General features: G+C 48.7%; 1 long non-coding RNA gene across 1 annotated transcript; it reads right to left on the reverse strand.

Annotated features, from left to right (window-relative positions):
• Positions 1-19,549: 19,549 nt before the first annotated feature.
• Positions 19,550-105,456, reverse strand: LOC106732468 (uncharacterized). Its single transcript, XR_003090631.2, has 4 exons — positions 105,084-105,456; positions 104,136-104,469; positions 31,843-31,942; positions 19,550-20,763 (listed from the first exon to the last, which is right to left on the reverse strand). It is a non-coding gene; the product is annotated as an uncharacterized LOC106732468 (long non-coding RNA).
• Between the last annotated feature and the right edge of the window lie 38,723 nt (positions 105,457-144,179).

Consider the following 144,179-nt stretch of genomic DNA (forward strand, 5'->3'; position numbering starts at 1 on the left):
CACCCCCACTCCGCTCCTGCACCCCAACTCCTGTCCAGTCCTCCTACCCCCACTCCGCTCCTGCACCCCAACTCCCATCCAGACTCCGCACCCCCACTCCGCTCCTGCACCCCAACTCCTGTCCAGTCCTCCTACCCCCACTGCATTCCAACTCCCATCCCGACCCCGCACCCCCACTCCACTCCTGCACCCCACCTCCCATCCAGTCCTTCTACCCCCACTCCACTCCTGAACCTTTCCTCCTACCCAGACACCACACCCCACTCTGCTCCCGCACCCCACCTCCCATCCAGTCCTCCTACCCCCACTCCGCTCCTGCACCCCAACTCCCATCCAGACTCCGCACCCCCACTCCGCTCCTGCACCCCAACTCCTGTCCAGTCCTCCTATCCCCACTCCACTCCTGCACCTTTCCTCCTACCCAGACACCACACCCCACTCTGCTCCTGCACCCCACCTCCCATCCAGTCCTCCTACCCACACTCCACTCCTGTACCTTTCCTCCTACCCAGACACCACACCCCACTCCGCTCCTGCACCCCACCTCCCATCCAGTCCTCCTACCCCCACTCCACTCCTGTACCTTTCCTCCTACCCAGACACCACACCCCACTCTGCTCCCGCACCCCACCTCCCATCCAGTCCTCCTACCCCCACTCCACTCCTGAACCTTTCCTCCTACCCAGACACCACACCCCACTCTGCTCCCGCACCCCACCTCCCATCCAGTCCTCCTACCCCCACTCCACTCCTGTACCTTTCCTCCTACCCAGACACCACACCCCACTCTGCTCCTGCACCCCACCTCCCATCCAGTCCTCCTACCCCCACTCCACTCCTGTACCTTTCCTCCTACCCAGACACCACACCCCACTCTGCTCCCGCACCCCACCTCCCATCCAGTCCTCCTACCCCCACTCCGCTCCTGCACCCCAACTCCCATCCAGACTCCGCACCCCCACTCCGCTCCTGCACCCCAACTCCTGTCCAGTCCTCCTATCCCCACTCCACTCCTGCACCTTTCCTCCTACCCAGACACCACACCCCTACTCTGCTCCTGCACCCCAATTCCCATCCAGTCCTCCTACCCCCACTGCATTCCAACTCCCATCCCGACCCCGCACCCCCACTCCACTCCTGCACCCCACCTCCCATCCAGTCCTTCTACCCCCACTCCGCTCCTGCACCTTTCCTCCTACCCAGACACCACACCCCTACTCCGCTCCTGCACCCCAATTTCCATCCAGTCCTCCTCATAGACTCATAGACTCATAGACTTTAAGGTCAGAAGGGACCATTATGATCATCTAGTCTGACCCCCTGCACCGTGCAGGCCACAGAATCTCGCCCACCCCTCTTAGAATAATCCTCTCACCTATGTCTCAGATATTGAAGCCTTCCAATACTTTGAAGGCCCCAACATGCAGAGAGTCCTTCAGCTGTGATCTGTGCCCAATGCTACAGAGGAAGGCGAAAAACCTCCAGGGCCTCTGCCAATCTACCCTGGAGGAAAATTCCTTCCTGACCCCAAATATGGCGATCAGCTAAACCCTGAGCATGTGGGCAAGACTCACCAGCCAGACACCCAGAAAGTTCCCTATAGCAACTCCTATCATCCCTCCATTGACCTATTTCCAACTGGAAATGAATGGTCAATTAGTTACCAAGATCATGTTATTTCATCCAACCATCCCCTTATCATAGAATCAGTACTGGAAGAGACCTCAGAAGGTCGTCAAGTCCAGCCCTCCGCTCTAGGCAGGACCAATCCCATCTAAATCAACCCGGCCAGGGCTTTGTCAAGCCGAGACTTAAACACCTCTAGGGATGGAGACTCCACTACTTCCCTAGGTAACCCATTCCAATGCTTCACTACCCTCCTAGTAAAATAGTTTTTCCTAATATCCAATCTGGACCTCTCCCACCACAACTTGAGACCATTGCTCCTTGTTCTGCCATCTGTCACTACTGAGAACAGCCTCTCTCCATCCTCTTTGGAACCTCCCTTCAGGAAGTTGAAGGCTGCTATCAAGTCCCCCCTCACTCTTCGCTTCTGCAGACTAAACAGACCCAAGTCCCTCAGCCTCTCCTCGTAGGTCATATGCTCCAGACCCCTAATCATTTTGGTTGCCCTCCGCTGGACCCTCTCCAATGCGTCCGCATCCTTTTTGTAGTGGGGGGCCCAGAACTGGACACAGTACTCCAGATGTGGCCTCACCAAAGCCGAATAAAGGGGAATAATGACATCTCTGGATCTGCTGGCAATGCTCCTCTTAATGCATCCTAATATGCCATTAGCCTTCTTGGCTACAAGGGCACACTGTTGACTCATATCCAGCTTCTCATCCACTGTAACCCCCAGGTCCTTTTCTGCAGAACTACTACTTAACTGGTTGGTCCCCAGCCTGTAACTATGCTTGGGATTCTTCCGTCCCAAGTGCAGGACTCTGTACTTGTCTTTGTTGAATCTCATGAGATTTCTAGTGGCCCAATCTTCCAATTTGTCCAAGTCACTCTGGACCCTATCTCTGCCCTTAAGCGTATCTACCTCTCCCCCTAGCTTAGTGTCATCTGCAAACTTGCTGAGGGTGCAATCTATCCCCTCATCCAGGTCATTAATAAAGATATTGAACAAAACCGGTCCTAGAACCGAACCTTGGGGCACTCCACTAGAAACCGACCTCCATCCTGACATCGAACCGTTGATCACTACCCGCTGGGCCCGGCCTTCTAGCCATCTTTCTATCCATCTTACCGTCCATTTATCCAATCCGCATTCCCTTAACTTGCTGGCAAGAATATTGTGGGAGACCGTATCAAAAGCCTTGCTAAAGTCAAGGTATATAACATCCACTGACTTTCCCATGTCCACTGAGCCAGTTACCTCATCATAGAAGCTAATCAGATTGGTCAAGCACGACTTGCCCTTTGTGAATCCATGCTGACTATTCCTGATCACTTTCCTCTCATTCAAGTGTCTCAAAATGGACTCCTTTATGATCCCTTCCATGATTTTTCCAGGAACCGAGGTAAGACTGACCGGCCTATAGTTCCCTGGATCGTCCTTCTTCCCTTTTTTGAAGATGGGCACTACATTTGCCTTTTTCCAATCCTCCTACCCAGACACCACACCCCTACTCTGCTCCTGCACCCCAATTCCCATCCAGTCCTCCTACCCAGACGCCAAACCCCTACTCTGCTCCTGCACCCCAATTCCCATCCAGACCCCGCACCCCCACTCCTCTCCTGCACCCCACCTCCCATCCAGTCCTCCTACCCCCACTCCGCTCCTGCACCCCAACTCCTGTCCAGTCCTCCTACCCCCACTCCGCTCCTGCACCCCACCTCCCATCCAGCCTCCCACCCTCACCCCACTCTGGTAACTTTCCTCCTGCCCAGAACCCGGACTCCAAACTCATTTCCCAGCAACTCCCTTCCACACACTGAACTCCTCAGTTTTGGACCCATTTGAGAGTATAGGGTGGCCCACCCACAAAATCCACTAGCCTGGGCCCCCCACGGATCTCGCATACGAGGGGAATGTGGGCAGTGTCTTTCTGCATGTCGGTTGGGGTTTTTTTCTTTTTGCTTCTCACTTTGGTGCGGCCCCCATTTTTTCTGTGGGTCAGCAGCCCCCGACCTAAAAAAAGTCCCCACCCCTGCAGTGTAAGAATTGATGTCGGTTTAAACTAGGTTAGGAACCCCCCCACACATATAACATGTTAACAATGGAACCAGTAGCACCAGCCTGAGTGTGATGTGACCCATAGGTTGGACCAGGAAAGATTATGTGAAAAATCAGGGTTTTCTGCACCCCTGGCAATTAAATCACCATCCGCCCTGTGAGGACCCGGAGAATTTAACCCAGTACGTTTAGCACAGGCCGACAGCACTTGCGCTAACTGCGTGAGCAAGTAGTACACAGTGACGCTGTCGTGTGTCAGCCATGGGAGGGAAACACCCCGCACATCACCCCGCACCCATTATCACCCAGGGCTATTTTTCTTTCCAGTGTGGACCACCTGAGATGCTCAGCGTGTGGTCCCTTCTCTGCTTCTCTTTTAGGGGCTGGTTCCTGCTTCTAATTTCGAGCTTATTTGTTTAGCTCAAGTGGGAGCGATTCTTGTTTTCCTCACTGACGGAACTGGGCACAAATCTTGCTAGGCTTTGTTTGTCAGAGGCTGGGGATGGGAGACAGGACAGCGATCATGGGATGCCTCCCTGTTGTGTTCACTCCCTCTGGGCACCTGGCATTGGCCACTGTTGGCAGACAGGATATTGAGCTAGCTGGACCTTTGCTCTGACCCAGTCTGGCTGTTCTTAGAGGCTACGTATAGATTGGCATGATTTTCCGGAAATGTTTTTAACGGAAAATTTTTCCGTTAAAAGCATTTTCGGAACAGAGCATCTAGATTGGCAGGATGCTTTTCCGCAAAAGCACATTTTGCGGAGAAGCGTCCGTGCCAATCTAGACCCACTTTTCCGCAAAAAAGCCCCGATCGCCATTTTCGCGACTGGGGCTTTTTTGCAGAAAACAAATCTGAGCTGTCTACACTGGCCCTTTTGCGCAAAAGTTTTTCGCAAAAGGACTTTTGCCTGAACGGGAGCAGCATAGTATTTCTGCAAAAAGCCCTGATTTCTTACAGTAGGAAGTCAGTGCTTTTGTGGAAATTCAAGCGGCCAGTGTAGACAGCTGGCAAGTTTTTCTGGAAAAGCGGCTGATTTTCCAGAAAAACTGGCCAGTCTAGACACAGCCATGTGCTGTTTATTACTCCTGCTGCAAGGGAAGTGTGAAAAGTCAGCAGGTGACCATGAAAGCTGAACTAAAGTTGCATTCCCCCACCTGCATCCCCGTCCTTTTAAAAAAAATCATCACATTCAAAATGCTCAAGTGAACAGGTGTGTGGGTTACATTCACAGGTCAGGGTAAAGACACAGATCCATTCCTTTGCAGCTATTCTCTCTGCTGGCCTCTATGTACGTGTCTGGCAGCGGTCCTGGAATAATTTCTACAGTGGGTGTATGTAGGATTGCCAGATACTTTCACAAAAAAATACCGATCATGGCGGAGGAAAAATTGGTTGAGAAAAACAAACAAACCGGGGACCAAAGTTCTTGAGAAAAAAAAAAGCTGCACAAAAAAAGAGCCACGGCCCTTTTATAGCCCATGCTCCACCCGCCCCCACCAGACGCAGCAGAGGAAGAATGTCGCAAGCAGCCTTCCGTCCATGAAAAACTGACAACAACAGACATTTTATATGTCCAGTATTTTCTAGGTTTTTTTACCAGACAGAAGCCACAAATAACAGACTATTTGGGCCAATTCTGGACACCTGGAAACCCTAGGGCTACGTCTAGACTGGCATGATTTTCCGGAAATGCTTTTAACGGAAACGTTTTCCGTTAAAAGCATTTTCGGAACAGAGCGTCTAGATTGGCACGGATGCTTTTCTGCAAAAGCACTTTTTGTGGAAAAGCGTCCGTGGCCAATCTAGACGTGCTTTTCCGCAAAAAAGTCCGGATCGCCATTTTTGCAATCCGGGCTTTTTTGCGGAAAACAAATCTGAGCTGTCTACACTGGTCCTTTTGCGCAAAAGAACAGCATAGTATTTCCGCAAGAACACTGACAATCTTACATGAGATCGTCAGTGCTTTTGCAGAAATTCAAGCGGTCAGTGTAGACAGCTGGCAAGTTTTTCCAGAAAAGTGGCTGATTTTCCAGAAAAACTGGCCAGTCTAGACACAGCCTAGGTGTATGGGGATGGGGGGGGGGGGATGCTTAGAGCCATGTAGCCGAACTGTAAACCCTGGACGTCAGGGATTCCCCAAGATTTTTTCATTTCATGGACCACCTGAAAAATTGCTGCAGGCCTCAATTGACCCCTGACCGGTCTCTTGAAATGGCGTGCCGTTAGCAAAGCACACTGGAGAAGAGCCCGGTGTGGAACCCCCTTGATCATAACACTTTGGGGTTCTGCAATAAGAAGCCCCCAACTCATATTTTCATAGTGGAGGGGTCTCTCTCCCACCACACAGCTACCAAGCTGGGGCGGGGAAGGAGGCTGTCTCTGTCCGTCAGCTGCAGCCCGAAAGCTGGGGAAAGTCGAGTCTCTCTGGCCACCCCAGTCCTGCCCTTTCTAAATTCCCCTCACCCCCTCTTCTCACCCCATTGCCCCGCCACCTGCCTCCTGTTCCCAAGCCCGAGTGCCCCAAGGCCTGGCTATTCAAAGGGGCTCTCCTGCAGCAGCATTGGCATCCGGAGCCCTGTGACCTTTAAATCAACCTCCTGACACCACAGACTGTGCTGCGCCCCAGAAGCACCCGGCAGCAGGCCCGGCTCCTAGGTGTGTTGGAGGGGAGAGTGCACAGGGCACTAGCTCTGCCCTCCCATTGGTTGGGACCCTGCTGCCGGCTGCTTTTGGGCGCGTCCTGGTCTGTGGGGCCAGGAGAGGCAGGAAGCTGCCTTAGCCCCCCTGCTGCACCGCTGACAGGGAGCCTCTCAAGGGAAGCCCCTCCTGCCCCAGTCCTGACCCCCCCACAAGCTGGAACCCCCTCCCACACCCCAAAGCTCCCCTCCTCCGCCCCACCCCAGAGCCCCCACTCCAGTCAAATGACGCTGCATTGCGGCACCAACAGTTTTCTTCAACGGGGTGATGAGGAAAAAAGTTTGACAGGCGCAGGCATTCAGCAAGCTCCCGTGGCCAGCCTGAAAGGAGCTTGCAGGCCCTTGGTGGCCCAGGGACCACAGTTTGAGAACCGCGGCTGTAGAGAATGGAAAGCACGTTTCTCCCTTGCGCCCCTAGTTCCAACACCTATGTTGTTTGAAGCACCAGGGCTTACGGCTTCGGAGTGACTGCCCCATGACACCGAGTTCGGAGACGTGTCTGCTCAGGGTATAACAGCAGGTCCAACGGAGCCCCCTTGGCGTGTCTTCTGCGATCGCCAGTGGACCTCATCCTCCGAGCACAGGAGCATGTTATAGCCCCCTCAGGGAAGCCCGGCCTGTAACAGCCACGGCTTTTCGCCCCCGAGGTCCCCGGTGCTCCCCGGGAGCCAGCCCAGGAACAGCGTCAGCAAGGGAAGAGGTTTCCCCCGACTGTTGGGGTGGCAGCAGTACGAGGAGAGGGAGAGAAGAGAGACACCATGCCAGGGGATGCTTGGGAGGAGGTGATGGGATGGGGCTCGAAGCGGGCGCTGGGGCACACGGCCCTTCGGTGTGACTGGGGACCGGCGACAGGCGATTACTGACTGACGACTTTCACCACCACTTCGGAGGCTGGCTTGAGGGAGGTTATTCACCCCAGCATCTCTGAACAGCCCAGCTCAGCGATGGCGGCAGAATGGGGGGGCAGGGGGTGATCCTGGGGCTGCCAGGAAGTAGCCAGGGCCTTGAGGTAACTAGGAAGTATTGGGCGGGGGGGGGGGGGCAGACTTGCTAGGCCTGTGGGGAGAAGGGGGGGGACTCTGCACTCACAAAAGGGGTGGGGCCTCAAAAAGAAGGGGCGGGGCTGGGGCAGCCAGCCCTCAGCACCACCCAGAGCATGCCACAGCAGCAATTTCAAGGGCTCCTGCCGATGCCACTCCTGTGGTAGGGACGGCAGCCGGGAACCCCAGACCCTTTTGAGCCACTGCACCCCAGGGCAAGTGCCCTCTTTGCCCCCGCATCCTGGCAGGCCTGGGGGAATAGAGGAGGTGCACGACCACCCTGGCCTGCCCAAGAATTGGGCCCAGTGATCCAGGTGTCAGGGCAGGATGACGGACAGGATCCTGAGCACCTAATGGACAGGGTCCTGAGCCGACCCTCGCTGGGACGCCCCTGGCATGTGAGGTGAGATGGTAGGAGACCATAAGCAGGAGCCAGAGCCATGCAAGGACTCAGGGCACTTCCTCAGTGGAACGGCTCAAGCCCGCTCAGCGACCTTCGCCTCCGGCCCGATCCTAACGGGAGCCAAACCTGAGCAAACAGCTCCCGTTCCAGTTCTGTGGGCCTGGTGTGGGTCACTGTCCCGCACACTGGCATCTAGACCACCACAAGCTCCCTCTACAACATGGGCTGGGAGCCAGCTGGTTTTTAGCTCGGAGGGTAGCGGCTCCTACACTGAGGTCCCAGGTTCAAATCCACCTAGTAGCAGTTACACAAGCACCCTTAGTCCTCCTCATGTCCACGGCATCTGAGCCCTGCTAGACACCACCCTGAGTGCAGGGAGAGGGTGGCATCAGCAGTAAAAGCCGGGGTTAAAGTTACCAGGGCCTGTATCACAGTAGCCCTTTGAGACCTTGTTGCACGTGAGCAACTACACCCACTTCTATGTCCCCTCTCCCAGCACCCCTTTAAGAACCGGGTCCATTTCCAGCCACCTTCTCAGCCCAGAAGCCTTTCATTCGCCCTTCGCCAGCTGCGCTTGTCACAAACAGAGCTCAAAAGTCACAAAATTCCCCCCTTTCATCAATTCTCGCTCCACCCAGTCTCCTGGCATTCCAGAGCTCCCTGCTTGGCTTCCTGGCTTTGATAGCCCCAGCGCCTCCTCCTAGCCATCCCGTCTCCCTTCCACTTCCCGCTGCCTTTCTGTCTGGAGTGCCTGGTTCCTCTCAGGTAGGGCTCCTCTTGTAATTAGAGCTGGCTTTGCCCCAGGCTCTCCTGCCCAATTCCTGGCCCCTACACAGACAGGAGCCCGGGTGTGTTAGGTGCCAGACAGACACAGCTAGTCCCTGCCCTGAAGAATTCACAGCCTAGAGAGCCAAGGCAGACACAGGGCGTATTGGCATCTCCATTTCATAGCTGGGCACTGGATGTACAGGGAGGTTAAGTGATTTGCCCATGGGCACACAGGGAGCTCTGTGGCACAGCCACCACATTTAGATAAATAGAACGAGAAGCATCTTTTGTGGAGGGAAGGCAGTCTGCTGCATTTATTGTGAATGCAGAATTCATTTATTGTCCTTGGCTACTAAAATTATCCTCCATCCATACACATATTCAAACACACAGCCACAGTGGCTAATGCTAGTCCTCTGGTCAGGTGTTCCAGACATGAGGGGGGGGAGTCAGGTCGTGCCAATGGGGGTTCAGTTGCAATATGGAGTCCCTTTAGTAGTTTTAAATGAGTGGTTAGCTGCAATACATAGAAAAATGTTACAACAACCGATTCTTCAAAGGCAATTCATAAGGGGTGACTAACAAAAATTCATCCCAAAGTGGTTCACACGGTTTCATTGATAAAACGCCATTAATAAAAAAAAATGGGTCCACAATGCATGAGGTTATATTACGTTATATTGGTTGTGTGGCAGGTCTGGGCTAAGCCCAAGGGTCCCACACTTCCTGGCGGAGCTTTTTGTGTGCCTCAGAGGCTCGCGGTGTCCCTACCACTGCAGACAAGGCAAGGGTACCCCGCTCCAAGAGCCCTTCTCATCATCAGCCAGTCGGGTTCAGAGGTCAGTCCAAGAGTCCCTCTTTCCTTTCTGGCAGCTCACCAGCCAGGAGAAGGGTTGGGGGGAACTCAGTCCCACCCACGTGCTCTGGGTTCCAGCCCAGGGCCCTATGCGGTAGCCCTGAGTGAGGCTGTGGGACCTGGCCCTTGCCCCATTAGCCACCACTCCTTGGTTACCACCTCCCTGACATCTTGGAACAGGTTCCTTTAGCAAGCTGCTTGCAGGGCTGGCTTCTGTTCCGTTCCCTCCTGTCCCATCTCACCTCGGGTCCGTCCCTTTTCTCCGACCCCCTGCCTTGCCCGAGGGAAGGTTTTTATTGTGTGCCCATGGGCCTTAACTGGCGGCAGGTGTTCTAATTAGGCTTCACTCCAGGTTGATTCCAGATGGGCTTTGTGACAGCGTGTCGGGGAGCCCCCGCACCCCCCTCCACAGCCAGATGTGACTCGCAGCCGGCAGGGAGAACAGGAGGTTTATTGATTCACAGAGACGCAGCGTAGCTTAGGGTCAATGTTAGCACAGGAGCCAGGGTAGGCAGCATTATCCCTCTCGGTGGGAAAGGGCCTTCACCCCCTTCCTTGGTCTAAAACATCCACCCTCATCCAGGGCCGCATTATGACTTTCGTGGGCCCCAGGCACTTTTGCCTTCGTGGGTCTCTCCCTCCATAATAATATCAATCTTAAAAAATATTTAATATTATATATATATATATATATATATATATATATATATTAGCTTCTCTTTAAACTCTGTTATAGTCCTAGCCTTCACAGCCTCCTGTGGCAAGGAGTTCCACAGGTTGACTAAAACTTGGAGTGGGTCATTGGGAATCACACAGAACACAATACAGACAGGCATTATATATATATTTGTATATATATGTATATATAATATATAATACATTATATTATTTCATTATGTAATATTTAAATATAATATAATATTTAATTACATAATATATATATAATTTAATAGATTTTCATGGGCCCTAAAAGTTTCATTTTTTTCTGATGTGAGAAAAAAACTAAAACATTTTCTTCAACCCTAAAAGTTCATTTTTTGTCTTCTGATTTTAAAAGAAATTAAAACATTTTTGTGGGGCCCTAAAAGTAGCGTGGGCCCTAGGCACGGTGCCTATTGTGCCTAATGGACAAGTCAGCCCTGCCCTCATCCGAGCCCAGCCAAGACTAACCCACACTCCCAGCAACTGGTCACTGGGCCCCAGACAGCCCCGCCTATATCTCAATGGCTACGTCTACACTGGCCCCTTTTCCGGAAGGGGCATGTAAATTTCATGAGTCGTAGTAGGGAAATGCGCGGGGGATTTAAATATCCCCCGCGGCATTTAAATAAAAATGTCCGCCACTTTTTTCCGGCTTTTAAAAAAGCCGGAAAAGAGCGTCTACACTGGCCCCGATCCTCCGGAAAAAGTGCCCTTTTCCGGAGGATCTTATTCCTACTTCAAAGTAGGAATAAGATCCTCTGGAAAAGGGCACTTTTTCCGGAGGATCGGGGCCAGTGTAGACGCTCTTTTCCGGCTTTTTTAAAAGCCGGAAAAAAGCGGCGGACATTTTTATTTAAATGCCGCGGGGGATATTTAAATCCCCCGCGCATTTCCCTACTACGACTCATGAAATTTACATGCCCCTTCCGGAAAAGGGGCCAGTGTAGACGTAGCCTTTGGGTATGTCTACACTACCAACCTAGTTCGAACTAGGGTGGTAGTGTAGACATACCCTTTGTCTCTTTCTCTGGGAACAGAGCTGTTATCTTCTCAGGCTGGCCCTTAGGTATCTACAGCCAATACACATAAGAACATAAGAATGGCCGTACTGGGTCAGACCAAAGGTCCATCTAGCCCAGTAGCCTGTCTGCCGACAGTGGCCAGCACCAGGTGCCCCAGAGAGGGTGGACCGAAGACAATGATCAAGCAATTTGTCTCCTGCCATCCCTCTCCAGCCTCTGACAAACAGAGGCCAAGGACACCATTTTACCCCCTGGCTAATAGCCTTTTATGGGCCTAACCTCCATGAAATTATCTAGCTTCTCTTTAAACTCTGTTATAGTCCTAGCCTTCACAGCCTCCTCTGGCAAGGAGTTCCACAGGTTGACTAAAACTTGGAGTGGGTCATTGGGAATCACAAAGAACACAGCAGAGACAGGCAGAAACACAGGATTACAAAGTAGACAGCACCCCCACTACGCCACAGACTTCAGGTGCCTTTCTGACCAAATGGCTGAGCCACAGTCGCTGGCAGACTATTCAGAGCACATAAACCCACACACCCAACTCCCTGTGTACCTGCCCTTCACCCGGCTTCTGCAGCCCCCTGCTTTCAGGCTGCCACCGTAGATATAATCCATCGATTTCATTTTTCCGCCCTACCCAGCTAGGAATTAAACCCAATTCCCTGAAGTCGCAGCCTCGTGCCTGAACCCACACGTGCACACACACCCCAGAGGCTGGCTACACTTCCTCTCTGAGGCACCAGGCAGGAGCAATTCCTCCAAGAGGGGTAATATTCACGGCGATTGATTTCTTTGGTGCAACGAGGGTTCTGATGGGATTTCCGCTGGGGGCGGGGGCCTGGCACGCAGCCCTGGAATCCTTTGCCGTGCCGTCACGCGTGTACAGTACCGCTGCCTCCCAAAATACACGCCTTCCTTTTTCATGCTGTGGAATTTCTGGCCCGAAAGTGAAACCCAGCACCACTTGGGAGAGGTGTAACCCAATCAGCAGCTGCAGCACTGGAACAATACATGCCCGGGCTGACTGCAGAGGGAATGAAAGTCTGGCATGGTGATGGGGGTGGGGGGGGATTTCTGGGCTGCCTGTCTCCTCTCTGTGCTCTTGAAATGTCAGACACTCTATGACAGGTCCCCTGGGTGGAGCCAGGCATATTGGAGGGAACTATCAGCATGGAGAAAAGATGGCCCCATGCATCCAAATTACAATCTAGACCAAACTACTCCAAAGCCTATGGGGTATTCATAGAATCATAGAATACTAGGACTGGAAGGGACCTCGAGAGGTCACCGAGTCCAGTCCCCTGCCCTCATGGCAGGACCAAATACTGTCTAGACCATCCCTGATAGACATTTATCTACCCTACTCTTAACTATCTCCAGAGATGGAGATTCCACAACCTCCTTGGCCAATTTATTCCAGTGTCTGACCACCCTGACAGTTAGGAACTTTTTCCTAATTTCCAACCTAAACCTCCCTTGCTGCAGTTTAAGCCCATTGCTTCTTGTCCTCTCCTCAGAGGCCAAGATGAAAAAGTTTCCTCCCTCCTCCTTAGGACACCCTTTTAGATACCTGAAAACTGCTTTATTGATTCTTTATAAACTCCAGCCATGTGCCCACAGTTCATGGGCATCTACGGTGTCCCTCTAAGTCTTGGCTTTGAGCCCATTTCTATTTAGAAACCAGGCTGTAGTACATTCCTCTCATTCTTCTTCGGCAGGGGCATCTATCGGGAGCAGAGAAACCCATTCCCCTTTAGCATGCACACAAGCAAGCCCTTTCCCCCGCCCCTAATGAAATTTTTCTTGAACTGTGAAAACTTTGGCTAACTTTTCTTGCCTGTTGCGGGTTCCACCAGCACTTGCGGAGTCCAGCTGTGAAGGATCAAGCGGGATTTCCAGTCTCACTGTGCAGATTCCAGAAAGCTGGACAAAACTCAGATCTCCAGCTGAAGACTTCAGCTTCCCAATTGTTGTCTATTGCTAAAATTTGAAGGGAACTTTTTCAGGGTTCCCTTTAAGATTTTCCATCTGCGAGTGGAGTGAGTTTTGTCTTGTGCACCAATATTGAGGTGATGTGCACTTGTTTGGACGGGTGCCACTATTGCGCACACCAGTCACTAACAAATAAAACACACAAACACACACACGACAAAAAATAATAGCCCTGATTTCCCGTATCTTGTTCTACCCACTAAACCGTTCTCTCTCCATCTCTTCTTGAAACAATGTCCCTTAAGGAATGCACTTTTGAATGGTACAACGAAAGGCTATTCTTTCAATATGCTTTAAAGATTGCTTTCAGCTATCTTGAGTAATCAACAGGCTTGATATGCCTCTGATTTTAAAACTTTGCTGTTTGTTTTTAAGGAGATGTCGCGAGAATCACAGGTCCAATGATGCATACCCAAGGGGGGAAGGACAGAACCAGGTGGACAGTTTTAGCAAATAAAGGATATTTATTTAAGACAGTGATGAATTTATAGTATTTATTCTAAGATTTTTAATAGACCATGTTAATAATGAATTTACAGTATTTATTATATTTATTCTATGATTTCTAGTTAAACGTGTCAGAGATATAAGGATGGGAACGGCAAGGGGATTAGTCTCTAGTCTAAAAATATCCAGCTACACTAATTAAATAACAGTGCTAACTACAAACTCTATGTACTACCCAAAACAACTACAACACTAAGCTTATACAACAAGAAAAAAATCAAATCATACATACCAACTTACACAGCACACGGAACATTTCACAGATATCGGTTCGGTTGCGAAGGCCTTGGTTACGCCCGAGAGTCGGGGGAGGTAGCTGGTCGGTTGATCAGGCCGGCAGCGCTTTGAAGTATACGAGAAGGCACATGCACGGTGGTACGTGTGTAGCGAAGACCTCCAAGAACGAACTGTGCGATGGGTATTTATCCCCAAATTTGCACATCGCTTTCCCGCGCTTGCATATGACCATATATGGCCCAATGGTCACCAAGTGGGGGGGGTCTGTGTCCCAGGGGTTGGGCTGAAACTGTGCGACCAGGTAAGCCCCACAGTTCTCACGCCAAGGTGACGGGTGGGAGAGTCTGAGGCTATTTTCCCCTTTTCACACCTTTCCTTTTTCTAAAGGAAATGGTATGCAGGAAGGGTGCGGCCGGTTTCTCCCAATGAGTACTGCAGCCCACTATAGCAAGAGCGGCCTGGGCAAACTTTTTTACTGGGGGGGGCAGTTTCTTTTCTCTAACAGGAGACTGACAATTTTTGCAATCACCGGCAAAGCGGGTCTAAATCCGAACGAGGGATTTCTTTCATTTAACATCAGTAATAGTCGTGAAGGGAAGATCCCTGCCAGCGCCTGGCACAGCAGATCAGTGCCTGCCTCTCCCAGCCCACGGGCTGCCCCACAACCTGCCCTGCCCCTGAAGCTGGTGCCTTCCCAGCCCCAGCAGTGCAGCCTGCTCCCGCTACAGCTGGCAGAGCGCCTTCCCCGGATGTGGAGCTGGCCGGGGCCGCCGCCACGCGACGTGCTGCTCGCCCCAGCAGCCCAGGCCTGGAACAGCCACGTGGCTAGCCCCCCAAGCAGTCTGGCCCCCCAATCAGCCCCGCCCCACCATGCAGCCCAGCTGACCAGGCCACGGGGCTGCCACGGAGCAGGAACTGGGACTGTGGTGAGGCTGCCCCAGCAGAGAAAGCCTCCATGGCCTGGCTCCAGCTACGGCACCTGTGGCAGCCGGGCTGCCGAGCCGAAACCCGCCACTCACCTCCCCGTGGATCTGCAAAGGAAGTGGGGCGGGCCCAGAATGTTTTCTGCGTGGCCGCGCAGGGAACCGTGACTTTGATAATCCTCTCGTCTGACCTGCATAACTCCGGCCAGAGAACTTCATTTACGTCCACTGGAGACCGGACAAGTCTCCACGACAACATTAAGCCAACCGACGTTGTGTTGATGTACAGCCGCAAGTGACAAAGATGGCATGGGTATTATTTTACCTAACGGTACTCAACAACAGATGTATGGTTTCTTTGTAGGTGTTTCTGTAACTTTTGGGTTTGTTTGTTTTTTACGGATAGGGTTATTAACCCTAAGCGGACCCCTTTCACCTCGGGGAGAGGTGGTCCAAATTTGTCTGGTCTCTACCCTTTGACCTGTCCAATTTGGGTGACCTTTCCAGGAACTGTAGCTCCCTCTGGCATAGCTCTCCAGGTCATCGAAACACACAAGGAAAACACAAATGAGGAAGACCTCGGACAACGTGGAGAAGATCTACTGAGATTGAAGGACAATTGGGGTACTCCTGGAGTCAGCTAGAAGTTTTGTCTCAAGACAGAGTGAAGTGGAGGAGACTTGTAGATGAGCTGTGCCCCACTTGGAATATAAGGGTTTAGTTGTGGCACTCAAAAACACAACAATGAGGAACTTCAAGTTGAAGCATGAAGGGGCATGCGAACGTTTCTCACATCTGGCGACCACACTGAACATAAGAACATAAGAACATAAGAACGGCCGTACTGGGTCAGACCAAAGGTCCATCTAGCCCAGTATCCTGTCTACCGACGGTGGCCAGCACCAGGTACCCCAGAGAGGGTGGACCGAAGACAATGATCAAGCAATTTGTCTCCTGCCATCTCTCTCCAGCCTCTGACAAACAGAGGCCAAGGACACCATTTTATCCCCTGGCTAATAGCCTTTTATGGACCTAACCTCCATGAATTTATCCAGCTTCTCTTTAAACTCTATTATAGTCCTAGCCTTCACAGCCTCCTCTGGCAAGGAGTTCCACAGGTTGACTACACGCTGTGTGAAGAAGAACTTTCTTTTATTAGTTTTAAACCTGCTACCCATTAATTTCATTTGGTGTCCTCTAGTTCTTATATGATGGGAACTAATAAATAACTTTTCTTTATCAGCCCTCTCCACACCACTCATGATTTTATAGACCTCTATCATATCCCCTCTCAGTCTCCTCTTTTCTAAACTTTTCTTCACTGCCCTGCAAATATCTCTTCCCACTATCAGGTGGCCCTATAAATAAGAAGCGGGAAGCATTCTCTCATCTATATGTTTTGTTAGTCTATAAAGTGCTACAAGATGGTTTGTTGTTTTTTCAGTAAGCCAATTAGTATGTCTTAGCCAGAGGTCGAACAAGAAACAGGGCTGCATGCATTTGTTGGCTCTTGACATTTTACAGTGTTTTGTTTATCAGTACAATTCGATCTTCAGTTCACTTATTTTTTGAAAAAAAAAACCCTACTTTGTTTTGTGTTAATTGGAGGCATTAACTGTGATGACCTGTCAGAGCTGGGGGGTAACTTTACACTTATCAGACTGGTCATATTTCAGTTTGTTATTTATTTGCCTTCATTGTGTAGCACAATCACCCTGATACCTTTTACCAGCACAGAATTTGGGTCAGGATTTGTTTCATGGTTCCTGCTGAGCAGGAAGTCTGGTAAAACTCGAACACACGCCCTTTAAGCGGCACTCCAGAAACAGGGTCTCCACCTAGGCAGAATGGAAACCACTAATTCTGTCAGGCTAGGTCTACACAGAAGCATTATTTTGGAATAACGGACACAGTCCGTGTCTACACAGCAGGCAGTTATTTCGAAATAATGTCGAAATACTGTCAAGCTGGAGGACGTCTCACTCCAATTCCCGTAACCCTCATTGTACAAGGAGTAAGGGAAATCGGAGGAAGAGGGCTCTATCTCGGACTTTCTGCTGTGTAGACAGTGCCAAAAGCCAAAATAAGCTATTTAAACAAAAGCTACGCAAGTGACGTAGCTCCAGTTGCGTAGCGTATATCGGCTTTAGCTCTGCTGTGTAGACATGTCCTCATTCTACTACAGAGCCACCACATGTGAACCCCCAGCAGGGCGTGAACCCCTGCAGTAAAAGCATGAAGCATCTTTCTTGGAATTAAGTGTAATCCCCTTTTTCATAAGAACATAAGAACGGCCATACTGGGTCAGACCAAAGGTCCATCCAGCCCAGTAGCCTGTCTGCCCACAGTGGCTAATGCCAGGTGTCCCAGAGGGAGTGAATTCAACAGGTAACGATAAAGCGATCTCTCTCCTGCCATCCACCTCCATCCTCAGACAAACAGAGGCTCGGTACACCATTCCTTACCCATACTGGTTACTAGCCATTGATGGACTTAACCTCCATGAATTTATCTAGTTCTCTTTTAAACCCTGTTATAGTCCTAACCTTCCCAACCTCCTCAGGCAAGGAGTTCCACAGATTGACTATGCGCTGTGTGAAGAAGAACTTCCTTTTATTTGTTTTAAACCTGCTGCCCATTAGTTTCATTTGGTGGCCCCTAGTTCTTATATTATGGGAACAAGTAAATAACTTTTCCTTATTCACTTTCTCCACACCGCTCATGATTTTATAGACCTCTCTCATATCCCCCCTCAGTCTCCTCTTTTCCAAGCTGAAAAGTCCCAGTCTCTTTAATCTCTCCTCCTATGGGACCCGTTCCAACCCCCTAATCATTTTAGTTGCCCTTCTCTGAACTTTTTCTAATGCCAGTGTATCTTTCCTCCCTGGGTTACTCGGGAGCAGGTCACACTCGCAGGTGTGCCTGGGCGCCTGATGTTTTAACATAAAAGGAGATCCTGAGTACCCCAGTGGTGATGTGGTTTAGTTGGGGTTTTCCCATCCACCCCCTTGCTGCAGTCCCGTTCTCCTAAAAAATATACAATGGTAGTACCTCCAGCCGGCTGGCCCTGTACACACTTCGGGTATGGCTACCCTTTGGCGAAGGATTAATGCCCACAAAACAGATATCAGACAAGATCACAAAGAAAAAACAGTTTCTTTCCATTTCAACCAGAAAGGACACTCTCTCGATGACTTAACCACCTGCATTCTGCTACAAAGACCTTTTACATCTGCACTTGAAAGGGAATCCTCTGAACTGTCATTCATGTTAAAATTCGACACTCTCCGAGAAGGAATGAACAAACACTCTAACTATCTTACCCATTACCAAGATAGCTTCCCCAATTATCACCTCTAATACCATTAGCTCGCAGACATCTAACTCTCCCCACCTCTAATATAATTAATTCACAGACACTTAACTTCCTTCCTTCCCCCCCCCTGCATTCCCCTCCTGTTCTGAAATGTGATTTGTCCTTTTCATATGTGTTCATTTTTTTAAATTGTATACTTTGGTATATATGGTTGTGACTATTTTCTTCTACTACTTGATCTGAGGAAGTGGGTCTGGCCCACGAAAGCTCATCATCTAATAAACCATCTTGTTAGTCTTTAAAGTGCTACATAGTCCTGTATTTTCCCTCAAAATTGAACTGAATTGAACTCAACATGGAAGCTGAACATTGTGGGTACATCTAAACTATATCCCTTTTTCAATAAAGGGATGTACATTAGATGTATCAAAATTGTAAATGAAGCTGGGATTGGACTTTACCGTGCTTCATTTACATAATGGCGACCGTGGCTTTTTTTTCTAAAAGCCGCTTTAAAAAAAAAAAAACGCAGTCAAGACGGGGATCTCTCGACAGAAATGCCCCATTCCGGAAGATCCTGTAACCCTCAAAAAACGATCTTTCAAAAAATAAGGGTTATAGGATCTTTCGAAATGGAGCATTTCGGGGAAAAAACGCGGCCGCTATTATGTAAATGAAGCACGGGAAATTCAAATCCTGGCTTCATTTCCAATTTTGATACATCTAATTTACATCCCTTTATCGAAAAAGGGATGTAGTTTAGATGTACCCTGTCAGTAGCTCAATCATATTACTCCCTAGTGGCTGTCCTTTATGAAAAGATAACAGGCTACTATTGCTAGCCATAAGAGCAGTACATCCTATAAATCACAGAGGTCTACACTGGAACTTTCCTCCAGATACACCAGCTTTGAAAACTATTTTAAAAAATAGGAAAAAAGAAAGGAAGACGAAGGGGAAAATCAAGTATGAGTGAGACAATTTGCCTGGTGGGTTTTCTGAGTTGTTAAGAATTTGTAATTTGCTCTGGCTGTGTTGCTTTAAATGACATGTGTAATGAGAACAGCCACACGTAGACTAGAAATCACACATCTTGTCACTCTAGCTCCCAGCTGGGTTGTCAAGAAGGAAAGGCTTGCATGTGAACTGCTGGCAAAGCAACTGTTCTCATTCTCTCATAAAAAGCAGACGCTGCTTCAATTTGTCAGGCACCCTGTTAGCTGGGAAACTCACAATTTCCCCAAACATCAGATAACTTTGCTGTGACAAGTAAAGCTCAAAGTCTGTGGTGATAATGGACAGAGAGAGAAGTGGTCAAAAACTTTGGCAGGCAAAGAAGTTTATTTTTCAAAAATGAAAAAAGTTCAGGAAAACCTGACCCTCTTCTAGAAACTTTCCTCTTTTCAAAACAGTTTTCATGCAAATATGTATCCACTGGTATGAATATAAAGTGAATAAGGAAAAGTTATTGACTTATTCCCACAATATAAGAACTAGAGGGCACCAAATGAAATTAATAGGCAGCAGATTTAAAACAAACAAAAGGAAGTTTTTCTTCACTCAGCACACAGTCAACCTGTGGAACTCCTTGCCAGAGGATGTGGTGAAGACTAGGACTTTAGCAGAGTTCAAAAAAGAGCTAGATAGATTCATGGAGGTTAGGTCCATCAATGGCTATTAGCCAGGATGGGTTGGAATGGTGTCCCTAGCCTCTGTTTCTCTGGAGGTGGGTGACAGGGGAGGGATCACGTGAGGATTACCTGTTGTGTTCCCTCCCTCTGGGGCACCTGGCATTGGCCACTGTTGGCAGAAAGGACACTGAGCTAGATGGACCTTTGTCTGACCCCCTCATTAACCCAAAGTGAAAAATTGCAAACAAGATTTGACAGCAATTAGAGAAAACATTGATTTAAAAATCACCAAAAGAAAGGAGCCAGTCCAGTTGAAACCCTGTGAAGTGTGAACAACTTTGACCATGTTGGCAACGTTTTAATTTCCCCCATTTTTCAACCCGTTTGCACAGATGGCAGGCCAGTCAATAAACTCGTGTTCACTAAGAACTGGAGAAGAACTACATCTGTTTTAACCCAGACCGGGAAGCAGAATGGGACAGGTAATCATGTTACGGTTGCAAATCGAAACCACAGCATGCCTCAGAGATACTACATTCCATTCCCCATCTCAAGGCCCCGTGCGACAGCCTTCCTTCCATTTAGGGGCAATTTAATTATGCTTCGCCATTGCATTTCATCTGAAACGCTCTCGCATTAGAAGATAGCAATCAGAACTTGTCCGTCTTTGCTCTTCTGAAACTCTTTTCAGTCACATCAATTTAAAAAAAAAAAACCCCTCCAAAACCAAATGTCTCTAAATATAGCTGACGCCAGCTGGGTTTAATTGAAATAGTATAACCTCAGGCCGGCCAAAAGCAATCTACGCACAGTCCTTTTTGCATTATATGATGATCATGCTACAGCTTTGGCTTTTTGTTGGTTTTTGTTCCTCCATTTCCCTCGGTGAAATCATGCCTCGATGTAACACGATGACAATGCATTCCAGGCATATCTGTTAACCAGAAGCCAGTGAAGTTGATTGGTGCCATATGATATCTGAAATGAGAACATAACGTTGGACTGTGCCATGGAATCAAGTAACCAAGGTGATCTCACGGCAAGAATCCTGTGTTGAGATAAAAGCAGGTGTTAGTGGAACCCACGTAACTGCTGGCTGTGTCTAGACTGGCAAGTTTTTCCGCAAAAGCAAATGCTTTTGCGGAAAAACTTGCCAGCTGTCTATACTGTCCACTTGAATTTCCTCAAGAACACTGACGATCTCGTGTAAGAAATCAGTGCTTCTTGTGGAAATACTATGCTGCTCCCATTTGGGCAAAAGTCCTTTTGCACAAAAGCTTTTGCACAAAAGGGCCAGTGTAGACAGCTCAGATTTGTTTTGCGCAAAAAAGCCCCAATCGTGAAAATGGCGATCGGGGCTTTTTTGCGCAAAAGCACGTCTAGATTGGCACGGATGCTTTTCTGCAAAAAGTGCTTTTGCGGAAAAGCGTCCGTGCCAATCTAGACGCTCTTTTCCGCAAATGCTTTTAACGGAAATTTTTCCGTTAAAAGCATTTCCGGAAAATCATGCCAGTCTAGACGTAGCCGCTGTGTGGGGCACACTGTGCCATGGAGTGGCAATGAAATCACTTTGGCTGTGTCTACACCGGCATGAATTTCCGGAACTGCTTAAAACGGAATACTATTCCGTTTTCAGTTTTTCCGGAAAAGGAGCGTCTACATTGGCAGGCTGCTTTTCTGGAAAATTCCTTTTTCTGGAAAAGCGCCTGTGGCCAATGTAGATGCGCTTTTCCGGAAAAGAGCCCCGATCGCCATTTTCACAATCGGGGCTTTTTTCCGGAAAAGACTACTGGGCTGTCTACACTGGCCCTTTTCCGGAACAGTGTTCCAGAATAAGGACTTATGCCCGAGCGGGAGTAGAATAGTTTTTCCGGAATAGCGGCTGATTTTGTACAGTAGAGCATCGTTGCTTTTCCGGAAATTCAAGGGCCAGTGTAGACAGCTCACAGCTTATTCCGGAAAAGCGGCTGATTTTCCGGAATAAGTGGCGCAGTGTAGACACAGCCTTAGAGAGCAGGAGAGAGGGAGAGGGAGAGAGAATGAGTTTGCTCTACAGGCTTAGCTGGGAGCCAGCTACCTTCATAGCTTGTGTAATAGAGGCTCGTGGCCTGAATTCCAGAGATGCTAGGTTCAGTTCTATGCATTGATGTTCTATTAGCTGGTTGATGCTGTTGCAAAAAAATCCCAACATGGATCTGGGTTGCATTAACAGCAGTGTGGTGAGCAAGACATGAGAATGTATTCTTCTGCTCTACTCTGTGCTGATTAGGCCTCAGCTGGAGTATTCTTTCCAGTCCTGGGTGCCACATTTCAAGAAACATGTTGGAGAAGGTCCAGAGAAGAGCAACAAAAATCTTGACTGATCTAGATAACATGAGCTGAGGGAAGACTGAAAGAATTGGGCTTGTTGAGTTTGGAAAAGAGAAGACTGAGAGGGGACATGAGAGTGGTTTTCAGGTATCAAAAAGAGAGTTACAAGGAGGGGGAAATATTGTTCTTTTTGACCTCCGATGATAGGAGAAGAAGCCATCGAGTTAAATTGCAGCAAGGAAGGTTTAGGTTGGATATTAGGAAAAACTTCCTAACTGTCAGGATGATTAAACACTAGAATAAATTGCCTAGGGAGGTTGTGGAATCTCCATCTCTGGAGATTTTTAAGGACAGGTTGGATAGACATCTGTCAGGGATCGCGTAGACAGTGCTTGGTCCTGTCACAAGGGCAGGGGACTGGAGTTGATGACCTCTCGTGGTCCCTTCCAGTACTAGTATGCTATGATTCTATGATTCAATGAAAAAAATACACAAATTTCCCTTCCATTTTCTGACCAACTCTTTGTCATTGCATTGAGCAATGAGGTGAGTTTTGGATGGATTGTGCTTGGATCTTAGGTCAGGTAGGGGGCACTAGACCCGGGGCCTGCGGAAAGCCCTCTGTGATCATGTCAGAACTCAACTCAACCCAACTTCCTGTTGCTGTTTACCCTTCCTGATGCATTGAACATGTGCACTCTGTTGACATGTTAGGCCTCAGTTGGAATATTGTGTCCAGTTCTGGGCACCGCATTTCAAGAAAGATGTGAAGAAATTGGAGAGGGTCCTGAGAAGAGCAACAAGAATGATGAAAGGTCTAGAGAACATGAGCTATGAGGGAAGGCTGAAAGAATTGGGTTTGTTTAGTTTAGAAAAGAGAAGATTGAGGGGGGACATGATAGCCGTTTTCCGGTATCTAAAAGGGTGTCATAAGGTGGAGGGAGAAAACTTGTTCATCTTGGCCTCTGAGGATAGAACTAGAAGCAATGGGCTTAAACTGCAGCAAGGGAGGTTTAGGTTGGACATTAGGAAAAAGTTCCTAACTGTCAGGGTGGTCAAACACTGGAATAAATTGCCCAGGGAGGTTGTGGAATCTCCATCTCTAGAGATATTTAAGAGTATGTTAGATAAATGTCTATCAGGGTTGGTCTAGACAGTATTTGGTTCTGCCATGGGAGCAGGGGACTGGACTCGATGACCTCTCGAGGTCCCTTCCAGTCCTAGTGTTCTATGATTCTATGACAGATTTCCGAGAAGTAGGTTCCGGATCCAGCTTTTGGTGTCAAGATACTACGACTGGGAGTATCTCTGGGGGCAAGGGCACATCTAGGAAGGAAGCGTGGCAGAGATGAGATTCTTCCCGGGGGCTGTAGCTCAATAAAGATGCATCTACACGGCACCATTATTTCGAGCTAACAACGCGAATGTCTACGCAGCCATTCCGTTATTGCGAAATAATTTCAAAATAATGGACGGCTTATTCCAAAATCTGTAAAGCTCATTTTACCAGGAATAACACCTCTTCCAAAAGAGCTATTTCAAAATAAGGCATGTGTTGACGCTCCACTGCTTCTGTTTCGAAATACTCCCTCCCCTGGGCCATTCTAAATTATTCCTCCCCAGTGCCTCCTGGGACTCTAAATCGAGATAGCATGTCTATATTAGTGAACCTGACCTCGGACTCATTTTGAAGCTTCCCTGCAGTGTAGACATGCTATTTTGAAATAAGCTATTTCGGAATCACTATTCTGGAATAGCTTATTCCGAAATAAGCGTGCAGTGTGGACGTACCCTGAAAGAGCTGGCAGCAGTATGTGAAATATCCTCTTTGCAGTTAAGGGATGGAGTGGCCCATTCATGAGAGGGTCCAAGGAAGCAGTGAGGAAAGATGGACCCTTCTATGCTCTGAATTTCAATGGACCTGTTGGGGGATATTGGGCCGGCCTCTTCCTCACTCTGTGTCTCAGTTTTACCAGCTGTCCAATGGAGCTGAAGATGCTGACTCACCTTTGTAAAGCACTGTGCAGTCTGTAAAGACAGCCAGGGTGGGAGTGTGATCGCAAGGGCTGTGTCTAGACTGGCCAGTTTTTCCGGAAAATCAGCTGCTTTTCCGGAAAAACTTGCCAGCTGTCTACACTGGCCGCTTGAATTTTTGCAAAAGCACTGACTTCCTACTGTAAGAAATCAGTGCTTCTTGCGGAAATACTATGCTGCTCAGATTCGGGCAAATTCCCTTTTGCGCAAAGCTTTTGCGCAAAAGGGCCAGTGTAGACAGCTGAAATTTGTTTTCCACAAAAAAGCCCCAATCGCGAAAATGGCGATCGGGGCTTTTTTGCGGAAAAGCGCATCTAGATTGGCACGGACGCTTTTCTGCAAAAAGTGCTTTTGCGGAAAAGTGTCCGTGCCAATCTAGACGCTCTGTTCCGAAAATGCTTTTAACGGAAAACTTTTCCATTAAAAGCATTTGCGGAAAATCATGCCAGTCTAGACGTAGCCAAGGTGTAATATTTCTAAGGCCCTGGCTTGTTGTGGAAGGGCTCCTGTGACCGGTGCAAGCTGCAAAGCAGATCCCAAGGAGCACAGCAGGCAGCCACAGAGGTGAGGAGAGAACTATTCAGGACAGGAGTATGCGTAGTCACAGCCAGGAACTGTGCAGCTGGGAACATATTCCTCTTTGTCCTTCGGCTCTGAGTGGTACATGAAAACTAGCCCTTTGGTTTCAGCTAATAACAACGTTCACTGATTAAGGGTTAACTGATGAAGGCGATGAAGGGTTAACTGAAGCTGGAGAGCTCAGTTAAGGCACCTGGGGAGTGGGCCAGGCCCAACTCATGATGGAGCCCAGCTGGGGGAGTAGCTGCGTGGGCAACATAAAGGGAGAAACCTGATAGAGAAGGGGGTAGGAGGGATAGAGTAGGCTGGGGAGCTGATTTTCATAGAATCATAGAATCATAGGACTGGAAGGGACCTCGAGAGGTCATCGAGTCCAGCCCCCCGCCCTCAAGGCAGGACCAAGCTCCGTCTACACCATCCCTGACAGATGTCTATCTAACCTGTTCTTAAATATCTCCAGAGAGGGAGATTCCACCACCTCCCTTGGCAATTTATTCCAATATTTCACCACCCTGACAGTTAGGAATTTTTTCCTAATGTCCAATCTAAACCTCCCCTGCTGCACTTTAAGCCCATTACTCCTTGTCCTGTCCTCAGAAACCAAGAGGAACACATTTTCTCCTTCCTCCTTGTGACACCCTTTTAGATATTTGAAAACCGCTATCATGTCCCCCCTTAATCTTCTTTTTTCCAAACTAAACAAGCCCAGTTCATGAAGCCTGGCTTCATAGGTCATGTTCTCTAAACCTTTAATCATTCTTGTTGCTCTTCTCTGTATCCTTTCCAATTTCTCCACATCTTTCTTGAAATGTGGCGCCCAGAACTGGACACAGTGCTCCAGCTGAGGCCTAACTAGTGCAGAGTAGAGCGGCAGAATGACTTCACGAGTTTTGCTTACAACACACCTGTTGATACAACCTAGAATCATATTTGCTTTTTTTGCAGCAGTGTCACACTGTTGACTCATATTCAACTTGTGGTCCACTATGACCCCTAGATCCCTTTCCGCCATGCTCCTTCCTAGACAGTCGCTTCCCATCTTGTATGTATGGAGCACTTTGCATTTCTCTTTATTAAACTTCATCCTGTTTACCTCTGAGCATTTCTCTAACTTGCTAAGGTCATTCTGAATTATGTCCCAATCCTCCAAAGAAGTTGCAACCCCACCCAGTTTGGCATCATCTGCAAACTTAATAAGCGTACTCTCTATCCCAATATCTACATCATTGATGAAGATATTGAACAGTACGGGTCCCAAAACAGACCCTTGAGGAACTCCACTTGTTATCCCTTTCCAGCAGGATTTAGCACCGTTAACAACAACTCTCTGACTAACAGTTATCCAGCCAATTATGCACCCACCTTATCGTGGCCCTATCTAAAGTTGCAGTGGGGGAGGTCTAGGTGGAATATTAGGAAAAACTATTTCCCTAGGAGGGTGGGGAAGCAGTGGGATGGGTTCCCTAGGGAGGGGGTGGAATCTCCATTCCTAGAGGTGTGAAGTCCCGGCTTGACAAAGCCCTGACTTGGATGATTGAGTTGGGATTGGTCCTGCTTTGAGCAGGGGGTTGGACTCGATGACTCCTGAGGTCTCTTCCAGCCCAATGATTCTATGTTTCCTTACAGAGCAGGAGGGGCAGTACATGGTGTGCCAATGAAATATCAGAAGAGGAAATAAAGCAAGGTGGAGGTGAAGATGATGTGTTAACCGCTAATAGCAAGTTCTCAATGGCTTAAGGGAAGGTTGCTGCCAGATCGAGTAACTTCAGGGTATCAGATGATCTGGACTAAGTCCAATATTCCAATGCCTCGAAGATGCTACAGATGCCAAAAAAGTGGATCACGTAGCAAATAATTGCAAAGGCAAAACACAGTGCAGAAACATGGGGCTGGCCATTCGTATGAAATCTGCGAGGAAGGGGCAGAGGAAAAGCCCTGGAAAACGCAGCTCAGCATATGAAAGATGAACGGAGGAAAAGCAAGTTGCTGAAATGTAAAAGGCAATAGAGGTAGAGGTTGCTCAGAGAGATCTGAAGGGGAATAAAAGTGGAAGGGTGGTAATGGAAAAAAGACAATCTGATATAGGGAAAGGGACGAGCCAGCAGCAAATCAATAGGGAGGGAGTCACAAGTGACAGCAGGATGAAAGGTGGTTGACATAGAAACAAAGGGATGGATTGTGTTTATGATCGATACAATAAGTGGTATGTCTCAAACTGGAAAGAAAACAGAGAAAACGAGAATTGTAATTAACGCTGCTGGAAAGCACTTACAGGCCAGCAATTTATCAGTGGGATGACTTTCCACTTTCCTAAGTGAAGGAAATATTGACATTTTTAAAAATGGGGTGAAAACACCTGGGCAGGAACGAAAGAAAAAATACAAGTTGCATGAAAAAGCCAGATGTAGCGTGCATATAAGCAGGGGCAGATGACCATTTTGCGGGGCCCAGGGCAGCATAATTTCGTGGGGCCCCCCTTTGCCATGGCGCATGCATGGGGCTTCTTGAAGCGCGGGGCCCGGGGCGGCCGCCCCGCTCGCCCTGCCCTAAATCCACCCCTGCACATAAGCCACTTGGCCAATAAAAATAAAATCCCAAGTTATGGCACAGAGACACGATAAAGAGCTTCAGGGGGTAGCCGAGTTAGGCTATGTCTAGACTGCAGGCTTTTTTCATAAGAAGCTTTTCAGGAAGAGATCTTCCGGAAAAACTTCTTCCGAAAGAAAGCGTCCACACTACAAGGCTACGTCTACATTGGCCCCTTTTCCGGAAGGGGCATGTTAATTTCACGAGTTGTAATAGGGAAATCCGCGGGGGATTTAAATATCCCCCGCGGCATTTAAATAAAAATGTCCGCCGCTTTTTTCCGGCTTTTAGAAAAGCCGGAAAAGAGCGTCTACACTGGCCCCGATCCTCCGGAAAAAGCGCCCTTTTCCGGAGGATCTTATTCCTACTTTGAAGGGCGCTTTTTCCGGAGGATCGGGGCCAGTGTAGACGCTCTTTTCTGGCTTTTCTAAAAGCCGGAAAAAAGCGGCGGACATTTTTATTTAAATGCCGCGGGGGATATTTAAATCCCCCGCGGATTTCCCTATTACGACTCGTGAAATTAACATGCCCCTTCCGGAAAAGGGGCCAATGTAGACATAGCCCAAAAGTGCATCGGAAAAAAGTGATCTGCTTTTTTGAAAGATAGCATCCACACTGAATGGATGTTCTCTTGCATATAAGCTGTGATTACTATGGACGGAGTGGCCACCGGGGCACCTGTGCTTTTTCCTCTTTCCTCTTCTTGTGAAAGAACTCCCTCCTCCCCATCCACACGTGCCTTTTTCTGAAAGAGCTCTTTCGGAAATAGGATTCTTTCTCGTAGAATGAGGATTACCAGTGTTGGAAAAAACCCTCTGTTCTTTCAATTTTCTTTCGGAAGAATGCGATGGCAGGGTGGACATAATTGACGTTTTTTCGGAACAACGGCAACATGCTGTGGAGGGCTGTTTGCACGCATGTATAAAGGTAAAGCAGAACTCACATGAATGTGCATTATGGTCTAACACGGTGTAGCGGGGTGGTCCAGGCATAAAAAGGGTTAAAACAGCTCTGGGAGAGGGGCCAATCATGAGCAACCCTGCAGCAGCCAATCAGAGCCAAGGAGGGCTGTATAAAGGAGATGGCTGGCCCAGCTAAGCTCATTCCCTCTCCAGCCCTGAAGGGAAAGGGATCTAGCTGCCTACTCAGCACAAATAGTGGAAGAAAATAGTCACAACCATATATACCAAAGGATACAATTTAAAAAAATGAACACATATGAAAAGGACAAATAACATGAAACCTCTGAACTGTCATTCATGTTAAAATTTGACACTCTCCGGGAAGGAATGAACAAATACTCAAACTATCTTACCCATTACCAAGATAGCTTCCCCAATTATCACCTCTAATACCATTAGCTCACAGACATCCCACTCTCCCCACCTCTAACATCATCAATTCACAGACACTTACCTTCCTTCCTTCCCCCCCCCCCCCCCCCCGCATCCCCGTCCTGTTCTGTAATGTGATTTGTCCTTTTCATATGTGTTCATTTTTTTAAATTGTTTCCTTTGGTATATATGGTTGTGACTATTTCCTTCCACTATTTGATCTGAGGAAGTGGGTCTGGCCCACGAAAGCTCATCACCTAATAAACCATCTTGTTAGTCTTTAAAGTGCTACATTGTCCTGCATTTTGCTTCAGCTACCCCAGACTAACACGGCTACATTTCTATCACTACTCAGCACAGACAGAGCAATGCTGAGGAAAGGCAGCGTGAGGTAGGGGAGCTCCAGGCTGAGGCCCAGTGACTGGGGCCTGAGGGGTACTAGGGCTGCAGGGAGGCAGCCAGCAGGTCCACACCTTGCCTGTGAGGAGTGGCCATGTCAGACAGCAGTTTGCCCCTGAGGTTAGGGGCTAGGTGAAAACTGGCAGTGGGTCATTGAGGCAAGGTGGGTAGGGGAGGCTGGGGGTTCCCTGACAGGGAGGACCCCAGAGTGTGGGGGTAACCAGAGGGAAGGGCATTGGGTCTGGAAGAGATGCAGGTTCTAACGCCAGGTGACGGCGCCATTAGCAGAAAACAGGGAACAGCAGGCATGACACCAGCCAGAAGGGGGTGCTCCGGCCCTGAGCGCTGCTAATTTCCAGCGTGACCAGCCGTGGCAATGAGTCGTGTCCTGTTACCCACGGAGACAGCGCTGCATCTTCCTCAAGCGAATCCGCCACTTACTGGCGCAGCATCTTCCTCAAGCGACTCTGCCAGTATCCCAGGGCCGTGATCTCATCGCAGGTGGATTATAGGGGACACTTCTTGAAGGGCTGTTGCCGCTCTATCTGTGGCCTGGCCTCTCGTGTCAGTCCCTGTGTTTCGTACGCCACGTTTCAATGCATGAATGGCCAGCGTGCGGATTTACCCTTCTCTGGGCGTCAGGGTTGCACGCTCAGGGCCGGCCTACAACATTTTGGCACCTGAGGCGGGGAGCTCAAATGACGCCCCCGTACCCCCTCCCTTGGGCCAAAACTTTGAAAGGTCTCAATTCTGCCTTCTTCCTGTTCTCCTCCTCTCATGGGACTGCTCTGCTACCTACCTCAATAAAGGAGAATTAACAGCAGCAGACACGATTTTCTACACTCTGGGTCCTACTGGCACCCCCCCCCCTCCCCCCCCACACACACACACAGAGTCTGGCACCTGAGGCAGCCGCTTCAATTCGCCTCATGGTAAGGCCAGCCCTGTGCTCACTGCCCCGGGGGAGGAAAAGACTCAACCACGGTTTGGTCCTGAGCTTCCCCCTTGTTCTGAGGAGAATGAAGAATAACTCCTCCACCTTCCTACCAGCTCAGCTGTGTTGCCCAATTGGGCCAGAGAGAAGACTTTGCTCACTACCAGCCCTGGCCCACCCAAATATATGTGGAAGGGGAACGAGCATTCCCAACAAAGGCTGCTCCTCTTCCCTTTGCTGACCCAGGATGGGGGTAGCCCAGGCTTGCTTCCCTGCAATCGCCTTGCCTTCATTTATTTCCCTGCGTGGGTACATAGGACAAGCTGCGTTCTTGTCCTACAGAACCTGTCCTTCTGGACAGCACCATGACCCAGGCCAATAACACTGTAGTTCTTAGTGTTCAATATTGGTATTGCTCTCATGCCCCGGCTGGGATTCGGTTCCCTTTGTGCCGGGTGTTCTACAACCTCCAGGGCAGCCTCAGAGGTACAAACACCAGAGTTATGGACCAACTGGACAACCGGTAGAAACCCATCCCCCCAGCAAATATTGTATTGTCATGACTCATAGACTCATAGACTTTAAGGTCAGAAGGGACCATTATGATAATCTAGTCTGGCCCCCTGCACAGTGCAGGCCACAGAATCTCACCCACCCCTCCTAGAATAATCCTCTCACCTATATCTCCAATATTGAAGCCTTCAAATACTTTGAAGGCCCCAAGATGCAGAGAATCCTCCAGCTGTGACCTGTACCCCATGCTACCCTGGAGGAAAATTCCTTCCCGACCCCAAATATGGCGATCAGCTAAACCCTGAGCATGTGGGCAAGACTCACCAGCCAGACACCCAGAAAGTTCTCTATAGTAACTCCTATCATCCCTCCATTGACCTATTTCCCACTGAAAATGATTGGTCAATTAGTTACCAAGATCATATTATCTCATCAACCCATGAGCGTTAGCCCTGGGGCTGAGGACATTGCTTCGGGCTGCATCCACAACACTGGGGGAGCTTTGGGCATGGGGGCGGGGGGCCAAGTGCTTCTGACCCACAGGAGCACCGGGGCACAGAACTTTAGCTGGGAGGAGCCAGAGCTGGCCCACAACATTTTGTCACCTGAGGCAGGGAGCTCAAAGGAGGCTCCCATAGCCCCTAGCTTGGGCCGAAACTTTGGAAGGTTTCAATTCTGCCTTCTTCCTGTTCTACTCCTCTCATGGGACTGCTCTGCTACCTACCTCAATAAAGGAGAACTAACAACTTAAAATGCCTTGTTCAAAAAGTGTGAACTAGTGGCGCCCCCGCCACAGTCTGGCACCTGAGGCGGCCGCCTCAGTTTCCCTCATGGTAAAGCCAGCCCTGGGAGGAGCGCTGGGGTTTCAGTCTTGTGGGTCTGCTCATGGCTTCAGTCCAGCAAAGGGCACCAGGGGGTGGGTTTTAAGCAACAAAGAAAGCTCTGGTTTCTGCCCCAGGCCTCCCCCAGGAGCTGAAGACGTGAGCCTCAGCACGCGCACCCCGTAGCTAAGTCCATAATGTCTTAAGAGTTATGGCGCATTGCTCAGCGACGAACAACCTCCACTCCCGACGTGCTCTGAGGTTCGACTGTAAGAGGAAGACTCAGTCCCTGGCTCAAAGCACTTCCTCCCAGATTCTCAAAGGTATTTAGGAGCCTATCTCCCATAGGTTTCAGTGGAAGATAGGCACCTCGATACCTGTGAGGATCTGGGCCTTACTGGACAAATATCCAAAGCTGTAACAGTCAACATTCAAGCCAAGTGTTGAAGGTCGGTATCTTGTTAGCTGCATTTTTTTTCTCCCCCAAACGATGCCCAAAGTGATGTCTAGCCAACAAACTCCATCAACGAGAATACAAGGTACCCACCTTGTCCACCTCTTGGATGACAGGTTGAGGTCCGGTATTAGAGTCCATCAAATAATAGACTTTCCATCCTGACACAGGGATTTTGAAACTCGGTTCCACCCTAAATAGGAACAAAGTAAAAAATCGTGGAATTATTATTTTACTTTATTTATTTATTTTACAAAATGACCGATTCCATTCCAACCTTCTCAAGCCATTTTGACTTTATTCTTTCCCCTCTGATGTTTAATACCACATCATCAACATGTTTACACTTTTGTATTATCAACAATGATAGAAATGTCCGGATGATACATTTGAGAACAAAATGTTCCAAGCGTCGCCTGTCCAAGCTAGACACAACCCAGCCCCACGAAATAGTTTGAGTTCATGGAACTCGCAATTTTGGAGACTTGTCTATCAGTTCTATTTAGTCTATGGGAAGAAGAGGGAAAACTAATTAGATGGTGCCTGTGCTCCCAAAGGACGAAAATGCCACCAAGGTCTCATGACCTCTCTTGCCACCATTTGGCTCTGCGAAGAGATTGTGCTTCACTCTGCCAAGGGGGGATGAACTCCACTGAGCTTTCTCACAGCATCCAGGGAAGCACGTTTTCCACTGGGGTAGCTTCTTTAATTGAGTGTCCTTATCAAAGCACGAGCAAATGCTTCCTGTGAAGTGTGGGCCAGGGCAGATTCCTTGGCCCTAACTTCAGAGCCGCAGAAATCCAGAGCGGAAAGCAACCTCCCCTCTGGTCCGTTTGGTTTTCCGGAGCACGTCCCCTCAGCAGTAGCTTCAGGAGCAGTCCACTGAAGTGCTGTCTCGAACCGCTAACCTCCCAAAGGGTGTTGCACTTTTTCCTTTCTCTGCCTTTTCCTTCTCACAAAATCCTAGGGCTGGAAGAGACCATAGGAGTCATCAAATCCAGCCCCCTACCCAAAGCAGGACCAACCCCAACTCAATCATCCCAGCCAGGACTTTGCCAAGCTGGGACTTAAAACCCTCTAGGGACGAAGATTCCACCCCCTTCCTAGGGAACCCATTCCAGTGCTTCCCCACCCTCCTAGGGAAATAGAATTTCCTAATATCCAACCTAGACCTCCCCCACTGTAACTTGAGACCATTGCTCCTCATTCTGCCATCTACCACCACTGAGAACAGCCTCTCTCCATCCTCTTTGGAACCCACCTTCAGGAAGTTGAAGGCTGCTCTCAAATCCCCCCTCACTCTTCTTTTCTGCAGACTAAATAAGCCCAAATCACTCAGCCTCTCCTCGTAGGTCATGTGTTTCAGCCCCCTCATCATTTTGGTTGCCCCCACTGGACCCTCTCCAATGTGTCCACATCCTTTCTATAGCGTTGGGCCCAGAACTGGAGGCAACACTCCAGATGTGGCCTTCCCAGTGCCTAGCAGAGAAATAATCACTTCTCTGGATCTGCTGGCAATGCTCCTCCTAATCCATCCCAATATGCCATTAGCATTCTTGGCTACAAGGGCATCCTGTTGATTTCTGCTCTCATTGTATAAATGGTGGGGTATAAAGAGTGAAATGAAGGGTCTGGGAATTTGTTATCATGGGGATGGGGATACAGCATAAGCAGGTGTAACTACCACCAGGGAGATTTGAACCAGGTACTGTGGTAGCTTAGTATAGGAGCCTCTACCCTCTGAGCTAAAAGCCGCCTGGACTAACCCTACATCCAGGCCACCTCTGCTTCTGAAGGAACGCTGTCTGACTCCTTTACAAGCTAGAATCTGATCTTACTTATGCCAGCTTCACATTGACATAAATCCCCTTCTAGCGCACCCCCAAGAGAAAAATGGTGGAACTCATGTGATATGTGCTCACCCTGCATTGTGCACCTTGCTAGTTTATTATATCCCTTGACTTGTTCTGCCTTTCCAACAGGATTGTGTTCCATTAATAACTACTCTTTGAGGATGGTTATCCAGCCAGTTATGCACCCAGCTTACAGTAGCCCCATCTAAGTTGTATTTGCCTAGTTTATTGATAAGAATATCATGTGAGACCGTATCAAACGCCTTACTAAAGTCTAGGTATATACATTCACTGCTTCTCCCTTATCCACAAGACTTGTTATCCTATCAAAGAAAGCTATCAGATTGGTTTGACATGATTTGTTCTTTACAAATCCATGCTGGCTGTTCCCTAATACCTTGACACCTTCCAGGTGTTTACAGATGATTTCCTTAATTACCTGCTCCATTATAGACTCATAGACTCATAGGCTGTGTCTACATTGGCACCCCTTTCCGGAAAAGGGATGCTAATGTAGACTTTGGAATAGGCAAATCCGCAGGGGATTTAAATATCCCCCGCGGTATTTGCGTTAACATGGCTGCCGCTTTTTTCCGGCTTGGGGAAAAGCCGGAGAAAAGCGCCAGTCTAGACGTTATTCTCTGGAAAATAAAGCCTTTTCCTTGAAAGTAGGAATAAGAAATCCTCCGGAAAAGGCTTTATTTTCCAGAGAATAACGTCTAGACTGGCGCTTTTCTCCGGCTTTTCCCCAAGCCGGAAAAAAGCAGCAGCCATGTTAATGCAAATACCGCGGGGGATATTTAAATCCCCCGCGGATTCGCCTATTCCAACGTGCTACATTAGCATCCCTTTTCCGGAAGGGATGCCAGTGTAGATGTAGGCATAGACTTTAAGGTCAGAAGGGACCATTATGATCATCTAATCTGACCTCCTGCACAGTGCAGGCCACAGAATCTCACCCACCCTCTCCTAGAATAATCCTCTTACCTATATCTCAGATATTGAAGTCTTCAAATAGTTTGAAGACCCCAAGATGCAGAGAATCCTCCAGCTGTGACCTGTACCCCATGCTACAGAGGAAGGCGAAAAACCTCCAGGGTCTCTGCCAATCTACCCTGGAGGAAAATTCCTTCCTGACCCCAAATATGGCGATCAGCTAAACCCTGAGCATGTGGGCAAGACTCACCAGCCAGACACCCAGAAAGTTCTTTATAGTAACTCCTATCATCCCTCCATTGACCTATTTCCCACTGATAATGGATGGTCGATTAGTTACCAAGATCATGTTATCTCATCAAACCATCCCCTTCATAAACCCATCTAGTTTAATCTTGAAGCCAGAAAGATCTTTTGCCCCCACAACTTCCCTTGGAAGGCCGTTCCAGAACCTCACTCCTCTAATGGTTAGAAACCTTCGTCTAATCTCAAGTCTAAACTTCCTACTAGCCAGCTTATATCCATTTTTTCTTGTGTCCACATTGGTATTAAGCTTCAATAATTCCTCTCCCTCCCTGGTATTTATCCCTCTAATATATTTAATGAGAGCAATCATGTCCCCCCTCAGCTTTCTTTTGGTTAAGGTAAACAAGCCAAGCTCCTTAAGTCTCCTTTCATAAGACAGGTTTTCCATCTTCCCTGGCACAGAAGTTAAAGTCGGAAAAAAGCGGCGGCCATGAAAATGCAAGTGCCGCGGGGGATATTTAAATACCCCGTGGATTTGCCTCTTCCCAAGTGCTACATTAGCATGCCTATTCCGTAATAGGGGCCAATGTAGACGTAGCCTGAGTGTTCAGCTATCAGAAATTAGGTTTTTTTTTTTCCAAGCTCTCTTTTGGTACAAGAGCTTGGGTTACCTCGCTGGAAGAAGTTCTACGTGCTTATTCCTGGATTCAAGAAGAACGAGTTGTTTGTTTGTTTGTTTTATTTGGTGGTGGCAGCCAATCTCCCATCATCAAGGAATCTGTGAAGTTGGGGGAGTTTTTTGAAGCTGCAGCCTATAGAGGCAAAGTACTTGGTTAAGGCTGCTACACACATTATACACATAACACAATCACAGCTCATGCCCCATATCCTTAACACCTATTACCAAGTTAGCCCCTTTCTACAGAAAACCATCACGGCCTAATTATGATATAACGTTCCCAGAATCCAAGAGAGGAAAAATCCTAGAGGATAAAAAAAGAGCAAATCCATTTACTCAGTGAAACTTTATCTGTTAATGTGCTTATTACCTCATTAAAAAGAAGTGTAGAAAAATAAACAACGTGCATGGTATGTTTTTCAAGGTAGTTTCCCCTGCTTTTCAATGTTTTCTTTGGGTGTTTTTTTGGAAGAGAGCCTCTGACGGGAGCCACTGTGATCTAACAGGTGTTTATTTGCACAGCAGTTAGCTTTTACAAGGCGCATTATTTCTCCAGTAGACAGGAGCAGTGCAGCGAACAGAGGCCTGTAAAAAATGTTCTGTGTGCAGCAGGTGTACTAGGTGCGATAAAAATGATTGCCAACAACTCCCAAACCCAGCAGGATTGGCAACCGCCTTTCAACTCTTGTCCTAAGCCAGTGAAGTGGGTCCTCTGGAGGGCTGCCGGGGCTGGGCTGGCCGGCCCCATTGGAGTGCCCAAAGGTGAGGGGGGGAGTGAGAAAGTGAGGGGGAGATTAGGCAGGGAGGCCACCTACCAGTGGCAGGCAAGAGGGTGGAGCCCCATCCCTAGCTGGCCACTCTCCTGATGGTGTGACTGCCCCCGTGATCACTCTGCAGGATAGCTCCCCCCTGCGCTCACTGCCCCCAGTGGCAAGTGTGAGGATCACACCCTTCCGCTATGTCCTCCTTCCCTTTTCATGTGTCGCAAAACTATCACATTTCAGAATGCCAGAATGAGGAGCAATGGTCTCAGGTTGCAGTGGGGGAGGTCTAGGTTGGATATTAGGAAACACTATTTCCCTAGGAAGGAGGTGAAACACTGGGATGGGTTCCCTAGGGAGGGGGTGGAATCTCCATCCCTAGAGATTTGGAAGACCCAGCTTGACCAAGCCCTGGCTGGGATGATTGAGTTAGGGTTGGTCCTGCTTTGAGTAGGAAGCTGGACTCGATGACTCCTGAGGTCACTTCCAATCCTGGGATTCTGTGATTCCAGGTACATCCCATTTTCCTGGCACAACCAATCCCTGGCCTTGCTTTAAGTTAAAATAAGAGGAAGCTGCCTAGCAAATGTGGTGGCCCTAGAAGTTCCTGCAGAAGATCTATATTGGTACAAATGCTTGTGGAAATCGAGCACTCATACTGGAAGGACCCAGATGGCCATATTGAAAGGTACAGCTCTGTGGCAGGAAGAGGAGCTAAGGTCTCCAACTTGGAAGGGACTTCTCTGAGGAAGAAATAAAGACTCAGGTGGCCATCTTGAAATGTAGTTTGAAATCTGTGACAATAGTAAGGAGGAGAAGAATGTCTGAAGTTGTTCTCACAGTCTGAGCTCACCTGCTATTACATGGAACAGTTTCATTTTTTCAGGAAGAAGGAGATATTTCAAAATCACATTAAAACTCCCAGAGATTATTAGTTCTTCTGGGCAAAGATCTTTCTGCTTCCAGAAGATAGAATAGGTTATTTTATGGGTGAAGGGAGCCTCATTCTGCCCCCGACCCTCCAGAGAGCAGAGAATGGATGATTGAATTTTAATAATTTCCTACATGGTGCTCAGTTCAAAAAAACATGAATAGCATTGGAACAGAAATTACCGTTCCCCTTCAAATGGGAAATGAACTATTTCTAAGGCTCAGAAGAGAGACAGAAAGCTTTGTTGATTGTTCTTATTATGAGGTGAGGTTTTCTCATGCTCTGTTGATGAGGGCCATCTAAACGATCAACAGATGTTCACTGTAGGTTCTTATATCACCCACCTCACCCTAGTATATGAATACCTTCCAGTAGGCCGTTAAGGCCTGGTCTACCCTACATGGGAAGTCGAAATAAGATATGCAACGCCAGCTGTGTAAATTATGTAGCTGAAGTCGACGTATCTGAAATCCCCATCCATACGGCGGGAGGTTGATGGGAGTAAACGCTTCCATCTGCTTCCTTTTCTCCTTGTGAGGAGTGGGAATACGAGCGCCAACAGGAGAGCTCTTTAAGCTCAGTTTAGCGGGTCTGTATTACAACTGCTAAATCGAACCCTAGAAGATCGAAACATGGCAGCGTCGATTTTCCATGAACCATAGACATTGCCTAAGCACTGTTACCAACATCAGGTGCATGCTATACAATAAGTCCAAGCCAAGGTGAGGCGTGAGGTCATTCTCTTTCTCTCATCCTCTCCCTAAGGCAGGGGTGGGCAAAAGGGGCCCTGTGGGCCGGATCCGGCCTGCCAAGTGGGTTGATCCGGCCCTCAGAGGCCCTGCCACTCCCCCGCCCCCAGGCCAATCAGGGCTTGGGGGCGGGGGAGTGCACAAAGTTTCCTCCACACTGCTTAGAAGTGCCACGCTCTCCAGACAGAGCAGGAGACTTCGCGCACTCCCCCGCCCCCAAACCCTGATTGTCCATGGGGCGCAAAGTCGCCTAGGGCGAACCTCTGGGAGGGTAAAGACTTGACGCACTCCCCCACCCACAGATCACCATGGTCTGTGGGTGGGAAAACAGGGAAGCAACCTGGCCCTGCCCACTCTGCTTCAGGCCCCGCCCCTTCCAGTGCAGCCCGGGGCCACTTCACAAATTTACATGTGCTGTGGTGTGCTTTGTTTTGGTAGGTATAACTGGGTTGCACTCGCCTCTCCTGAGTGCCCCCTGGTGGCCACGGGGGTGTGGCCTGCATTCTCTGTTTCTGGAGGCTCTTCAGCGACTCCCCCCCTCCAGCCTAGTCTCACGCAGTCTGGGTGCAAAATAAAACAAATCCTTTCCTGGGTACAAGTCCAACAGGGCTTCTCTCAAGGCCCTCTGGAATGCCTCTCAGTTTGATCTCACTCTGGGATAGAGCGGCACCCACAGGGCTTCCTTCCTGGAGGGAACATTTTTGCCCTCTCTGAACCCCTCTGGTTCCAGCCCTTTGGCTGAGTCACGACCCAATCCTCCACCCCCCAACCTCACACACACACACACCAGGATGCCTCAAGATCCAGGTCACTTCCCCCAATGGTTAATGGAGTGTTGGGAAGGACCTGACCCCATCCTCTACTCAGGGCCCCAGCTCAAGGACCCTGTAGATCAGCGTTTCTTAAACTTTTTAAGACCGAAGAACACCGAACAATAATTTTTTTATGCGGAACACCAAGGATTTTTTGGTGAGCACAAAAAAAAAGTGGGGGGGGAGCTGCCCCTTTAAGGGTGGCCATTTTGAACTCTGTTCTCCACAGCACACCTCTGACTGCCTCACAGCACACTGGTTTAAAAGACACTGCTGTAGACAGCAGTTGTCTGTTGTGTCTATCCCACTGTTGCTCTAATGATCTGAGCCACTTCCCCGTGGTCTTGCTCCATCTTCACCGTTTCCTCAGGGATCTGTGCTGCTCGGTGTGAGCTCTCCACACTGAGCTGTCTGTGGAACCACTACTTTTCCAGCCAGCTAGTCACCCCGTCTTCACTCCTTGAGCGCCACACAGCAGCTAACTGCTGCTCTGACCTACAGCTTCTTTTATATGGCCTTCCTGGCCCCTGATTGGCTGTTTCCCCTCAAGGCAGCCTAGGCTGCTGGAAGGACTTTTCTATTGCCCTTTTTCTGGGATGGGATATGGCAGGACCACATGGCCGCCAACAGGGCACTTCATGGCCTAGTCCAGCTCCTCACAGTAGAGTTTGGAGGTTTTGGGGAAGGGAAGAAAAAGTAAACACTGAGCAGTGGGAATGAGGCCGTTCAAAGGAGATCCCTTCTATGTGCAGTAGAAGATGGTGAGTTTTGTGATGGCTTGTGGCTCACCTTGTGGGAATCATAGAATCAATCATAGAATCATAGAATAATAGGACTGGAAGGGACCTCAAGAGGTCATCGAGTCCAGCCCCCCGCCCTCAAGGCAGGACCAAGCTCCGTCTACACCATCCCTGACAGATGTCTATCCAACCTGTTCTTAAATATCTCCAGAGAGGGAGATTCCACCACCTCCCTTGGCAATTTATTCCAATATTTGACCACCCTGACAGTTAGGAATTTTTTCCTAATGTCCAATCTAAACCTCCCCTGCTGCACTTTAAGCCCATTACTCCTTGTCCTGTCCTCAGAAACCAAGAGGAACAAATTTTCTCCTTCCTCCTTGTGACACCCTTTTAGATATTTGAAAACAGCTATCATGTCCCCCCTTAATCTTCTTTTTTCCAAACTAAACAAGCCCAGTTCATGAAGCCTGGCTTCATAGGTCATGTTCTCTAAACCTTTAATCATTCTTGTCGCTCTTCTCTGTACCCTTTCCAATTTCTCCACATCTTTCTTGAAATGTGGCGCCCAGAACTGGACACAGTACTCCAGCTGAGGCCTAACTAGCGCAGAGTAGAGCGGCAGAATGACTTCACGAGTTTTGCTTACAACACACCTGTTGATACAACCTAGAATCATATTTGCTTTTTTTGCAACAGCATCACACTGTTGACTCATATTCAACTTGTGGTCCACTATGACCCCTAGATCCCTTTCCGCCATGCTCCTTCCTAGACAGAACTCCTTAGTCTCTGCAGCGCTACATGGGGTCTCATCTCTGGCACCCCCATGGCCCTGCAATGGCCTTTCCCAGCCTTTGACTTCCTCCAACTCCCCTCTGGGCATTGTGGGCCTGGCCCTCCAGCCAAGTCACACGGAAGTCTACCCCCCTTCTGAGACAACATGAACAGGTCCAAATGAAAGTTCAAACACATCTCCAAAACAAAACCCCTTTTCTGCCCCTTCCAGTGTAGTTCCCTTGATGGCCTATCCTCAGGGCTTCCTCTGTAAGGGCCTAACCTGATCTTATAGAGTTCTTCCTCTGTTTCCTGCTAGTCAAACCGTATCCCATGGCTTTTCTCTACCAGAGAGACCCGTCCCTCTGCAAGCACCCCACAACTGAACTCCCTGAGTCTATTTATAAGGCTTAGGTTTGGCTCCTCTAACTAGGATGCAATTTGTTAATCATCTCCAGGTGTGGAACATGACTATTTGGGGTTCTTTCCCTTGCTTTGTAGGTGGCAGGGGATAAGTATGTGGTCCTGAATTCATGTGGGAATTTGTTCCAATCTTTTGGATTAGCCCCTGAGAGAGTGATTAATCCTATGTTCTTTAGCCTAACCTGACTGAAATGACACTAATTTATAACATCTAACGATTTTAAGGGCCTCAATGTTAATCACCTGAATCCTTCCTAAATTACCCAACTCAGCAGCCTGATTTTCAAAAATGCTAAACATCTCAAAGTGCCCTTTGTCTTCTGTCAGGGCAATGTGAGTTTTTAAATGTGCACCTATCTAATTTATGTCAACCAAAGGTAAATGCTAATTTTGGTCATATATAGACTTACAGGTAAGTCATCATGTCCATAGATTCCAAGGCCAGAAGGTCCCCCTGGGCCCATTGAGTCTGAGATCAGGTACAAACCATTATAGCTCATGGGAGAAAAAATGAGTTTGGGGAACCCAGGTGGATAAAAGTGGACATGCTTTAGGTGCATACTTAAACACGCTTGCTCTTTTGGGGCTGGGAACCTATCATAAGTAAACCAATTTAGGTCACCAGCCAAGTTTGAACACAGTAGCAAAAGACCCACATTCTCCTTGTGTTACACACTCGCTGCCTGCAAACGATTATCCTTAGAATCTGAGTTCTACAGCGTGAGATGAATGGTGGCCGTACAGCGGTAAAGACAGCAGTAGACTTACAGACAGTGCCTGAATGGAGCATGGTAGGTGGTAGGCGGGAGTGGCTCTTCCCCACTGTCAGTCTCCAAGGGAGGCCACGCCCCTTTGCTCTGGTTGTTTCCGAAAGGTAAACAAGAGAGAATTAGTAGAACTCTGTGGATATCCATGGATATCGGCATCCCTGGAATGGGGATATCCACGGCTCATTTTTGTGGATACAGATGTGGCTGTGAATACAAATTTTGTATCTAGAGCCCTGAAAACTTGCAGGTCTCTACTTTATATCTATGGATCATTTTTGCAGATGCAGATGTCTATTTTTTTATCCCTGCAGGTCTCTAGGAATTGGTCGTCTACGATGCTCAGGCCTGGGGGCGGGGGGAGGAGGGAGTATCCACACACAGTCTAGGCTGCTCAAGCATGGGGGCTGCGTAGTCGGCAGGCAGGCTTTCTAACCTACAGAGGGGGAGTACTGCCACTCCAGGAGTCTAGTGGCATTCAGGGATATGTGTCTGCACAACTCCACCACCACCCAGATCAGGGCCCTACCAGCAGCAGCCCAGTCTGATATTGGGTCAGCAGGGATCCCACCGCAACACACTGACCCCACCTCCAGAAACACACCTAACCGATGGTAGCCTGGTTCCCAGGGGCTGCATCTGTAGCTGAATCCACTAGCCCTATTCCATCTCCTCCGGATATCTGGCAAGTGGCAGTCCCAGGAATTCTTCTGCATCTGGCATGCTGCATGGTCCCAATCCTGGTGCAGTCTCCTCCAGACGATTGGCATCCTCTGTGGCCTCCAACTCCTGCAGTGGGCTGGAAACCTGTGGCCTCAGCCCCACAAGGGGTCTGAGGACCAGATGGGTCGGGTCTGGCTCCTCCACTGGCTGCTGCCCAACTGAGCTGCAGCGCTCCCCTTTTATACTTCTTGTTCTTGGTTTGGCCCCGCCCTTCCACTTCCAGCAGGCTGGCAAAGTCCTTCCAGATTCCACCCATCAGGGGGCGTCAGGCTCTCCCCTGCTGTCAGTCTTAAAAAGAGGCCACACCCCTTTGTTATAAGCACTTTCTAGAGGTGAACCAGCTTCTCTTTCAATGCATTTTGATTTTAGTGAGCGTGTGGCGGATTCTACACTCAGCTCGACGTGTCCATCCCGGGGGATCATGACTTTTTAATTTGATCCATCAGTGCATTACTGCTGGGTTGCTAATGGAAAGCTAGCACTCTTAACTGCCTAGTAAAAGGTCAGGCTCTATAAATGTACTTAGCTTGCCTTGCATATTGCATCATGTTTACCATTGTCTTATTAAACAACGCATTTTGGGTTCAGCTCACCGAAGACACTTTAATCCTTGGAATTATCATCAATCAAGTCCTGTGATCCTCCAAAGCAGAAGAGAATGTCCCTCTCTCTGCCTGACAACCTTTGAGCACTTCGGTCGCCTAGAGATCCCAAGTTGTTGCTTCAAATCTAAAAAGGACTTATGTCGCTCATTAAGTCATAAAGAACAGACAGCAAAGGATGTAGCGGGGAGATAGCATATTAATGAACCTGTGAAGGCAGTTAACATTTTGTGGCTGGAAAATACAGTAAACCATACACTAATCTGTGTGTTTTTTTGAAAGCAGATGAATGTTCACGGCTTCTGTCATGATCAGGAGTGCTGACCAGCACCCGGTGACTGAAGGGTTAACCCAGGTACCTAGCAAAGATGCTGGCTCTGGGGAAGGGTTCGGGAAATCATCCAATAACAATGCACGTAGGAATTTCAAACTGGAACAAGAAGGATTTTTTTTTCTCTCTCTCTTCTTTGTTTGATATCAGAGCAGTTTCTCCCAGGTATTGAGGGAGATGCTTTCTCTCTCTAAGAATGGACTTCTGAAATATGTAAGTAGGGAAAAGTTTAGATAGTCCATCAGGGTTTATTGTTTTCCTTATTTAGGAATTTGGAAATCATGTCTGAGCTGGCTAATTGTTTTTCTCTTTTGTAACTAAGGATTCCAGCCCAGGGACTTTCCCTGAGGATATAACAAATTGTGGCTTTTTACCATCTAGCCAATTTACTATGCTTGCAACAGTAGTTTGTTTGGATAATAAAGTGGGGGAGGGTTATTCTAATTAACCGGTATTGGTTGATTGTTGTGTCGTTAGGACTAAGTACCTAGTGAGAAGGGCAGAGTCCATTGTTGTCTGTGGATTTCCTCTGTTTTCCCAACTCCAAGCGAAACGGAGGTGGGGGCAAAGGGGAGAGCTTTACCTTAAGGAGAGGATTCCCAAGTCATCTTTTCCCTGGAAAAGGATTTATTTTTATATTTTCTTGGAATCACTTGGGTGGTGGTAGTGAGGAACCTGTCTTGATGGTTTTTTGTTTTGCTTTTTTGAATCCGAGACAGGCTAAGGGGAGGGATAGCTCAGTGGTTTTAGCATTAGCCTGCTAAACCCAGGGTTGTGAATTCAATCCTTGCAGAGGCTATTTGGAGCAAAAATTTGTCAGGGATGGTACTTGGTCCTGCTGTAAAGGTAGGAGACTGGACTTAATGACCTTTCAAGCTCCCTTCCAGTTCTAGGAGATAGGCAATCTCCATTAATTTAATTTACATTTAGACTGCAGGCTTCTTTCAGAAGAAGCTTTCCTGGAAGAGATCTTCCAAAAGAGAGCATCCACACTGCCAAAGCACACCAAAAAAGCAATCTGTTTTTTTGAAAGAGAGAGTCAACACTGACTGGACACTTTCTCACATTTCAGCTGTGATAACTATGGGCGGAGTGGCCACCAGGGCACCTGTGCTTTTTCCTCTTTCCTCTTCTTCCAAAAGAACTCCCTCGTCCCCATCCACACACTCCTTTTTACAAAAGATCTCTGTTGGAAAAAGGCTTTTTCCTTGTAGAAAGACGTTTACCAATATTGGAAAAACCCCTCTGTTCTTTCAATTTTTTTTTTTGAAAGAACGTGATTGCAGTGTGCACTTAAGTGAAGTTTTTTCAGAAAAAAGGCTGTTTTTCCGAAAAAACTCTGTAGAGTAGACATAGCCAGAGATTAAATTACTTTGTCTCTGGGAATCACAGAGGCAGGTTTTGCAGAATGTATTCGGTTAGCCAGCCTCCCATCTCTGTACGCAGAGTGTCAGCTTGGGGGATTAAGCCGCGACAGCATCAAAAGAGCAGACCCATTGAAAGTCATCATGTACTAGACCGGCTGGTGGGTAAAGAGCCTCTTCTGAGGGAGAAGACGACACGGTCTCCTGACCAATCCTTGCGTCAGCTTGAAAGGATGCCTTCCTTTAGAGATAAGCAAGGAAAGTGACAGGCTTTTGTGTGGATCCCATCAATACCCCAGTCAGGGCTGGCCTGAGAGATTCAAGTGCCCTGGGCCCTGGGAGTGCAACGCATGCCCTAGAAGGCACCCAGACCATGCGCAGTGCAGTCCCCACCTGGCCCGGCAGCCCCGCGCGGCATCCCCTGTAATGGGGCACCCCGGGCGGTAGCCCGGTTGGCCCGTACCTTGGGCCGGCTCTGACCCCTGTAGGTTACCATTATTGTTGGAAGTACATCCCAGTTCTTTTGGCCTACTCAGCCATCATCTTCTCTGGAAAGGCCATTACGGATTTCTGGTGCATCAGGGTTAATATACAACAGAGCTCAGATGTAGCACTTAAGTGAAACACTTTCAAACAACAGACATCTTGACATTTTTTTAATTGAATTACAAAATTCATCGGCAAGGAGGAATAGTGTACATTTTTGTTCCCACCTGCCCCTGCCAGTTTTCCAACCATCTATAGGGCTGATAGAAGCATCTGACTTTTAAAATGGGTCACATTAAGAACAGCCCAGGATCAGAGGGGAAGGGGCACCCAGATATCTGGTAATGGACTATGGCTGGCTCACCCAGAGCAAATGTACCCCAATTCTTACAGGTCATGAAATGTACCTGGTAAGTGTCATGCAAGGTGTCATGTTACTGAAAAACTCATGGGTTAATATCATCATGTAATATAAATACCAGCATCTGATGCAAAGTTACCGACTTGAAAGTAGGAATAAGAAATCCTCCGGAAAAGGGCTTATTTTCCGGAAAATCGCGTCTAGACTGGCGCTTTTCTCCGGCTTATCCCCAAGCCGGAAAAAAGCAGCAGCCATGTAAATGCAAATGCCACAGGGGATATTTAAATCCCCCGCGGATTTGCAATTCCGACTCGTCTCATTAGCATCCCTTTTCCGGAAAGGGGTGCCAATGTAGACGTAGCCAAAATGTTTATCAGCCAACCTGAAGTTACCCTACCCTAGACAAAAGTTTCCCTACCTGGTAGTTACTTCCAAAATACTTTGAAAAAGAAACAGTATGTGTTTATATATCCTATAAGCAGACTTATCAAACTAAAAAGGGGTGGAGGCAAACCTCACATTATTATGCCCTAAAACAGAGAATATCTTATTGCCCTTATGTAAATCCATGGAATGCCCACATCTTGAATACTGCATACAGACGTGGTCTCCTCATCTCAAAAAAGATACACTGGCATTAGAAAAGTTTCAGAGAAGATCAACTAAAATGATTAGGGGTTTGGAATGGGTCCCATAGGAGGAGAGATTAAAGAGACTAGGACTTTTCAGTTTCGAAAAGAGGAGACTAAGGGGGGATATGATAAAGGTCTATAAAATCATGAGTGGTGTGGAGAAAGTGAATAAGGAAAAGGTATTTATTTATTCCCACAATATAAGAACTAGGAGTCACCAAATGAAATGAATCAGTAGCAGAATTAAAACAAACAAAAGGAAGGTGTTTTTCACTCAGCGCACAGTCAACCTGTGGAACTCCTTGCCAGAGGATGTGGTGAAGGGTAGAACTTTAACAGGGTTCAAAAAAGAGCTAGGTAGATTCATGGAGGTTAGATCCATCTATGGCTATTAGCCAGGATGAGTAGAATGTTTGTCTGGAGATGGGTGACAGGGGCAGGATCATGTCAGGATTACCTGTTGTTTCTCCCTCTGGGGCACCTGGCACTGGCCACTGTCAGCAGACAGGATACTGGGTTGGATGGACCATTAGTCTGACCTAGTGTAGCCGTTCTTATGTTCATTGCCTTCCCAAAATTGCCTACACTTCCCAACTGCCCAGGAAGGGCTGGAGCCACACTACGTGGCAGCTCGGTTCCCCAGCAGCTCGGGAAAGCTGGGGCCATGCCGCAGCCCTGGCTTTCACCAGGGGTTGGGCAAGGCTTGTCTAGAGGGGTGGGGGGAAAGATTGTGAAAGGGCATGGTCTTGGGGAAGGGGTGTGGCTTTGAGAGAAAGGGGTGTGGCTTTGGGAGAAAGGGGTGTGGCTTTGAGAAAAAGGGGTGTGGCTTTGAGAGAAAGGGGTGTGGCTTTGGGAGAAACAGGCGGGGCTTTGGTTGCCTTCCCCAGCTGGACCTTTACCTGCCGCCCATGCACAGGACTCCTCATTGTTTCAACCCTGAAGGTAAGAGCTGAATTGGGCCCTAGAGTTTTTTATTTCCATGGCAATTTCTATGCAAACACTGATCTTGACATAAGACTTTGCATGTTTGCTCTGCAAGAAGCTTTCACCTTTTCTGCTGGTGAACGCTGTAATTTCTCTGGAAATTCTCCTTCTTCCAGAGCCAAAACTGCAATTAAAGCTGCTCAAAGTCTTTTCATCAAAAATATTTGTCAAGGGTCTTTTTTTTTTTTTTTTGGTCCATGTCAGTGTCACAAAGCAAACGTTTCATTTAATTTTGTTTCAAACCCACAGCCTAGGTGTTTGCTTTTCCTGCCCGTGGAGATCTGGGAGAAGGGAAGAAAGGGGAGAATTCCTCCCCCGCCCCCCTCCCACAAAGTACCTACCTCTGATATGAAAGGCTGGGCTGTTCTGCCTAAGGGAAGAGAGATATGGAACTGGAAGAGAGATATACCACAGAATGTAGTAAATTGGACCCTCAGAAGGAGAGTGATTTAATTGTCTCTGAACTGAGTGCATTATGAAGGGGGGGAAACAGAGACTGAGTACCGCAAAGTGACCTCTGGCCATGCAGGTGTACTTAGCTGGGTAGCTGATCCTGCTACCGTGCTCAAATAAAACTGGTTTGAATATCAGATCTGCTGAGCACCCATTGGTGTCATCGAAAGCTGAGATATTCGACACTTTTGAATATCAGGCTCCTTTTATCAAATAGGGCTTTAGGCTCAGATTTCTAAAAGGGTATTAGCGACCCAGTTGCTTTAGAAAATCCCATTAGGCACATAGCTGTCTCTTTAAGCATCCAAATATCCTTAACTCTGACCCTCAGTGGCTTCAGTCTACGCACTCATTGAAGTCAATGGCAATGTTCTTGTCGTCTTTAATAGCTGCACCCCAAAAGGGCCACTTTGATCATCTAATCTCATCTCCTATATGACACAAGGCAGGAGAACTTTGCAGAATTCATTCCTGATGAGCGAGAACAGATCTTTGAAGAAAGCCTCCACTCTTGATTTAAAAATTGCCACAGATGGAGAATCGAAGGTGCCTTTAACTGTGGGGAATCAGGACTATGATCCCAATGTTAGTCACTTGAGATTGAATATTTTGGCCCAGAATGACTTCCTTTTCCTGTCATCCCCCAGCCAACCAAAAGAATCCGAATAGCAAAGATAAAGCCACACATTGAAAATCCTCGCCCCAAGCCGTTTAAATCCATGTCACGCTTCTCAGCCTAGTGATAATCCATTGTTCTCAACTACCAAAGAGCTCTCAACAGCTGCCACATGGTTTCACACACGCATATGGCTGATCAGTGCTTCATTGAGTTCATTAGTCAATTAGACAAAGTCAAACAAATCTACTGAGCCCAGTATAATTAGACTTCCTGGGTATGTTTTACACCAGTTTTATACCTGCTCAAAGCAGTCTAGCTTGGATGTTGCCTGTATAGATCAGACAAATTGATTAACTTAATTAGAGGGCTGATTTTCTACTTTTACAAATCCCCATGTTACCATCTCTCAGGAATTTTAAGTTCACTATTTCATGGGTTTTTGTACAACTCTAGCTCCTAGATTCATGTGACTATGGAACAAGCTCATCTTTCTTTTCTTTTCTTTTCTTTTCTTTTCTTTTCTTTTCTTTTCTTTTCTTTTCTTTTCAAACCTTGTAACCTTCACGGTTAGAAAAGAGCAACAAAAATAATTAGGGTTTGGAATGGCTGCCCTGTGAGGAGAGCTTAGTAAAACTGAGACTTTTCAGCTTAGAAAAGAGGAGACTGAAGGGGGGATAGGATAGTGGTCTACAAAATCATGACTGGTGTGGAGAAAGGGAATAAGGAAAAGTTATGTACTTGTTTCCTTAATACTAGAACCAGGGATCTCCATAGGAAATGAATAGGTAGCATGTTTAACACAAACAAAAGGAAGTATTTCTGCACACACCACACAGTCAACCTGTGGAACTCCTTGCCAGAGGATGTTGTATAGGCCAAGAGTATAATAGGGCTTAAAAAAGAGCTAGATATATTCATGGAGGATGCATCCCTTGATGGCTATTAACCAGGATGGGTAGGAATGGTTGGGGCTTCCCTGGCTATGACAAATCAGGGAAGAGATCTTGGAGTTATCGTGGACAGTTCTCTGAAAACTTCCATACAGTGTGCAGCGGTGGTCAAAAAGGCAAATAGGATGCTAGGAATTATTAAGAAAGGGATAGAAAATAAGACACAGAATATCTTACTGTCCCTGTATAAAACTATGGTACGCCCACATCTTGAATACTGTGTACAGAAGTGGTCTCCTCACCTCAGAAAAGATATTTTGGCCTTGGAAAGGGTTCAGAAAAGGGCAACTAAAATGATTAGGGGTTTGGAACGGGTCCCATATGAGGAGAGGTTAAAGTGACTGGGTCTTTTCAGTTTAGAAAAGAGGAGACTGAGGGGGGATATGATAGAGGTATATAAAATCATGAGTGGTGTGGAGAGGGTGGATAAAGAAAAGTTATCTATTAGTTCCCATAATAGAAGAACTAGAGGACAGCAAATGAAATTAATGGGTAGCAGGTTTAAAACTAATAAAAGAAAGTTCTTCTTCACACAGCGTGTAGTCAACCTGTGGAACTCCTCGCCAGAGGAGGCTGTGAAGGCTAGGACTATAATAGAGTTTAAAGAGAAGCTAGATAATTTCATGGAGGTTAGGTCCATAAAAGGCTATTATCCAGGGGATAGAATTGGTGTCCCTGGCCTCTTTTTTGTCAGAGGCTGGAGAGGGATGGCAGGAGACAAATTGCTTGATCATTGTCTTTGGTCCACCCTCTCTGCGGCACCTGGTGCTGGCCACTGTCAGCAGACAAGCTACTGGGCTAGATGGACCTTTGGGCTGACCCAGTACGGCCGTTCTTATGTTCTTATGATCTTTGGTTTGTAACTGTTTCTGTCAGCTGTATAATTAATTTTGCAAAGTGTCAATCAACTAAGGTGGTGGCGTACGATTGGTTAGCTAATTCTGTTACAGTAGATTTACGAATAGTTAATAAAATTATACTAAAATCATTCGTTTAAGGTCTAGCTAAGCAGGACTCAGGTTTCACTATATAAACTGGGGTCCAAGGAGACCAGGAGGGGAAACGGGAAAGAGGGAGGAAAAGAGGAAAGGAACAGAAGAAGAAGAAGGAAGAAGGACATGAGAGAAGAACGCACCTCCAAGACACAGCCTCAGAGCAGAGCTGCCAGGACTCCTCTGCACAACCCGGGGGCTGTACAGTGTGTTGTTCCTCAAGCCAATCGCTAACGAGGCAACAGAAGAAAAGAAATTCGCTGAAGGGACTCCGAGAGGATGTGGGGTGTTGATGGGTTTTTTTGTCCTGCATGCACTTGGCTTTCATGAGCAAACTCTGCTTTAGGGGCGGGCCAGCACTGCCTGCGTGATCATACAAAACCCAAGTCAGACCTTCAGCTTAAGTATATCACAACATCAGAACAGCCAGACTGGGTCAGACCAAAGGTCCCTCTTGCCCCGTGTCCTGTCTTCTGACAATGACCAACGCCAGGTGCCCGAGAGGGAGGGAACAGAACAGGGAATCCTCACACGATCCCTCCCCTGTCATCCATTCCCAGCCTCTGATCAAACAAATGCTAGGAATACCATTCCTACCCATCCTGGCTAATAGCCATTGATTGACCTAATCTCCATGAATTTTTCTAGCCTGTTAAAGTTCTGGTCTTCACAACATCCTCTAGCAAGGAGTTCCACTGGTTGACTATGCGCTGTGTGAAGAAAAACTTCCGTTGTTATTGTTTTAAACCTGTATTTATTAATTTCATCTTGTGACCCCTAGTTCTTCTGTTATGGGAAAAAGTAAATAACGTTTTTATTCGTTTTCTCCAAACCAGTCATAATTATATAGACCTCTATCATATCCCCCCTTATCTAAACTGAAAAGTCACCGTCTTTTTAATCCCTCTTCATATGTCAGCCATTCCAAATCCCTCATCCTTTTTGTTGCCCTTTTCTGAACCTTTTCCAGTGCTAAAAGTTTTTTTTTTTAGATGAGGGGGAGCACATTCGGCCAGGGACAGAGAGAGAGGAAATATTTACTTTCTCTAACTTTAGCCAAGCAATTGAGGACGCTCCATTCCCTAATAGAGAAATCTGAGCTGATCCTTTTGGCCATTCAGAACCTGATGTGCTGGAGTTAGGCAGAGCGTAGGCATAAAATACTACTTTGGCTGCAGATTTTTGTTTCAAGCCACACCGGAGCCAATTTTGGCTCGCTTTAAAAAAGCATAAAACAACAAACCATATAATAATAATGAAACGATTGATCCTCAGTTAAACCACTGGCTTTGGGGTTGGCTTACTGGAGCAAACTTTGTAACTGTGAGGGATTTACAATCCCTTTTGTGGTGATAAAGACAAAATTGCTCACAGGCCTTCCCTTCATGTAGAAAAGCCTGCAGCTTGCATATGGACTGGGCCTCATGCCACCAAGAGGCTATGCTTTCATTGGAAGGGGGCTGAGCCCAAAAGACGGCAGCAATCCAAAAGGAACAGATTTCAAAGCCTTCGGTGGCCAGGGAGCAGGGCGGGATGTGTGGCGGGACAGATCCTCTTCCATTCGTAAAACAGTAGCTGGATGGGCTGCTAATCTTTAGCAAATGTGCATTTGGAGGTTTCTCAGCGACAAGACGTGATGGCAGGGGGTGAGCGTTTAAAAATAAACGGCTCATTAACGTCCATCGATTAGCAGTGGGTGGCTCTGCCAAGGGGCAATAGAACTGCTTCTGAACTCAGAGAATCATGGATTTGTAGGGTTGGAAGAGACCTCAGGAAGTCCCTTGCGGGAAGGGTCCAACTTCTTCAGGTTCCTCATCTTGCAAAGGGATCTGGTCCCCACAGACCTTTACGCCACGAATCTGACGCCTTTCCTCCATGACGGGCCCTGCAGGAGATGAGTAAACCCAGCTGAAACTTTCCAGTCACATAGTTTATTCACTGGAGCATGGAGTTTGGGGGAAGTAAAAGCACATTCTGATGCCAGGTCGGAAATGTAACAACATGGAAAAAATGCACTTTTTGTCTGCCCTGAAATGCATTTTTCACCCCAAATTTTTCAGGGTTTGGCCACTGAACCAAGCAAATCAAAGTAGCGGAGCAGGGTTCAGGGTAGACTAACTACCGCCAAGCAAGTCGGCCAGAGACCTTGGCTTGCTGGTATAACCACCATCAACCAGATTTGAACCTGGAACCTCTGGGCTGTGTCTAGACTGGCATGATTTTGCGGAAATACTTTTAACGGAAAAACTTTTCCGTTAAAAGTATTTCCGCAAAAGAGCGTCTAGATTGGCACGGATGCTTTTGCGCAAAAAGTGCTTTTCGCAAAAGCGTCCGTGCCCAGTATAGACGCGCTTTTGCTCAAAGAAGCTCCTATGGACATTTTAGCCATCGGGCTTTCTTGCACAAAAAATTAAGGTGCCTGTCTACACTGGCCCTCTTGTGCAAGTATTCTTACGCAAGAGGGCTTATCCCTGAGCGGGAGCATTAAAGTATTTGAGCAAAAAGCACTGAATTCTTACATTAGAACATCAGTGCTCTTGCGGAAATTCAAGCGGCCAGTGTAGACAGCTGGCAAGTTTTTGCGCAAAAGCACAAAATCTTGCCAGTCTAGATGCACCCCTGGAATTTAATATAGGAGCCTCTACTCTCTGAGCTAAAAACCAGCTGCTTACCAGCTTATACAGTAGGGCTGTGTCTAGACTGGCAAGTTTTTCCGCAAAATCATCTGCTTTAGTGGAAAAACTTGCCAGCTGTCTACACTGGCCGCTTGAATTTCCGCAAGAACACTGACGATCTCATGTAAGATCGTCAGTGTTCTTGCGGAAATACTATGCTGCTCCCGTTCGGGCAAAAGCCCTCTTGCGCAAATCATTTGCTTAAGAGGGCCAGTGTAGACAGCTCAGATTTGTTTTCCGCAAAAAAGCCCCGATCACAAAAATGGCGATCGGGGCTTCTTTGCGGAAAAGCGCGTCTAGATCGGCCACGGACGCTTTTCCACAAAAAGTGCTTTTACGGAAAAGCGTCCTGCCAATCTAGATGCGCTTTTCCGAAAATGCTTTTAATGGAAGACTTTTCCGTTAAAAGCATTTCTGGGAAATCATGCCAGTGTAGACGTAGCCTTTGAGGATGGTTATCCAGCCATTTATGCACCCAGCTTACAGTAGCCCCATCTAAGTTGTATTTGCTTAGAAGTCTCTTGTGCTTAGCTATTTCTGTGGTCTAGGTGCCAGGTTCAACACAGTGACCCACACTAGGGCTGTGTCTACACTGCACCCCTTTTCCGGAAAAGGGATGCAGATTAGACACATCGGAATAGCAAAATCCGCGGGAGATTTAAATATCCCCCGCGGCATTTGCATTTGCATTTACATGGCTGCCGCTTTTTTCCGGCTTGAGGATAAGCCGGAGAAAAGCGCCAGTCTAGACGTGATTCTCCGGAAAATAAGCCCTTTTCCGGAGGATCTCTTATTCCGATGTGTTTAATCTGCATCCCTTTTCCAGAAAAGGGGTGCAGTGTAGACACAGCCTAGGTGTATGGGTTACACTGACACACACCACAGTCTGTGACAGCAGGGCTGTACTCTTGTCGTGTGACGGGCTACAGTCGCAGAAGGCCCCTTGAGGCTGCTTCCTGTAGTGCTGACCAAGCTACTGCCATTAGCCACATTCCTTTCTGAGGCTTCTCACCGCCCTGTTCTGCTGGGCCAGACCTCCTGGTCTGACCCAGCCAAGGCACCAAGCTGAAATCCCCTCTACCCCCAACCCCCAAGAAGCAGTACAGACACAGAAACTCTTCTGGTCCGAGGAAAATGCAGTTTGGGGCCCAGCTTCCCGGGAAACAACACCCCAAATGGGATCAGAGAATCCCAGGGCTGGAAGTGACCTCAGGAGTCATCAAGTCCAGCCCCCTGCCCAAAGCAGGACCAACCCCAACTCAATCATCCCAGCCAGGGCTTGGTCAAGCTGGGACTTCAAAACCTCTAGGGATGGAGACTCCACCCCCTCCCTAGGGAACCCATCCCAGTGCTTCCCCACCCTCCTAGGGAAATAGTTTTTCCTAATGTCCAACCTAGACCTCCCCCACTGCAACTTGAGCCCATTGCTCCTTGTTCTGCCGCCTGCCCCCACTGAGAACAGCCTCTCTCCAGCCTCTTTGGAACCCCCCTTCAGGGAGTTGCAGGCTGCTCTCAAATCCCCCCTCACTCTTCTCTTCTGCAGACTAAACAAGCCCAAATCCCTCAGCCTCTCCTCAAAGGTCACATGCTCCAGCCCCTCAGTTATTTTGGTCTCCCTCTGCTGGACCCTCTCCAATGTGTCCATATCCCTCCTGTAGTGAAGGGCCCAGAACTGGATGCAATACTCCAGATGTGGCCTCACCAGAGCTGAATAAAGGATAATAATCACTTCCCTAGATCTGCTGACAATGCTCCTCCTAATGCAACTCCAATGTGCCATTCTCCTTCTTGGCTACAAGGACACACTGTGGACTCCTATCCAGCTTCTCATCCACTGTCATCCCCAGGGCCTTTTCTGCCAAACTGTTGCTTAGCCAGTCGGTCCCCAGCCTGTAACAATGCTTGGGGATTCTTCCGTCCCAAGTGCAGGTCTCTGTACTTGTCCTTGTTGAATCTCATCAGATTTCTTTTGGTCCGATCCTCTAATCTGTCGAGGTCACTCTGGACCCTATCTCTGCCCTCCAGCGTATCTACCTCTCCCCCTCTTCTGATCAATGGGATCAGGACCCCATTGAATTATTTGGGTAGGCCCCCTTTAGCAAAGAAAGGGGGAATGTACACATTGATTGCTCCCCTAGGTAACAACTATTTACACTGGGCTTGATAGTAAATAAAAGTGATTTTATTAAGTACAAGCTGCCGGATTTAAGTGGTTGCAAGAGAAAACAGGCAGAGTAAAGTGAATTACAAATTTAAAACAACAGAAAATGCACAGCTAGTTCTAACCCCCTAAAACGTTTAACAAACTTACCCTAAAACTGGTCTTCTTTCAGCTAAGCCTCCAAGCCAGAGAAGGTCTTTTTTCCTTGGGGTCTCTGGTTATCCTTTGGGGGTGTCTCATGCCAGACAAAGACATAAGAACAGCTGGACTGGGTCAGACCAAAGGTCCATCCAGCCCAGCATCTTGTCTGCCGACAGTGGCCAATACCAGGTGCCCCAGAGGGAGGGAGCAGAACAGGTAATGAGCCTGAAAACTTTGCAGGAATTCTTTGTTTCACATTCTCCCCTTCCAAGGAAAATAACCTGGTCAGACCCTACCCGGTGGGGTGGTCACAGGTTTTCCTAAGACCAACCACTGCTTAGCCTTAAAGGACAAAGGAAACTGCCTACAGATGATCGCCCAGACACTGAGATATCCCAGCATTGGAAACACCCTGGATGGCTTTTGTTTGCACATGTAAAGCCACAGATCTTTTCCCATCCCCTATTTCTAACTTTACACACGAGATACATACACCAAAATAAGAGACCCCGATCCAGCCGATCATGACACTGAAATTGATGGGTTACACGAGATGTTTTGTCCGCAGCATCTTCAAGTTAGGCATATTTGTATCCATAAGTCAATTTCATAAAGCATGCGGGGGGGAACGCATCCGTCACAATTGTTCTCTGCATCAGCCTCGTTAAAGCTTGCCCAACTCTCCCCAATTACCACTTCATTTGGCGTGTGGCTCTCCCTGCGGTGTGGCTCTCTGTCTCCCTCCGGTGTTTGGAAGCCATTGGAGAGGTCTGAGGCTGCCTTACCAAGGCTATACTGGAGCTGATGGAGACCCTGGTTTTTCAACTCAGAGATTCGGGGTTCACTCCTGGTGTCTGATCCAATTAGGGATAGAATCACAGAACACCAGAACTGGAAGGGTCATCGAGTCCAGTCCCCTGCCTTCACGGCAGGACTAAGCAACCTCTAGACCATCCCTGATAGATGTCCATCCAACCTTCTCTTGAATCTCTCCAGTGATGGAGATTCCACAACCTCCCTAGGCAACTTCTTCCAGTGTTTCACCACCCTGACAGGAAGTTTTTCCGAATGTCCAACCTCAACCTCCCTTGCTGCAATTGAAGCCCGTTGCATGTGTGCACACTGGACTTTAATCAAAAGAAAGGGAGCCACCTCCTTTTGCAGAGGAGCGTGCCAGTGTTTGCAAACAGCCTCAGCAGTAGGTTGATGGGTCAAAGCCAATTCAGTATAGTAGAGTCTAAAGCAGGGATGGGCAATGAAGACAAGTGAGTGGGTTGCAGTGTCTCAGTGGGCGACAAGATGGAAAGTGGGGGGCAACCTGCAGGTGATGGCCCATTGGGGTTCCATCTGCAGCTCATGTCCCCCTTCTCTGCCCCTTTTCCCTGAACCTCCTGCGCCCTGGGGCGATGGATCCCCCCACTTACCTACTCCTTCCCCCTCCTTCCCAGCATGTTTGGAGCACCATTCATGCTCCATCTCTCCCGGAGCTTGAACACCGCGAAGCAGCTGATCCATGGCGCTCCAGAAGTGCTGGGAGGAAGGGGGAGCCTGAAAACTTTGCAGGAATTCTTTGTTTCTCATTCTTCCCTTCCGTGGAAGATAACCTGGTCAGACCCTACCCAGTGTGGTGGTCATGGGCTTGAAGCCTGAAGAAGGGTCTGCCATCCTGGTATGTCCTCGGCATGTCCTCTGTATTCAGTCCCATATGTTTTCCCTTTCTGAGCACTGCTCAACAGAGAGATTCTTACAGTCGGCTCTATTGGGGTGTGAGTCCTGATGACACACCTGGAGGGGCCTGGTTCAGAACTGAACTCCTGAATGCATCCATCTTCTTTTCTGGATAGCTGTAGAGAATGGGGTTGTTGTAGTCGCTGACCAATCTTGACAGCAGGCATACATTAATTCCATTTAATACCTAGCATATTACTGAGGTATTTGCACCCTCTTGCTTGACAGCTCGGGGATTTCCAGAGCTAAAAAGTATAAGCTGGTAGATCTTGAGCCAAAGAGCAATTGTGTGGGGGGGGGGGGGGGGGCGATTATTGACTGTAACAGGTCATAGCCTCTATGGATTAGTAAAGTCATGGGCCTATAACATGTACTAGTGAGCAACAAAGGACATTAGATGTCATAGAATTATAAAATCATACGGTTGGCAGAGACCTCAGGACTCATTGATTCCAGCCCCCTGCCCAAAGCAGGATCAATCCCAACTCAATCATCCCAGCCAGGGCTTGGTCAAGCCAGGACTTCAAAACCTCTAGGCTGTGTCTAGACTGGCAAATTTTTCCGCAAAAGGAGCTGCTTTTGCGGAAAAACTTGCCAGCTGTCTACACTGGCCGCTTGAATTTCTGCAAGAGCACTGACTTCCTACTGTCTGAAATCAGTGCTTCTTGTGGAAATACTATGCTGCTCCCATTCAGTCAAAAGCTTTTGCGCAAAAGGGCCAGTGTAGACAGCTCAGATTTGTTTTGCGCAAAAAAGCCCTGATCGCGAAAATGACGATTGGGGCTTTTTTGCGGAAAACCGCGTCTAGATTGGCACGGACGCTTTTCTGCAAAAAGTGCTTTTGCGGAAAAGCGTCCGTGCCAATCTAGACGCTCTTTTCCGCAAATGCTTTTAATGGAAAAATTTTCCTTTAAAACCATTTGCAGAAAATCATGCCAGTCTAGATGTAGCCCTAGGGATGGAGATTCCACTATATTCCTAGGGAACCCATCCCAGAGCTTCCTCACCCTCCTAGGGAGATAGTTTTTCCTAATATCCAACCTAGATATCTCTCTGTCCCTTTCGTATTCCATATGTTAAGATTTAGCTTGGAATTAGGTTTTATTGGTACATATATGTTTCACTGTATGCACACGCTGACTAAAAACCAAACAAGCCCTATTTCCATCTATACTAATCAAACCGTACAGTCAAACAAAGTAAGAACTTGTTTGATCTCAAGCTATTGACTGTGCATATTTTGACACGTTGTTGACCATTTGTGTTTTAACGGTTATAAAACTAACTTTTTTAATCTCAATGTCTGCTCTCATTAAATAACCATTTCTGAATCCCTTTGTCTGACTCCCCCAATTTAAATCAATCAAATTTGACAAAAATAATAAGTTTTACAGGTGTGTTGTAAGCAAAACTCGTGAAGTCATTCTGCCGCTCTACTCTGCACTAGTTAGGCCTCAGCTAGAGTACTGTGTCCAGTTCTGGGCGCCACATTTCAAGAAAGATGTGGAGAAATTGGAAAGGGTACAGAGAAGAGCGACAAGAATGATTAAAGGTTTAGAGAACATGACCTGTGAAGCCAGGCTTCATGAACTGGGCTTGTTTAGTTTGGAAAAAAGAAGATTAAGGGGGGACATGATAGCGGTTTTCAAATATCTAAAAAGATGTCACAAGGAGGAAGGAGAAAATTTGTTCCTCTTGGTTTCTGAGGACAGGACAAGGAGTAATGGGATTAAAGTGCAGAAGGGGAGGTTTAGATTGGACATTAGGAAAAAATTCCTAACTGTCAGGGTGGTCAAATATTGGAATAAATTGCCAAGGGAGGTGATGGAATCTCCCTCTCTGGAGATATTTAAGAACAGGTTAGATAGACATCTGTCAGGGATGGTGTAGACGGAGCTTGGTCCTGCCTTGAGGGCGGGGGGCTGGACTCGATGACCTCTCGAGGTCCCTTCCAGTCCTATTATTCTATGATTCTATGAAAATAAACATTGCCACTGTCCATCAAAACTATGAAGAATCCAATTCTGTCCAGTCTAGTTAAGATAGACAAGGTAGGTGAGTTAATATCTTTTATTCAATCAACTTCTGTTGATGAAGAGAATAGCTTTCAAACTGACACAGAGGGTTTTTTCCAGCTTTTCCTCAGCTCTCTGTAAGCATAAAAACTTGTCTGTCTCACCAAGGGTGCATTTCCATGGCACCCTAAGTCTGAAATAAGATACGTCATTTGCGCTACGCAAATTGCATATCTTATATCCATTGCATTGCGAAATAGCTTATTTTGAAATTTGGCGCATCTACACTGTGCCAAATTTCAAAATAATGGGCTATTTTGACATATCCCTTAACTCTCGTGGAACATGGGTTACAGGGATCTGAAATAGCGCACCCGTTATTTCGAAAAAAATATTTCGAGATAACGGGCATGTTTAAAGGACATACTCCAAGAGAAGCTGGTCCAGTAAAAAATATTGCTTCACTCTCCTTGTCTCACTAATATCCTTCAGGAAGACAAACCTCTCCAGTCTGGCATTCTCGGGTCCCGCAACATCCATGGCCCGGCATGATTTTAGGTAGATGGATGACCACTTAGTATGAGACAATCCCCTCACACAGGTCAGATTTCATCCTAACTCCTTTCACCGTCTCTTCTCACACAAGGTAGAAGTCACGGCTGTGCTGCACCAGGGAGCCAAACACCAAACCAGCTTCATCACGTATCATCCTCTTGAGAATTTCAAGGCCTGGCACAAATCAAGGAGCTGAGGCTGCTGCCGGGCTACATAAACATCCTGGCATGTCTTCGGACCTGGATGCAGAGAGGGACAATTTCCCTTTTAGTATCAAGATACAGTTCCCCAAGAAGGGTGACACTCAGACGGGGTGTAGCTCTGTGTTCTAAGCTGGTCAGTTCCAACCTTTAGAGGTTCCAAAATAAACCGAGGCCTCATAGTGTTATGAACTGCCCTGCTTCACGAGGAGAACTTCCCCCACTTTGATCCTTTCATAATTACCCAGTGGCTTTTAGGACATCTGCTTATAGAAAAGAAAGAAAAAAAAAACCCTTTTCTCCAGACAGCTGTACTGATTGTGAGTTCAGTAGGTATGTGTGCTTGTATCCAGGAGAGTAGGACAACAGAAAGATATAATAATGTGGTTAGCTGCATTAAAGGGAGGCCCTGTGTCATGAAGTCTTGGAAAAACAGGTTCCTATTTTTGATGATGGACAGGGAGGGCTAGTCAAGGCTTACATTCAGCAGGAGCTGTCCGGAGCTCCGCTCTGATAAATATTTTCAACCCTTCTAGAGTTTTTATTGCATGTGAGGGGGGAGTCAAGAGGGCTCGGGGATTTACTCTAAGGGCTTGTCAAAGCTGCTGCAGTTAATCTTCTGGGGTTTGAATTAACGGGTCGAGAGAAGCCATGCTAATTGGAACTGAGGCTATGTCTAGACTGAAGGCTTCTTTCGGAAGAAGCTTTGCTGAAAGAAATCTTCCAGAAAAACTTTTTTAGAAAGAGAGCATCTACACAGCAAAAGCTCAATGGAAAAGTGATCTGCTTCTTCAAAAGATTCTCATAGACTCATAGACTTTAAGGTCAGAAGGGACCATTATGATCATCTAGTCTGACCCCCTGCACAGTGCAGGCCACAGAATCTCACCCACCCCTCTTAGAATAATCCTCTCACCTATGTCTCAGATATTGAAGCTTTCAAATACTTTGAAGGCCCCAAGATGCAGAGAATCCTCCAGCTGTGATCTGCGCCCCATGCTACAGAGGAAGGCGAAAAACCTCCGGGGCCTCTGCCAATCTACCCAGGAGGAAAATTCCTTCCCGACCCCAAATATGGCAATCAGCTAAACCCTGAGCATGTGGGCAAGACTCACCAGCCAGACACCCAGAAAGTTCTCTATAGTAACTCCTATCATCCCTCCATTGACCTACTTCCCACTGATAATGAATGGTCAATTAGTTACCAAGATCATGTTCTCAAACCATCCCCTTATCATAGAATCATAGAACTGGAAAAGACATCAGAAGGTCATCAAGTCCAGCCCCCTGCTCTAGGCAGGACCAATCCCATCTAAATTAACCCGGCCAGGGTTTTGTCAAGCTGGGACTTAAACACCTCTAGGGATGGATTTCTAGGGATGGAGACTCCCCTACTTCCCTAGGTAACCCATTCCAGTGCTTCACCACCCTCCTAGTGAGATAGTTTTTCCTAATATCCAACCTGGACCTCTCCCACCACAACTTGAGACCATTGCTCCTTGTTCTGCCATCTGTCACTACTGAGAACAGCCTCTGTCCATCCTCTTTGGAACCTCCCTTCAGGAAGTTGAAGGCTGCTATCAAATCCCCCCTCACTCTTCACTTCTCCAGACTAAACAGACCCAAGTCCCTCAGCCTCTCCTCATAGGTCCGCTGGACCCTCTCCAATGCATCCACATCCTTTTTGTAGTGGGGGGCCCAGAACTGGACACAATACTCCAGATGTGGCCTCACCAATGCCGAATAAAGGGGAATAATGACATCTCTGGATCTGCTGGCAATGCTCCTCTTAATGCACCCTAATATGCCATTAGCCTTCTTGGCTACAAGGGCACACTGTTGACTCATATCCAGCTTCTCATCCACTGTAACCCCCAGGTCCTTTTCTGCAGAACTACTACTTAACTGGTTGGTCCCCAGCTTGTAACTATGCTTGGGATTCTTCCGTCCCAAGTGCAGGACTCTACACTTGTCCTTGTTGAACCTCATCAGATTTCTTGTGGCCCAATCCTCCAATTTGTCTAAGTCACTCTGGACCCTATCTCTGCCCTCAAGTGTATTTACCTCTCACCCTAGCTTAGTGTCATCTGCAAACTTGCTGAGGGTGCAATCCATCCCCTCATCCAGGTCATTAATAAAGATATTGAACAAAACCGGTCCTAGAACCGAACCTTGGGGCACTCCGCTAGAAACCGACCGCCATCCTGACATCGAGCCGTTGATCTCTACCCGCTGGGCGTCCTATCAGTGTGGACGCTATCTTGCATTTCAATTGTTGTGATTACTGTGGACGGAGTGGCCACCAGGGCACCTGTGCTTTTTCCTGGAGGCCTCTTCTTTCAAAAAAAACACTCTCTTCCGTGTCCACACATGCTTTTTTCCGAAAAAGATTTTTCGGGAAATGGCTTCTTTCTCGTAGAAAGAAGTTTACCGCTGTTGGAAAAATCCCTCCGTTCTTTTGACTTCCTGTCAAAAAAACGCTATAGTAGTGTGGACCTAAGTGTAGTTTTTCTGGAAAAACAGCTTTTTTCTGGAAAAACTCTGCAGTGTAGACATACCATGAGAGAGCTCCCCCGTCGGTACCAATATTCCTGCTCTTCACGAGGGGCAAGGGAAGTCAATGGGAGCGTTTGCTCCTGCCGACCTCCCGTTGTGTGGTATCAAAGCGTGATTTAAGATACTTCGACTGCAGCTGTGTAATTAACATAGCTGGAGTTGTGTAGCTTAAGTCCACTTTCCCCTTTAGTGTAGACTAGGCCTATGAGAATGTAAGCCCTGGGACATACCGGGCATGCCAAAATTTGGGGAAAGATGCAGAGTCTTGTGGCTAAAACATGAGCGTGGTATTCTAGAGCTCAGGGTCCTTTCCTGGCTCTGCCACAGACTTCTTTTGGGACCTTGGGCAAATCACTTATTTGCTACATGCCTCCATTCCCTGTCTGCACAACGGTGATTGTAGCATTGCCAATCGTCTAGTTAGACTGCAAGCAGTTCAGGGTAGGGGCTGTCTATTACCAATTGCTTCACCTAGCACAATGGAGCCCTGATTTCAGTTGGACGCTACATGCTACCTAAATATACCCAATAATAACCTCCTTGAGTTCAATTAGAGGGGTTCCTTGTATCTCTGGCTGGAGAACAGGGCCAGTTAGTAGGAAGAAAACAGTCTCCGCAGCCAGCCCAAATGTGAGCATGTGATGTTTTCCCAATGAGTCCAGACTGAGGAAAGAGAGGGAAACCCAGAGCTAAACAGACTGGAAATCTGAGCTGTTTTCAGGGGACAAATATCACCTTTTATTTTCCACGTAAGCTGTGAAATGCGCCTTTCTTAATTTCCTGCAATTTCATTAAGAGAGGAATGTGCGTTCATTAAAACTTTATCTTCTCTGTAGCCCTTTATGTGACCGAGTCAGGGGGATGTGAATGAGGAGTCTGTAGTGCTCCGTCGTGTTCCAAAATCACCTTTATGTCGGCAGCATCGCCATAGCGACCTAAACAAACAGCCTGAAGCTGCATCTTTTGTTTTCGGTCGGAGGCTCCTGCCAAGCTGCACGGCACCCTTGAATTACTCGCCGGCTTGTGAATTCTCAGAGGGGCAGCTATGTTAGTCTGTAACTTTAAAAACAACGAGTCGACTTGTGGCTCCTTAGAGACAATCTATCTATCTATCTATCTATCTATCTATCTATCTATCTATCTATCTATCTATCTATCTATCTATCTATCTATCTATCTATCTATCCCCATACACTCTATCTATCTATCTATCTATCTATCTATCTATCTATCTATCTATCTATCTATCTATCTATCTATCTATCTATCCCCATACACCCCCTTTATCTATCTATCTATCTATCTATCTATCTATCTATCTATCTATCTATCTATCTATCTATCTATCTATCCCCATACACTCTATCTATCTATCTATCTATCTATCTATCTATCTATCTATCTATCTATCTATCTATCTATCTATCTATCCCCATACACCCCCTTTATCTATCTATCTATCTATCTATCTATCTATCTATCTATCTATCTATCTATCTATCTATCTAGAGGTACGTCTAGACTACAGGCTTTTGTTGACAGAGGCTTTGTCGACAGATACTGTCAAAAAAGCTTCTGTCGACAAAGAGCGTCTAGACTACATCCAGTTCTGTCGACAAAGCGGCTTGCTTCATGAGAATGTAGATGCAAAGGACAGTGGAGATGCAATAACGCCTTCTGTCGACAGAACTCTGTCGACAAAAGACGTTATTCCTCGTAGAATGAAGTTTACCACTGTCGACAAAACTGCCAAGTTCTGTCGACGTTATGTCGACAGAACTCGACAGTAGTGTAGATGCAGGTATAGTTTTGTCGACAAAAGTCCATTTTTGTTGACAAAAACCCTGTAGTCTAGACACACCTTAGTATCATGAGCTTTGGAGGGCAAGCCCCACTTCTTCATATGAGATGATCTTGAATCAGAAGCTAATGTATAAAAGACAGGCTAAGTAATTTCTGGTGTCATGGCCAGCATGTGCTATTTCATAGAGAACTCCTGATCATGCGTTGATTAAACCAATCAAAGACAGGACTAATAGGAAGGGTGAAAGTCTCTGTTTATGATCAAAGCTTGATAAGAATTAAGCACAGAATGTTGTTCAGTTCACACACTGGTCATGCCACAAAAGCCTATGCTGAGAAGTAAGATGATCCAACAATTACTGTGCTGTTTGGGGCCGAGCTGGATTTTGTTTCAGTTTTGGTCAAAGATGCTTTTTTTTGATCATGAGGAAATCACTTAGGTTATGTCTGCACAGCAGCATGATTTCAAAATAACATAGTCTGCATCTACACAGCCGGCAGTTGTTTCGACATAATATCGAAATGCTGTCCAGCTGGAGGACTTCTTAGTCTGACTCTTGTAAGCCTCATTGTACGAGGAGTAAGGGAAGTCGGAGGAAGAGGGCTCTGTTTTGAAAGAAGTGCTGAGTAGACAGCACCCAAACTTGAAAGAAGTTAAACCACTGACATCGCTCAAAGCACATTGCTTATTTCGAGTTAAGCCCTGCAGTGTAGACGCGCCCTTAGTCGCCTTGTGCCTCAGTTTCCCAGCTATAAAATGGGGCTGACAGCACTGCCCCACTTCAAAGGGGTAGAATGGAGATAAAGACAGCAAAGACTCTGTGACAGTAATGTGGCCAGAGAAGTGCCTATCTTCTCTAGAGCTTTGCTTTCAGCATATCTCACCTGGGGCTGTAATGTCATCTTACCTCCCAAACAACTCAGGGTAATCCTAGGAAAGGCCTAACGCAGTGATGGCTGTGGAGGTTCTCTTGCACTCTGTCCATCTCCCGGGACTGGAGGGAGATCGGGACAGTCAAAAGCCCAGGCGGTTTATTCACTGGTTTATTCAGCAGGTGTCACTGTTTTCCGAGGCCATGCAGGGCCATGACTTCAGCTTCATGCTGCTGGAAGTGCTGACTTCCCGAAGAACCGTGAAGCCAAGGTCCAGAGCAACTCTGTTCATTAGAGCTCATGGAGAATATGCCCGGAGAAGGGCATATACTCCGGAGTCTTGAACATATTTCAGTCTGGAGATTATATTCAGGTTCTACTGCCCCCCCCCCCCCATCACATTTTTTAGGTAGAGACTCTCTTTTCATCATAAGAACATAAGAACAGCCGTACTGGGTCAGACCAAAGGTCCATCTAGCCCAGTATCCTGTCTGCCGACAGTGGCCAGCACCAGGTGCCCCAGAGAGGGTGGACCGAAGACAATGATCAAGCAATTTGTCTCCTGCCATCCCTCTCCAGCCTCTGACAAACAGAGGCCAAGGACACCATTTTATCCCCTGGCTAATAGCCTGTTATGGACCTAACCTCCATGAAATTATCTAGCTTCTCTTTAAACTCTGTTATAGTCCTAGCCTTCACAGCCTCCTCTGGCAAGGAGTTCCACAGGTTTACTACATGCTGTGTGAAGAAGAACTTTCTTTCATTAGTTTTAAACCTGCTACCCATTAATTTCATTTGGTGTCCTCTAGTTCTTCTATTATGGGAACTAATAAATAACTTTTCTTTATCAGCCCTCTCCACACCACTCATGATTTTATAGACCTCTATCATATCCCCCCTCAGTCTCCTCTTTTCTAAACTGAAAAGTCCCAGTCGCTTTAACCTCTCCTCGTAAGCGCCCTTCCTTACTTCAAAGCCTAAACTGTTGTGCACCGTTAAACAACGGGTGCACTCCTCCCCAGAGAAAGCTGCATGTCAGCCATTGTGAAAATATTCCTATACACTGTGCTGCGTTAATAGAAAACTTGGGGATGAAAGTGTTATCGACAAACATGCTAATATTACGATTATTATTGCTAGCATTACCCATCCCATTGTGACGGTAGCGGTACACGTGGCCTACTCCATCCCCATTGCACCGGGGATGCTGGGGCATGAATAGGCTCCTCCCCTCCCCATGGTGGGGAGTGGGGTGCACGTGCTCAGTGCATTGCTCCTCCTTCTCCCCTCCCCATGATGGGGAGGGGCTATAGGTAGGGCAAGGGAATCTGCCTCCCCCTAGAAACTTCTCAAGTCTTCTAGAAGGTTCTCTGTGACAGACGGTGTGACAAACATCTCTCCTTTTATAATAGCATATATAGAAGTATAGATTATTATTAGGGTCTTTTAAATCCTCTCTCCTCCTCCTCATTATTAGAATCATAGAATCATAGAATTATAGGACTGGAAGGGACCTCAAGAGGTCATCGAGTCCAGCCCCCCGCCCTCAAGGCAGGACCAAGCTCCGTCTACACCATCTCTGACAGATGTCTGTCTAACCTGTTCTTAAATATCTCCAGAGAGGGAGATTCCACCACCTCCCTTGGCAATTTATTCCAATATTTGACCACCCTGACAGTTAGGAATTTTTTTAGTATTATTAGTATTCTTCTTCTTTTTCTTGATTATTATTTTCAGTTCTTTTAAATCCTCTCTCCTCCTCCTCCTCCTCATTATTATTATTAATTATTATTATTTATTATTATTTTAAGTTCTTTTAAATCCTCTCAGATTGTATTCATTTTTACTGAGTCAAAACTTCCACTGAAATTAATGGGAGTTTTGTCTTAGTAAAGATTACAAACCAATGGACCAAAACTATGTTCCAATCAAGACCTTGACCCTGCAGTGAATTTGGGTTCAGAAATCTGCCCGAGTCCAGGTTGGAGGCTTGAGACCTGAATTATACCCAGGGCAACCTCACTGGTTTGGAGAAGCATCCAAAATCTGAGCTGCTTATTCAAAGAGTATTGGAATGATCTGCAAAAAAGCAGCTGGATTTTCATGAGGACAAGCTCCCCCTTGATTGTTCAAATACCTCGTTTCCTGCTGGCGCAGATCAGCCAATGACTATTCTGGGTTATTTGCATTGCAGCTGATCCTAGAGGCTCCAGTCGACACTAAGGCTAGACTTGTGCAAACACAGTGCACACAGGCAGGCCCCGCCCTGGAGAGCTGGAAAATCTAAGCGAATTCAGGGCCGGGGGAAAAAAGGGAGATCAAGTTCGGAAACGTTTCGACCATTGACTTTCTCAACGTCATTTTTCATCAGAATTTTAAAAGTGACAAATATTTGGAGGTTTTTTTCTTCAGCCGTGACATTTTTCATCCAAATAGCAAAATCAGTTAAAAAGATGGGCAAAATATTTGCCATTTCATAGAATGATAGAATCCTAGAACACTAGAACTGGAAGGGACCTCGAGAGGGCATCGAGTCCAGTCCGCTGCCCTCACGGCAGGACCAAGCACCGTCTAGATCAGGGGTCTCCAAACTTTTCTGCCCGAGAGCCGCATTAACTATCAAACAGCAGTTCGGGGGCCGACTACACACTTGAGGTCCAAATAAAAAACAATCAAAACATGGATGTTGTTTTTAATTATTTATTTAATATTATTTTATTCAGTTATTATTTAATAACACATTGATACACTACACATGAACACCTGTATTAGTGTGAATGGTGAAATTGTTTCCTGGATGCCAAAATAGAGCCCAGCCCACTAGTGACCTCATGAGAGAGCTAGCCAATAGGATAAGAACGCACTGGCCAATAGGGAGCAATTGTCCACGCCAAGTCCCAACCCCTCTTGCTGTGAGGGACGCGCAGAGCCCGGGCTCGGCCGTCGGTCCGCAGGGCGTGTGGCCGTCCGTTGGCGGCTCCGATCCCCCGCACCTCCGGCCGGGGAGTCTCGCTGCCCAGGGCAAGGGCTGCGCGGGTCCAGAGTCCCTCCTCCGGGTATGTCTACACTACCCTCCTAGTTCGAATTAGGAGGGTAATGTATGCATACCGCACTTGCTAATGAAGCCCGGGATTTGAATTTCCTGGGCTTCATTAGCATAAGCGGGGAGCCGCCATTTTTAAATCCCCGCTGCTACACGGGGCTCGAACTAGGTAGTTCGGACTAGGGTGCCTATTCCGAACTACCGTTACTCCTCGGGGTTCGAAGCAGCGGGGATTTAAAAATGGCGGCTCCCCGCTTATGCTAATGAAGCCCGGGAAATTCAAATCCCGGGCTTCATTAGCAAGTGCGGTATGCATACATTACCCCGCTAGTTCGAACTAGGAGGGTAGTGTAGACATACCCCCTGTCCCGCTGGCTCCTCCGGCTTCCCTCTCCTGGCTGCCTGCCCAAAAGAAAGTGAGTGCCGGCCGCCCCTGTCCTTCCGGCCCCTCCCCCTTTTGAGCCGGCACGCACGGGGCGTGCCGCTCACCCTAGCGTCCCTGCCCCTTCTCCTCCTGGGTCCTGCCGCCTTCCTCGCCTGCCGCGCCTGCGGCTGTGCGCCCTCACTCCCCTCCCCGTGGGCTTTCCCCTGGGCTCCGCTGCGCTGTGCCGCTCGGCGCTTCTCCAGGGGAGGGGCTGTTAGTGCGGGGAGTTTCTTCCCCGTCACAGTCTCCACGGGCCGGATGAGAGGGCCTCGCGGGCCGCATCCGGCCCGCGGGCCGTAGTTTGGAGACCCCTGGTCTAGATCATCCCTGATAGGTGTCTAACCAACCAGCTCTTAAACATCGCCAGTGACGGAGATTCTACAACCTCCCTGGGCAATTTATTCCAGTGTTTAACCACCCGGACAGGTAGGAAGTTTTTCCGAATGTCCAACCTCAACCTCCCTTGCTGCAATTTAAGCCCATTGCTGCTTGTGCTTTCTTGTGTCTTTCTAGTTTTTACAACCAGTTCCAAGAGAGCTGCCTTGGATTCATCCGGGACAAACCCAGGAAGGGCTGAGTGGAAATAATAACCATGGTTACAGAGGCAGGCCCACAACCGTTTTTACTATGATTCATAACCATGGTGATGGGGTGTTCACAGCCCACGCTGGGCCTGGAGGGGTGATACAAGGCAATAGTGGGCCCGTACAGCATGGCTCCTCTAGGTCGTGTCTTCTCTGAGTGGAGCCGGTTGCAAGGAACTCAGGGTACGTCTACACTACAACGTTAATTCGAACTAACTTAGTTAATTCGAACTAAGCTAATTCGAACTAACGCGTCTAGAACTAAAAACTAGTTCGAATTAGAGTTTTGCTAATTCGAACTAGCATGTCCACATTGAGTGGACCCTGAACAGGGCTTAAGGATGGCCGGAAGCAGTGCCGGCAGGGCATCAGAGGAGGACTTAGAGCGTGGAGCTGCTGTCTCAGGCTAGCCGAGGGCTGCGCTTAAAGGGTCCCGACCCCCACCCCGGACAGACAGTTCTAAGGGGTGCCCCGCTTACAAAGTAGTCCTGGCTTGGATTGCCCGGAGTACCCACACTGGGCACATCACACCACTTAGCCATCAGCCCGGCTGCACTTGCCGCAGGCTGCCATCTGGGGAGAGGGGGCAATTGGGGGGCTGCAGGAGAGCTTCCACCCCCAGAAGCCCACAAAGCCAGCCCAGTGCTCCCCATCGGGGGCTCGTACCCCATTCCTCCCTCACCTCCTTCCACTTACCCTTTCCTAGCCCCCCTTCCTGATGTACAAAATAAAGATAACGTTTCTTCCAACATTGACTCTGTCTTTATTGAACAAAACTGGGGGAGACTGGGAAAAGGAGGTGGGAGAGGGGAAGAGAAAGGCTGGAAGAGGGGAGGGCAACTAACATGATCAGGGGTTGGGAACAGGTCCCAGATGAAGAGAGGCTACAGAGACTGGGACTGTTCAGCTTAGAAAAGAGGAGATGGAGCAGGGACAGGATAGAGGTCTCTAAAAGCAGGGGTTGGGTGGAGAGGGTGCATACAGAAAAGTTCTTCATGAGTTCCCATAAAGAAGGACTAGAGGACACCAAAGGAAAGGAATGGGTAGCAGGCTTGAAACTAGTAAGAGAAAGTTGTTCTTCTTCCCAAAGCAAATAGTTAACCTGTGGAACTCCTTGCTGCAGGAGGCTGTGAAGGCTACAACTAGAACAGAGTTTAAAGGGAAGTGAGATCAAGTCATGGAGGTTGGGTCCATGGAGTAGTCTTAGCCAGGGGGTAGGAGTGGTGTCTCTGCCCAAAGTTTGTGGAAGGCTGGAGAGGGATGGCACGAGACAAATGGCTTGCTCACTGTCTTCGGTCCATCCCCTCCAGGGTCCCTAGGGTTGGCCGCTGTCGGCAGACAGGCTACTGGGCTAGATGGACCTTTGGTCTGACCCAGGACGGCCATTGTAAGCTCAGGGCTCAGGGTCGGGGGTCTCAGTGGACCCCCTTGATTTTCATGCACACCTGCTCCTGGGTGGCCAGGCTGGCAGCTCTCTTGCCCTAGACAGCCACTTTCCTGTGCCTAGTGTGGAGATCGTGGACGAGGTCCACGATGTCCGCACTAGCCCAGGAAGGTGCCCGCCTCTTGCGGTCCAGGGCAAGCTCCCGGGAGCCGCCAGCCTGGTCCTGGGAAGAGGGGGTGGGCTGGGGGACATCGGGTGGGTGGCTCTGTGCTGTGCCAGGTGCAGGGTCTGCTGGCTGGGTGCTGGCAGGCTTGCACCTGGCACGGGCACCGTAGCTAACCCGTGCCCCTTTATGGGGTCCGGGGCCGGGAGGGGGGCATAGAGTTTCCCTGGTGTTGGCCAGAGTGGACACCAGGGAAAGCTGGGGAGGGCTAGCCTCCCACTAGTTCGAATTAAGGGGCTACACACCCCTTAATTCGAACTAGTAAGTTCGAACTAGGCTTAATCCTCGTAAAATGAGGTTTTCCTAGTTCGAACTAAGCGCTCCGCTAGTTCGATTCTTATTCGAACTAGCGGAGCGCTAGTGTAGCGGCTATGAATGTTTGTTCGAACTAACGTCCATTAGTTCGAACTAACATTGTAGTGTAGACATACCCTCAGAAGCCCAGGCTAAAGGTGGTGGACAGGCCGGAGGAGAGAGGAATTCTTCTCCAGGGAGCCAGACACAAGCCTGAGAGGGCATCCCAGCGTGGGTAAATCCAGCAAACAGGGTCTTCTCCATCCACCACCCACTTGCAGAACCAGCAGGCCCTGTAGGCCCCTGCTCCTTCCGGCTCTTTGATAAGTGACTGATTGGCGGATAGGGGCCATGCCCCTGACTGAAGCAATGTATTGGTAGGAAGCATCCCAGGGTAGCAGATTTAGACTCACTCCAGGGAAGACCCTGCTGGTCGTGCCTCCTACCAGGCTGGTGGAGAGAGGGCCTGGGTTCTCATATCACATCCCCCCAGGGGCAGAGGCCGGGGGAGAGTCGCAGACTCCCTGTGATGCTCAAAAACAAGCATCTGAACAGAAGGGCCCCAGGTCCGGGAGTCTGGGGTACTTATCACTAGGCCCAGCCCTCTCAGCATCCTATCCCGACAATGAAGAGGTCTCCCGCTTGTGACACACCACAGAAGGCTCCAGCGAGACGTTCTGGTCAGCGCTTGCCTCTGGCCTATTCGCCTGGCTCCTGAAGTGACAAATATTTGAAAGATGGAAACAGAAAGCAGCAAGAAGCGGCCTCAGGAAGGGAGTAGAACTAAGGGGATGGATTGAAGGGAAGAAAAATCTTAGAGCTGACCCATACTTTACAGATGTGCTTGGTCTCAGGGGAGTGGTTCCCCCACACTTCCCCCGACTGACACAAGCGCATCAGCAAAGCCCTTAGTTGAGACGCGGTAATACCGTCAGATGTGAGGGGAACCGTGGCGCCCCAAAGCAACCTTAGAAAATGCTGTCCTTCATCTCTGCGTCTCCGTGAAATGGGGACGCCAACGGCGTTCGGTTTATGGGTCTACATCGAACCCGCTAAATGGAACACCAGAATATCGATCTCCGGCACAGCACGTGTAGATGTGCCCGATGCGTTTATACTGCACTTCAGACAATGGGGGTGTGATCTTGGTGGGCCCCACTAACGACCACTGTAATACAAACAGCAAAAACAGTTTTACGGTGACTTTCATTTGGAAGGTTGCCAGAACCCAACACAGTGTTCTAAGATCGCGTGTCTACCCATGCAGTGCAGCCAGTTCTGGGGTGGAACATGGCTGCTCTTTATTCAGTACTCAGTGACGTCATGCAATAGTTTAGGACAGGAAGTGGGAAAATACCATCTCCAGCTGATACTGCAGGAGGAATTTAGGTAGGCAGAATTTAACAGCCAGAGTTGAAATCTGGCCTGAAGAAGGGACGTATGCCCTATTTTTGTGACAGCTGCCACAGGGAATGGAGTGACCAGAAGTCAGGACCTGTGTTTATTCAGAGATAATACAATAACCATCAGCAATACAATGCCCTTAGCTCCGTTCTGGGCCATTAATTCTGTGCATGCAGTTCAGAGGAAAGATGATCCTTCGCCAGGGAAGCAGTTTATCACAATTTATGGTGGATTCTTCATCACCCACAATTTTTTAATCAAGACTGAATTTTTTTTCCTTTGGAGATCTGCTTTATTTCAAACGGCAATGATTCCCTTCTAGCGGTTGACGCTATTAGATATGAAGGAAAATCATGCTTTTTAGCTCCTTTTGCTTCGGAGATTGGGGGACTCAGACTCTGCACCAGTGTATGTATGTCCCTAACTGACACAGCTGTTAACAAATCTATGTGCTACATAGTCCTGTTTTTTGTTTCGTTCACCCACAAGTGCATCACCTTTACACATTGCCACATGCCAAGCCACTTATTAACCCCCTGAGCATAACCAAGTGATCGTATTTTGTCCTTTTGCTGCATTTCCGTTGGCACGGCCTGCTTTCTGTTAATAAAGTTAACGAGGGTCGTTTTCCTTTTCCCCTTTTATCAAAAGAACATAACAAGTGAGCTCCAAAAGGATAATCTTGATTATATATTAAACCAGTGACTTCCACAAATCACTCCTGGGTGATGACCCGAAACGGCCCTCTCACCTCCAAGCGGTTTCCGGATTTGCAGAGTGAACGCCGTGGAATTGCATCAGATGCTAGGAAAAGCCATGCCGGATCTACAGAGCAGGTAGGATTTTACTGCTCCAAAGCTGGCGCACAAAGAACCAGAGGGGGATGAAACACCGCAGGGCTTCTAGTCTGCCTGGATCCCAAAGCAGTGTTTGCCACAGTTCTCCGAACACCCGACACGTTGTGAGCATAGAAGTATCCCTCCCTGAGTCTTCTGGGAAGCCGATACAAGTCGCATGGGTAACGGAGGCCCCGGCTTAGCAAAGCACCAACGCACGTGCTCAGCAATATAGAAATAATCCCATCCCTGTTCCAGAACGTATCCTGGCAACTCATTGCCCCTCTTTGCACTTTCATTTCTGCTCCCGCTCTTTAGGTACGTCTCCACCAGAGCAGACGGTGCAGCTCCTTGCGTGGCCAGACATACCAGAGCTAGCTGTGACTGCGCAAGCAAGCTAAAAGTAGAACGGTGGCTACGTTTGCCCTAAGCACCTGAAACCTTGGACTGGCCCCTCCCACGATTCCCACTGGTGTGGCTACATTTCTATCCCTAGCATGCTAGCCCTATCAGAACGTGTCTGGATACATCTGCCGAAGCTGGAAATCACACATTTTGCCCCAGTGTGGACATCTAGGGTGTGTCTGGACTATGGAGTTTTTTCAAAAGAAAGTGGCCTTCTTTTTGAAAAAACTACCTGCGTCTAGACTGCCGTCGTGGTCTTTCGAAATTAAATCAACAGAATGTGGCGGGTTTTTTCGATATTGGTAAACCTACTTTTACGAGGAAGAGCATCTTTTTTCGAAAGAGATCTTTCGAAAAAAGGCATTCTTGAAAGCAAACAGGGCTTTTTCGAAAGAGAGCATCCAGATCGAAAGAGAGCTCACCAGGGGGAGGCGGGATAAAGAGTGCCCTGAGAGTAAGGCGGTGCGGCGGATCGCTTTTTCGAAAGTCTTGTGGCTGTCTAGACAATCTCTTTAGAAAGAGGCTTGTAGACATATCCCTAACCTATGTCTAGACTGCAGGCTTCTTTCAGAAGAAGCTTTTTTCAGAAGAGATCTTCAAAGAAAACTTCTTCCAAGAGAGAGCATCCAGACTGAATGGATGCCTCTCGCATGTAAAATGTGATTACTATGAACGGAATGGCCACTAGGGCACCGGTGCTTTTTCCTCTTTCCTCTTCTTCCGAAAGAATTCCCTCTTCCCTGTCCACACACACCTTTTTGTGGAAGAGCTCTTTCAGAAAAAGGCTTCTTCCTCATAGAAAGAGGTTTACCAATGCCGGAAACCCCCCTCTGTTCTTTTGATTTTCTTGCCAAAGAGCGCAATTGCAGAGTGGACGTTCCTCAAGTTTTGTCAGAAAAATGGCTGTTTTTCCGACAAAACTCTGTAGTATAGACATATCCCTAGATTGCTAAGCTAGTTAGGCAGTGGTCTCTGAACTGGGCTGAAGCTATAAGAATCCCAATAATAAATGACAGCTTCAAAACTTCATCTGTAAGGGAGGAAAACCCAGGACACCTTCTGTCTTTTAGACCATGTTCTCTTCCTGATGTGCTGGACGTGTGGGAAGCCCCGAAGACCATTCAATTCAATACATTAGAAATCAAAGAGAAATAGTCACTCCGGGGTATTTCTTGCAAAACGTCTCCCCGTCATTGACAGATCGGTCCAGAGATTGAAAACATTGGTCTGACGGTGGTTTTCAGCACCATCAGCTGTTCTTACAATGCACGTTTATGGAAGTTGAGTTTCATCCTAGATAGTAAAACGGGACGGTCAAAAATTGTCCAAGAATTCAGGGCATGTCATTTTTCTCAGCAGCAAAGGAAACCAACACCTGGAAAACCTCTATGGCGGAGCAGGTGTTTGTGCTGCTGTGTTGACTGTCGAATGCAAATGCATTTTGGTTTTTTTCCAAGCAGGATCTCCCAGAGATGGCCTCCAGAAACCGTCTGAGAATAAAGGAAAACAGCAGCATCTCTTCTTTCCATTAGTCGTCAGGCCCAGACGTTACACAATCTGAAGCGGAAGCCTGGGCAACTCATCGGCCATTGGCCAGCCTCACGGGAAAAGATTAAAACAGGACCTCCTGACAATCCACGATTGATAGCCATTGGCCGGGCCTTGGGAGAGCGGCTGAAACAGGTTTCTGCCCTGGAAATTTGTATACTTGGAAGCTCCAATGTCCAAATATTTTGCTAGCAAAACAGGACAACTAGAGAGTTCGTTGCCAGCAATCGGCACGGCTGTGTGAACTCCCGATGAGTAACCAAAGCTGAGGAAGAATGCTCTTGTGGTTCAGAATCTGGCCTGCAGCTCAGAGAAGCTGGGTCCAATTCGCAGTTGTCACAGCCATCCTGTGTGGCCTTACGGAACTCACTCACCCTTTGTGTGCCTCGGTTCTCCTCTGCGGGAGGAGGGAGGAACAGCCCTTTCTTTATGTGTCTTGAGCATTAAGATTGTAAATGTTGCAGGGCAGGGAAGGTCTGTGTGTGTGCATAAAACACCTAGCACAACAAGCCCCGCATGACTATTTTTTTACACATCAATGGCTCTCAGTGTCACTGTGTTGTTTCAGGACAATTCCAGGCACAGGGAAGCATTTCATTTACAGATTTAGGACCATCACAAAGGTATGAATAAAGACTGGGCCTGGCTAGCACACTGTTTTCCACATCCTAATGATTTAAAAAAACAACCAATGGGTACTTAAGAACAATTTGCACCTTCTGTGTCAGCCTCTTGTAACATGAACCCTCCGATTCACTATTTTTAACTTTTCCTTCTCCCCACCCCCATCCCCTTTTTATTTTGGAACCGGACTTTTAATCATTGGCAGTAGCACCTGGGAAGAGTTGGAGGTTCTCACTCTGCCTTGCCGAACTGGGGGCCTGTGTCTAGACTGGCAAGTTTTTCCGCAAAATCATCTGCTTTTGCGGAAAAACTTGCCAGCTGTCTACACTGGCTGCTTGAATTTCCGCAAAAGCACTGACGATCTCATGTAAGATTGTCAGTTCTTTTACGGAAATACTATGCTGCTCCCATTCAGGCAAAAGTCTTTTTCCGAAAAAACTTTTGCGCAAAAGGGCCAGTGTAGACAGCAGAGATTTGTTTTCCGCAAAAAAGCCCCAATCACGAAAATGGCGATCGGGGCTTTTTTGCGGAAAACCGTGTCTAGATTGGCCACGGACGCTTTTCCGCAAAAAGTGCTTTTGCGGAAAAGTGTCCTGCCAATCTAGACGCGCTTTTCCGAAAATGCTTTTAACAGAAAACTTTTCCGTTAAAAGCATTTCCGGAAAATCATGCCAGTGTAGATGTAGCCGGGGTTATTTTCTGAAATTGTATCAAGAGGTTAGTGTGTCATGGGATGCCGACACGGATCCCTGGAGAAGGTTTTTCCATGTTGCAGAGACAATGGAGAATGATCAGCACTTCAGAGAATCATAAGGTTGGAGGAGACCTCAGGAGTCATCGAATCCAGCCCCCTACCCAACGCAGGACCAATCCCAACTCAATCACTCCAGCCAGGGATTTGTCAAGCAGGAACTTCAAAACCTCTAGGGATGGAGAATCCACCCCCCTCCCTACAAAGAGCAAGAAGTTGATAGGCTGAACAAAGTGTATGTGTGTGTGTGCTCTGTGTGTGTGTGCCATGTGAGTGTGTTGATGGCTCCTCCTGACAGAACCAGAAGCTTCACAGCTTTGGGGTGGAATTCCTGGAGAAGGGTGTGTTACCTGCAAGGGAGCCCGGAGGATCAATGCTGCCCCAGACGGCATAAGCGGCTCGAGACTGGGTTCCAACACTTGGGAGCAGTCTTCCCTCTAGTGTTGCCCATCCCGGTGTGGAATAAATTTGTTCTGTGCACCGAGGCATGTGCACCACCAATAGAGCTATATGCTGCTGGCCGTGGGTGCTGTCTCCTGGGTGGCTGCGCAAGCACTCCACCTACAGGGAACTGTGCTTGGGGGAACCACATAGGAGGCCTGCGCGCTCCAAGTGTGCCTAGGGATGGTCAGACTGGGACAGTGGCCCGGAAGGAATATTTGCTAGGATTCAGGACATCCAAGTTTACCTCTTCAAAGCACTCATTGCATCTTCACAAAGTTCTTTTCTGTCCATGTTGGAATAGGCCAGAGCATTCCAAAGGCCCTCTCGCTCTCTTTCTTCCCGCATTCACACTAGGCTCCCAAAAGATCTATTTGTTACCCCTGAGAAGGTATGAGTAACCCACGGGAGCCAGGCATGCTTTTGTGGTTGTTTATGTTGCATTCTCCCTGGCAAAGTGCCCGAGTTCATTAGAAGGCCATTTTCTGTCTTTTCTCTTTCAATAGCTTCGGCCTTTGTGCGGCATTGAGCTATCTGCCTGGACTCTTCATTGGGAGAGACTGACGAACCCACTTTCTGCTCCATATTCATCAAAGAAAAATGTCTTCAAAGCAAATAATGATGTGGAACCAAAGCACCTTGTACACATCATGTTAATCACCTCAAATATCCACAGTTGTTTTCTCTCTCTCTCTTTCAGTAGATCAGGGAAGGAGCAACTGGAAGTTAGAAATTATTAGCTTGCATTTTACAGAGCCTGGCATGAGCCTTCTAATCTCCGTAGGCTACTAGAAGCTGCACAGTTTCAAAGCGTAATGCTCTTATCCAAGCGATCCAGCTGTCTAGCCAATCTCTCTACCTTTCAACTTTTCTTAACACGACAGCAAGGGGAATTAGAGGCACCGGTCCCTGAAATAATGCCAAGATGAGTTTTCTCTTAGAGGAAACGCTCTCCTTCTGGGACAATCTTGGAAGAAATAAAAATGATTCGTTGACTGTGGCATCCCTCCTCCCCAAAACTGGGCTGCAAATTTGAAGCATTTCTTGTTTTGCAAAAGTCATGGGTGGACGTAGCTAATTATACGTTTCCTCTGATCTTTGCGCCAGGGAAGGGAATTTGTGTTGCTTATAACCAGGGCTGGCCACCACTCCCCATTGGGGTTCATGAGAAATTTGGCATTTTTGGTTGTCTGTATTGGAGCCAAGTCTCAGTGAGAGATGAGGCTCCACCTGGGAACCGGAGAGGGGGTTTTGGAAGAAACTGACAAAGAATGTATCGTGAGCTTTCGTGGGCGTAACCCACTTCTTCAGATGAATGAAGAAATTGGAAGGAACCTCAAGAAGTGCAAGAAGAAGACAGAAGGAACCTCAAGAACTGAATGAAGAATGTTGGAAGAAACCCCAAGAAATGAATGAAGAAGTCAGAAGGAGCCTCAAGAAATGAATGAAGAAGTCAGAAGGAGCCTCAAGAAATGAATGAAGAAGTCAGAAGGAGCCTCAAGAAATGAATGAAGAATGTTGGAAGAAACCCCAAGAAATGAATGAAGAAGTCAGAAGGAGCCTCAAGAAATGAATGAAGAATGTTGGAAGAAACCCCAAGAAATGAATGAAGAAGTCGGAAGGAATCTCAAGAAATGAATGAAGTCAGAAGAAACCCCAAGAAATGAATGAAGAAGTCGGAAGGAACCTCAAGAAATGAATGAAGAATGTTGGAAGAAACCCCAAGAAATGAATGAAGAAGTCAGAAGGAGCCTCAAGAAATGAATGAAGAATGTTGGAAGAAACCCCAAGAAATGAATGAAGAAGTCAGAAGGAACCTCAAGAAATGAATGAAGAAGTTGGAAGGAACCTCAAGAAAGATTCTAAAAACATTCTAGGTCACCTGGTCAAACCCAGGGACCGTATGTTGTTACCCTCCACTGACTGTTTGGTGATCTATGACAAATGAGTTGGTGGCTATCAATGGTTAAGGACCCACATAGAATCATAGAATAATAGGACTGGAAGGGACCTCAAGAGGTCATCGAGTCCAGCCCCCCGCCCTCAAGGCAGGACCAAGCTCCGTCTACACCATCCCTGACAGATGTCTATCTAACCTGTTCTTAAATATCTCCAGAGAGGGAGATTCCATCACCTCCCTTGGCAATTTATTCCAATATTTGACCACCCTGACAGTTAGGAATTTTTTCCTAATGTCCAATCTAAACCTCCCCTGCTGCACTTTAAGCCTCCCCTGCTGCACTCCTTGTCCTGTCCTCAGAAACCAAGAGGAACAAATTTTCTCCTTCCTCCTTGTGACACCCTTTTAGATATTTGAAAATCGCTATCATGTCCCCCCTTAATCTTCTTTTTTCCAAACTAAACAAGTCCAGTTCATGAAGCCTGGCTTCATAGGTCACGTTCTCTAAACCTTTAATCATTCTTGTCACTCTTCTCTGTACCCTTTCCAATTTCTCCACATCTTTCTTGAAATGTGGCGCCCAGAACTGGACACAGTACTCCAGCTGAGGCCTAACTAGTGCAGAGTAGAGCGGCAGAATGACTTCACGAGTTTTGCTTACAACACACCTGTTGATACAACCTAGAATCATATTTGCTTTTTTTGCAACAGCATCACACTGTTGACTCATATTCAACTTGTGGTCCACTATGACCCCTAGATCCCTTTCCGCCATGCTCCTTCCTAGACAGTCGCTTCCCATCTTGTATGTATGGAACTGATTGTTCCTTCCTAAGTGGAGCACTTTGCATTTCTCTTTATTAAACTTCATCCTGTTTACCTCTGACCATTTCTCTAACTTGCCACGGTCATTTTGAATTATGTCCCTATCCTCCAAAGAAGTTGCAACCCCACCCAGTTTGGTATCATCTGCAAACTTAATAAGCGTACTCTCTATCCCAATATCTACATCATTGATGAAGATATTGAACAGTACGGGTCCCAAAACAGACCCTTGAGGAACTCCACTTGTTATCCCACTTGTGAGCTCCAAGAAGATCACAGATTGAGTCTTTTTTCAGTGGTCTTGGCATGGGCACCATGGAACAAATGGGCCATTGTAACTTGTCTCTTTTGCATTTAATATGGTCCTCCCTGGATCAGGGAGAGGGCATATCAATAGGAAAGCAAAAGGGAAGCTAGCTCAAACTTAATTCCATCGGTGGGAAAATACAGAAGTTTAGGCTCTTGCACTATTAATTCAGCACTTTTAATTGGTCTACATGAAAAATGAATGGTAATAAACTGAACAGCACATCCAGTTCCGGCCCAGCGTGGCCAAAGAGGCTGATGTGATCTTTGGATGTACAGCCAGGAGCATACAGAGCGGGAGGAGAGGACTTGTATTTCCTCTGTGTTTGGCACGGGTGGACTAGCTGCCGGAAGATTGTGTCCAGTTCTGTCATCCACAATTCAAGATGGATGTTGGAAAGTTGGAGAGGGTTCAAGGACGAGCCTCAAGAACAGAGGCAGACAATCATTTTTGATGGGAGGGGGACACTCCAAGAATTTGGAAAGTAGCCAAGGACCTCGCTCTTCCCTGATATTAATGGAGGAAGTGCAGGGTCTGGGATGGAGGCCGGGTGCAGAAGGGATCTAGCGGTAAGGGATTAGGGTGCAGGGGGGACGTGGGGTCTGGGAGGGAGTTTGGGTGAAGCAGGGGGTTGTGACCTGGGGCAGAGGACTCGGGTGCAGAAGGGGGTGTAGCGGTTTGGGCTGTGACCTTGGGCAGGAAGTAGTTGTGAAATGGGGCAGAGGACTGGTGTGCAGGGGTTTGGGTTGTGATTTGGGGCAGGGAACTGGGGTGCAGAAGGGGGTGCAGGGGTTTGGGTTGTGACTTAAGGCAGGGTATTGGGGTGCAGGATCTGGGAGGGGATATGGGTGTAGGAGGGGGAGGGGCAGGGACTTTGCATAATGTGGGGTAGGAGTGCAGGGAGGACAGAGGGTTTGGGTTACATAGGGTGGGGGACAGAGGGTTGGGGTGTCAGAGACAGGCTCTGGCTGGGAGACTTACCTCCTTCTCAGGCAGACTCCCTACCTGCCCCACCCCAGCTACAGGGGCCATGTGGTCTTTGAATAGCTATGAGCCTAAGGGGAGGAGGGAGAGAGTGCCTCCCAAGCTACCTATTAACAACAGGCTGCTCCCATTGGCCAGAAACCGGCCAATGGGATTTCACTGGGGGTGGGGGCAGTGTGTGACGCCTCTCCCTCCTCCTCCCAGCTTCCAGCTGTTGAAAGAGGGACCTGGACCAGCTACTTTTCTTAGTGGCATGTGAGGGGCAGGCATGCAGCTGTGTCCATAGGCCAGATCCAGAGACTTGACGGGCTGGATTCGGCCTGTGGGCCGTATTTTGCCCAGCCCTGCTCAAGAGCGCTTAAAAGATTGTGAAACCTGCCACAGAGCAATAGACTCAAGGCCCTTTATCAACTTGGCTTAACAAAGAGAAGGCGAAAGGTCGACTTGATCACAGTTTAGAAATATAAAGTACAAAGGGAAAAGAGATTTGATAGCAGCCGGCTGATTAACAGAGCCGGCAGAAGTCTCACAAGAGCCAACGACAGGAAATTGAAGCCAGACAAATCCAGTGCAGTGATACGGTGCGCATTTTAAAGGGAGCGTAATTAGCCAGTGGAACAACTTACCACGAGTCCCTTACCAAAGGCCTCTTCATCAACGAACATTTTTTGAAATCAAGACTGGATTTTTCCCCCCCGAAAGCTATGATCTAGTTCAGACAAGAGTTAATCTAGAAAAGTTGCAGGATCTGTGTCATCTGGGGGCTTAGACAAGATGATCATAACTGGACTTATAAATAAAAGAGCAAGATTTTCTCCCAGATAAATCCCACAGGCCAAATTCTCAGCCACCACACGTGGGCAAAGCTCCATTAAAGTCAGCAGAACTACCCTGGCTGAGTGTGTGCCTGTGGTTTTTTTCCCTCTTTCCTTGTGTCTGTACACATGCGGATATTTTTAGCCCTAAGCTGATGACTGAAACCCCTGCTGACAATCTGCACTGCCACCTTGTGTGAATCCGGCTTTGTCTGTGCTTTCTTCCAACCCTTTTGCCTCAATTACACCGAACGCTTCTTCTCAGGTTCCTGCGTCAGCCCCCCCATCCCTGTCATGACCGATGGCTCTGTTCTCTGAACTCCTCCTTGTCTGGCAATAGATTGTTTGGCCAGATCTAGTTTTTAAGGCCAGTTTAGGTTTTGAAATCCCGGGCTTGACAAAGTCCTGGCTGGGATGATTGAGTTAGGGTTGGTCCTGCTTTGGGCAGGGGGCTGGACTCGATGACTCCTGAGGTCTCTTCCAGCCCTGAGATTCTCTGATTCTCTGATATTTCTCAGTAATCCCAATGAACCTCACCCTATCAAAATCTGGACAAAAATCAATCCCAGAGAAAGAGCCAGAGTCTGCGTTACAGGCTTAGCTGAGCGCCTGTTGTCTTTTAGCTCAAGTGGTAGAGGCTCATGCACTAAGCGCCAGAGGTCCAAGGTTCAGATCCACCTGTTGGCATCACAAAACACTATTGTTCATGCATATCGCCATAGCACCCAGAAGCCCTAATCACAGAGCATAATCTGTGGTGCTTGGTGCTGTCCAATTCCAAAAAAAAAAAAAGTCCTGCTCCAAAGACTTTGCAATTTATATTAATATAGCGAGCAAACCTTAAACACTGTGGTGTTTTGACAAGCAAATCCATTCAGGGACTCTGTCGTTATTGGCTCTTGGTCAATCCATATGAAAGCAAGGTAGAGACGAATGGAGCTGAAGCAGGGAAGACAGATGAAGGCAGAACTCCCAGCAGGGAGTGTATAAAAATCAGCTGAACTGAAAAAAACCCTAAGCCCTTGCTATAGTGAAGAAGTGACAGCCACAGAACTTTAAGCTGATTTTAAAAACTCTTACACTTGGGTGACCACAATGGGAGGGATAGTTCAGTAGTATGAGCATTAGTTGGTTAAACCCATGGTTGTGAGTTCAATCCCTGAAGGAGCCATGTAGGGCAAATCTGTCAGGGACAGTACTTGGTCCTGAAGAAAGGGCAGCGGAGTAGACTAGATGACCTCTCAAGATCCCTTCTTGCTCTATGACATAGGTATATGTCCATGTGTTAGATATATGAACATGCAGCCAGCACGTGATAACCTGTTATAGGCTGGAACCTTTACTGGTGCAAATTGCCATAGCTCTATGTAAGCCAAAGGGGCCAGCGTCCGTGCATGGTGCTGCTACTTTCTTCAGTGCCCTGTGCCCACTGCAAGCAGTGACTCAGTTTCCTCAGGTCGTCTGTGACTCAGCCCTCTGACAGTCCAAACTCCTTCTGGGGAACAACAAAATAGAAAACGATCCTTGCCCTTTGGGATCAGCTGTAACTTAAACCGTTTCTAACCCATCCCGGCATAATTCCCATTCCAAAACCAGCTTAGTGGGCACATGCCTACACTAGGAAATTATTCTGAAATTACTAAAATCGACTTACTAACTCCTGATTTAACAAAATCGAACTAGCATGTTCACACGACAGGGAAGTCTCGAAATGAGTCTGAGGCGGCTCCGTGAATGTAGACGTGCTACCTCCTCTTAGGCTCCCAGGAAGCATGGAGGAATAATTTGTCTGAATGCCTCTGGGGAGTCGTTATTTTGAGATAGCAGCACTGGCACGGCCACAACTGTTATTTCGAAATAATGAATTTCGAAAGCAGGACTACAGATTTCTAAATAAGCGTCCTGGTATTTCAAAATAACAGACTTGGTAGTGTGGATGCGCCACTTATTACTTTGAACTAAGGGGGGTTATTTTGAAATAACAGCCTTGTGTAGACCAGGGCTAGGGTACCTCCTGCCATGAAAGCGCCTCAGGGAGAAGCCATCAGGGAGAAGCCATCCTTTTGAATCTCACTCAGGTTTCAAAGGTGAGATGTGATCCCATGGAAACAGTTCTGGCCGGAGGGGGATAAGAACATAAGAACATAAGAACGGCCGTACTGGGTCAGACCAAAGGTCCTTCTAGCCCAGTATCCTATCTTCCTACAGTGGCCAGCACCAGATGCCCCAGAGAGGGTGGACCGAAGACAATGATCAAGCGATTTGTCTCCTGCCATCCCTCTCCAGCCTCTGACAAACAGAGGCCAAGGACACCATTTTATCCCCTGGCTAATAGCCTTTTATGGACCTAACCTCCATGAAATTATCTAGCTTCTCTTTAAACTCTGTTATAATCCTAGCCTTCACAGCCTCCTCTGGCAAGGAGTTCCACAGGTTGACTACACGCTGTGTGAAGAAGAGCTTTCTTTTATTAGTTTTAAACCTGCTACCCAGGGATACCCCTGCACCTGTGAGGAGGACATCTAGGGTGCATCTAGACAACACCCTTATCTCAGAATAAGCTATGCAAATTATTTTGAATGTATTTTGAAATAGCTCATTTAGAAATTTAGCGCTGTCGCACAAGATATCCCTAAACCCTTCTGGAAAGAGAGTTACAGGGATGCCAGAATAGCGCACCCCTTATTTCAAAATCTATTTTGAAATAACGGACTATCTAGATGTACCATTACTGCTCTTATGGAAAGGAAGGGCAAAGGTACCTGCTCTGATAGGCCACACACAAGCATGTGTAACTCTGATAGGGCAGAACCGAACCTGAGAGCTCGGGAACTTCACGTATGCACCTCTACAGCTTGAGCTAAAAGCCAGCTGGCTACTAACTGAGGCTGTAGAACAAACTCATGCTCTGTAAGTGGTCTCTGTGCCACTACATAGGATGGTGCACCACCCCCAAGAGCTGTGTGGGTTAAACATGCACACTTGGCCCTTCCTAATAATGATGCTTTGCCAAGGGTGAAGGAACGCACCATGCAACTGATAGAAGTAATTCAGACTTCCAGAGCTTTTAGGACGTATTCTTGCAATACTGCAGCATAGGGCTCTATCCATTACCTGTGGAAATCGATACAAGATGCCAACGGATTTCAGTGAGCGCTGGATCAGGATCTTCTACATACCAGATATTTAGTCACAATTCTTCCCTTTTAACTTGTCATGAAACTAGACCTGTCCTGAAGTTCCTTAAAGGTGGAATTTTTCCACTGACTTAGATTGGGAACTTAGCTAAGTACAACCATGGGATCATATTTTACTGACACCAACGTTCTCGAAGGATGCGTCTACACTGCACTGTTATTGTGCCATAAAATGGTGTCCTTGGCCTCTGTTTGTCAGAGGCTGGAGAGGGATGGCAGGAGACAAATCGCTTGATCATTGTCTTCGGTCCACCCCCTCTAGGGCACCTGGTGCTGGCCACTGTCGGCAGGCAGGCTATTGGCCTAGATGGACCTTTGATCTGACCCAGTACGGCCGTTCTTATGTTCTTATGTTCTTAAGATAAATAGCATTTTTTCGAGATAACAATGCCAGCGTCTCTCCAGCCGTTCTGTTACTGAGAAACAATTTCGAAATAACTGATGGCTTATTCCGAAATCTGTAAACCTTATTCTACGAGGAATAAGGCCTCTTCCAAAAGAGCTAGTTCGAAATACATCGTGTTTAGACGCTCCACTGCTGCTATTTCGAAATAGCACCTCCCCAGGGCCATTCTAAGTTATTCCTCCCCCTTGCCTCTTGGGGTTCTAAATCGAGATAGCACGTCTACATTAGGAAAGCCGGCCTCGGATGCATTTTGAGGCTTCCCTGCAGTGTAGACATGCTATTTCGAAATAAGCTATTCTGGAATCACTATTCCGAAGTAGCTTATTTCAAAAGAGCTGTGTAGTGTAAACGTACCCAAACATTGCATGAAAGGGAATTCGTGGGAATCAAGTTTTAACGTCACACACCTATGCCTTCATGCCTTCATTCCTCCCAGGAGGAAAACGTTACCAATAATGCTTGATCGCTTCTACGGATCAAAGCTTAGTAGCCTGACTTGGTATCTGCAGTCAATTTGCCGAGTAAACGTTGAACAACAAATAGGCTTACAGAAACTGCAATCAGACCGTGCCCATTTCCTAAGTAGAAAAGGGGGCTGTGAGACTCAGTTTTGAGGCCTAATTTTCAGTGAATGGGTGTTTGGAGCCTTCAGGGTGTCTAAAACAGGACTCCTCACAGTGGACGTTCATGGAATCACGATGACTTTTGAAAAGTCTGGCCAGCAATGAAGAACATGCTGTGTGACTTAGGCCATAGCCTCAATTCATGCCAAACATGGCAGTTGTTGGCTTAACACCAGTTTATGCCGTTATGGACCTAGGATGGCCAGGTGTCCAATTTTCGATTGGAAAGTCTGGTCAAAAAGGGGACCTGTTTGTGCGTGGTCACAGCTATTCACCCAAGGGCCAATTACTGTGCGTGAGAGAGGCATTGGGTCATCATCCATTCCAGCCCACACTGGTGGATAGAAAGCTGGCTAGATTGTCAGGTCCAATGGGCCGTGATCAACGGCTTGAGGTCTGGTTGGTGGTCGGTATCAAGCGAGGTGCCGCAAGGGTGGGTTCTAGGGCTGGTTTTGTTCAACATCTTGGATCTGGACTTCCAACACTCCAGTCATCTGAAGAAGTGGCTTGTGCCCACGATACCATCTATATGTTTTGTTAGTCTTTAATGTGCTATGAGGCTATTGGTTGTTTTTTAAGTTTTTCCTGTTATAGAGTAACTCGGCTACCCCGCTGAAGATCTTTATTAATGACCTGGATGAGGAGATGGGTTTCACCCTCAGCAAGTTTGCAGATGACACTAAGTTAGGGGGAGAGGTAGATATGCTGGAGGGCAGAGATAGGGCCCAGAGTGACCTAGACAAATGAGGGGATTGGGCCAAAAGAAATCTGATGAGGTTCAACAAGGACAAGTGTAGAGTCCTGCACTTGGAACAGAAGATCCCAAGCATTGGTACAGGCTGGGGACAGACTGGCTAAGCAGCAGTTCTGCAGAAAAGGACCTGGGGATGATAGTGGATGACAAGTTGGATAGGAGTCAACAGGGCACCCTTGTAGCCAAAAAGGCTAATGGCCTATTAGGGTGCATTGGGAGGAGCATTGCCGGCAGACATAGAGAGGTGATTATTCCCCTTTATTCGGCACTGGGGAGGCCACATCTGGAGTATTGTGTCCAGTTCTGGGCCCCTCACTACAGAAAGGACGCGGACGCATTGGAGAGGGTCCAGTGGAGGTCAACAGAAATTATTAGGGGCCTAGAGCACATGACTTATGAGAGAGGCTGAGGGATTTGGGCTTATTTAGTCTGCAGAAGAGAAGAGTGAGGGGGGATTTGATAGCAGCCTTCAACTCCCTGAAGGGAGGTTCCAGAGAGGATGGAGAGAGGCTGTTCTCAATGGGGACAGATGGAAGAACAAGGGGCAATGCGGGAGGTCTAGGTTGGACAGTACGAAATACTAATTCAGGAGGAGGGTGGTGAAGCGCTGGGATGGGTTCCCCAGGGAGGGGTGGAATCTCCATCCCTAGAGGTTCTGAAGTCCTGGCTTGACCAAGCCCTGGCTGCGATGATGGAGTTGGGGTTGGTCCTGCTTTGGGCAGGGGGCTGGACTCGATGACTCCTGAGGTCTCTGCCCACCCTGGGATTCTGGGATTCTATCCTCAGCCAGGTCCACTTCCTCGCTGCATGGGGTGGCTGCAGCTCCCAGACCCATCTCTGCAGACTAGTCCTGGCTGAGCCATGCAGGGGCAGGGGAGAGGAAAAGCAGGGAGTGATAGAGAGGGGGGAAGAAGAACAAGTGGTGGGGTGGGGGCAGGGCAGAGCCAGTGCTTTGGGGGAGGAGGCAAAGGGGCTGAGCAAGGATGGGTCTTTCAAGAGGCAGGGGCGAGGAAGCCAGTCCCAGCTCTCCTGCGGGAGTGTCCGGTTTTAGCTGGCAGCCCTGCATGTATTATTCATTGCGGATTTGCTCAGCTCTAGTGAACCTCGTCGTTCCGGCTTCGCCTCTGTACGGGACCAGATTCTTTCCTTCCCTGGGTCAAAACGGCCCTCGCTGCCCACGCCCGGCCCTCCCACTCACATTCTTTGGAGCGGCAGCCCATGCGATGGAGCCAGGCCGGCCTGGCGGCGACTGATTCCCCGCTGAGAGGCAGGCACCAGGGACGTCCGCAGGCAGAAGGTTGTGTTCCCACAGCCTCGGGACAGAGCTCTTTCTCCCCTGTCAGCAGCGCTAGGCCTGGGATCCTGATGCAGGAGATAAGCGCGCAGCTGTGCCAAGTCTGCGGAGCGGAAGCAGCTGGCCATGTGAGTGGGGGTGCGCATGCCGGACAAGGAGATAAGGGGATATGGGAGAAAGGGGACATTTGGGACCAGTTAGGGCAAAGCCCCGCGCTCAGCTGCTCTCCCAGGCTTTCTGCCTGCATCTTGTCATTCCTCGATCCGCTGACGAGGTCAGTCACCTCATAAGAACGGCCAAGCTGAGTCAGACCAAAGGTCCATCTAGCACAGTGGCCAACACCAGGTGCCCCAGAGGGAGTGAACAGAACAGGAAATCCTCACATGATCCCTCCCCTGTCACCCATTCCCAGACAAACAGAGGCTAGGGAAGCCATTCCTTCCCATCTTGGCTAATAGCATTGCTGGACCTAATCTCCATCCTTCCTTTGAAAGCGGCACGCTGGGCCCAAAGATCCTTGGCCAAAGATTCTTTGCAATCAACCCAGCATGATGGATTTTAAAGCGGCTGTATTGTCTTAACAGACAGGGAAGTTTGGAGCTATGTACAAAATTGTTTTAGCTGATGATGACTCGATTGGGAAGGGCTACTCAAACTAACCACTAACTCCCAGAGAAGACCAGTGCTGGGGGTAGATTGCCCCAGTTCTGCTCAAAGGCAGGCTACTGGAGTAGAGGGGCCTCCGTTTCAATCCAGTCTGGCAAGTCCCTCTCTCTATGAAGCCCGTTGAGATCAGGGAATCCGTCGCTCGTGAGAAAGGGTTTGAAACAGCCCGTGGCTTTTATGCGCAATGCTCATTCCTCTCCTCAAGTTGTCTCACCGACTCCTCGCCACCTCCAAGGGCTTTTACACTGGCTCGTCAAAGCAGCATGATGGTTTGCCACGTGACCTGAGTCGGATTCCAAGGACGTTTCTTCTGTGCCCCGCCACCTCCGGGAGTCGGACTTCGTTTTGTTTGAACACCGCATCCTCCAGCCTGGTCTGCAGCTAGGGATTTCCATAAGAACGGCTCCTACCCGTTCAGCTAAACAAGAGGTGACCTTCAAGGGAGCCAAATTCATTTTCTCTGGGATGTTTAAAATGTTTCCATTGAAACTCTTTTTCAGTGGAAAATTGATGTGACTCCCCTTTCCCAAACCCCTCTCCCCCCCCCCCCCAGAAAGTGTCTACTGGTGGCCTAAAATTTCCACTTTTCATTGAAAAGCAATTCCTGAAACATGAAATAATTTAGTCAAAACGTGGCCTTTGGAATATGCTGCCATAGGAGCTGTGTACTTCAATTGTCTGATAGTCCTGTTTTTTTCAATGGCTGTCTCCTTGGGTAGACAACCTCTCCCATGACTTACCATGGCCAAGGATTCCCATGATGCAATTGTTTCCCCTCTCCACCAGAGTAAACCATGATGTCTCATGGGGGATGTAGTCCAACAAGGGAGCAAAGTGAGGTACCTGGACTACAGTTCCCAGGAGCCCCCTGTTTTCTGATTCAAAATAGTTCTTTTTTTTTGCTGACCACATTAATTTGGATTTTGGCCCAAATATTTCCGCATTTGGATTTTTGCCACAAACCCACACTTTTATTCATCTATATCTTTTTCTCAGAAATCGTTTTCTTTTCATGTTTGTAAAAAGTTTCTTCCAAAATACAGTCCCTCCCTCCACCCCCCCCCCCTCACCACACACCCGGCAAGCAAGTCCTCCTGGCACCTCTTGTTTAGGGTCCTGCTGGTGCTAATCCTGCTGGTGCTAAATCCGTAGCCTATATGCTGCCTTCCCAGCACCAGCCCTGAAATGATTCATCACTTTCTCCCTGCTTACCACTTGAATTCAAGTGGCTCTCATGCAACATGCCAAGCCATTTTCGCTGGGGCAGCAAAAACTGAAACCTCTCCTCCCAGTGCCACACAGAGTTTCTAGCCTCCCAAAGAATAATAAAGCCTGGTGACAAAATTAGAAATTACGGACAAAAAAAAAAATCACAGAAGAAAAGCCCACCCCAAAGCAGGCTGAGCCGAGAAAACAGGCCCCCGGGCGCATCTGCAGTCTGTTTATCCAGGAACAGGACACAAGGATCTGAGGAAAGCGGAGGACAGTTTTAAAAATACCAAACCTCCCGCATTTTCACTTAATTATAGAGTAGGAGCGGAGGGAAGGGAACACAGCATGGCCTATTTTGCGTGTGTGTGTGCTGACGGCTGCATTTTTGTTGTTGTTTTGCTTGTTTAGTTTTCTGGGCCGGATGGTATTTTGGAAACTTTTCTGCTGACCCCACGCCCCCACCCAGGCACTTTCTCGTTCTTGTGGGGGGCTGTGGTGACTCTTGTTCCAGTTTGGGGGAGAGGGTTCATGGTCTGAGCAGACCACAGCCGATGTAGCTGCCAGGCATGGGGAGTAGGAGGAGCTTAACCCTCTAACCCTGAGATCCATGTGAAACAGCTGGAGCAGTTTGCCAGCTGTTGGGGGCGGGGGGGCCGTGCTGTCAGGCTACCTCCCTATAGTGCTTCTACTCTGTATGTGTCTCTCCCCTGCTGGGGCATTTTTACCTACCGCCCCCTTGGGGAAAGTTCACTCCTGCCCAGGTTCCCTTAGGGGCCAGCTACATCAGTGGGAAATAGCCACTTAGGGCCTTAAAGCTGCTCTTTCCAGCCAGGCTAACCTGTGCATGGGGTTATACTCTGCACTTTGTGGCCCAGGAACCCCCAGAACTGGGAGCATGGTGCGGGACATATGAGGGGGCTTCATTTAACGTCGCACAGGGGACTTACAAGCCCTACCTCAGCCGGGAGTAGAGTTGCCAGGTGTCCGGTTTTTGAGCTTTCTGTCCGGGGAACAAACTGAGAAAAGACGGGACATAGAAATGTCCATTCATTTCTAATTAAGTGACTTTTATTATTCTCACGAGTATCGGTCCGTAGTTGCGAAGTGCCTGGCTGGTAGACGCGCTCACACTGCCTGAGTCACACGGCGTGAGCGTGTCTAGCAGCCGGGCAGTTCGCAACTATGCAGCAGGGGGGCGGGATGGAATCCCCGAGGCCGGACTCACCCATGCAGCCCGCCCGGACTGTGCGCGGGACGGGCAGTGCCCCGGGATCTGCGTGCATCCGGGCCAGCCTCGGTCTCCGCCAGCCGGTTCCCCCCCGGCCCAGCCTCGCTCTCCACCAGCCAATTCCCCCCCAGCCCAGCCTCGCTCTCCACCAGCCGGTTCCCCCCGGCCCAGCCTCGCTCTCCACCAGCCAATTCCCCCCCAGCCCAGCCTCGCTCTCCACCAGCCGGTTCCCCCCCGGCCCAGCCTCGCTCTCCGCCAGCCGGTTCCCCCCCGGCCCAGCCTCGCTCTCCACCAGCCAATTCCCCCCCAGCCCAGCCTCGCTCTCCACCAGCCGGTTCCCCCCGGCCCAGCCTCGCTCTCCACCAGCCAATTCCCCCCCAGCCCAGCCTCGCTCTCCCCCAGCCGGTTCCCCCCCGGCCCAGCCTCGCTCTCCGCCAGCCGGTTCCCCCCCGGCCCAGCCTCGCTCTCCACCAGCCGGTCCCCCCTGGCCCAGCCTCGCTCTCCGCCAGCCGGTTCCCCCCCGGCCCAGCCTCGCTCTCCACCAGCCGGTTCCCCCCCGGCCCAGCCTCGCTCTCCGCCAGCCGGTTCCCCCCCGGCCCAGCCTCGCTCTCCACCAGCCGGTTCCCCCCCGGCCCAGCCTCGCTCTCCGCCAGCCGGTTCCCCCCCGGCCCAGCCTCGCTCTCCCCCAGCCGGTTCCCCCCCGGCCCAGCCTCGCTCTCCGCCAGCCGGTTCCCCCCCGGCCCAGCCTCGCTCTCCGCCAGCCGGTTCCCCCCCGGCCCAGCCTCGCTCTCCGCCAGCCGGTTCCCCCCGGCCCAGCCTCGCTCTCCACCAGCCGGTTCCCCCCCGGCCCAGCCTCACTCTCCGCCAGCCGGTTCCCCCCCGGCCCAGCCTCGCTCTCCACCAGCCGGTTCCCCCCTGGCCCAGCCTCGCTCTCCACCAGCCGATTCCCCCCCCGGCCCAGCCTCGCTCTCCACCAGCCGGTTCCCCCCAGCCCAGCCTCGCTCTCCACCAGCCGGTTCCCCCCAGCCCAGCCTCGCTCTCCGCCAGCCGGTTCCCCCCCCGGCCCAGCCTCGCTCTCCGCCAGCCGGTTCCCCCCCGGCCCAGCCTCGCTCTCCGCCAGCCGGTTCCCCCCCGGCCCAGCCTCGCTCTCCGCCAGCCGGTTCCCCCCCGGCCCAGCCTCGCTCTCCGCCAGCCGGTTCCCCCCCGGCCCAGCCTCGCTCTCCACCAGCCGGTTCCCCCCTGGCCCAGCCTCGCTCTCCACCAGCCGGTTCCCCCCCCGGCCCAGCCTCGCTCTCCACCAGCCGGTTCCCCCCAGCCCAGCCTCGCTCTCCACCAGCCGGTTCCCCCCAGCCCAGCCTCGCTCTCCGCCAGCCGGTTCCCCCCCCAGCCCAGCCTCGCTCTCCGCCAGCCTTTTCCCCCCGGCCCAGCCTCGCTCTCCACCAGCCGGATCCCCCCCCGGCCCAGCCTCGCTCTCTCCCAGCCGGTTCCCTCCCGGGCCAGCCCCACTCCTCCTGACCTCCTCCCAGCCAGCCCTGCTTCCCGCCAGCTGATCCCCCCCACTGATCCCCCCTGGTCAGCTCCGCTCCCCGCGTCCCCCTCCCAGCCTGTTCCCCCCTCCTCCCCACCGCCAGTCCCACTCTGCGCTGGCTGGTTCACCTCTTGCCAGCCCCGCTCCCCCTGACCTCTTCCTGGGCAGCCCTGCTTCCCGCCAGCCAGTCCTCCCCTCCGCCAATCTCTCCCAGCCAGCCCTGCTCCTCCCCATAAGCCCCTCTCCCCTCCCAGCTGATCCCCCATCCTGTTCTGAGATCATGTGTGTCTGGTATTTTTTTGAAACCCATCTGATAACCCTAGCCAGGAGAGAATTCCTCGGATGTGAGCAAAAAGCGCCCTCTCCCCACATGCTGCATTGTAGGGGGTATGCCAGGAGCGGGAAGAGGGGTGTGCTGTGGATTTTCGGGGCTGCTAAGGAAGAGCCCATGGTCAGCACGGGGCTAATGGAGACAGACATAATTTAAATTTCTCTTTCTCTGCCTCCATCTCTCTCTCTCTCTCGCTTTCTGGCACTGTCTGGTTCCCTCTGTCTCTCCGTCTCTGCCTACCCCCAAACCAGCTAGGGATGGCAACACAGAGAGCGATTCTATTAAAGCATCGGGGTGGAGGGTGTAAAACCTCACCCTAGCAACGTTCCTGCTAATTGTTACCAGCCATGTGCGGAATACATTTTGTTCTGTGCACCAAAGCATGTGCAGAGGTGCACCACCGCCACAAACGCTTGCTGAGACTGCTCATCAGCTGGGCAGCCTGTGACTCTCTCCCAAGCACACGGTGTGCAGGACACACTGCTTCCTACCCCTTTAGTTCTGCAGCTCTCCGTTTCACCCCCTCTTGTCAACCTACTTGAATCCTGCCAGGACCATCCCTGTAATGCAATATCTAAAATATTTTCTTTTGCATGCACCTTGGTAGGGGCTCGCAAGGGGACAGGGACACGGAGATTCTGCTTTGATTTGCCTTTGCTCTTGATATATATAAAAAGAGAAAATAATATAACAGCTTTCTCCTCCCGTTAGCAACTTTCATTAAACTTGGGGGTATTGGAAACATCTTCATGCTGCGCCTGCGCTTTGAATCCCCGGGGAATCTTAAGGAAACGGCTGGGCTAAGTGGAGAAAGGTCACTTACCGCTAACAGCGTAGATAATGACTTTTTGTATTAACGGGCAAGTCCCCGATCGCTAGGCCTGGCTGTGACCCCCCTCCCTTTGCATTGACTCAGCCAGGCCACAGAGCGCCCGGCACGCCAAGAGCCGTTCCCTTCGTTACAGTTCCAATAAACGTCTGATGATGATCGGAGCTGACAGTTTGTTCCACACAGCGGCTCGGCAGTCCGGTGCCAGAGCGTGGCAGGGCCAGCCCGGTTGGATTACATGCCTGCCTGTGTGGTTACAGAATCTGCCTCTTTCCAGTTCCCACCACCTCAACCCTTCCCTCTCCATAAGCGAGCTTTTGGTGCTTCTGGGCCAGCAATGGGATGGGGGGAGGGGAGCAGACCCAAAGCATTACGTTTTCCTTCTGAAAAGCTCATTGCTTTCACCGAGCTGTAGAAAAGCCCCCAACTACCCTAGTAAAACATTTCTTGTTCCTCGGTCGGTGCACACAGACTGCACAAGCACTTACTCAGGGTACTCAGGGTACTGAGACTCGGAGTACTCAGGGTACTGAGACATGGGGTACTGAGAGTCAGGGTACTCAGGATACTGGTACGCAGGGTACTGAGACTTGGGGTACTCAGGGTACTGAGACTCAGGGTACTCAGGATACTGGTACTCAGGGTACTGAGACTCAGGGTACTCAGGATACTGGTACTCAGGGTACTGAGATTCAGGGTGCTCGGGATACTGGTACTCAGGGTACTGAGACTTGGGGTACTCAGGGTACTGAGACACAGGGTACTCAGGATACTGGTACTCAGGGTACTGAGACTCAGGGTACTCAGGGTACTGAGACTTGGGGTACTCAGGGTACTGAGACTCAGGGTACTCAGGATACTGGTACTCAGGTTACTGAGACTCAGGGTACTCAGGGTACTGAGACTTGGGGTACTCAGGGTACTGAGACTCAGGGTACTCAGGATACTGGTACTCAGGGTACTGAGATTCAGGGTACTCAGGTTACTGGTACTCAGGGTACTGAGAGTCAGGGTACTCAGGGTACTGAGACTCAGGGTACTCAGGATACTGGTACTCAGGGTACTGAGAGTCAGGGTACTCAGGGTACTGAGACTTGGGGTACTCAGGGTACTGAGACTCAGGGTACTCAGGGTACTGGTACTCAGGGTACTGAGAGTCAGAGTACTCAGGATACTGGTACTCAGGGTACTGAGACTCAGAGTACTCAGGGTACAGAGACTACAGAGCTTTTCCGGGATACCTCCGGTATCCCAGAAAAGTTCTGCCGCATCCAAGAAATGCATCCGCTTTTCCAAAAAAATATCAGAAAAGCGGACGCGTTTTGTCAGCATCCCGGTAAACCTCGTTTCACGAGGAAGAAGGGATGTTCCGAAAGAGAGATTTTTCCCCAACATTTGGCCCAGTGTAGATGGGCTGAATATCGGAAAAGCCTCCTTCGGAAGAAAAGCGAAAACCGCAATTTGCGTCTCTTTCTCCGACTTTTCTATGTAGTGCAGACATCGCCACAGAGAAAGCCCTTGTCCCAAAAGGCTTGCGATCTTGATCACCAAAGGAAGTGATGGGAAACAGCCAAAGCTGCCGAAGCTGCAGAAGTTTAGTAGCTGAGCCAGGAATGAAACCTAATTCTTCCAATTCCTGGTGTGGTGCCCAATCCAGAACACCACTCTGCCTAATTTCCTCTTCACCTTTCTGCAGCATGACATGGGACAACCCTTCCCCAAAGAGTTGGATTCTAAAGCACGAGTCCTTATACTGCCATTACAGCATGGTAATGACCATGAAAGAACAAAGGGGCTGTATTTCTACCCTCTCGCCCCATGCAATCCCATTGATCCCAGGATATAAGAGAGGGCAGGATCTGCCCTATAAGGGAATGTGATGGAAGGTGGATAAATAAGATTGCACAGAGGTGAAAATAATCACGTGCGCCCCAGTGCTCTGCACCAGCAAGAATTCCCTGAGCTGCAGCAAAAGCCAGCTCTTCAAGGGAGCGATTTCAAGAGATGGAAGGGCTCCAGATTGCAACAGGACAGTTCCTGTAAGAAATTTTGAAATCGCCATTTCGGAAGAGGCGTTATTCCTCCTGGGATGAGGGTTACAGAGGTCGGAAGAAGCCGTCCGTTATTCTGATGTTATTTCAAAGTACTAGAACTGCGGTGAAGATGCTCGCATTGTTATTTCGGAATAGATCACAGTGGCAGGACGCTTCAGGCCACCAGCAATGGAGCAGAGGCGTGAACGGCAGCACGAAAAGCAACATCGGGCAAAGCGAATGGCGAGCAGCTGGAGGAATGAGCAAGGTGCCTTTTCTCCCCAGCCCATAGATGGGAGGTGAACTCACTCAAAAGGACTTCAGAACTCCCCCTCTCCATTGACCAAGAGCTATGGGTGGGGCAAGGCAGAGGGAGAAGGGAGAAGCATGTTAAAGGAACATTTGCTTCTTGTGTTAGTGACCTTGCTCTAGAATGCGAGAATTATGACTGGGAACTATAAATAAAAATACATTTCCTAGCAAGCCAACATTTTTAAAATGCATTATTTGCCAACGTTGTTATCTCACATCATTGCTATTTTGAGAGATCGTTATGTTGGGCAGTTTCCGTGCCAAATGCTTTTATTAGTACGGGATGAACCTCTTTAGTCCAGCACTCTCTGGTCCACAAACCTCTGTGGTCCAGTCTGATTTTAGTGAGTCGGATGTCCACTTGTCATGGGTGTGGCCAAGTTTCCTATATCAGAGGCATCAAGGGGGAGGAGAAAGTGGGAGCTTTTAAGTGAGATCTATGTGCATGCCAGCATAGAGGCACCTGCTTCCCATTACCTCCCATACAGGCAGCAGCATGGGGGTGTAGGAGTGGTAGGCAGAAGCCAGCTCCCTGTATGTACTGGCTCCCATGGAACCACCTGCCCCCTACTCTGCTGCCTCTGATACAGTAGCAGCAGGGTGGGAGGGGCAGAGAAAGCCAGTGCTCAATATGCAACCACTAAAAAATTCAGCAGTTACACATTTACACGAACACACATTTATTAACATCCCTATCACGGGCCTGTTGTTAGATTTCCATAGTGGGGACAATTTTACCCCAAAACCTCTGAACAGCAGATGGTGCAAAATCCCTCTAACAACTGCCATGAATATATTTCTGATGGTATTAGGCATGCTGAGAACTGTCACGCCCCCGTCCCCCTCCCCGGCTGTCCTTTTTGGAGTGCCAATTTGTCTGTTCCTAGCAAAGCTCACTTGTTCCCAGCAATGAGAATCTGTCCCCCAGCGCTGGAATTTGAAGCACTTAGGTGGTTAGCGTGACGCAAAGGGAAATAATAAGACTAGCATTTGTCGCGAAAAGGAAAGGCAATCTCTGTTGGTGTTTTCGCAGCCCTGGCTGACAAATCCGCTCTGCAGTTCTCACTGCCCGATAAAAGGTTGGGATGGTGAGTCACACCAGCCACATCAAAGTGCAGGCCACCGCATCTATTCACGGCTCGATTTTGAGCCCAGGCGTAATTTACGGCCGCCTCATTGTTGTGGTCAGATTGGAAGATCATTGGGAGGCCGATTACAAATCTCTGCCCCGTTCAAAGAGAGGAAACATTTATATTGGCTCAGCTTTTGGAATCATAAATCCGAAACTCAGCAATCCATTAAAACAACAGAGATAGGAGATGGAAGGCAGATTTCTGGACAGTGTAAAGCCCTGCTCTTATGTATACCATAAGGAAATGAAGCCGCAGAAGGACGGTGAGTTTGACAGGCTAATGGTATTATGTCAAAGCCCTTCTTGGACAGAAGAGAAAGGACCAGATTCACTGGCGTGGGGTAGCCGCTTTGATATGCGGCACAGCGGATGGAATCCGGCCATAAAGCCAGGCAGGATGACTCCACTAAAACAGCAATTTCTAATACTCCTTCCCTTCCTTGCTCCTTTACCCCCATCCCCCCATAGGTGTGTGCAGCCTACAGAGATTTTGGTCCCCGGGGGTTGTTTTCAAACAATGCACTTTAATGGAGAACCAGAAGTTCTGCCCGGAGCAGGATTAGGAGCTCAGAAAGGGGAGATTTATGCCATCTTTCCACCTTTGCATCTTACCCCCTTCATGCCTCAGCCACGGCCTGGCCCCATGCATTCCATCAGATGGTTTCCAAGGGGGAAAAGGAAGCACAAGCCGGTGGCGGGGAGGGGATCAGGCCAAAATACACAACAGGGGCTGTGCCGGCTGGAAGGGAAACGCCTCAGCAAGGCCGTGTGGGAGACGCCAAATGGTAAGAGAACAGCCAGGAAAGGAAGCCGTCCCCAGGCTGTGGTAAAACGGGAGCATGGGGCAGAGCTGCTGAGCTCTGATGCTGCTGCTACTTAATCAAAACCATGAGGCCCGTGAGCTGGAAAGAGGCGGTTTGCAGTTTGAACCTCGGGCGACCGTAACGAGCCTCCACTGGGTTTTATGCGCTGAGAGCCAAATCTCTGAGGCCTGAGGAACGGAATCGGCTGGAAAGGGCGAGCGCCATTTTGTGGGACCACCAGGGGTCCTGGGCGTAAAATGGTGTGTCTCTGAGGGCGGAGTGTCTCCCTGGAAAGGCGCGGCGTTGTGGGGAACAAACGAGGACACCGAAGACGCTATTAAGGAAGCACAACTCTGGTCGGCTCTTGAAAGGCCGTGTCCCATTCCCCCCTTGAGACAGGAGTTAGTCACAGAGGAAGTGGAGGCCAGAGGGAATAGCTTAGTGGGCTTAGTCCCGGTTTGGGAACGACTGATTCCCTCAGACCACGGGTGACTAATCTTTGCATCAAGAAGATGGCTGACACAGATGGCTGACCTCTCGAGGTCCCTTCCAGTCCTAGTATTCTATTATTCTTCCTTGCCTCAGTGCCGCTCAACCCCAACTCGGCCCTGACGCCTTACTCCACTATGTCCCTTCCTCATAAGAACGGCCAGACTGGGTCAGACCAAAGCTCCATCTAGCCCAGTGTCCTGTCTGCCGACAGTGACCAACGCCAGATGCCCCCAGAGAGAACGAACAGACCAGGGAATCATTAAGTGATCCCTCCCTTGTTGCCCATTCTCAATTTCTGACAGAGTCTAGGCTCACCATTCCTACCCATCCTGGCTACTAGCCATTGGTGGAGCAAGTCTCCATGAATTTATCAAGTTCTTTTTTGAGCCCTGTTAAAGTCTTGGCCTTCACAACATCCTCTGGCAAGGAGTTCCACAGGTGGACTTTGTGTTGCATGAAGAAATACTTCCTTTTGTTGGTTTTAAACCTACTAGCACGGAGCACCCATATCTGCCCTGTCTCTACCCATCCCTGCTCCACCCCAAAGCCCTTTCCCCATTCCACCCCTTCCTTTAAGCACCTACCCTTGCCCTGCCTCTTCCTGCCCCTGCCTCACCTTAGGCCCTGCCTCAACTTCATGCTTTCCGCCAAGCACCCACCTTCACTCTGCCTCTTTCCACCTCTGCTCCTCCTTATCTCTTCCCACCTAGTTCTACCCCCTCACCTGAGTGCGCCCTGTCCACACTCCTTTCCCCCTCCCCCAAGCAACTCCTGCACAACGTAGAACAGTGGGCGGAAGGCCCTGAGAAGGGGGAGGCATTGATTAGTGGGGGGAGGGAGAGGAGCTGGCTGCCGGGGGATACCAAGCACCCACTAACTTTATTCCATGGGCGCTCTAGCCCTAGTGTGGGGAGCAGGTTTAAAACTACTAAGCGAAAGTTCTTCTTCACACAGCGTGTAGTCAACCTGTGGAACTCCTTGCCAGAGGAGGCTGTGAAAGCTAGGACTATAATAGAGTTTAAAGAGAAGCTAGATAATTTCATAGAGGTTAGGTCCATAAAAGGCTATTAGCCAGGGGATAAAATGGTGTTCTTGGCCTCTGTTTGTCAGAGGCTGGAGAGGGATGGCAGGAGACAAATCGCTTGATCATTGTCTTCGGTCCACCCCCTCTGGGGCACCTGGTGCTGGCCACTGTTGGCAGACAGGATACTGGGATAGATAGACCTTTGGTCTGACTCAGTACGGCCGTTCTTATGTTCTTAGAGTCAGCATCTATGACGGCAGGTGCAATGTTTAGCCCACTAGACCTCGTTTCACCTCCCTTCTCCCTCCCAGCCTTTCTGGGTGGCCTTGGGTTAATCACGTAGGGCCAGGTCCTCCAGGCTAGGAGAACGGCCTAGCTCCCATTGATGGCAAAGGGCATTCGGGGCCTACGTACGTTTTGAGGAGCCCTCTTGCTTCCAATCCCCGTCTGCCCACACTTCATGAGAGAGGACGCCGCTTCCCTAACTCAGGGAGCAGGGAGCAGGGAGTGGGGGGGGGAGGATGTCATGTGGCTACATACCTGAGGATTGGGCAGCGCTCAGACACCGTGGCAACGGGCGCTAGATAAGACAGGTCCCAGACTTCAAGTCACCAGGATGACAATGGATGAAGGGAGTAGATTAACTCAAACCCATGCTGCTCACAGTGCAGGCGCCTTGTGGATTAGGCCTTAGAATCTGCTCCACATGGCTCTAACAGCCATATTCACACTTTTTGAGCTAAGCTCCCTTTGTATTCTGTTTGGTGGCATCCTCCAATCCAGAGACAAAGGAAGAGAGGGTCAGGACCAAGTCCTTCCTTGACAAGCCAAAGACCCAGTCTCCTGGCATTGCAGCTCCCCTCCCCCATTCCATCCCTGCAGGAGAGCAGGGAGAGACTCCACAGTTTGAAATCTCTGAGCCATGATATACAGAGATATACACCTATTTCGTAGAAGTGGAAGGGACCTTAGGAGGTCATTGAGTCCAGTCTGTTGCTGTCATGGCAGGACCAAGTACCATCCCTGAAAGATTTGCCCCAAATCCCTACATGGTCCCCTCAAGGATTGAACTCACAGCCCTGAGTTTAGCAGGCCAATGCTCAAACCACTGAGCTATGCCAGCCCGCTGAGAGCTGCAATCTTCTCTGCATATGGATTGCACTGCAGTACATGCACCAAAAGGTGCACAAAACCCTCTACTACCACTTACATGGGCAGACAGGTTGTTCCATGCACACCCCGCCATATCAGACATTTCACCTACGCCACTGCCGATTATTATCTTCCTAATTTATCTGCCTTATCCGAGGAATCCCAGTCATGGAGCAGGGCCCATTGCGCTCGGTGCTGTACAAAACAGCACAAAGAAATGGTTCCTGGCACAAAGCGCTCACAACCATAGCCTGAGCCAAGAGACAACAGCTGGATGTAGTCAAATGGGACAGTGCAAGGAAAGAATGAGACAGGATGGGACAGCAGAGTAGACTGTGATCTCAATACACCTGGGCTGTGTCTACACTGGGCCACTTATTCCGAAAAATCAGCCGCTTTTCCGGAATAAGCTGCGAGCTGTCTACACTGGCCCTTGAATTTCCGAAAAAGCAACGATGCTCTACTGTACAAAATCAGCCGCTATTCCGGAAAAACTAGTCTGCTCCCGCTTGGGCATAAGTCCTTATTCCGGAACACTGTTCCGGAAAAGGGCCAGGGTAGACAGCCCAGTAGTCTTTTCCGGAAAAAAGCCCCGATTGCAAAAATGACGCTCGGGGCTCTTTTCCGGAAAAGCGCGTCTACATTGGCCACAGACGCTTTTCCGGAAAAAGGGCTTTTCCGGAAAAGCAGCCTGCCAATGTAGACGCTCCTTTTCCGGACAAACTGAAAACGGAATAGTATTCCGTTTTAAGCATTTCCGGAAATTCATGCCAGTGTAGACACAGCCCAGAAGTCTAGCGACTGTAGAGTGTTTTGTAGGCTTCGTGGCAATGAAGCATTTGAAGGAGGACAATGAACTAGCTTTGGGGAATACAGGTGACCCTCAACTTATGACTGTCCTACTTACAGCCATTTTATGACCATTTTTTTCATGCAAGATAACTCCTAAACCCCCCCAGTATACATCCGCAGCTCGCATTTACGACGGCGTACAACACAGGCTCCACACATCATCCCAAAACAGAAACGCACAAGGTCAGTCAGACTCGCCTGTCTGCGGCTGTTTCTTGAACTGCGTGCGTCTCCACCACATCGGTCTTCACGGTTTAGTTATTTTTGTGCATTTTTTGAGCTCTTTAGTTTAGTTTTCCTCCATTTCCATAGTCCATTTTGGTATTTTTAGGGTATGAAATGGGCTTCCAGGAATGGAACCGCCATTTATAACATAGCGCCTATGAGAAAGAAGGGTTCGACTTATGACTGTTCTCCAGGAACCAATTAGGTCGTAAGCGCAGGGGTAGCCTGTAGTATGCGGTGCATGTCTGGGAATGTGACAAGCAGCAGATGGAGGCTGGCACCACTAACCAACTGGAAGTGAGAGTTGACATCGTGATGGAGAATGAGAACTTCTAAGGAGGATAGGGTTAGGTGATGAAGGGCCTTGAAAATAAAAGACGGCAGCAGCCTTCTTGGAACTGGAAAGGAGGAGGACAGGTTGCAGGGGGGAAGAGATTCGAGGAGGCCCCAGAAAGCACGTGGCTGAAAGGCTGGCTACAGGTGCACTCGCTTTGCAAATAGTTTCTAAAAAGAGGCAGATTTGGTTTTAGAAATGTGGTGTTCTCTCCCATTATTCCCTGAAGCAAAAACAAATGTCTCCTGGTGGATATGGCTGAGAACGGAGAGCCAGGGAAAGGTTGCCAAGAGAGGGCTGAAATGGTGAAAGCAACAGGTTATGGTGAATGCTGCTTCATTAGTCCTCACCTACAGCCCCCAACTTAACCCCCTCCAGCACATCATTAACAATCTACAACCTATCCTGGAAAACGACCCCTCACTCTCGCAGCCCTTGGAGACAGGCAATCCTCGCCTAGAGATAACCCCCTAACCTGAAGCAAATATTTTCCAGCACCCACGCACCACACCTCAAATATACTCACCTTGGAACCTGCCTCTGCAATAAACTCTGGTTCCAACTCCGTCCTCACAGCTACACCAACACAGGACATAACCACACAAGCCACCCCATCAGGGGCTCAGACATCTGCACATCCTCTAATGCAGGGGTTCTTTACCTTGACACCTCCCCTGAAAGTGAACTTCATGTTCACCCCTCCCCCTCCAGAGCCATTTTGTGCACAGCCTAGACCCACCCCCTCACCTGACAGGAAGCTAAGGGGCGTGGCTAGGACTATAAGAACTCTGCCAGGGAGCTCAGTCCAGGTCCAGCCTCTGAGGGAGACAGAGGCCTGCCCAGAGCTCCTGGCTGACGAGGCTGAAACCTGGCCCGGGCCTCCCACAGCCTCCTTCCCTCAGGCCAGCGAAGGCTTCCCTGCCTGGGCCGCCGATCTCTAGACGTTAATAAGAAATTAATGTTTATAATTTTAATTCATAATACTAACAATGAAGAAATCTAAACTTTCGAATTTTATCCAGTGAGAAGGCAATCTAGATACATTTTCTGGGAGGCACCTCACTCCTCTCCTGTATCCCCTTCATACCTCCCCTGGGTAGGCACACCCCACTGGTTAAGAACCCCTGCTCTAATGTGATCTATGCCATCAAGTGCTAGCAATGCCCTCTGCCATGGATATTGGCCAAACTGGACAGTCTCTACGCCAAAGGATAAATGGACACAAATCAGATATTCGAAAAGGTACCACACAGAAACCAGTGAGGCAACCTTTTAACCTGCCTGGGCACTCACTAATGGGTTTAAAAGTAGCCATTCATCTACAAAGTAATTTCAGTAACCAACTAGAGAGAGAGGGTATATCTACACTACCCTCCTAATTCGAACTAGGAGGGTAATGTAGGCATGCCGCACTTGCAAATGAAGCCCGGGATTTGAATTTCCCGGGCTTCATTTGCATGAAGCCGGCCGGCGCCATTTTTAAATGCCGGCAGTTCAAACCCCGTGCCTTGCGGCTACACGCGGCACAGAGTAGTTAGTTCGGATTAGGCTTCCTAATCCAAACTAGCTGTACTCCTCATTCCACAAGGAGAACAGCTAGTTCGGATTAGGAAACCTAATCCGAACTAGCTACTCCGTGCCACGTGTAGCCGCGCGGCACGGGGTTCGAACTGCCGGCATTTAAAAATGGCGCCGGCCGGCTTCATGCAAATGAAGCCCGGGAAATTCAAATCCCGGGCTTCATTTGCAAGTGCGGTATGCCTACATTACCCTCCTACTTCGAATTAGGAGGGTAGTGTAGACATATCCAGAGAGACTGTGGAATTGGCCTTCATATGCAAATATGACACTATCTCCCAGGGACTGAACAAAGACATGAACTGGATGGGCCATTATACTCAACACCCAACTGACATCAAAAGCTAAGTCTGAGACACTTGCAGCCCACTCTATTCGCCTCTATAATTGGTGGGGATTTTATTTTCTCCCCCTCTCCTTTCTGTTTCTGCTTTAAAAGTGGGGGTTCTGTTCCTTTTGCTCCACTTTTAAAGTGGGTTGTGCCCATGATAGCTCATGATTCTATACATATATTTTTTGTTAGTCTCTAGGGTGCTACAGGACCATTCATTTTTTAACGTTTTTTATGCTGCTTCATTGTCCTCTTTCAAAGACTGAGCTTGTCCCAAGCTAGGGATTTGGAGGCCTAAGTCGTTGGTAGCTATTTTTGATAATCTTGGCACAAACCCCAAGGGTCAGTGATGTGAATCACTGTAATTCCATTGTACTCACCCACCGATAAGCGCTGTCCTCAAGAGCATACACCCAACTTAAGAGTGCATTGGGACATGCAAGTGTAACGCTGGCAGACTTGGCCATTGTTGGCATCGAACCTGGAACCTCTGGAGTTGAATGCATGAGCAAAAAAATGCACGTCTCCTCGCCCAGCCAGTAGCAAGTGTGGCAACCTCTCGCTGCCACTAGAGGGGGACAAAGTGCCATAAACCTTCTGCATAAATCCGAGTTATATCCTTCGGGACTTAAATCCAGCTCTACTTTCAGACTCAGCCAATGCTTCCAGGTAACGAATAAATCTCAGCAGCTATTGAGCAGTCTCGTGTACCATCTGTGAAAAGAAAAATAATATTTTGGCTCCAGCTCTTCCATGTGCTTCGCACACCCGGACTCCTGCCGTGCACACAAAACTCACTTCAGGGCAGGAGCCTGAGTAGCTTGGCGTTATATATCCAAAAGCAAGGTCCTTAGGATCTGGCTAAATCCCCCAAACCGGCTTCTGTGTGGTCCTTAGGATCTGGCTAAATCCCCCAAACCGGCTTCTGTGTGGTCCTTAGGATCTGGCTAAATCCCCCAAACCAGCTTCTGCGTCTGCCAGAAACCTGGGAGTGATAGAATATCTTGCACCATTCTAGAGTACACTCCACATATTCCTTCTCCTCCTCCTAGAAGGCAAATGAGAACAGCTCCTTTTCCCAGAATTTCCACCTGGAACATGAGCCGCTCCTTCGGTACAGGGAATGGCTGGGAGATTGTTAATACCCTGCCAAAAATTCTCCCATCCCTTTGCTTTCATTTCCCCGTCAGCTTTTTGCTTTGCCCAGCCCTGACCCCATAATCCAGCCTTGAGGATTTTCTGTTTCCACCTATTTCCAATCAACGTTACGGGACAAAGCCTGAGCTAGTGTAAATCATCACAACTCCATTAGTTTCAAAGGAGCGGACCTGTTTACACCAGCTGCGGGTCTGAGTGTCTGAACGCCTGGGCTTCTCTGCTGCTACCCCTTCTCGGCAAACCTGGCCAGTGTCAGCGGGGTCAGATATAGTCAGGGTGTTGTCGTAAAAACAACTCGTTGTGGCTTAACTGAGTTTGGGGGCCGTTACGAGTCATCTCTGAGTCCAAGACTTGAAATTGCTTTCCGGGTCTCATTCCCAGAAAGTGTCGGATTTCTCCAGTGAATTTCTTCCATTTCTTAGAAGACTCCTGCCTATACAAGGAGCCAATTGCTCCTCCCCTTGTTACACTCCCTCTCTTCAGCTAGGCCTTGATCCAAAGTCCACTGACGTTACGAGGAGCCTTTCCGCTGACATCAAAGGGTTTTGGCAGAGGCTCTTGAAATATTGCCTTTTCTCAGCCGTCCCACGTGGAACCGCATATGTTCTCAGGTTGACTCATGTAATAAATCCGGGTTGACCTATATGTTTTCCTGAAACTGGGTCTTATTTGGAGGTGGTGGAAAAAAAGCAAAAAAATAGTCTGCGTAGGTCGCCTAGAATCCCACTGCCTTTTACTTGTATTGATGCTATATTTGCATTGCCAGCCCCTCATGAAATCACTGTTCAGACCAGGGTCATTTTCAGGAGAGGTTAAACCTCTCGGCTACGTCTACATTGGCCCCTATTCCGTAATAGGGATGCTAATGTAGCACTTGGGAATAGGCAAATCCGCGGGGGATTTAAATATCCCCAGCGGCATTTGCATTAACATGGCTGCCGCTTTTTTCTGGCTTGTAGATAAGCCAGAGAAAAGCGCCAGTCTGGACGCGATCCTCCAGAAAATAAGCTCTTTTCCGGAGGATCTCTTATTCCTACTTGAAAGTAGGAATAAGAAATCCTCTGGAAAAGGCTTTATTTTCCAGAGAATAACGTCTAGACTGGCGCTTTTCTCCAGCTTTTCCCCCAGCTGGAAAAAAGCAGCAGCCATGTTAATGCAAATGCTGCGGGGGATATTTAAATCCCCCGCAGATTTGCCTATTCCCAAGTGCTACATTAGCATCCCTGGCTATGTCTAGACTGCAAGCCTCTTTGAAAGAGCCTCTTTCAAAAGAGAGCGTCTAGACTGCACGCGGAATTTCGAAAAAGCAAGCCGCTTTTTCGAAAGAAAGCACCCAGTGAGTCTGGATGCTCTCTTTCTAAAAAGCCTGTTTGCTTTCAAGAACGCCTTCTTTCGAAAGAGCACTTTCGAAAGAAGGCGTTCTTCCTCGTGGAATTAAGTTTACCACCGTCAAAAGAAAAGCCGCATTCTTTCGATTTAATTTCGAAAGAACGCGGCTGCAGTCTAGACGCAGGTGAAGTTTTTTCAAAAAAAGGCTACTTTTTTCGAAAAAAACCCTGAGTCTGGACACAGCCCCTATTACGGAATAGGGGCCAATGTAAACACAGCCCTCTAGTCTGGCACTTTCTGGTCCAGAAACATCCGTGGTCTGGCATGGTTTTAGTTAGCCGGGTGTCCACTTTTCATGGGTGTGGCCAGGCTTCCCGTGGTCCCATAAAGGTTGTTTACAGCCCCCAATCCTGCCTCTGAGTGTTCTGTGTTGCTATTTAGCTCTAATGTATCCCTAAATGTCCTCTAAGTGCCCAGCAAGCAGTGGAAGTGTTGGTAATGCCGCTAGACAACATTGACTTCCCATGGTTTGGCAAATTCTTTGGTTCGGTACTGGTCAGGTCCTGAGGATGCTGGACTTGAGAGGTTCAACTGGTATAACTTTCCTCCATGTTTGTTCTCTGCATGGAGCGATTGTTTTCCCCTCAGCTGCAATCATGTTGTTTTTCTCCTAAGTTGTCTCGGTTTGCTAGAGTCTGCTCAATACCGTCATTTTCCTTCTTCTCTTTGGATCGTTTCTTTTGACGTTTCCGATATTGCAACATCTCCCAGTTTGGTAGAGTTATGAATATTATTAGATCGTTACGTGACACTTCACAGGACACTCCTTGCTGTGGTCAGATTGTCTCTCCCGTGAGCCCAGCTGCTTGCTTCTGGCATCTCCCCACTGATGCCTCATAGGAAGGTGAAAATCTCCTCAAGCTTTGGTGGAAGTAACTATATTTTCAATGCCGGCAGCCTTCATACAGGCAAATTCCTGGTTTCGTTTTGCAGCTGTCTAAGTTTCTCTGATGCCCAGAGGATGACAACTCACCCCTTATTTGCATTTTAATAGATCTACTAGCCAAATCAGGGCAACGTTCAGAAAATGAGTTTGTGCTGCCTTTTCCTGTCTAGGCCCTACAATCACCAGTTGCTGCTGGGATGGATGGATTGTAAGAAGCCTCTCTTTCTAGCCAGCCTGTCATTTGCTTCTGTGAGTACAGACAGGCTACGTCTACACTGGCATGATTTTCCGGAAATGCTTTTAACGGAAAAGTTTTCCGTTAAAAGCATTTTTGGAAAAGAGCATCTAGATTGGCAGGCAAAAAGTACTTTTTGCGGAAAAACGTCCGTGGCCAATCTAGATGCGCTTTTCCGCAAAAAAGCCCCGATCGCCATTGTCGTGATCGGGGCTTTTTTGTGGAAAACAGTACTGTGCTGTCTACACTGGCCCTTTTGCGCAAAAGTCTTTTGGAAAAAGACTTTTGCCCGAACGGGAGCAGCATAGTATTTCCGGAAAATCACTGAGGATCTTACATGAGATCGTCAGTGCTCTTCCGGAAATTCAAGCGGCCAGTGTAGACAGCTGGCAAGTTTTTCCGGAAAAGCGGCCGATTTTCCAGAAAAACTTGCCAGTCTAGACACAGCCACAGGGTTTAGTGCAAAGGAGGAATCTGAAGGAACTCAGAGCTGCAGCTTGTAGTTAGTAAAGAGATATGAGGCATGGGTGTAATTACAGACTTGCGGTGTGACCCCAGGCTGGGGTGGGGAACCTTTTTTGGGTAGGAGACCACTGACACACAGAAAAATCAGTCAGGGACCACACGCAAGTAAGGCTACATCTAGACAGCGCTTTTCAGGGATATCCCAGAAAAGCAATGCCACGTCGAAGGAACGGGTCCGCTTTTCCGAAAAATGTTTTGGAAAAGCAGACACGCTCTTTCACCATCCCTATAAACTTCATTCTTCGAGGAAGAAGGGATGTGTCGAAAGAGAAGGGTTTTCTGAAATTTGGCACCATGTAGGTTCGCAGTTTGTGTATCTTTTTCCGACTTAACCTCTGTAGTCTAGGTGTAGCCTGAGAAGCAAAAAACAGACCAAAAACACAAAACAAACCCACACACCTCACTGATGTGGCCCCTGGCACGTCTACACAGCAGGACTAAAGTCGCATGAAGCTACGTCAACTTCAGCTACGTCAAAATAGCTTCATTCAGTTTTCGGTGCGGTCTACACAGCAGGAAGTCGACGGGAGAAGATCGGTTATTGCGAAATAACGCTGCTGTATAGACGTACTCCAACTGAGGAGGAAGAGGCACCTCACATTCCCCTCACACTCCAGAACTGAGGGGGGCCCAGTCAAGGGTGTGCTGGAGGGGGATTGGAGTTCCAGCCCAGGCTCCTCAATTTGGGGGGAGGGTAACCTCAGAGGCCAGATCCAGGCACCCTGAGGGCTGCATTCGGCCACTGGGCCTGTGTTTCCCCACCCCTGCCCTAGTCTGCCATGATTAGCTCAAGCTCAAGCACAGTCACGGTATTTTCACCTTCTCATCACTCTTGGAGGTGAGACACGTCCCCTCTGATGTTATTAGCAATGATGTCGCAGTCTCATCTCTGTGTCCCTCCCTCCCTTTTCTTTTCTTTTCTTTTCTTTTCTTTTCTTTTCTTTTCTTTTCTTTTCTTTTCTTTTCTTTTCTTTGAGGAAGTGGGTTGTTCCTTATGCCTCCTGCAAGGAGGTTTACAGGATCTGTCAAAAAAAGGCTTTCTTTCTCGACAGATCCCCCTCTAGACAGCTGCTTTTTGCCGACAAAGTGCTGAGTCGGCAAAACGTGGCGGCCATTTTTATGCAAATTAGGCATGGGATATTTAAATCCCTGCCTCGTTTGCAACGTCAACCTGCCTAATCTGCATCCCTCTGCTGACAGAGGGATGCAGTGTAGACATACCCTTCCTGTTGACTACATTTAGCAAAGACTGTTTGGTGCAGCCAGCTTCGAGGAGTGACTCCTCCGGTCCTTCTTGAAATTGAGAGCCCTCCGAGGCCTCCCTGGCCCGCCGTAGCCTGTCTCCTGTCACCCAGAATACCACCAATTGGCCTCTCTCCCAGCTCTGATCCCTTGCTCTTCCTTTGGCCTCTTGCTCAACGCAGATGGATGTCAAGTAACAGATAAGTGGCAGCATGTCCAGCTGGGAAGGTGGTGGAATAATCAAGTTAATGAAATTCACAAGCACAGCTTAATACCTGCAATCAGAGAGCTGGGTTCAATTCCCTGCCCCTTTGCAGGCTTCCAAGTCATAGGAAATTAATAGGAAACAGGTTTTAAATGAACAAAAGGAAGTTTTTCTTCACTCAGCGCACAGTCAACCTGTGGAACTCCTTGCCAGAGGATGCGGTGAATGCTAGAACTTTAACAGGGTTCAAAAAAAGAGCTAGATAGATTCATAGAGGTTAGGTCCATCAATGGCTATTAGCCAGGATGGGTAGGAATGGTGTCCCTAGCCTCTGGAAGTGGGAGACAGGGGAGGGATCACATGAGGATTTCCTGTTGCGATCCCTCCCTCTGGGCATCTCGTATTGCCCCTGTTGGCTGACAGGATACTGGGCTAGATGGACCTTTGGTCTAACCCAGTATGGCCATTCTTATGTTCTTAGATCATCAAGTCCAGGTCCCTGCCCTCATGGCAGGACCAGGCACCATCTAGACCATCCCTGATAGATGCCCATCCAACCTGCTCTAAAATATCTCCAGTGATGGAGAGTCCACAACCTCCCTAGGCAATTTATTCCAGTGCTTCACCACCACAGATAGGAAGTTTTCCCAATGTCCACTAAAGCCCAGATCCTCAATGGCATTTTGGCTTCTACTGTCCAGGATCTGACCTGCGCCTTGCTCCCCGCTTTGTAAAATGTGGATAAAGGGGGCCAACAGCCTCGCTGGGTCCCTGGGTAATGCTGGCAGGCCCTGCTCCACACCCCCCAAAGGAGCAGAGCCTTTGGTGGAAGGGGCAGATCTAGCACAAGACAGTGCTGCCTGGAGCATGCCACACTGCACTCCAGCTGTGATTTAAAGGGCCAGGGTCTCTGGCCGCTGTCAAAGTAGGGTACCCCCAGGATCCTAGCACAGTTGCCTTCTTCCCACATCAGCAGGCCTGACCGTCCCTGTCTCCAAGGGGTGTTGTGAGGACAAGCAACCTCACCATTCCAGTGGCCATGCTGAGCCTTGAGCTCTGAAGTAGGGATGTTAACTATTGGTGAACTAAATAGTCGAGTAACCTCATGAATTCGTATGGGTTAGTTGACTATTCTCTAGTCCCCGGGAACGGGGCAGTCAGCCAGTTTTAGTGACAAAAAAGCTTCCATCCTTGCAAGAAACTTTTGTTTTCCCCCCTCCCTTTATTGTTGACAAAGAGCCAGTGTGGACGCCGTTGTGTCTTTTGTCTAGAGAACTGGCTTCCACCAGTATCTCACAATGCCTGCCCTGATGGCTCTGCTCAGCCTTTTGTGATCTCTGCTGCCCTGCAGGCATGCGCCCTTCCCCTTTCAAAGCTTTGGGAAGTATCTGACAGCTGAGTGAGCTGTTCCATTTGGGGAACAAACAAAGAACAAATCATTGGAATATGCCTGTTCTGCCCTGCTAGGAACACAGCGGCAGCCAGACTGGTGCTGCAGGGGGAGGGCTGGAAAGAAGGCCGTGCTGCTTGGACATTCCTCAGTCTGGAGAGTTCACAGACCTGTTCATGCTGCTGCTCCCAGCAGCTGAGAATGCTAGTGGAGAACTCGGAGAGAATCCCGAGAATCCCAAGAGCTGCACCTTTAATTCAGGAGTCTGACTAGTGACGCTGAAGACTGACTATGATAATTGATTATGTGTATTATCGAAAACATTGGCCCTGCCTCAGAGAGCTGACATTCCTGGGCCTCAGACTGGTGAAAGTGCCCAGAACGGGTATGTCTAGACTGCATCCCTCTGTCGATACGGAATGCAGATTAGGCAGGCCGACATTGCAAATGAGGCAGGGATGTAAATATCCCGTGCCTAATTTGCATAAAAATGGCTGCTGCATTTTGCTGACTCAGCCCTTTGTCTGAAAAAAGCAGCAGTTTAGAGGGGGATCTGTCGAGAAAGAAAGCCTTTTTCGACAGGTCCCTTATGCCTCCTGCAAGGAGGTTTACAGGATCTGTCGAAAAAGGCTTCCTTTCTCACGACAGACCCCCCGCGAGACTGCTTCTTTTTGCCGAGAAAGTGTTGAGTCGGCAAAACGTGGCGGCCATTTTTATTTTAATGAAGCACGGATTATTTAAATCCCCGCTTCATTGACTATGCCGAGTAAACTATTTTACATGGCTCTGTCGACAGAGCCATGTAGTCTAGACGTACCCAACTATGTTTAACTCTCTTTTTTTATAAGTGCTAGCATTTTGGATTCCCAGTGATCTTTTACCATTAACTTTGCCTCCTGGGAACATAGCTAGCAATATTCCAGTCATGCCTGGAGACTCCCCAACTGAGAGCAAAGTGTTGATTATAGAAGGGGCTATATGTACGTATTGTCAGAGACAGCAAGGACTGTCCTTTGGATTTATGGGGCCCTACAAAGTACTGTTCAGCTGATGCCCCTGTGCCTTACAGCAGATCTAGACGGGGATGATGAGTTTTTAGAGATGTGATTTTATCATCTTCAGCAACACACTAATGAAACACTCCTAAACAAAATGTGAACTTAAGGCCCAGTCGACTAGCACAGTCAAGTCAGAAACTGACAGTATTTCTCTAGGCTCAGCAAACACCTGTGAAATGACCTTGTTACCACTTGAATGGCTCTTCCACAGGTTCAGTGTTTGGCAAATAGATCTGACAGGCTTTGTCACTGTTAAGTTAACAGGCTTCTCTCCAGAGGAAGCAGAGCCACAGAACAGGGACAGGGAGAGAAAGAGAAATGTATACACAAATAAATCATACCCAGCAGGTTTAAAACAAAGAAAAGGATGTTCTTCTTCACACAGCGCATAGTCAATCTGTGGAACTCCTTGCCTGAGGAGGTTGTGAAGGCTAGGACTATAACAGGGTTTAAAAGAGAAGTAAATAAATTCATGGCGGTTAAATAAATGAATGGAGATGGTTATCAAGAAAGGTTATCAAGTCCAGTTGCCTGCTTTCACAGCAGGATCAAGTACCACCCCTGACAGATTTGCCCCAGATACCTAAACAGCCCCCCCTCAAGGATTGAACTCACAATGCTGGCCTTAGCAAGCCAATGCTCAAATCCCTCAGCTGGGCTAAGCCAACTAATGGCCGTTAGCAAGGATGGGTAAGGAATGGTGTCCCCAGCCTCTGTTTGTCAGAGGGTGGAGGTGGATGGCAGGAGAGAGATCGCTTGATCATTACCTGTTCGGTTCACTCCCCCTGGGGTACCCAGCATTGGCCACTGTTAGCAGACAGGATACTGGCCTGGATGGACCTTTGACCTGACCCAGGATGGCCATTCTTATGTTCTTATACACAAATCAGTGAGCATTGCTCACTACTGGAGTCGGTATCCCAAACTAGATGGACCAATGTTTTGATCCCATAGTTTAATTCCTATATTCCTATGCAGAATTTCTCTGCAAAACCTGCACTCCCAGCGGGGAAATAGGAACTCTGAGTGCAAAACACCTGGGCTATGTCTACACTGGTGGGTTTTTGTGCAAGAACATCTATTCTTCCGCAGAGCATCCACATGCTTGCGGAAGAAGATTTACAGTAAAGCGTGGGAAGAGAGGGCTTCTTGCGCAAGAGCTATGCTCTTTTCTAACAAGTGTAAGCTCTCTTGTGCAAGAGGGCAGTGTGGATGCACGGCAGGGGCTTCTTGTGCAAGAAAGCCCTATGGCTAAAATGGCCATCAGAGCTTTCTTGTGCAAGAGAGCATCCACACTGCCATGGATGCTCTTGTGCAAAAGCACATGGCAGTGTGGACGTGTTCTTGTGCAAGAGTTCTTGCACAAGAACCTGCTAGTATAGACATCACCCTGGAGAGAGCAAAAAAGGTTTATTCCAGTTCTACAATCAAGAAAGAGGACAGCGTGAGCTAAACATTCACTATGGTGTAGTGGCAAAATGAAGGCAGCAATTAGAAATAGAAAAGCAACATATAACAAATGGAAAAAAGGAGAGAACAGTAATCAGTATGAATGAGAAGATTTGAGGCACAGAAAATTGACATAATAACATTCAACATTCCTGTGGTGGGAAGAACACCTCAGCAGTCCAGCACCCTGGCATTTAATTTCAAAAAGGGGAATTACACAAAAATGAGGAGGTTAGTTAGAAATTAAAAGGCACAGTGACTAGAGCCAAATCCCTGAAAGCTGCATGGAAACTTTTTAACGACACCATAATAGAGGCCCAACTTAAATGTATACCCCAAATTAAAAAACATAGCAAGAGACCTAAAACAGTGTCACCGTGGCTTAACCGCCATGTAAAAGAAGCAGTGAGGGACAAAAAGGTATCTTTTAAGAATTGGAAGTCCAATCCTAGTGAGATAAATAGAAAGGAACATAAACACTGTCAAATCAAGTGTAAAAATGTAATAAGAAAAGCAAAAAAAGATTTTGAGGAACAGCCAGCCAAAAACTCAAAAAGAAATAACAAAATGTTTTTTAAGTACATTAGAAGCAGGAAGCCTGCTAAAAAACCTGTGGGTCCCCTAGATGATCGAGCTATAAAAGGAGCAATCAAGGACAATAAAGCCATTGCGGAGAAACTAAATGATTTCTTTGCTTCAGTCTTCACGGCTGAGGACGTTGGGGAGATTCCCGAATCTGCACCGTCCTTTGTGGGTGATGAATCTGAGGAACTGTCCCAGATTGAAGTGTCATTAGAGGAGGTTTTGGAACAAATAGAAAAACTTAATGTTAACAAATCTCCGGGACCGGATGGCATTCATCCAAGGGTTCTAAAAGAACTCAAATGGGAAATTGCTGAGCTATTATCTGTGGTTTGTAACCTATCCTTTAAATCAGCTTCCGTACCTAATGACTGGAAGGTTGCCAACGTGACACCAATATTTTAAAAGGGCTCTAGAGGCGATCCTGGCAATTACAGACCAGTAAGTCTAACTTCAGTACCGGGCAAATTAGTCGAAACAATAGTAAAGAATAAAATTGTGAAGCATGTAGAAGAACATAATTTGTTGGACAAAAGTCAACATGGTTTCTGTTAAGGGAAATCCTGTCTTACTAATCTATTAGAGTTCTTTGAAGGCGTTAACAAGCATGCGGATAAGGGGGATCCAGTAGATATAGTATACTTGGATTTTCAGAAAGCCTTTGACAAGGTCCCTCACCAAAGGCTCTTGTGTAAATTACATGGCCATGGGATAAGAGGGAAGGTGCTTTCTTGGATTGCAAAGTGGTTAAAAGACAGGAAACAAAGGGTAGGAATAAATGGTAAGTTTAGGATAGTCAAGACAGAAGCAGACTGTGAGGGACTCCAAGAAGATCTCACCAAACTCAGTGATTGGGCAGCAAAATGGCAAATGAAATTTAATGTGGGTAAGTGTAAAGTAATGCACATTGGGAAAAATAACCCCAACTATACGTACAGTATGATGGGGGCTAATTTGGCTACGACAAATCAGGAAAGGGATCTTGGAGTTATTGTGGACAGTTCTCTGAAAACTTCCACACAGTGTGCAGCGGCGGTCAAAAAGGCAAATAGGATGCTAGGAATTATTAGGAAAGGGATAGAAAATAAGTCCCAGAATATCTTACTGCCCCTGTATAAAACTATGGTACGCCCACATCTTGAATACTGTGTACAGATGTGGTCTCCTCACCTCAAAAAAGATATTTTGGCCTTGGAAAGGGTTCAGAAAAGGGCAACTAAAATGATTAGGGGTTTGGAACGGGTCCCATATGAGGAGAGGTTAAAGCGACTGGGACTTTTCAGTTTAGAAAAGAGGAGACTGAGGGGGGATATGATAGAGGTCTATAAAATCATGAGTGGTGTGGAGAGGGCCGATAAAGAAAAGTTCTTTATTAGTTCCCTAAATAGAAGAACTAGAGGTCACCAAATGAAATTAATGGGTAGCAGGTTTAAAACTAATAAAAGAAAGTTCTTCACACAGTGTGTAGTCAACCTGTGGAACTCCTTGCCAGAGGAGGCTGTGAAGGCTAGAACTATAATAGAGTATAAAGAGAAGCTAGATAATTTCATGGAGGTTAGGTCCATAAAAGGCTATTAGCCAGGGGATAAAATGGTGTCCTTGGCCTCTGTTTGTCAGAGGCTGGAGAGGGATGGCAGGAGACAAATCGCTTGATCGTTGTCTTCGGTCCACCCTCTCTGGGGCACCTGGTGCTGGCCACTGTTGGTAGACAGGATACTGGGCTAGAAGGACCTTTGGTCTGACCCAGTACGGCCGTTCTTATGTTCTTATGATAAGGGAAGTTAAGGCCATCAGAGAAAAATCCATGCCTGGCAGCGCTAAAGGGGAAAAAAAGCCAATCTCCTTATAAAATATACTAGGAACAAAACAAATCTGAGCAGTGAAACAGATGCAGATGGTAAAACTGTTAATAATGGTACCGAAAAAGCAGAAGTGTTCAGTGACTATTTCTGGTCTGTATTGGAAAGGATGTAGGACATTTTTTATCACACGAGGATGATGAGGTACTTTCCAGTCTATCAGCAGCTGAGAAGGATGTGAGACAACTTTTTCTAGGGGCAAACATTTCCAGATCAACAGACCCAGAGACTATGCACCTAGGAATTATGAAAGGGGTCTCTGTGGATTCCTGGCCAGTTGACGTTCATAAAGCTTGGACTACTGGAGACATTCCAGAAGAACAGATTAGGGCTAATGTTGTGCCTGTCAGTTTCCCTTACTCCTTGCAAAAGGAGGAGAACCAGATGCTGGTGGGGGAACCCTCTGGATTTGATTTAGTGAGTCTTAACTAGACTCCCTAAATCAAATTCTGGAAAACTGATCACGGTAGCAGCAATCTTCTTTTTAGTGTAGATAAGAGTAGCCTAGGAAAGGCTCTCTAGATCAACATGGACAAGGGAGGGATAGCTCAGTGGTTTGAGGATTGGCCTGCTAAACCCGAGGCTGTGAGTTCAATCCTTGCAGTGGCAGTTTTGGGCAAAAATTTCTCAGGGATGGTACTTGGTCCTGCTGTGAAGGCAGGGAACTGGACTTGATGACTTTTCAAGGTCTCCTCCATTTCTAGGAGACAGGCAATCTCCATTAATTTAAACCAATATTTATTTAATCTACTCAACATGAGCTCCCAATGCTCAGCTTGGCAAAAACAGGGATGAATGGAGATAATTTCACCCCTGCATATAGCACTATTGCATCCAGTTCTGAGGCCTTTGCTTTTAAAAGCATCTTGAATAATCCGAGATGGTGCAAAAAATGATTTCAGAGCTGGAAAAAAGGCTCCACCCCTTCTACCTGAGGCCACGCCCCTTCCGGGGTGGCCTGCAATCACTTAACAGACAGGTTTCTGGCTGAAATGTCAGTACCAGCCATGGTTGTAATACCCCCTCGAATCACCAGGATCAGGGGCAATTGTTGCCTTTGCCCACCCCCCACACCTCCGCCATGTCGGTGGCCCTAGACACAGACCAGCTGTGGGCATTTTGCTGCCCTGTAGACACGTTCTACGGCACAAGGGTATTTTGGCTCCTCATTTCCGTACATTTGGATGAAGAGCTGGGCCTCAAATCTTGAGTCCCTCAGCCACCGTGGCCACTTTGGACGACTTGCCTTTCCCAGCGGGGCTTCTTAATGGAGTGAAACCTTGGTCCAGGGATGGAAAACAGCTCTCAGGCCTGGCTGCCAGTTGGAGCATGACAAAGAACGGCATGTTGCCCATCAAATTGGAATCACATGGCTCATCCCAGGCAGTGAGAGAGCTGGAGTTAGGAAAACAAACTGTGGTTGTACTACCACAGGCAGTACCCACCTTCTAGAGCAGTGTTTATCAACCAGTGGTACGAGTACCCTTAGGGGTACTCGAGAGACGTCGGGAGGGGGGGGAGGGGTACGTCCACACAACTGAAATTTGGAGAAAATGGAATTGTTGTTTTAAGTTTTACAGCGCTTGATTTTTGTACCTTTTACGCCCAAAAATGTCATCGCCCACCTGGCTACGATTAAGTTGTTTAAACAAATGTGTCGCAATGATAAAAAAAAATTGTGTGTGTCTGAAAACTGTAGATAATGGGGGTACTTATCATTTTTTTTAAAAGGGAATACTTTATAACAAAAAGTTGAGAAACGCTGTTCTAGATGGCTTGCAGAGGAGGGAAGGAACCACTCTGAGACAATTCTTTAGAGGCTTTGACATTGTTTTATTCAATGACCAGGATGGAGCCAGCATTCTGGACAATAGAATTCCTCCACCTCATGTGTCCGTTTAGACCACTCTGCCCTGAAAAAACCTTTGCCTTTTCTCAGGGACTATGAAATATTTATGTAGCAAGCTGGGGTCACATACATATAACCAGCCACCTGCTGAGACTGCACCTGGGAATGTCACGTTACCAAATTTGAGGGGAGCAGCCAGATCGCTGCTCCACCCATAGGTGGGGGTGTTGGCCCCAAAAATGGTAGAGAAGGGGTCCATGTGAGGTATTGAATGGGAGCTTATTGTTTGCTGATCCTGTGTACGCTATTTATGTGAGTGTATAATGCCTGTGTGTGTAGGTAGGAATCTGTAATCTGTGTGGAAGCTGAATATTTCTCTGAATGTGGTTGAGCATTGCTATGGACAGGCTGATTAGCCAGGCCCTGTGGGACAATGGCACTCGATGGGCCAAGGACACACCTAAAGCATGAGGGCGGAGACCTAAGAGCGGCCAGCAGAGAGAGGCTGAGGACCAGGTGACCGGCTGCATACAAGGACAGGCCAGGAAGGAGGTATAAAGAGGCCATGTGGTAGATGCCATTTTGTTCTCAGCTCAGCACTTCATCCCAGAGGTAGCAGTGCAGAGATCGAAGAGCCCGGAAGAACTGTGAACCCATCCTGATGCTAGGATGTGCAACAAGAACTTTTAAACCAGCAGCTGTAACATCTCTGCTAGAGCCTGCATCGAGGACTGGGAGATTCGGTGCATATAACGTACTAATCTTTAACAACCTTACTCTCATGCTTTTCTTTCTTGTGATAATAAACCTTTAGATATAGATTCTAAAGGATTGGCCCAGCGTGATTTGTGGGTAAGATCCAGAGTGTAAATTAACCAGGGATCTGTGGCTGGTTTCTTGGAACCGGACAGGACTTGTTCGGGGTAGGTGGGATTGGGTGCTAGGACCCCCCACCTGTGTATGAGGCCCGGGGCCAGCTGGGGCACGGATATTGCTGGGGTGTCGGAGGGGTTTTGCTCGGGAGGCTTCAGGCAGGTTGCTGGAGCGCTCTGTGGGACTGGTTTGTGGCCTGTTTGGAGAGGTCACCAGTCTGGGGGCTGTAAGGAGCCCCGGATTTGAGCAATTCGCCCTGAGCGGACGCCCTCAGCTGTGCCCAGACACGACCCAGTCCGTCACAGCCTTTTCTCAGGGACTATGACATATTTATGTAGCAAGCTAGGGCCACATACATATAACCAGCCACCTGCTGAGACTGCACCTGGGCGCTTTGGCCCTGACAGAAGACGCCCCTCTTCCTTCAGCTAAAGCATCTCCCACGGCTACACTAAAAGGAAGATCACGGCTGCCGCAATCAATATTTCGGAGTTTGATTTAGTGAGTCTAGTTAAGACTTGCTAAATCAAACTCAGAGGGCGCCCCGCCAGCATCCGGTACTCCTCCTTTTACAAACGCTCCCGTCAGCTTCCCTTGCTCCTCATAAAAGGAGGAGTACCGCTGTGAGGACGCCCCCAAACTCAGTTTAAGGGATGCCGACTCCAGCTAGCTATTCGTAGCTGGAGCTGCATACCGTATGCCAAGCTGCCGGGTCTAGTATAGACTTCTCAGAAAACATTTAAAATCATGCTTAAATTGAAGTAAATGGGGTTTAAACACAGGCTCACAGTTAAACATGTACTTAAGCGCTTGGCTTAAATGGGGCCTAAAGGTGTTTTTTTTCTCCTGATCAGAGCTTAGCATGTAGGTCTTTAAGGAGTATTACAAAAGTTTGATGGTGGGCAGCAGCAGAATGCCATGACAGCCATATATCTCTGCCCCCCTGACCCACACAAAACAAACAGGAACTCACAAATGTTGACTTTCTAAACTGCTTGTTTCTTTCTCATAAACTCTGCCCCCGCGCCCCACAGGAAGCCCAGAGGGAGCTGGACAGTGTCTCTTGGTGTACGCCAGACATGTTTACAATTCCAACTCAAGCAAGATACAGCGTGACCTTGGGTTGACGTTCAACAGTCTCTCCCACCATAATAGGCTCTTTTGAAGTGGCCGTAATTAAGAGAATCAGATGAGCTTATTAGCCTCTGCCTTTCCCCTATGCTCTTTTATGCAAAGGAAAAGGCGACGGGAAGTTTGATCACACTGAATGCTACAGGGAAAGGCCCCTCGTATAAAACAGAGGTCTCATAATATTAGTGTATCTGACGCTGCTTCACTAGAGATTTTACTGAGTGGTAATGACCCAGTGGTAATGATCTTTGGAGTGAAAGGATGCACTGTCTATCTGAAAGAAGCCATGGGACTGGGCTACCAATTGCAACCGATCACCCCTCTGGGTGAAATAGACGCACCCCACCTGGAAAATGGTGCATTCGTTTTTGGAGGGGGACTAGATTGTGCGTCACTCCCTCTCCGGATGGAAGGTGAAGTCAGCGGGAGCGGACAAGTGAAAGCCGACAAGATTTTCCCACAGCGGCCAAAGATGTGGAGAGATCTGATTACACCACACAAGCAGCAACCTGCATTTTCGCGGGCAAACTCGGCAACCCCAAATGCTGACTTGCTTGCACCACTCAGAATTGGCACTGCTCAAATCCAGGCTGGATCTGGCTTAGCATCCTCAGGACCTGGGCGTTTGCTGGAGCAGAGGTCAATTCTGGCCCCGACTGCTGGCCTCCAGGTTCTCCCCAGGGGCTGTCACCCTTCCAGCTACTGGGCTACCTGCCCATCCTGGCTCCCAGCCCTGGGCTGGCTCTCTTCCTGGCCACCAGCGACTGTGCCGGCAGACTCCCAGCCGGCTACCCCACTCTCAGCTGCTGGGGCTCTCTGTTCTGGCAACATCTGAGGTCCTGCCAGACCTCGGATGTTGCTGGACCACAGTCACGGATCAGAGAGGTCCTACCTGTATGTGTGTTGGCTTGGGGTGTCTCGTTTATTAATACTTTCTGAACGACACCAGTGTATTGTGTATCAAAACTTCTCAGACAGAGGCACAAAAAAATGGCCAAGGTGAAATTCCCTCACTTCTTGGGGCAGTTCTCTCAGGTCTCTGATGTCTGTATAGAGCAAATAGGACCTCACAGTTTAAGGGGGGGTGGACAAGAGGCTGTCAGCGGGCCGGATCCGACCCGCCAAGCCACCGGATCCGGCTGCCTCGCTGGGGACCTTCAAGCACAGTGCAGCGGTGGCTGCTTTAGATGTGGCTACTCTATTCTGGGAACAAGAAGGGAGGCTTTGTGCTCTGCCCCGCACCTCAGCAAAATCTCTCAGCTCCAATTGGCTAGTTTCTGACCAATAGCAGCTGAGATATTTTGCTGGCAGCAGGGGCAGCCAATGAAGCCTTCTCCCCCCTCCTTCACCCTGCCCAGAGTAGAGCCATGTGGAGCAGCTTGCAACTGCAGCCTTCCAGTTCCTGCAGGGCTGCTGGCTGGGAGCCACCTAGGTGAGCGCCTCCCAGCCAGAGCCTGCCTCTGGCACCCCTGCTTTCTTCTCTCCCCCTCAGCTACCTGCCCCAGGCCACCGCCCAAACCCTCTGTACCCTTTTCACCCAGGTCACAACTCCCTCCCAGACCCTGAACACTCTCCTACACCCTTCCCCCAGGCCAGAAATCTTCTCCTGCACCCACACCCCCTCCCTGACCCTGCACCCCATTCCCCTGCCCCAAGCCATCACCCAAACCCTCTGCACCCCCTTCACCCAGCTCACAACCCCCTCCTTCACCCAAACTCCCTCTCAGACTCCACACCCCCTCCTGCACCCAGTCTCCTACCTCATGCTCCCTTCTGCACCCAGCCTCCATCCCAGATCCCAAACTCCCTCGAATGCAGCCCTTGACCACTTGCCAAAATCTTAGAGTGGCCCCTTATTGAACATTATTCCCCACCCCTGGTTTAAGGCCTCATAGGAAATATCCCAAGGTCGTAAAACTGTCCTGGATTTTGCCTTAAGCGACCCACAAAGATAAAAGCTGCATCTACCCATCCCTCCTTCACATGTTTCTGTAGACTCCTTGAAGAATCAACACAAGTCTACACACAAATGGTAGCGGGAGTGGCCCGAGGCCGGCTGTGGCAGCTGGAGCTCCAGGTGGAGTGCGCGATCGGTGCCCCCGCCTGCAGGGCCGTCAATGGCTGCCATCATTGGCGGGCGCCCACTGACATCATCATCAGGCGCCCCGGGCGGCAGTGCCTTAGGACTCCTATGAGTCCGCCTATAGCCACAAGCCGGCCCTAACCGGTAGCTACCTTCATCAAGGCCATACTGAAAGAGCCAGAACTAGAAACCTGGTTCTTCTATACCAGGCCCCTGGGCTACGCTAGGGCTTTATTTCAAAATAACCCCCCCTTAGGTTGAATTAATAAGTGGAGCGTCTACACGACCTAGCCCGTTATTTTGAAATCCCAGGCTGATTATTTCGAAACCTATACTCCTGCTTTCCTCGAGGAGGAATGCAAATTGCGAAATCGTGATTTCAAAAGAGCGGTCATGTGGATGCGCCGGTGCTGCTGTTTCGAAATAACGACTTCTCAAAGTCATTCAAACGAATTACTCCCCGGTGCTTCCTGAGGCTCTAAGTCTGAGGTAGTGTGTTCACATTAATGGAGCCTGCCTTGGACTCATTTTGAGGCTTCCCCGTAGACTGGACACGCTAGTTCAATGTCGTTAAATCGGGAGTTATGAAGTCGATTTGAGTCATTTCAAAATGGTGTCCAAGTGTAGCCATGCCCCTAGGTGTGCAAACCTCTACCATGCTATCAAATACCTTCCCAGCCTTCTCCTTGGAAATCCACTATTCTCTCAGAATGAGCGCTCACGCACTAATTACAGTTACACACAAGTCCATTGAATTAAAGGGGAGGATTTTAAAGGCAGTGGAAACCGGGTTCCTTCCTTTTGTGCCTTTGAAAATCTTCCCCCACACATGTGCCTCAGCATCTGAGTCCTCCTTTCAAGCAGGCGCATAATCAAGCCACTGTGCATGTGTATCTGTCAACTAAACATGTCTTTATAACCTTTACAGCTGCAAGGACTGACTTTTCAGAGTTATTTATTGCTGCATTAGCATTTTAGACAGTTTTTTCCTTCAGCTCCCTACAGTAGCAGCTTGTCTTCAGAATCAATGACACGAGAGGTGGAATCGGTGTTCTGGACGGGATTGGTTTTGTATTCGTTCGCTGTGTGTCCTCTCCTCGCATTAAGAAGGGGTCAAGTATGAGTTTTTTGTTCTCTTTTCCCATTGCATGGTACACAGCTCAGAGATCCTTGTGATCAAATAGGCTATGTCTACACTACGAGTTTTCTCGGCAAAAAATATGCAAATGAGGGACTCATTTGCATGAGTCGCAATCTCATTTGCGTATTTTCTGCCAATCCATTTTGCGCAAAAGCAAGCAGTATGGACATTTTCTTTTTGTGCAAAAAACCCCTTTTTCTGCAAAATCCTTATGCCCCAAAAAAGGAGGTAGACCGATCTTGCGGAAAAAGGGAGTTGTATGCAAAAAGAAAACGTCCACACTGGTTGCTTTTTCGCAAAATCCCCAGCACAAAAACGGAGCCGCAGAAAATATGCAAATGAGATTGCGACTCATGCAAATGAGGTCATCATTTGCATATTTTCTGGCAGAAAAACTGGCCGTGAAGACGTTGCGTATACACACAAACACAGCATATCAACCATTTCATGGACACAGCTCTGGATGTAGGACAGTAGAGAAAAAGATCGAGGCTTAGATCCTCAAAGGTATTCGATGCCTAATTCACATTAATTTTAGTTGGAATTTGGTACCTAAATATCTTTGAGGATGTGTGCCTGGCAGGGATTTTTTTGAAGAAATGCTTTCTCATTAAAAAAAAAAGCAAAGTTCTCAAAAATTAAACGGTTTGTGGGGGAAGACAAGTGGTTTATATCCATTTCCCATTTCAAAAAAATGGAAAAAAAAAAGTTTCAAAATGGCCAAAACCTCCCATTGTGGCCATTTTTTTCAATGAAAAACTTCACTTGTTCCTATATGGGATGCTTTACAAATAAGTTAATTCATAGAGGAAAATGCATTTCTCAGTCAAAACCAAAAGCAAAAACACTGACATGGAATGTTTGAAATGACCTAATCGGAAAAGCCTTTGGCTTGTGAAATGTTTTGAGATTTTTGACGGTTTTGTCCCAATTCGACATTTTTGTCCTGTCGAAAATTCTTATGGGATGAGAAAAACATTTCCTCTCCAGCCACCAACCCCCTCCCCCCCCCACCATGACATATTTATCTGTTCTTTCCTCTGTTTTGTGAGCTCTAATAAATACCAGCTTCTGGTACCTGCTGTGGACTGGCTGTTATTAATATGATACCTTTTGCAGTACAATTGTTATTGAATGGAATTTGGCACTGGATGTCGGCACTGGATGTTGTTTTCTCCCAAACAAGTACAGTATGAGCAAACTGAAAATCACCCCTCACAGTCCTGTCATGGTCCTGATCTCAAATTGGAGAACAACAGAATTTTGAAACAGCCAGCTTCTTATTCCAGAATAATAAACCTTCATTTCACAAGGAATAACACCTATTTCAAAATAGTTATTTTGGGAGTTATTCTGAAACAACTTATTTTGAAATAATCATGGGCTGTGTCTAGACTGGCAAGTTTTTCCGCAAAATCATTCGATTTTGCGGAAAAACTTGCCAGCTGTCTACACTGGCCGTTTGAATTTCTGCAAGAACACTGACGATCTCATGTAAGATCGTCTGTGTTCTTGCGGAAATACTGTGCTGCTCCCGTTCGGGAAAAAGCCCTCTTGCGCAAATCATTTGCGCAAGAGGGCCAGTGTAAACAGCACAGTACTGTTTTCTGCAAAAAAGTCCCGATGGCGAAAATGGCGATCGGGGCTTTTTTGCGGAAAACCACGTCTAGATTGGCCACGGACGCTTTTCCGCAAAAAGTGCTTTTGCGGAAAAGCATCCTGCCAATCTAGACATGCTTTTCCAAAAATGCTTTTAACGGAAAACTTTTCCGTTAAAAGCATTTTCGGAAAATCATGCCAGTGTAGACGTAGCCATGTAGTGTAGACGTACCCTTAGAGACTAACAAAAATAGGTGCCACCAGTCTACTTGTTGATTTTCAAGTTACAGACTAAAGGTATGTCTACACTACAGCGTTATTTTGAAATAGTTGTTTCAAAATATCTTATTTCGAAGTAACGGGTCTACACACACAAAATGCATTTCGAAATAGCTTTTTGCTATCTCAGAATAGCGCGTCACTCAACACACCCAAAACCTCTGTCTCCCTCTTGCACCCACCCTCTCCCAGATCTGGCACCCCAATCTCCTGCCCCAGATCACAATCCCCTCCTACCCTAGGTCACATCCCAAACTCCTGCACTCCGGTCCCCTGCCTTAGGGCACCACCACCTGCCTCATCCCAACTCCCTCCAAGACTCCATTCTCCCTCCTGCACCCCAGTCCCTTTACCCAAGCTCCCTTCTGCACCCAACCTGCATCCCAGATCCCACATCTCCATTAATATCATGGAAGAGTGTGACCCTCGACCACTCTCCAAAATCTTGGAGTGCCCCCCCGGCCAAAAATTATTGCCCACCCCTGCCATACCCCCTTCCCAGATCCTGCACCCCAATCCTCTGCCCCAGATCACAATTCCCTCCAGCTCTAGGTCACAACCCAAATCCCTGCATTGTAATCCCCTGCTCCAGGTCTCAATCCAAACTCCTGCACCCCTCCTGCACCCCAGTCTCTGCCCTAGGTCACAGCCCAAACTCCTACACCACAATCCCATGCCCCAGGTCATAACTTCCTCCTTCACCCAAACTCCTTCCCAGACTCCACACCCTCTCCTGCATCCCAGTCTCTTACTCCAGGGGATTACTTCCCCAGCTGACCCCGGGTTCTGGGGAAATACCAGGAACGAAGTGTAGCAATCGAGTATGTCCTTCCTTTAGCAACAAACACTGCTCGCCCTTAGAGATGGATGGTACAGTGGTTCAGATGCTAGCCGGAGACTTGGATGCAATGCCTTACTCTGCCACAGAATTCCTGTGTGACCTTGGGCAAGTCATTTAGTCGCTCCGTGCCTCCGTTTCCCATTTGTTAATGAGGGATCCAAGCACTGCCTGACGTGTCAGGGTTATTTTGGGTAGGGCTCAGCAATTATGGTGATGAGGGCAGTATGAGATGGTACTGAGAACATGCGACATCAGTAGGGCCTGGTTGGTGGCTGGGCTCAAACCTGGGCTGGCTGGAGTTTAACGCATGGGCTTCTCCAACATGGGTGAAGGATACAGTTCCCTGTACCAACTCATCAATCACTTGCTTATCTAGCTGCCACAAGAAAAGGGCACCAGGCAGCCCTGGGTTACACAAACCCAAGGGGCAGCCGCGTTAATGAGGAACGTTTCCCGCATCAAGTCTTTTCCCACTACCAATCGCGTGCACTAGTTAGACATTTAAGACGTGGCTAAGATCGCTGGTCACTTTATGCATTAGGAAGCTTCACCCACAGGCAATCAGAGTCATTCATACTCCCTCTCCAAAAGGACCATTTTGCAATTCTGAGGCTGGTTCCCGGCATGGTTGGGTATGAGCTGAGTAGGCATCCGGCATCTGAAATGGCTCCTGTGCGAACAGCATTTATAGTTCAATTACAACAAAGGAAAGACGGCTCTTTTGTTTCAACTAGGCTGTTTTTTCCTGAGCAAGGTGTGCACTGGGTCCCTTTGCTGCCACTGGAGCTGGAAAACAGCTGAGCAACAGTTCACTTGGGAAGAGCAAAAACCCGTAATAAAATGCAGATGCAATGCATGTTGGATTCTTTATGGAGAGGGCCGGAGCCAGTAGCCTGCCGGTTCCCAGACGAAGTACAGGCTATGCTGACATCCAGGGCCATCCTAGTCGGAACGGCCATGAGTCGGAACATTTCATTGGTCCACGGAGTGATGGAGTGATCCGGAGTACCTAGTTCATTAAGCTGGAATAATCAGTCATGCCTCGTCTTACCGTTCTGCTCCTTATAAAGAACGAATGGATGTTTGACTACATATGCGTGAAGCAGAATTCAGGTTTCCTTTTTTATATATATATTACTAATGGGTAGTATTGATTGTATGACTTCTGTAAGTGTCACTGATTTTAAAATTTCTACCATTGTAGGAAATAATTAGGAGCCTATTTATTTCGTGGTCCCAGACAGTGAGGGTACGTCTAAACTACATGCCTCCATCGACGGAGGCATGTAGATTAGACAGATCGGCAGAGGGAAATGACGCCGCAATTAAAATAATCGCGGCTTCATTTAAATTTAAATGGCTGCCCCGCTCTGCCGATCAGCTGTTTGTCGGCAGATCAGGGCAGTCTGGATGCGCCGCGCCGACAAAGAAGCCTTTCTTGATCGGCACAGGTATGCCTCGTGAAACCAGGTTTACCTGTGCCAATCAAGAAAGGCTTCTTTGTCGACGCGGCGCATCCAGACTGCCCCGATCTGCCGACAAACAGCTGATTGGCAGAGCGGGGCAGCCATTTAAATTTAAATGAAGCCGCGATTATTTTAATCGCGGCTTCATTTCCCTCTGCCAATCTGTCTAATCTACATGCCTCTGTCGATGGAGGCATGTAGTCTAGACACACCCTGAATGTCAAGGTTAAAAATGTATAACCAGTAAACTACAAATACACAGAAGCATAGAAGATTAGGGTTGGAAGAGCCCTCGGGAGGTGATGGAGTCCAACCTTGTGCCCAAAACAGGACTAGGGTTGCCAGGTGTCCAGTTTTGAACTGGACAGTCCAGTATTTGAGCTTTCTGTTCGGGAAATAAATTGAGAAAATAGAAATGAGAAAAATAGAAATGTCGGGTATTTTCTAAATAAGATGGAATGTCGATTGTGATGTCATGTCAAGTGTGTCCAGTATTTTTTTTTAAACCATCTGGCAATCCAAAGCAGGACCAACCCCAACTCAATCATCCCAGCCAGGGCTTTGTCAAGCTGGGATTTCAAAACCTCCAGGGATGGAGATTCCACCCCCTCCCTAGGGAACCCATCCCAGTGCTTCTCCACTCTCCTAGTGAAATAGTTTTTCCCAATATCCAACCTAGACCTCCCCCTCTGCAACATGAGACCATTGCTCTTCGTTCTGCCATTTGCCACCCCTGAGAACAGCCTCTCTCCATCCTCTTTGGAACCTCCCTTCAGGGAGTTGAAGGCTGCTCTCAAATCCCCCCTCACTCTTCTGCAGACTAAACAAGACCAGTTCCCTCTGCTTCTCCTCATAAGTCATGTATCTCAGTCCGTTAATCCTTTTCATTGCCCGCTACTGGACTCACTCCAATTTGTACACAGCCTTTCTGTAGTGGGGGATCCAAAACTGGACACAGTACTCCAGATGTGGCCTCCCCAGTGATGAATAGAGGAGACCGATCACTTCCCTTGAAATGTTGGCAATCCTCCTACTGATGCACCCCGATATGTCGTCAGCCTCCTTGTCAAGAAGGGTGCACGGTTGATTCATATCCAGCTGCTCATCCACAGTAATACCCAGGACCTTTCCTGTACAACTGGCACCTACCCAGCCAGTGCCCAGCCTGTATCAGGGCATAGAATTCTTCCATCTTAAGTGTAGAACTCTGTACTTGTCCTTATTAACCGCATCAGATTTCTTTTGGCCCAATCCTCCGGTGTATCTAGGATCCTATCCCTGCCCTCCAGGGTATCTACCGCTCCCCCTAGCTTAGTGTCATCTGCAAACTTGCTCAGGGTGCAACCCATCCCCTCATCCAGATCATTAATGAAAATGTTGTACAAATCGGGCTCCAACATCCTACGCCAAACTATAGATTCCAAAACCAGCAGGGACCATGGGAATTATCCAGTATGACACAGGCCGAAGAATGATTCCTAGAGCAGATCATTTAGGAAAAAACCTCCAGTCTTGATTAAAAAATCGTCGGTGATGGAGAATCCACCAATATTCTTGCTGCATTGTTCCAATGGTTAATTATTCTCACCCTTAAAAATATACACCTGGTGTACCAAGGCAGAGAAAATCAATGCAAGATACGCAACTCCAGTAACGTGAATTATGTCAACGTACCCTGCATCAGTTTTCTGGGGCAGCCCCTGAGCAGGAGGGCAATTGGAGAAACGTTCCTGTCAACTTCCCATACTCCTCACAACTGTGAGGAATTCCGAGGTCGCTGGGGGTATGCTCAGCATTCGATTTAGAGGGTCCTTACTAGACCCACTAAATCAAACACTGGAAGATCAATCTCCAGACCGCCGATCTTCTTGTAAGTGTTGATGTGACCTAATAAATAGCTGTAACTCAAACTCTATGTTTTCAAGAGACATTTTTGTTACTTTGCCCACGTCAGCATTTTGATATCCATGGATATATTCTTTCAGCAGTTTGCGTGTGCATGACTTTGGCAAAATTGACATTTGCTGATAAAAATCGAATCCTTCCAAGCCTTAAACTTCTTTACCATCTAGCCCAGAGATGGGCAATAATTTTGGAAGGGGTGCCACTTCACAAATTTCGGAAGAGGCCATGGGACAACCCAGAAGGGGCGGGGCCTCGGCAGAAGGGGCGGGGTTGAGAACGACCCTGCTGGGTACGGTGACCTTATTTTCGGAACTAGCTGCACTTAAGAAGAACATTTTAATTTAAATGATGAAACAGAGAAAGTGTTTTAACTTTCTCGTGTTAGTTTATCAACCTTCATTTTAAATAAAGTAAAATATTATGTCCAACACAAAAGCTTTCAATGTTTTCTTTATTAATGGGAGGGATGGGGAACCATTTTTGGGTCGGGGGTCACTGACCCACAAAAAATCAGTTGGGGACCACACAAGTGAGAAGCAAAACAACTCCTCCAAAAACCCTCAGCATTCATTGGTGAGGCCCCAACTGAGACACCTTCCTCTTCTGGTGCCCCAGCCTCATGGAGTGAGGGGACGGGAAGGGGAAAACTGAGGTTCGGGGCTTCCCATAGACCAGATTTACTTTTCTGGGGTTCTGGAGTTAGTGGATTTTATGGATCTCCTTAGGCTGTGGGGTAGGAACAAAATGAGGGGCACAGTGCATGAGACAGGGATGCCAGCAAGTAGGCTAGGGATGGGGAACAGGATCTGGGGTGCAGAAGCAGGTTGGGAGTAGGGTGTCAGGCGAGGTGGAGGGAGCAGGAACTAGGGAGGGTGCAGTGTGTGGCCAGGAGAGAGGGTACAAGAACAAGGGAGGGTGTCAGAGCAAGCTGGGGGTGCTGGGTCTCGGGGCGGAGGGAAGTGACGGGATTGGGGTGAGGGGGGTCGGGCCATCAGGGGGAACCTTACCTGGCTCCGGGCTCCCTTGCAGCAACGGCTGCAGACACGCTGTCCCGGCCGCCTCGGAGGGAGGCCCCCTTCTGTTGCCACACGGTCCTGGAGGCCGAAAACACTGCTACTGCGGCCACACGATCTGGGGCTGGTCCTGAGGCACCGCGGCCACGGGCCACCCCAGAGGCGCCACTACTGCAGCTACGTGGCTTGGGACAGGCCCCGCAGGCTATACGGCCACGGGCCGCCCCAGAGATGCCACTGCCACAGCTACGTGGTTTGGGGCAGGCCCCGCAGGCTATACGGCCACGGGCCGCCCCAGAGATGCCACTGCCACAGCTACGTGGTTTGGGGCAGCCCCCGCAGGTGTGGCGGCTTGGGGCCACCCCAGAGGCACGGCAGCCACGTGGCCCCAGGCCACTCCACAGGCATCCTGGGGCCACCCCCCAGAGGCACCGTGGCAGCAGCAGGAGCCTCAGCCTCAGCACCGCTTCCTCTCTAGTGGCAGCGTGGGGCATGGAGGGGCGGGGCTGAGCTCCTTCCCCCCGGCGGGTCCTGTAGTTAGGGGGAGGGGCCTGTAATTGCCTCGTGGGTCAGATCAAAGCCCAAGGTGGGCCGGAGCCGGCCCTCTGATAGGCTGTTGCCCTCCCAAGCTCTAGCCTCCATACTGACGTCTCTCCTGGGGCCCTTTCAACTGGCACATTTTCCCCTGTGTTCTTCCCTTCCTCTGGGGTCCTTCACAGGGCCCCCCCCCCCAGTCCTTTCCCATTGCACTGCTGTAGCAATGTGGCAGCAGCTGGGGGGGAGCCCCAGAGCATGCAGAGTGGGGTGGGGAGGGGCATCGTGCCACCTTAAGCCTATGGTTCAGATCAGCAGAGTGTCGGCAGTGGCCGTGCATGGGCCGGGGGAAGGGGAAAATATCAGAAAATACCAGACATTTTCCGAATTTTTTACCAGACAGGAGGCGAAAATATCGGACTGGTCGAGTCATTACCGGAAACCTGGCTACCCTAGCCACACTGTGGCTCCAGCCCTTCCTGGTGGCCAGGCACATAAGCAGTTTTGGGAAGATGCCTTCCCTTGCCTCCATTACCAGCCACCCATGCACAGCAGCAATGCAAAAGGCATGAGCCGAGGCAGCAGCGGTCCCTCTTTCCACCAGCTATCGCGGATCCATTTTGAAGCCCTTTGAAAAGACGGATTTCCGACAAGCCCGCGAGAGGACGAGGAATGTTCCCCAGGCCCCACAGCTAGAAAACAACTTTGGTTTTTTCTTGTTCCTGCCTGGGCTGGGGTGAGAGTCAGGGGGGAAGCATTTCGGTTTGGCACGATTAATTATTGTACAAAATAGAAAATAAACAGCTCCGGGGCATTAGTCATTACCCTGCCTGTTGACTGGGTCTGCTGAACATTAACTGCGAGTGGGGCTTGGGGGCAGTTAACTAACAACAGGCCATTCATTCATTTCTGATAAGGCTGGGCTTTCTCCCCCCCTTCTCCCTCGCCTCACTGATTAGCAGCTGAGTGGGTACCAGCAACCCATAAAACTCACAGCAGTCATGAGACCTCTGGGGAACTGGGGTGGGATGAGTGGCTGGCGTTCACAACCGTGGAAGAGATGTAGGAATTCCGCAGGGGCAAGTCTTCTGCCAGACGTCAGACTGGATGATCGCTGTGGTCCTGGCTGGTCTTGAACCTGTGGACGTGGGACTTGCTGGGCTAGCCAGCTGTGTCTCGCTTGAACGCTCCTGGGAGCAGGGAGGATAAAGGGCAGATCCTATCTGTGCCTAACGCTCAAGCCCCCTACCTCCCCAATGTTGGCAGTCCCTTGGGTGCCAGGACGGTGGCAGGCCAGGGAGGTGTGTCAGTGGTGCACTGTGGTTACGCCACTAGGGGGCGCACGCTTTGTAACATCTCTCAGCAATGCTTGTTGTACAAACCATGGGCACCCTGCATCCCTCCGTGCCCCCCCCCCAGCTTCCTCCCACCCCTATAAACTCCCTGCAACCCCCCATGTTCCAGTCTTCCTTCCCCCATCCCTTCTCCATGCCAGTGTGAGCCTTCAGTCCCCTCCGCACATCTTGTAGCCCATCCCCCTCCTCCCCAGTAGAAGAAACTCTGCCGCCCCTAATCCATCTTCCCCCATACACCAGTAGCTCTGCGACCCCCACCCCCATCCTGTGGGGCCAGGACTTCTCTCTCATGCTGCAAGACCGGCTGTGCAGTCGCAGATTCCTTGCCTGGGGTGGGAATGCGCTTTCTGCGTGTCCACGGATTTATACTGCGACTACCCCTGGAGAAGAGAGACTGAAGAGGGACAACGTGGCTGTGTCTACACTGGCCACTTATTCCAGAAAATCAGCCGCTTTTCCGGAATAAGCTGCGAGCTGTCTACACCGGTCCTTGAATTTCCGGAAAAGCAACGACGCTGTACTGTACAAAATCAGCCGCTATTCCAGAAAAACTATTCTGCTCCCGCTCGGGCATAAGTCCTTATTCCGGAACACTGTTTCGGAAAAGGGCCAGTGTAGACAGCCCAGTAGTCTTTTCTGGAAAAAAGCCCCCATCGCGAAAATGGCGATCGGGGCTCTTTTCCGGAAAAGCGCGTCTACATTGGCCACAGACGCTTTTCCAGAAAAAGGGCTTTTCCGGAAAAGAAGCCTGCCAATGTAGACGCTCCTTTTCCGGACAAACTGAAAACGGAATAGTATTCCCTTTTAAGCATTTCCGGAAATTCATGCCAGTGTAGACACAGCCCGTGTGTGTGGATGAAGCCTTCATCTGTGAAGGAAGGCTGAAAGAATTGGGCTTGCTTAGTTTAGAAAAGAGAAGACTGAGGGGGGACATGAGAGCCGTTTTCAGGTATCTAAAAGGGTCATAAGGAGGAGGGAGAAAACGTGTTCATCTTGGCTTCTGGGGATAGAACAGGAAGCAATGGGCTTAAACTGCAGCAAGGGAGGTTTAGGTTGGACATTAGGAAAAACTTCCTGTGAGGGTCAGGGCCGGATTAAGGGGTAGGTGAGCCGGGCAGCTGCCTAGGGTGCCAACCGATGGGGGGCGCCTGATGGCAGCTGTAAGGGGTGTGCAACATCCCTTATAGCTGCCATCAGGTGCTGTGCGCCCGGCTCCCGCAGCGCCGCCCCCCATCCCCGCAGCACCGGCCCCCCATGGCCGCGGGGCCCTGCACGGCCAGGCGTGGCCTGCCCCGGGCTGCATGCCAGCAACAGTGGCAGGGCTGGGCTGGGCAGCGCATGTACCATGCGCCCCAGGGGCGGGCGCACGCATGCGCCGTGTGCCCCGGGCGTGGGCCCATGCACCCTAGGAGGGGCGGACCCGCGCCCCTGGAGCAGGCCTGCGCATGCGCTGTGCGCCCAGGGGTGGCGCCGCACCCCCGGGCCCGGGACGTCAAAATGGCTCAGGCCAGCCCTGGTCAGGGTGGTCAAACACTGGAATAAATTGCCCAGGGAGGTTGTGGAATCTCCATTGCTGCAGATATTTAAGAGCAGGTTAGATAAATGTCTATCAGGGATGGTCTAGACAGTACTTGGTCCTGCCATGGGGGCAGGGGACTGGACTCGATGACCTCTCGAGGTCCCTTCCAGCTCTGGGATTCTATGATTCTATGATTCATGGGTGGTGGGTGAAGGTAGGGCTGGGGGAGGCAAGCTATCAGCCCCGCCCCTTCTGCAGAGGCCCCGCCCCTACGGGAACCAAGCCACCTCCCCCTCTGCACCACAAGGGGAGTGGGTGCACACACATGGCCCACACCTCCGAACACAGAGAGGAATGAGGGTGCGCGGTCTCCCCAGCCCTGGAATATGAAGAAGAGTGGACATTCGGGACAGCAGCCCTCTACACCGAGTCGGCCTCCAGCCTGTTCTGGGGGCGGAGTGTGAGCAGGGCCAGGCTCACCTAACACCCTGGAGGCCTTCTTTGCGACAGGTCCACACCACAGAGCTGGAAGAAGCGAGCCACGTCAGGGCGGTTGGGAAAGGGAACGACACTGGGGCAGGGTGTTGGAGGAGAAACCCTAATCCACTCCTGCCTCTCCGGCCGCAAAGGGCAATTAATGGAGACGGGCCCGGAAGCTGCCCACACCCATGAGGCTAATGAGCCGGGATTAAAAGTCTGGCGGCAGTGAGAGCGAAGGGGGCGCGGGAAAGGCAGTGACTAGAAGCAGAGGGGGGAAACTCTCGCCTGCCAGTGGTGTGTAAACGGGGGTAAATGTGGGGGTGAAAGATGGGGGCAGCGCAGCCTATAAATCAAAGCATGAGGTAAACACTGCCCCAAAATGTCTGAGTGACTGTCTCGGCTCCACAGGGGTGCAGCCAGGAGGGCTCCTCCGGAGAGCCTGTGGCAGACACCCACCTTCGAGTGGGGGGTATCATGGAAACGCCCCAAATTGCGTCAGGCTCGAACACGGAGACCTGTCCCCAAAGAACTTACAATCTAAACTTCAACACGGGAATTGCCTGACTGTATCCGACCCTGTTCTCTAGCCAGTGTTCTGTCTCTGACAGTCATCAGCACCAATTACTTCAAAGGGGGTGTAATAAACGTCCTTCAAGGTCATGCCCAGATAACTGGCAGTTCCTTCCTAACCCTCAATGGTGAAAGGGCATCTTAAGCCCTGAAGTATGAGACTTGATCTCCTTCCCAAAATCTGAACTGGATTTAATCCTATCACCGACAACTGTGAACATTGTCATTCGACATCGACAGTCCTTTTTTTTTATCCTGCCTCGGTGAATTCTTGTGGCAATGAGTTCCACAGGCCAAATGTATGTTGTGTGGGAAATTATTCCTTTTATCATCTGGCAATGGCTGGCCTTGATCATCCGGCTGTAACCCTTGTCTTATGCCCCTCTGTGAACTCAGCGAGACTTATAAGCAATAGAGAAATAGGGTGTGGAGGGACAAGGGTTCCAGTAATAAAATCACATGGCCAATCAGCAGCTGTACCCACCCCTCTTGATAGCTCTGAAGGGTTGTTTTTCTGAAATGCTACATTTAACTCACTTCAAAGGTAACCGTCTTCTGTTTCTAAACGGGGTCTGAGCCTTGTCAGTGGGTGTGATTACGATACTCCGTGAATCTGATTGTGAAGGGCAAAGGATTTGCACTTTGCCCGTGTGCGGCTAAGTGCGTGTATTAATAGCACAACGGCTTGTCGGCTTGTGGAATTCTTACCACATGGCTGTTGTGCTTTAAATCCACCTCTTCTCTCGTTCCAGGCTGACTCTCCTGGTGCAAGCTAACCCGCTCGGCTGAGAGATCCCCTCAAGAGAGACCCTTGTTCTGTTGGTACAGCACCTTGCACACAGTCAAAGAGAGAATCCTGCACCCCTAAGAATGGCCATTCCTAGTAGTAATCACAGAATCATAGAACCGGAAGGGACCTCGAGAAGTCATTGAGTCTCCTGCTCTCATGGCAGGACCCAGTACCATCTAGACCAGGGGTGGGGAAAAGGACCAGTCTTGGAGTCCTTTTTTTTTTTTGCTCAACAACTTTGGTCTCTCTCCCTTTTTTTTTTTTTGTTCAACAGAATTTTTTTCCCGGTGTTTTTTGGGGGGGTCGTGTTCGGTATTTTTGTTTCAACCATCTGGCAACCCTTAGCGGCAATGGAGCACACGAAGTTTCCTCTGCCCTCCCCCTCCTCCAGGAACTCATGGCGCTTCAAAGTGCTGTACCCTTGCACGGGGCGGGGGCAAGGTGAAGGACATTTTGCGTAGCTCCCCTGCCCCCAGACCCTGATTGGCCTGGGTGAGCGTGCGAAGCCGCCTCCCACCCTGCAAGGAGCGCTCAGCACTTTATAGACTAATAGGTGGATGGGGGAAGGAAAAACTAAGGTGAATGATTTCCCCAGGCAGCTAGTGGCAGACCCAGGAATAGAACCTCGGACTCCAAATGCAATGCTCTGCCCATTGCACCATCCTGCTCCACATTTATTTCTGTGTGAGTCTGCCTTTACATGGAACTGTATGTATTGCCCAGGTGAGATGTGGGAATTCTGCCACGTTGACCTTCATTGACACAAGAGCTGTTGCATCACCCTCTCAGGGTAGAATCACAGAACACTAGAACGGGAAGGGACCTCGAGAGGTCATCGAGTCCAGTCCCCTGCCCTCACAGCAGGACCAAGCACCGTCTAGTGATTCCCAAACTTGTCGGCATCACACCCCCTTTTTGATTTTTGAGAAACCCTCATGCCTCTCCTTCCCCCCCCCCCCCAGCAGCAAAACTAGTTGAGCAAAAAAAAAAAAAAAGGAATTAACCAGGGCTGAAAAACAAAAATAGCAGCAAAACTTAGGGAGGGAGGGGTTGATAAGGACGGGGGCCTGCATCGCCTCATGCCCCCCCGGAATTTCTTTACACGCCCCCAGGGGGACACAACCCCCAGTTTGGGAACCCATGGTAGATCATCCCTGACAGGTGTCTGTCTAACCTGCTCTTAAATATCTCCAGTGACGGCGATTCCACAACCCCTCCAGGCAATTTATTCCAGTGTTTAACCACCCGGATAGGAAGGAAGTTTTTCCTAATGTCCAACCGAAACCTCCCTTGCTAAAGTTTAAGCCCATTGCTTCTTGTCCTGTCCTCAGAAGCCAAGGAGAACCATTTTTTCCCCTCCTCCTAGTAATGTCCACGGCAGGCCTTATGGGGGGAGGAACATAGGGGGAAGTTACCCCAGGCCTGGTGGATTAAAAGGGCCAGAGGTTCCTATCCTCCATTGCCGCTAGGGGTTGCCAGATGGTTGAAACAAAAATACCGAACATGACCCCCCCAAAAAAACACCGGGAAAAAAAGTCTGTTGAACAAGAAAAAAGGGGACTCCAAGACTTGTTAAGCAAAAAAAAATAAAATAAAATAAAAATAAAAATAAAACAGCGTGTCCCCTTTAAGAGTGAGTGCTGGGATAGGAAGAGGGGAGTGGTTGAGCACTAAGACCCAGGGGAACCTTTGGTCGGCAGCCCTTTTGTGCTGGCAGCCTTGCGGAACCAGGTAAGCATGGGGGCTGGGGTCGGGGGGCTGGGGGTGTTGGGAGCCAGAGGGAGGATCGGAGGGCAGGGAAGGAGGCCAGGCACTGAGTGTTTGTAGGGTTGCGAGGTGCTCGGCATTTTCACCTCCTGGTGTCTGGTATTCTCGGATTTTTTTTACCGGACAGGAGGCGAAAATACCGGACTGTCTGGGTGAATACCAGACACCTGGCAACCCCAATTGCTGCTACTGCAGGCGTGGTGCTGGCTTGAGCTCTAGGCCCTTGAAATCGCCTCTGGAGCACCGCATGGAGTGCTCCAAGTAGCTCTCACGGCTGGCTGAGGGGCGGGGTGGCCAGCATGATGCACCCCAGGCAGCGTTGAGGCTGGCTGCTCCACACCTCCATCCTTCTGCCTGAGATGCCACCCCTTCCAAGAGCACAGAGCCGGCACCCCCTCACCTTGTCTAGGGACCCGGCAAGTTGGTCACTCCCCATGCCAGGTCCATGCTGAAAAACAGACCCACAGTAGCAAGTCCTAAAGCCTGGCTCAGCTGACCCAGGCTCCCACGACGGGGCTAATGACAGCAGTGTTGACATGCGCAGCTGGGTTTGGAGATCCAGCCCCATCCTGGGTTGCTAGCTTTAGGCCCATAGCACAACTCCCGACTCAGCTGACCCGGACTATGAGCCTCACTGCTGCTGCTTCTCCCCCCACCCCCACAGACATGGTGGAGGACGATGGGTTCGTCATTTAGACCAGTGGTTCCCAATCTTTTCGGCATCACGCCCCCTTTTTTTGAGAAACCCTCACGCCCCCTAACCCCCAGCAAAACTTATCGAGCAAAAACCAAAACAAAACAGGAACTTACTGGGGCAAAACAGCAAAAATTGGGGGGGGGGGGGAATGACGGGGGGGGCTGGGTACCCATGGGAACCCATGATTTAGACCCTTTGTTTGCTTGTAGGCCAGGACCCAGCAAGCTCCAATCAGACACCGGGAGAGCATCTTGCTGTCTGCCGTTTTTTCGGATAGCTCCACCTGTGCAGGCTAGACCCTCTGTCTGGTCCCTCTGCCACGATACATATCCAACCTGCAGCGAGACCGAGCGCCTTCTCTAGCCCAGCATGTATTTGAGATCGCCTCTCGCCTCGTCGTCCAAATCTCCACTGGCCGGAGTATATAATGCCCAGGTACCCGGTTGTGCAAAATTGGGGTTTACTGGACAGCAGGCGAAACAAACGTTTGTTCTTTCACCACCTCTAATGTGACCAGGGGGCGCCAACAGACTGGCCGGGCCACTGGGCAAAGTGGGGGTGGGAGCATCTCACTCCCGGAAGGGGCGGGGCCTCAGAAGGAAGGGGCAGAGCACAATGTCCCCCTCCCCCTTCCCGCGGTTCTCAGAGCCATCCAAGCACACCTCAAAGCACTCTGGGAAGTGATTTAAAGGGTCCACGGCACTGTTCTTGCAGTAGCAGTGGCGGTGACTTGGAGACCTGGGCCCTTGTAGATTGCCCCCTTTACCCCGCCTCGCCCCCATCGGTGGGACTGACTGTGATTAAGGGTAGAGCCGTGCCGAGGACTGTGATTCTGTGTTGTGGAGGACACTGGAATTTCGGAATGTGGCTTGATTCCGATTTGGAACAAACAGACACAATTAAGAATTTTTCCGTCCAACGGCATCAAAAAAAATTCATTCTGGAAAAAAGCAAAACCCGAGTGGCTTGTTTGACATTTCACTTTGAAATTGTTTACCAGGTGGGCTGGAATGAACACAGGCAGGATTTTTGCCTGGCTTTCATCACATCTTCCTTAAAACCCACCGGCTACGTCTATATTGGCCCCTATTCCATAATAGGGATGCTAATGTAGCACTTGGGAATAGGCAAGTCCGCGGGCGATTTAAATATCCCTCGCGGGATTTGCATTTTCATGGCTGCCGCTTTTTTCCGGCTTATACAAGCCGGAAAAAAGCGGCAGCCATGAAAATGCAAATGCCGTGGGGGATATTTAAATCCCCCGCGGATTTGCCTATTCCCAAGTGCTACATTAGCATCCCTATTACGGAATAGGGGCCAATGTAGACACAGCCACCATGTCCAGCAAACCTCCCTGGCCTCAGTGCTTTTACATAATCCAAGAGAAAACTGGAGAAACTCTGACTTGCTCTAATTCCTCATGAGTCATCCGACCACTTATTTTCAGTCTAAGGGTATGTCTACACTACAAAGTTAATTCGAACTAACAGACGTTAGTTCGAATTAACTTTGATAGGCGCTACACTAGCGCTCCGCTAGTTCGAACTTAATTCGAACTAGCGGAGCGCTTAGTTCGAACTAGGTAAACCTCATTCTACGAGGACTAAGCCTAGTTCGAACTTACTAGTTCGAATTAAGGGGTGTGTAGCCCCTTAATTCGAACTAGTGGGAGGCTAGCCTTCCCCAGCTTTCCCTGGTGGCCACTCTGGCCAACACCAGGGAAACTCGTCTGCCCCCCTCCCGGCCCCAGATCCCTTAAAGGGGCACGGGCTGGCTACGGTGCCCGTGCCAGGTACAAGCCTGTCAGCACCCAGCTAGCAGACCCTGCACCTGGCACAGCTCAAGCCAGCCATCTGATGCCCCCCAGCCCTCCCCCTCTTCCCGGAACCAGGCTGGCAGCTCCCGGGAGCTTGCCCGGGACCGCAAGAGGCGGGCACCCGCCTGGTCTAGTGCGAACATCGTGGACCTCATCCACGACCTCCGCTCTAGGCACAGGAAAGTGGCCGTCTAGGGCAGGAGGGCTGCCAGCCTGGCCACCCAGGAGCAGGTGTGTATGAAAATCAAGGTGGTCCACTGAGACCCCCGACCCTGAGCCCTGAGCTTACAATGGCCGTACTGGGTCAGACCAAAGGTCCATCTAGCCCAGTAGCCTGTCTGCCGACAGCGGTCGCCCCTAGGGACCCTGGGAATCCTACATTCAATAAGGAAACTGAGGCGATGCCATTTTTCTCCTCTTTTGTGGTTGCACTCAGATTTTAAGAGCCACATTTTACTCTCCTTTACATACTTGTGATCTCCACTGGGTTCTGCTAGGCCCCTTGCGTTTGGGGCCTTGGTTGCGGGGTGGGCAAAAGTAGCTGTCACTCACTAGCGGTGCCAAAACAAACTGTCATCCCCTGTAATCTGTCACACACACACACACCCCCATTCTCTCTCATGCTATGAGCTACGGGATAGTCACTACTTGTAAAACACAGTTTGGGGAGGGTAAGTGAGGGTGCGTCTACACAGCAGCGTTATTTCGGAATAACGGCGGCTATTCTGAAATAACAATGCGTCTACACAGCCATTCCGTTATTTTGAAATAAATTCGAAATAATGGATAGCTTATTCCAACTTCCGTAAACCTCATCCCATGAGGAATAACACCTATTCCAAAATGGCTATTTTGAAATAGCAGTCGTGTGGACTAGGCTAATCGAATAGACGATGCAATTTGCATTGACTATTCGATTAATCGATAAGGACACCTCTACCTTTGAAGTGTAGCAATACTTGCTACACTTCAAAGGCAAAAGCACAGCATGGAGCACGAGGCCAGCAGGGGACCCGTGCTCCCTGCAGCATTTTGAAGTGGCTGAGCCTCATGGAGCCTGGGGTCCCCAGTTGACCCCGGGCTCCATGCAGCACCTCTGCTTTGAAATGCCATGTGGAGCTCGGCGTCAAGCTCCACATGGTGTTTCAAAGCGGCAGCGCAGGTGGAGCCCAGGGTCTGTGGCACTGCTGCTTTGAAGTACCCCACCTCATCCTCCATCCTTGCTGCCTCTTTCTGATAGAGACAGCAAGGGCGGGGAGGGGGAAGCGACTAGTCAACTAATGCGTCAACTATCCGAGAAACATTTGTTTATCGGATAATCGACTAGTCGACTAATCGTTCACATCCCTAGTGTGGATGCTCCACTGCTGCTATTTCAAAATAGCTCCTCCCCAGAGCCATTCAAAGTTATTACTCCCCAGTGCTTCCCGGGGCTCTAATTCGAGGTAGCGTGTGCACATTAGGGGAGCCTGCCTCAGACTCATTTTGAGGCTTCCCTGCAGTGTAACTTATTCCGAAATAAGCATGCCGTGTAGACAAACGCCTAGTGAGCTAGACGGAGCAGAGGTATTGATTCAGATTTTGCGAAAGCAGGCACATGTCCCTACTGTAGTAGCTTCCAAAACACACGCCGAGTGTAACAATGAGAAATGGACTTGTGGTTTACAAAGAAACATTTTCGATTCTGGAAAATGAAAAAGCAGCATGGTGCCTCAGAGGCTATGTCTACGCTACAGAGTTTTTTTGGGAAAATGGCGGTTTTTCCGAAAAATCTTTGCTTATGTCCACTCTGTAATCGTGTTCTTTCAAAAAAAAAATCAAAAGAACAAAGGGGTTTTTCTAACATTGATAAACCTCTTACTACGAGGAAGAAGCCTTTTTCTGAAAGAGCTCTTTCAGAAAAAAGCATGTGTGGACGGGGAAGAGGGAGTTCTTTCGCAAGAAGAGGAAAGAGGAAAAAGCACAGGTTCCCGGTGACCATCTCAGCCCTTTAAGGAGTGTCATTTATTCGTTTTTAATGCACATGCTTTTGTCTGATTAAGTTACAACTCAGGGTTCCTTTAAAAAAAGTGGCTAATTTTCTCTCTGTTGGGTTTAGGGGAGTCATACTCTGATTCAGGGTATGTCTACACGACAGAGTTTTGTCAGAAAAAAGGCCATTTTTCTAAAAAAAACTTCACTTCCATCCACACTGCAAACACGTTCCTTTGAAAGAAAATCAAAAGACCAGAGGGGTTTTTCTGGCATTGGTAGTCCTCATTCTACGAGGAAGAAGCCTTTTTCTGAAAGGGATTTTTTGGAAAAAGGTGTGTATGGACGGGGAAGAGGGAGTGTTTTCAGAAGAAAAGGAAAAAGCAAAAAGCACAGGTGCCCTGGTGGCCACTCCGTCCATAGGAATCACAGCTGACATGCGAGATAGCGTCCATTCAGTGCGGACACTCTCTTTCAAAAAAGCAGATCACTTTTTCAATGTGCTTTGGCTGTGGGGCCGCATTCTTTCGGAAGAAGTTTTTTCGGAAGATCTCTTCCGGAAAAGCTTCTTCCGAAAGAAGCCTGCAGTCTAGGGCTGTGTCTAGACTGGCCAGTTTTTCCGGAAAGTCAGCTGCTTTTCTGGAAAAACCTGCCAGCTGTCTACACTGGCCACTTGAATTTCCACAAAAGCACTGACTTCCTACTGTAAGAAATCAGTGCTTTTTGAGGAAATACTATGCTGCTCCCGTTTGGGCAAAAGTCCCTTTTGCGCAAAACTTTTGTGCAAAAGGGCCAGTGTAGACAGCTCAGATTTGTTTTCCGCAAAAAAAGCCCCATTTGTGAAAATGGCGATTGGGGCTTTTTTGCGCAAAAGCGCGTCTAGATTGGCCACCGACGCTTTTCTGCAAAAAGTGCTTTTGCGGAAAAGCGTCCGTGCCAATCTAGACGCACTTTTCTGAAAATGCTTTTAACGGAAAACTTTTCCGTTAAAAGCATTTCTGGAAAATCATGCCAGTCTAGATGTAGCCTAGACATATCCAGAGAGGCTGCCTCAGAGACCTGCCTACAGAGCTGCCACAAGCGTGACAATTTAAATCCCTGGGAAAAGAGAGACCGTGTCTCTCTGGCAAGTCTGTCAGCAAATACACATGTTCCTGGTAGGATCTAGATAGTCAGGCCTGCTTCTTACGGCTTATGCATTAGGCTTTTGGGTATATTCTTACAGGGGTATAAAAGAATCGAAATCACCGTCTCTCTGTATATGATGGTCTGAGGCCTTGTTCTTGAACTACGGTTTTTGGCTCAGCTACAGGGGCACTCACAAACTCGGCAATCTGTCTTGGCACATTCCAAGCCAGTCACATTGAAATAACAAGGAGCCCTGTGGCACCTGAGGGACTACTACAAATATAGATAGTATCATGAGCTTTCATGGGCAAAACCCACTTCCTTAGATGAGTTGGAAGCTGGACTGGAAGTAAGAGGAACTCAGGATTTATAATAGAAAAAGGGCGGGGAAATTACTCGTCAAAAGTAGGCCTGCCGCTAATGAGGCTAATTGAGTGGGCTGGAAGTATCCCGTAATTTACTTTTGATGTAAATGAGCAGGGCTCGCCAAGCGAATCTTTCTGCGCTCTGCGCTGGTTCTTCCGGGTTGTAATCTACTCACCATGGACAAGTAGATTACATTATTTGTCGAGCCCTGTAAATGAGACTATTGAAGTAAGTCAATCCTGAGGGATCCGGTGTATCACCTCCAGATTAAGGGAAGAGCCTTGGGCTATGTCTAGACTCCAAAGAAAAGTCAGAAAAAGATACATGAACCACAATTTGCAAATCTTTTTCTGCTTTTCTTTCAGAAGAGGCTTCTCCGAAATTTGGCTCGTCGACATGGGGCCAAATTTTTTAAAAAACGCCTCTTTCAACACATCCCTTCTTCCTCATACAACAAGGATTACAAGAATGGTGAAAGAACATGTCCACTTTTTCGGAAATTGTTCCAAAAAAGCGGATGCATTCCTTGGACACAGCTTTCTAGTTGTTCCTTGGATACCTGGAAAACTCTGTAGTCTAGACATAACCTTGAAGATTTAAAGGAAACTTGAGTTGATAGCTTTCTGTCTGGCAAGGACCCACTTAACAATAGTTGGAGGGTGTGAAATCCTCATTCCTTTGTTGTTTTGTCTTTATGTTCCCCATCTATTGTTTATCCACCTGGTTCTGTTTGATTGTTTCTGTCTCCCGTATCATTAATTTGCTGGGTGCAAAACAATTAAAGCGGTGGGATACAATTGGTTAGATAATCTTGTTACAATATGTTAAGATTGATTAGTTACATTTCAGTTCAGCTTGAAACTTTCTAGTCCGGCACCCTTGGGAGGTCACTATTGTCTAGCAGCATTAACAACACTCTCACTGCTTATTAGGCTCTTAAAAGACATTTAGAGGTAAATTTGAGCTAAATCACAGCACAGAACACAAAGAACCTGGACTGAGGGCTGTAAAGAAATTCATGGGATTGCAGGAAATACGGCCACGCCCATGATAAGTGGACATCCGGCTAAGGAACATCATGCTGGGCCACGGATGTTTCTGGATCAGGGAGTTCTGGATTAGAGAGGTTTAACTTATAGATTGATTGGTTATGGTATATCTGAAAATATTGCTATATATATTAGTCTATGTCTAGACTGCATTGCTTTTCCAGGATACTGTTGATATCCTGGATAAGCAACATCACATCCAAGGAACGCATCCACTTTTCCGA

Source organism: Pelodiscus sinensis, chromosome 2 (assembly GCF_049634645.1).
Source record: "Pelodiscus sinensis isolate JC-2024 chromosome 2, ASM4963464v1, whole genome shotgun sequence".
Taxonomy (NCBI): domain Eukaryota; kingdom Metazoa; phylum Chordata; order Testudines; family Trionychidae; genus Pelodiscus; species Pelodiscus sinensis.